The 144,179-nt window shown below is 43.2% G+C and overlaps 3 protein-coding genes and 1 non-coding gene across 6 annotated transcripts; all 4 read right to left on the bottom strand.

Annotated features, from left to right (window-relative positions):
* Positions 1-3,230: 3,230 nt before the first annotated feature.
* Positions 3,231-39,801, bottom strand: LOC140494521 (procathepsin L-like). Its single transcript, XM_072593785.1, has 8 exons — positions 39,211-39,801; positions 31,579-31,714; positions 23,734-23,856; positions 22,076-22,234; positions 19,905-20,129; positions 14,962-15,127; positions 5,982-6,087; positions 3,231-5,087 (listed from the first exon to the last, which is right to left on the bottom strand). Exons 2-8 carry the CDS (start codon positions 31,702-31,704, stop codon positions 4,988-4,990), a joined length of 1,005 nt encoding a protein of 334 aa, XP_072449886.1. The 5' UTR covers positions 31,705-31,714; positions 39,211-39,801; the 3' UTR covers positions 3,231-4,987.
* A 25,593-nt stretch (positions 39,802-65,394) lies between these two features.
* On the bottom strand, positions 65,395-65,466 carry trnag-ucc (transfer RNA glycine (anticodon UCC)). Its single transcript has one exon. It is a non-coding gene; the product is annotated as a tRNA-Gly (tRNA).
* Positions 65,467-76,055: 10,589 nt separating this feature from the next.
* Positions 76,056-119,411, bottom strand: dapk3 (death-associated protein kinase 3). 3 transcript variants are annotated; one of them, XM_072593781.1, is made up of 9 exons: positions 119,288-119,411; positions 107,595-107,747; positions 98,948-99,308; positions 91,803-91,932; positions 86,996-87,044; positions 84,507-84,533; positions 81,493-81,645; positions 80,921-80,966; positions 76,056-79,564 (listed from the first exon to the last, which is right to left on the bottom strand). In XM_072593781.1, exons 2-9 carry the CDS (start codon positions 107,678-107,680, stop codon positions 79,022-79,024), a joined length of 1,395 nt encoding a protein of 464 aa, XP_072449882.1. In that variant the 5' UTR covers positions 107,681-107,747; positions 119,288-119,411; the 3' UTR covers positions 76,056-79,021. The 3 variants fall into 3 exon arrangements, with proteins under 3 accessions (XP_072449882.1, XP_072449884.1, XP_072449883.1); XM_072593783.1 differs by lacking the exon at positions 119,288-119,411 and adding an exon at positions 119,234-119,254; XM_072593782.1 differs by lacking the exon at positions 119,288-119,411 and adding an exon at positions 116,144-116,238.
* A 3,217-nt stretch (positions 119,412-122,628) lies between these two features.
* LOC140494519 (elongation factor 2) lies at positions 122,629-141,427 on the bottom strand. The gene is made up of 15 exons (XM_072593780.1): positions 141,258-141,427; positions 139,885-140,099; positions 139,141-139,322; positions 138,293-138,504; positions 136,775-136,953; positions 136,220-136,325; positions 135,858-135,971; positions 135,394-135,532; positions 128,669-128,864; positions 128,103-128,361; positions 127,907-128,014; positions 127,473-127,826; positions 127,032-127,214; positions 126,474-126,606; positions 122,629-123,409 (listed from the first exon to the last, which is right to left on the bottom strand). The coding sequence occupies exons 1-15, from the start codon at positions 141,258-141,260 to the stop codon at positions 123,216-123,218; spliced, it is 2,577 nt and encodes an 858-aa protein (XP_072449881.1). The 5' UTR covers positions 141,261-141,427; the 3' UTR covers positions 122,629-123,215.
* Positions 141,428-144,179: the final 2,752 nt, after the last annotated feature.

Genomic DNA, 144,179 nt, shown 5'->3' with positions numbered 1-144,179 from the left:
GGACGCACACCAAGACAAACATTGACTGCGCCTGGAGCACCATCAACTGTGAAAGACACTCTTTGTTCTATCCGAAACTTCTTGGTCTTCCAGAGCAAGGAGTTGGTTTCGACCGAATGTTGCAGCCTGGCACATTCCAAGGTACAGGACTACATGCTGAGGGATGCACTGAAGCTTGGGGCAGCTGCCATCAAGGCACAGTGGGGAAAGACCACTGTCTAAGTTCTTTCAATCAAAATATAATCAGGATCAGACCTTCCTGCTGCCCCAATGTATGGAGATAGTGTCCTGCATGAGTAGGAAATGCTTTTGGTTTCTGCAACTGCAGGGAAAGTCAGATTCCAATGTTGTTTTTCTTGATACACAAAGACTGTACAGAACTACTTTATATAGAACGTAGAGCAGTACAGCACAGTACACACCTTCGGCCCTCAATGGTGTTCCCACCTTTTATCCTAGCCTAAGGTCAAATGAACCTATATACCCTTCATTTTACTATCATCCATGTGTCTATCCAAGAGTCGTTTAAGTGTCCCTAATATATCTGACTCTACTTCTATCGTTGGCAGTGCATTCCACACACCCACTACTCTCTGTGTAAGGAACCTACCTCTGACATCTCCCCTAAACCTTCCTCCAATCACCTGAAAATTATGCCTCCTCGTGATAGCCATTTCCGCCCTGGGGAAAATATCTCTGGCTATCCACTCTGTCTATACCTCTCATCATATTGTACATCTCTATCAAGTCACCTCTCATCTTTCTTCACTCAAATGAGAAAAGCCCTAGCTCCCTCAACCTTCCTTCATAGGACATGTTCTTCTGTCTAGGCAGCATCCTGGTAAATCTCCTCTACACCCTCTCTAAAGCTTCCAAATCCTACTTTAGTACCTATCAATGTACTAGATAAAGATGTCTTATCAATAAAGTATATTTTTGCAACGTAAAAAATTCAGAAGTCAGAAGTCACACAACACCAGGTTATAGTCCAACAGATTTAGTTGAAATCACAAGCTTTCATAGCATCAGGTGAAGTGGAGGGAAGTGCACAGGCACAGAATATTATTTTAATACAACATCTTTACTTTACAATTCTCTCTCTCTGGAAGTAAACCCTATTATCACAGAATCCCTACATTGGGGAAAACAGGCCATTTGGCCCAACAAGCCTAGACTGACCCACCGAAGATTATCCCACCCAGACCCATTCCCCGTATTACTCTCCATTTCCGCTAACCAAAGCACCTAATCTACACATCCCTGAACACTATGGGCAATTTAGCAAAGTCAATTCACCTAACCTACACATCTTCGGATTATGGGAGGAAATCAGAGCACCTGGAGAAAACCCACACAAACACGGGGAGAATGCGCAAACTCCACACAGACAGTCACCTGAATCTGGAATTGAACCTGGGTTCCTTGCGCCATGGGGCAGCAGTGTTAACCACTGAGCCATCGCCTCTGATTTGCATTTCCTTTTTCACCTGTTTTGCAACTTAGTGTGGTCAATTGAGGCCATTCAGCCCCTTACACTTGATGGGCCATTCAATAAGATTGTGGCTGATCTGATTGACATCGCCGTGGAGAGAAGGTGACTGACAGGGGATTTGGTAGAGTTTTTCAAAATTATGAGCAGACTGGATAGAGTAGGTAGGGAGCAACCATTCTGCTCGTAAAAATAAAAATAAGATTGTTCCAGAGATGGCTGAGAAAGGGATTCTAGCTCTCTCGAACACTGACAGAGAGACCTGGAGGTCCTGATAGACAGAAGGTGGAGAGTGTTCACCAGAGGAGAACACGAGACCAGATCCTGACAACCTGCTCAGAAGTTGCCACTCGGCACAGTGCGGTGTTGGTAGTCTGGAGAGAAGGTCAGCACTGCCACAAGAAGGTGATTGAAACCAATATCTCCTCCTCCACCTTTGACAAAGCAGCCACAGAGCAGAATATCCAATCTTTACACAATCCACTCCTGTGGTGGATATACAGACAACCTAGTCCACCGAGTTAGCACCCAGGCAATGGAGATGAAAGCTTATGCTCTAATGTTTCATTCCTCCTTTGATCTGTGTTGGATTCTTGAAGAAAACGTAAGTCTGGTTTGTAAAGCACTAAGATTCGGTTAGCTAAAAAAGAATCCTGTATCACACACAGATGAGCCTGAACCACATGAAGTTAAAGTGCTCTTGTTGACCAAGCTCCAGTTAAGGCAACCTTATTTTAAAAATCCTTCATGTTTCTAAAATATTCCAATATTCCAACTGCAGGTTTGTGTGGATGAGAACATCAAGAAGCTGATGGTGATGTGAGTGACAAGAGTTAACCCTATCGTAAGGTCTTTGACCTGTGTTCAATTAGCCTCTCAATGAGCCAATTCTTGGGTCAGTGCCATGGAGCTGCCGTGGGTCTGAGAGTGAAAACCAACCAAGCTCTGAATTTCTGATCACTGTCCAGTGGCACCTTTCAGGAACACCAGGGTGTGGAACGAGAACAGAATGAAGAGCTTGATACAATTCACTGTCACAAGCCAAAAGAATGTGTTATGGACCAGACCAAACCCACTTCAAATATGTCAAAGATATAGCCAAGGCCCTATCATTTTCTTATTTAAAGGTAAGTGTAAGGTGTGGTGTTCCAGATATAATTCAAATGTTATACTACCAGACTTTAAGCTAAATGCACTTTATTCTTACACTATCGTTAAAACACAAACAAAGGAAAGGAGAATTAGAATAACTTAACTCTATTGGAAAATTTAATGGCATGATAGATTATTTAACTACTGAACAACGATTCTTCCAATATAGTAACATCCCACAAGCACACTCTTGGCAAAGGCAAATTCAGTGAAACAGATTGTCTCACACACAACAGAGGGAACTCTAGCTTTTAGCTGTAATAGAAAGAGGAATAAGAGCTTCCAAATCCAGGTTCAAAATCCCAGCAACGACTGAAAGCGAAACTGTAAACTGTTTCTGCGGGAGCCTGACTCCACCCATTCAGGCTGCTTCTATTTTTCCAAACTTTTTAAAAAACCCGAGGCCTCACAAGCTGTTTATCTTACTGGCTTGGAGTAGACCAATTGCTACCTCTGTCTCGATGTCTCTTCATAAAATAAAATGGACAAAATACACCTCTTAAAGCCAGAGGATTGTCACAGAAAAAGCACCAGAAAGCTTTCAGTGCACAATGAACCAGCAAAATTCACATCACATTCAGGAGACGAGTGGAGAAATGTGGTTTTTTTTAATCAAATCACCTTGATTAAAGACACTTTAAACATTTACGCTGAGAACAACTAGTTTTTTTTGAAGGTCTTCATTTTACAAAACATGGATCAGGGAACACTCGTAAGAAACGGTACCATTTCCATATAAAATGACATAAGATGAGTAAAATATCAATCTAGATCATGTTGACTTGAAACCGCTTTGCAAAGACAAGAAAGCGACTGGCTGTTTAGGGAGCTCAGTATTACTTCTAAACCATTCTAATTCTTTTCTTTCTTTTCCCCAGATACTGTGAATTTCATCTTGTTATTTCACAATGGTGGTTATTAGAAATGTACAATCATTTTTTAAATAGTGGGGGAAATGGAAAACAGGCACAGAGATCATGATGCATAATTAAACCCCCATAACAATTGCTACTGCTACAGGCTGCACATCAATTTCATTTTGCTTGATCAGTTCGATGATTAACCCTTTCATGTAAAAATGTAGAAACGAGTAGACAGCATTCAATTTGCTTTCTATCTCTTTCACTTGATCTTGTAGGCAGTCTGAATCTCCCTCCTACATCATACTAATGTCCTCCTATAACTTGCTGACCAAGATATCATTAGTTTGAAAAGCCCACTGGTGGCTCCATGGCACACGCAAGTGAGACGTGTTATGCCTCAAAAACCAAGATCAAGCAAGTTCTGCATGAAAATTAACCGAGAGGTTAGTTACTGCTGAACTCCCAACTCACAGTCTGACCCCCGAGGCTCCTTCCAATGTCTCACCCAAGAGGCTACTCTTCGAGTATATGCTCAAGTGGTGAGTGGGGCCAATGCCAGTGAAAACAACAAATGCTGTCCCAACTGATTTTAAAACTTTGGTACATTTCCAGAGAATCTATAGACAGCTCAGGAGCATGAGTCATCGCTGAATAATTGCTTCCTGGTCAGGAAATGGTCAGAACAATGGAAATCCCTTGTCACTGCCCTCACCCAATATAATTAACCCAACCAGGAAGTCAACTGTGACACTTATGTGTATGTTTCAGTGCCACACAAGATTATCCAACGACAGGAGAGTTCATTTTTAAACATTTATTTTGGGGGGGAGAGTTCTGCTAAGTTACTGCCAGTCGCCTCAAAACATTTTCCATTGAACAGGGTGGAGTCTGTTTAGAAAAAAGTTACATTAGTCAGGGATTTCAGGGAATCCCACATATGCTGTTTATTATCAAATTAAATGCAGTAGCTCACACACCCAGCCAAGCTCTTAGTGTAGAATGCATTTGACAACATGTAATTTGGTTCTATTTATATACAGATCCCCAATTCATTATCAAAGTCATTGTGAGAGACTCTCGATTCCAGTATGGAATGACTTCACAAAATTGAAAGGAAAGGTTAATGGTCAGGAATACTGAAAATAGTGGCTTGGCATTTCCACTGCTTAAATTTAATGTGGTCTATTCACTGCAGCCTTCTTCAAAGAAATGTACATTTAATGGTAACTTCACTCCCTGGAGGGGGCTTATTTCATATTAAATTTAACAACAGGTTCATTCTGAGTGAGTCCACAATTGAAATCATTAACTTTGTCAGAATAACATCACATAAACTGGAGAGATCTTTTCAGGGAAGAAGCCAGAATTTCCTCATAATCCAAGGCCTGTAATAAGTGAATAACCATACTGTAGCAAGTAAAAATGTTTAACATTGTAAAAAGTGCAGGAAGTTTTGCTTTATAGTGAAACTACTCTCTTCAGCTTAAACAAGAGGGTACACTGCGTAGTTAGCAATTCCACAGTTGTTGCCTCTGTCCTTGGACATCTTGATGTAGCCTTTGTCACCCCACCATAGTCCAAAACTGTGGGCAGAAACATTAAAGATGAATTAAAATTCAAGCCAATTACATTGGTTTGTCACAAATATGCTGAACTGGATTGTAATTTGTGGAGGTGAAGCTGAGCAGGTGAGTGTGGATCAATTCCTGGCCAGTCCGAGAGGTTAGCCTTCACTACAATCACATCCTGCCCTTCCCCATAATGTTATCACAGGCTAATTGACTAACAGAGGAGGGAAAAACGCTTAGAACAACTGAGACTCTACAAGGCTACTGAGCTGTGTGTGTTTTGGCTAATCACAGCCTCACAGACTTCATCTCTGCTTTATGTTGCAGAGCTCCAACATGTTGCACTTTAGATTGGACATTATACCTCCTAATCCCAGTTGGCTATGAGACAAGTGGAAAGTATCCCTATTGAAGAACAAAGGATGTAGAATTAGGCAATGCCCATATGGGAGGGTGATAACAGCCATAGAGCAGTTTTAGCAGGAGCCTCACTGCAGGTCACCGGGAATGAGTGCAGTACGAAACAGAAAGTATATAAAGGGGTCTTTCCAATGACAGCAGGGATGGAATGATGATGGTAGAGAATCAGTCTGTTATAAACTTGCACCAAAACAATGAAAGTCAGCCTGAAAGTAGAATAGGTATTCAATACTGCCTGTATTCCAACAACTAATGCAGAAAATTACCCCCATCATTTTCTAAAAAGGCCTTAATTTTATCCCAATAACAATTTGACTTTGTACTTTTACATGATAGGTAGAAATATTACCTATTAAAACATTCTTACTAGCATAGAATATTAACATAGAAGTCGAAATCTCATGTGTTCATTTCTATCTATTGTTGCATAAGTGCCTACATCTGGTTGATTGTGTGGATAGGTATCTTAGATGCTAGATTCAGCTGTACCTGTTTTTAACGATCCAGTAGTTATGACCATTTTCAGTTCCATATCCCACTATCAGCACTCCATGATTGATATCAATGTTTTTGCAGTTTGGTTCGTAGTAAACACCTATAATGATAAACATTTATATCACAGCGTAAGCATTAGCGACTATAACTTCAGCAAATATTTATAGACACAGTTCTCAATTTATATCGAGTTGTAAGATAATACATGGATCAAATTAATCTGTTTAAGGAACCAAATGCCCCTATAACAGTACTAGGCCATTCTTTAAAAAAAATTCTTAAGTTCAACAATTTTGTTTAGAATCTCTCTTTGATCATTCTCATATATCCCACGTAAGATTAAACAGCATAAAAGATCAATCATCCCATTATGCTTGGACCAACCTTTTGAAAGAATGCCTGGGGACAGTTAGCTCAGCTGAAGAAGTGTGATGCTGTCAATAGTACACACCATCCTGACTCAGAACTATCTTGGTCATTCTCTTCAGTCCTGTGACTCCTTCCCTAACAGAAATGTGAGGCTACCTTCACCCAAGGGCTGCAACAGGCAGCTCACCACTACCTTCTCCAGGGTAACTAGACATGGGTACAGCATGGACAGGAATAGTTGTTGCAGGTTCTGGGATTTAGATGTTTCAGTAAGAACAGAGAAGATGGTAAAAGAGGGGGAGGTGTGGCATTGTTGGTCAAGGACAGTAATACGGTGGCAGAAAGGATGTTTGAGGACTCATCTACTGAGGTAGTATGGGCTGAGGTTAGAAACAGGAAAGGAGAGGTCACCCTGTTGGGAGTTTTCTGTGGGCCTCCAAATAGTTCCAAATAGAGGAAAGGATAGCAAAGATAGGAGCGAGAGTAATAGGGTAGTTGTTATGGGAGAATTTAACTTTCCACATTTTGACTGGAAATATTATAATTCGAGTACTTTAGATGGGTCAGGTTTTGTCCAATGTGTGCAGGATGGTTTATTTAGACAAGCCAACAAGGGGCGAGGCCACATTTGATTTGGTACTGGGTAGTGAACCTGGCCAGGTGTTAGATTTGGAAGGAGGTGGGCACTTTGGTGATAGTGACCACAATTCAGTTATGTTTACTTTAGTAATGGAAAGGCATAGGTATATAATACAGGGCAAGAGTTATTGCTGGAGAAAAGGCAATTATGATGCAATTAGGCAAGATTTAGCATGCATAGGATGTGGAAGAAAACTGCAGGGGATGGGCACAAATGAAATGTGGAGCTTATTCAAGGAACAGCTACTGTGTGTCCTAGATAACTATGTACCTGTCAGGCAGGCAGGAAGTGGTTGAACAAGGGAGCTGTGTTTTACTAAAAAAGTTGAATCTTCTGTCAAGAGGAAAAAGAAGGCTCAGTTAGGGTGCTTCGGAGTTAGAAGTTGGCTAGGAAAGACTTAAAGAGAGAGCTAAGAATAGCCAGGAGGAGGCATGAGATGTCATTGGCAAGTAGAATCAAGGACAACCCTAAAGCGTAATATAGGTATATCAGGAATAAAAGAATGACTAGAGTAAGATTAGGGCCAACCAAGGGTAGTAGTGGGAAGTTGTGTGCAGAGTCTGAGGAGATAGGAGAAGTGCTAACTGAATTTTTTTTGTCGATATTCACACTGGAAAAAGACAATATTGTTGAAGAGAATACTGAGATACAGGCTACTAGAATAGATGAGATTGAGGTTGGCAAGGAGGAGGTGTTAGCAATTCTGGAAAGTGTGAAAATAGATAAGTCCCCTGGGCCAGATGGGATTTATCATAGGATTCTCTGGAAAGCCAGCGAGGAGATTGCGGAGCCTTTGGCTTTGATATTTATGTTGTAATTGTCGACAGGAATAGTGCCAAAAGATTGGAGGATAGCAAATGTTGTCCCCTTGTTCTAGAAGGGGAGTAGAGACAACCCTGGTAATTATAGATCTGTGAGCCTTACATCAGTTGTGGGTAAAGTGTTGGAATAGGTTATAACAGATAGGATTTATAATCATCTAGAGAGGAATAAGTTGGTTAGGGATAGTCAACATGGTTTTGTGAAGGGTAGGTCGTGCCTCACAAACTTTATTGAGTTCTTTGAGATGGTGACCAAACAGGTGGTTGAGGGTAAAGCAGTTGATGTGGTGTATATGGATTTCAATGAGGTGTTTGATAAGGTGCTTCACAGTAGAAGGATGAGGGCATAGAAGGATGGTTAGTAAATTTGCAGATGACACTAAGGCCCATGGAATTGTGGATAGTGCTGAAAGATGTTGGAGGTTACAGAGGGCCACAGATTAGCTGCTGAGCTGGGCTAAGAGGTGGCAAATGGAGTTTAGTATGGAAAGGTGTGAGGTGATTCACTTTGGAAGGAACAACAGGAATACGGAGTATTGGGGTAACAGTAGGATTCTTGATAGTCTAGATGAGCAGAGAGATTTCGGTATTCATGTACATAGATCCCTGAAAGTTGCCGTCCAGGTTGATAGGGCTATTAAGAAGGCATATGGTGTGTTAACTTTTATTGGTAGAGGAATTGAGTTTCAGAGCCACAAAGTCATGCTGTAGCTGTACAAAACTCTGGTGCAACCGCATTTGGAGTATTGCATACAGTTCTGGTCACCACATTAAAGGAAGGATGTGGAAGCTTTGGGAAGGGTTCAGAGGAGATTTACTAGGATGTTGCCTAGCACGGAGGGAAGGTCTCATGTGACAAGGCTGAGGGACTTGAGGCTGTTTTCGTTGAAAAGAAGAAGGTTGAGAGGTGACTTAATTGAGACATATAAGATAATCAGAGGGTTAGATAGGGTGGACAGTGAGACCTTTTTTTCTTGGATGGTGATGGTTAGCATGAGAGAACATAGCTTTAAATTGAGGTGATAGATATAGGACAGATGTCAGAGGTAGTTTATTTCCTCAGAGAGAAGTAAGGGCATGGAACGCACTGCCTGCAACAGTAGTAGACTCGCCAACCTTAAGGGCATTTAAATGGTCAATGGATAGACATATGGATGAAAATGGAATAGTGTAGGATCAATGGGCTTCAGATTGGTTCCACAGGTCGGCGCAACATCAAGGGCTGAAGGGCCTGTACTACACTGTAATGTTCTATGTACTAATTAAAAACTGACAATAAATGCTGGCTTGGCCAGCGATGCCCATATCCCAAGAGCAAAGAAACAAAATCCCATTTTGGCTGAGGTAGCTCTGGGGGACTACCTCCTCATCTTGCCCTGAAACCATGGTAAATAACCTCTGGTGGTGTGCACGCCAAAGGGCAAAAGCAGAGCACATCATGTCCTGGCCATTCATTCCAGCTACCAGATTTCCCAATGGATCCTCATTGCCTCTGGGATCACATAAACGTAGCCAAGGGTGTGAGGGTAGTCATACACATTCTTTCATCATTCCCGTGACATTCCTTAGTGTAGGTTTAATAAGTGTGACCTTTGAAGTTACTTATGGCTTGGAAATACTCAGGTATCAAGGTACCTAACAATTAGTCCCAGTGTCCTTTCCTTCCTCATAAGCCAATCAATTTTCTCACTTCAGGTGATATATCTCATTTCAAATGCAGTCAATCTGTTCCCATCATCCTCTCAGGCAGTGCATTCCAACATGAATAATTGTATAAGGAATATTTTTCCCTGTTTTTTTTGACAATCAATTTAAATATTCTAGACCCATTGGGAATTGTTTCACCTTCTGTATATGATCAAAACATTCATGACTAATTCACGTTTCTGTTAAAACTATACTTAGTCTTCTAGATTCCAAAGAAGAACATCAGCTTCTTTCATCTTCGTATGTAACTTAAGTCTTCCGTCCTCATCACATCCTTTCAACTTCCCTCTACCTCCTTTCTCAAGATGTCAGCCCAGAACCAGGCATCATACACCAGTCGGAGCCGAACAAATTTGGGTGGAATATAACACCAAGTGCGTGTCTTGTTCTCCCCTTACCCTGCCGCCTTCAGACATCTATACATACATTCCCAGTTCTCTCTGTTCCTTTAAAATTGTGCCATTTAGTTTATGTTGTTTATCCTCTTCCGGTCAAAATGAATAATTTTGTATTTCTCTGCGTTAAATTTAATTTGCCATGAGTCTTTCCAGTTCACCAAACTATCTAGGTCCTCTTGAAGTCTACAACTAATCTCCACACTGTTCACTACATTTCTGAGTTTATATTTTAGCTGAGAATATCAAAATTATATTCTGTATAGCTATGTCTATACCATTAGTATATATCAAAAAGGGCAGAACCTGCAAAATCACAGTGGGGACCCTACTGTACACACCCCTCCAGACTGGGAAACAACAGCTCTCTCCTACTCTTGTGTACAAGCAACACTTTGAATCTAGTAGCTTCAATTTTGCTAACTTGGAGCTTGTACAGGATATGAAGTCAGGCCCTCTCAGATTAAAAATCAGTGAGACCTCTCTGAAAGCAAGAATCATGCCCCCATACAAACTGGAGCATTGCTGATGGCTTTGATTAGACCCCTACCACAGAGTAGATATTTGAACGAAAGATATAAAAGAACGGGCCAGAAAAGTTGGGACAAGAATAAGCACAGAAAGAAACAAAAGACCAACATGCTTATTTAATTGTTAACTGTGGCACAACTGGTGGCATTCAGACCTCTATGAGGTAGGCATCTGGGCTCAAGCACAAAATCCAAGCTCATAATGCATTATTGAGGGAGTCCAACACTGTCAGAGATGCTGCTTTCGATAAGGTACTAAACCAAGACCTGCCTTTCAAATGAGCGTAAAACATCCCTGAGCTCTATTTCAAAAGATAGCAGGACAGTTATCCCTGGTGGCCTGTCTAACAGTTGTCCCTCAATCCACATCGCAAAAACATACTTGAGTTTGCTGCATGCAAATTGGCTGCAGTGTTTCCAGTATTACAACGAACATTGCAAAAGTACATCATTGTAAAGTATTTTGAGACATTCAGCAGCCATAAAAAGTGCTATATAAATGCAAGTTTTAGTCCATTAAGATATTGAGATGGAAAGTGTACATATCTTTACTGAAAGAATTTGACTGGAAGTGTGTATGACAGTGTAAAAAGGTTCTTTTCCATTGATTCGAGTAAGAAAAAGCATTTTCCTTACTTTTTTTTACTTATTCATCTTGTGAGGTGTGGGCACCACCAGGCTGGGCCAGCATTTATTGCCTGCCCCGAGTTGCCCTTGAGGAGGTGGTGGTGAGCTGCCTTCTTGAACCACTGCAGTCCATCTGCTGTGGGGTGACCCACAATACCCTTAGGGAGGGAATTCCAGGATTTGACCCAGTGACAGAACGAACGGCGATATATTTCCAAGTCAGGATTGTGGGTGACTTGGAGGGGAACATGCAGGTGGTGGAGTTCCCACATATCTGCTACCCTTGTCCTAGATGGAAGTGGTCGTGGGTTTGGAAGGTGCTGTCTGAGGATCTTTGGTGAATTCCTACAGTGCATCTTGTAGATAGTACGCACTGCTGCTACTGAACATCAGCGGTGGCGGGAGTGTATGCTTGTGGATGTGGTGACAATCAAGCAGGAGCTGCTCTGTCCTGGATGGTGTCAAGCTTCTGGAATGTTGTTGGGGCTGCACCCATCCAGGGCAAGTGGGGCGTATTCCATCACACTCCTGACTTGTGCCTTGTAAATGGTGGACAGGCTTTGGGGAGTCAGAAGGTAAGTTACTCGTCACAGTAATCCTAGCCTCTGACCTACTCTTGGCGCCACTGCGTTTACGTGGTTTATCACACCAGATAAAGTAATAAATTTGTTCCTGTGTACCATGAGTCTGAACCTCCTGCGGAAGTGGTGGATGTGGGTATAATTACAACATTTAAAAGACATTTGGATAAGTTCATGAATAGAAACCGTTTGAAGGGATATGGACCAGGAGCAGGCAGGTGGGGCTAGTTTTTGTTGAGGATTTTGTTAGGTATGGACTGGTTGGACCGAAGGGTGCATTTCCGAGCTGTGACAATGACTCGATGACTCTATTAGCAGTAACCTTTAACCTCCAGTGACTGTCTATAAGTGATTTTATGGGTCAAAAAATATATAAACATTCAAAAAATAATTAGCACTTTTGAAAATGTGCAGTGGGCGGTCACTGGACATTGAGATATTATCTATGTGGGCTTTCAGGACGCATTTGGTAAGGTTTCACTGAATCACAGAATTGATACAGTACAGAAAGAGGCCACAGTGTCAACCTTCTAAATTAGAGCCATTCTCCAGCCTTCTCCTTGTAACCTTGCACCTGTTTTTTTTTTGCATAACCATCAAATTCCCTTTCAGGCATCTCCATTGAACCCAGCTTCACCACACTCCCAGGGAGAGTATTCAAACCACTTGCTATGTGAAAAAGCTTTCCCTCATATCACTTTTGCTTCTTCCACTAACTACCTGAAATCGTTCCACTCTCACTCTCCAGCCTTTCATACAAAATGGGGAAAATTTCTCCCTCCTTACTCCTGTCCACAACTCTCACGATTTTGAATACTTCAAACAAGTTACCTCTCAGATGCCTCAATTTCTCCAATCTGTCTTTCCATCTAAAATTCTTCATCATTGAAACCATTCTCACAAATGTTCCAAAATTTATAGCAAAAATGAAAAAAAATGGAATTAAAGGTGGAGTAGTGATATGACTTATAATTGATTACAACACAGAAAATAGGGTTAAGAAGAATGAGTTTTGGTTAATAGAAAAAGGCAATGGTGCTGCCCAGAGATCTGATCCAGGCCCTCATGTATTCACCCAAGGAGCAGGAGAATCGACGTTTCGGGCATGAGCCCTTCTTCAGGAATGAGCCCTCCTGAAGAAGGGCTGATGCCCGAAACGTTGATTCTCCTGTTCCTTGGATGCTGCCTGACCTGCTGCGCTTTTCCAGCAACACATTTTCAGCTCTGAACTCCAGCATCTGCAGTCCTCACTTTCTCCCCTCATGTATTCACCATCAATCTTAATAACATACATGAAGAATATTGGATTGTATATACATGTTTGCAAGTGACATGAAGTTAGGCTCAGTAAGTTTTGCGGATGGGAACAAGAAGTTACAAAAGTAGTCAAACTAAATGAGAAACTATAGCAAGTGGAGTTTCCTGTCGGAAAAGTAAAATTACATACTTCAAACCTGAGGAGGGCAAATCATAAAATATTTTTAATAGTTAAAGCTGTGGTGGAGCAAAGGGATGTCAATGTGCATTTCTCACTAAAAGGAAGTGGAGTCATGCAGGAATTAGTCAAAACGGTGAATGCAATGTTGGTATTTATTTTAAGAGGGCAAATGTATATACTGAGCTTCAGGCAGACTTTATCTGGAGAACTATACTCAATGTCGGGCACCAAAATTAGAAACGATTCAATAGAGTTGAAGGCAATACAGAACAAATTGACAGAAAAGTAACAGGTCTTCCATTGCTATGTTCATAAGGACTGGCTGCATAAGCACGGCTTTTATTCCTTTGGGTTTAGAAGGTTGAAGGTGATCTAACCAAAGTAGGCTTTTCCCCCAGAGTGGAAAGGTCAGCTATAAGAGGGCACATGCTCAAGGTGAGGCGCAGGGGTGAGGGTGGAGTATGGGGGAGAAGTGCAGGGAAAACGTTTCACCCAGAGGGTGGTCGGTGCCCTGGAACGCACTGCCTGTGGAAGTGGTAGAAACAGGCAGGTTAACAACATTAAGGCATAATTAATATATACATAAACGGAAGGTGAAAAGATGGATAGAAATCATGTATGGGCAATAAATAGTGGCTCTAAATAAGGATTAGGAAATAGTGCAGGTTTGTGGGCTTGCATTATTAAAGTGATAAAGGAATTTGTTAAGGAAGATGCAAAGAAATATTTTTCTCAGACAATCCATCCTAAGGAGTTATAATACGAGTCCATTTTTTAATTAGATTCCCTACAGTATGGAAACAGACCCTTCAGTCCAACAAGTCCACACTGACCCTCCGAAGAGCAACCCACCCAGACCCATTCCCCTACCCTGTATTTACCCCTTACTAATTCACCTAGCATTAAGGGCAATTTAGCACGGCCAATTTACCTAACCTGCACATCTTTGGATTGTGGGAGGAAACCAGAGCACCCGGAGGAAACCCTAGCAGACACGGGAGAATGTGCAAACCCCACACAGTTACGCGAGGAAGGAATTGAACCTGGGTCCCTGGCACTGTGAGGCAGCAGTGCTAACCACTGAGCCACTGTGCTACCCATTTTTAAACATTTTATAACATTGTCATAGAATCATATGAAAGAACTCCTACAGTGAAGAAGCAAGCCATTTGGCTCATCGAGTCCATGCCAACCCTCTGAAGAGCATCCCAACCTACCCCTGTAATCCTGCATTTCTGAGAGCCAATTCACCTACCTGCCTATCTTTGGACAGTGGGAGGAAGCTGGAGCACCCGGAGGAAACCCACGCAGACATGGGGTGAAAGTGCAAACTCCACACAGACAGTCACCCGAGACAGGAATCGAACCCAGGTCCCTGGTGTTGTGAGGCAGCAGTGCTAATCACTGAGCCACCATCCCACCATTTAGGAGTAAAATCAGCAGGAAACTTCAAAGGGCTGTGAAAATCTGATATTTTCTACAAAACTTGAGTGTGAATGCTGGCTCAGTAGAAATTTTCAAGTTTGAGTTTTGTTCAGTGTGGATATCAGGGGACATATTATAATGGTAGGTAAATTGAGTCCAGGTATAGATCAGCCACTATCTAATACAATGACAGAGGCAAGACTGAATAACCTATTACTCTTCCTGTTAAATGAGTAAAACTCTTCATGGATTAGAGGTGGGTGCAATTTTTTGATAGTCTAACAGACCAGAGTTTACATGACTATTAGAAATCACTCAAGCTTCAGGATGTGGCCTAGATTTTTGAACTAAGCAGCCTGTATGCTGCCAGGCACCTACCCATTGTCATGATGTATGAACTAGACAAACATGAAGTATCAAAGACCAAGTTACATTTTTTACCTGATCTGTAAAACTGAAATGATAGTTGTTTTGCATCAATAGCGACTGATATTGGTCCAACAGTGGCCACTGCTTCAGCTAGCGCGATTTCATTACCTCTGGCTACAAACCTGAAGCCATGGCAAGTAGTTGGACTGTAATTGGGATTATATTTACAGGTGCCTTCCTGTAGCAGAGAAAAAAAAATGATAGGAACAACATTTAACCATATACAAAAGCCAAATCCTCATTGTAAACCTAATCCCAAACTATCAGTCATGATTCTAACATGTCTGCTTCCACCATCTCCACAGGCAGCCACCACCCTCTGGGTGAAATGTTTTTCCCTGCACTTCTCCCCCATGCTCCACCCCCACCCCTGCGCCTCACCTTGAGCATGTGCCCTCTTATAGCTGACCTTTCCACTCTGGGGAAAAGCCTACTTTGATTAGATCACCTTCAACCTTCTAAACCCAAGGGAATAAAAGCCGTGCTTATGCAGCCAGTCCTTATGAACATAGCAATGGAAGACCTGTTACATTTCCCTCACTCAGACTCAAAGCTAAAGTCCAGTCAAAATTTGAACTGGTAAAACTTCCCCTCCAATTTAAAACAGGTGTAAAATTTATTATCTATAATTTAACTATTTTTCTTACAAAGGCTTTAAATGAGAGATAGACACATTTTGTGTTGAATTCTGAACTTCAATCAGTTCCGATAGCATGAGGGGACTGGGGAGATGATGGTCTAGTGGCATTTTTAATGGATTGTTAATTCAGAGCCCCAGGTAGCATTCTGGGGTGACTGGGTTCAAGTCCCGCCATGGCAGTTGGTGGAATTTGAATTCAATAAAAACAATTTGGAATTATGCATCTAATGATGACCATGAAACTGTCGTCAATTGTCGGAAAAACCCATCTTGTTCGTGAATGTCTTTTAGGGAAGGAAGGTGCTGTGCTTGTGGTTGATTCTTAACAGCCCACTGGGCAATTAGAGATGGGCAATAAACACTGGCCTAGCCAGTGATGCCTGTCTCCTGTGAATGATTAACAAAAAGTGAACGTTTCTGAATTATTGAGCACGTTGAAAGTCCAAAAGTGAGACTGAAGTGCACTACTAATGAGCAAAAGAGATTGTGGATTGCATTTGAGTTGAGAAACTATCTGGGTGCAGCACACTGAACCATGTAGATGGATATGACATTGTGGATATGTCCAATATTAATCTCAAGTCAATAAAAAGAGAGAGAGTGAGTGAGAAGGGGATTCTGTTATGCAGGGATCCTCCTCACTAGTCTTCAATGTGCAGTTGTGAAGAAAGCCTTTACTCCCAATGCAATAAGGAATATCAATGCTGATTAATTAGAAAATACCACAGATCATAGAAAAATTACATTTCAACAGGCCGAGGATACACGGAGGTGAAAAAATTGTGTTTAAAAATGTTTGAAAGACACAGACCTTCAAAAAAAAAACTTTCTGGAAAGTGCGTTATGGATGTCATTCTTAACCCCTTTCTTTATTATCGGTCCTTTAACCTAATGCTATATTAGGTGTTGACTTCACTTCTGTGCTGTTTAAAAGAGCTTGCAGCCTGTCAATCTATGTTGCAGATGTGAAATCACCCTTACAGAAGAGATAATGGCTTGGGCCCATCATCAGTAAGTGTAATTAAGAAATCAGACGACTTAGAGTCATAGAGTCATCGAGATGTACAGCACGGAAACAAGCTCTTCAGTCCAACTTGTCCATGCTAACCAGATATCCCAACCCAAACTAGTTCCACCTGACAGTACCTGTCCCATATCCCTCCAAACCCTTCCTATTCATATACCCATCCAGATGTCTTTTAAATGCTGGAATTGTACCAGCCTCCACCACATCCTCTGGCAGCTCATTCCATACACACGCCACCCTCTGCATGAAAATGTTGCCCCTTAGGTCCCTTTTATATCTTTCCCCTCTCACCCTAAACCTATGTCCTCAAGCTTTGGACTCCCCCAACTCAGGGAAATTACTTTGTCTATTTACCCTATCTATGCCCCTCATGATTTTATAAACCTCTATAAGGTCACCCCTCAGCCTCCAACACTCTAGGGAAAACAGCCCCAGCCTATTCAACCTCTCCCTGTAGCTCAAAACCTCCAACTCTGGCAACATCCTTGTAAATCTTTTCTGGCCCCTTTCAACTTTCACAACACCCTTCAGATAGGAAGGAGACCAGAATTGCACGTAGATTCCAAACGTGGCCTAACCAATGTCCTGTATGTCCCAACTCCTGTACTCAATACTCTGGCCAATAAAGGAAAACATACCAAACGCCTTATTCACTAAACTATACCTGCGACTCTACTTTCAAGGAGCTATGAACCTGCAGTCCAAGGTCTCTTTGTTCAGCAACACTCCCTAGGACCTTACCATTAAGTGTATAAGTCCTGCTAAGATTTCCTTTCCCAAAATGCAGCACCTCACATTTATCTAAATTAAACTCCATCTGCCACTCCTCAGCCTCCATTAGCTTATCTGATCAAGATCCCATTGTAATCTGAGGTAACCTTCTTTGCTGTCCACTACACCCCCAATTTTGGCATCTTCTGCAAACATACTAACTATACCTCTTATGCTCACATCCAGATCATTTCTTCAAAATATTTCTGTGAAGAATATTTTATTATGCTCTTATTTTTCCTGACAAAATTATCCTTTTGAGGCACATTCACAAAATTTGCCACGGAGTTCGACGGCTGAATTTTTATCTCCTGCGTTTGAGCTCAGCACATGTAGGAGGTGTCTGGGGCTGCAATCTCATATTCACTCTCCGATTCCCCTTGCCCGTGATTCCTCGCAGGTCAGGAAATACAGCAGATTGCAACTCAGCAAGCAATCAAAGTGCTTCTTATTGAATGGCAGAGCAGGCTCTAAGGGCCAGACGGCCTACTCCTGCTCCTAGTTCTTATGTTCTTAAAGTAATGTCAGGTTTGCTGCTTCAATGCTCGCTCCAAATTCTACTTTCCCTTGTTATTTTCCCTGGAGGTGGGTGGATTCTTAAAAGCTGTGTGAATCCTGTATGGCTGAGTAGTTTGTGAACCCTGGGGGAAATGTACTTTGGACATGGAAAGTTTTTAACAGGTAGGTGTAAAGGTTCACATGTCCCAATTAGATGCCATCTGAAAACCCTGGCAACATCCTTGTAAATCTTTTCTGAACCCTTTCAAGTTTCACAACATATTTCCAAAAGGAAGGAGACCAGAATTTCACGCAATATTCCAAAAGCGGCCTAACCAATGTCCTGTACAGCTGCAATATGACCTCCCAAATCCTGTACTCAATAAGTTCTCATCAAGTTAATGATTGATCATCAGGTCCTATCCTAGAGGGCTCTTATGGTACAGTGATGGTGTTCCCAACCTCTAGGTTAGATGATCTGGGTTCAAGTCCCACCTGCACTGAGGTGTGTTGTAACGTATCTGAGCAGGTTGATGAAAAATATCTATCCATTAAATTGACCAGCATTATTTAAGGGCTTAGATTGCAGCATTTGGCATGTTTCAGCTACATAGACTAAATAGGCTAGTGCTGCTTTCCTTGGAGCATAGAACTCTGAGCGTAGACCTGATTGAGGCCTACAACATTGCAAGTGGCATCATTCGGGTTGTCGAAATAAACCTCCCTCCTTAGTTGAGGGGTCAATTACCGGGAGAATATACTTAAGATAAGGCAATGAACAACCTGCATTCAGAACGATTATACCTGATCCTTCCTGATCTATTCAGATCAGTAAAAATGATTGGCCGAATCTTACAGGCCTATGTGAGTTATGTGGCAGAATTACACTAGAGGTCTGATGAGGTCTATCTTGACAATAACAGCTGTTCTCTAGATCTTTTAAGCTTTTGAGAGGAGGTTCACTGGGTTGATTCCAGAGTTGAGGGGGTTGCTTTATAAGGAGAGACCATATAGACTGGGATTATATTCATTAGAATTCAGAAGAATGGGGGGATCTTATAGAAACATATAAAATTATGAAGGGAATAGATAAGATAGAGGTAGAGAGGATGTTTCCACTGGCAGGTGAAACTAGGACAAGAGGGCATAGCCTCAAGATTAGAGGGAGCAGATTTAGGACTGAATTGAGAAGGAACTTCTTCACCCAGAGAGTCGTAAATCTATGGAATTTCTTGCCCAGGGCGGTAGGTGATTCCACTTCAGTAAGTGTTTTTAAAGCTATGATAGACTTTTTTGAACAATAAAGAAATGAAGGGATACAATGAGAGCGCAGGTAAGTGGATCTGAGTCCATGAAAAGATCAGGCACGATCTTATTGAATGGCAGAGCAGGCTCAAAGGGCCAGACGGCCTACTCCTGCTCCTAGCTCTGTTCTTGACAAGTGGCACAGCAAGGTTCTCACGTGATAGTGGTGAGTTACCAATTAAGGAGGATTATTGCTTGTTAACCATCTTGCACACATACTTAATGTGATAAGTTTCATTAAAATGCTTGGTTTTCCTTACAATACCCCTGAAGGATGTTTCTTCAGTCAATTTGATTCACTCAGTGAGTATAAAGAGACATCTACAGATACTGGTAATATTTTGATTAGGTTAACATCTGATCTCTTCTTTTATAAAGTGTTGGGAAGTCTAACAGGATTGACTGATCGCCATTGGCAAAGTGATAGAAAGTGATGCAACTGCCCTCAGTGTCTCAGAAATAAATCAGCTGGACATCTTGCTCTAACTCCTACCTGATGAAAAGTTTATGTGTGGACTTGAGTGGAGACAGTAGCAAACCTTACTCTCATGATGCCACTCTGAATGGGCCCAATACTGAGACCCACTGATGAATAACAGAGATGTTTGTATGATGTCCTGCTGAAGAGCTGGGGATTATGGATCGCCAGCACAAAGTAATACACTCAGAGAAGGAGGAAAGCAATGGGAGAACATTTGGAGAATAAAACCGTACCTGTGCAGTGTATGGGTAATAATCCTCTGTGTCAATCCCACCATTAGACTGAACATAGTTGAAGGCAAATTCCATCAGCCCGCCTTTGCATCCATGGTTACCCTCCGCATTGGAGCAATCGACCAAGTTCTGTTCACTCAAGGAGATGAGTTTTCCTGTCTTCTTGAATGTCTGCCCTTCAAGGGCACCAACTGCACTGAAAGCCCAGCAGGAGCCACAGGCACGCTGAAAGCAATGATAACAATTCTTGGTTAATACAGAACTATTGGCAACACCTCAAGTGAAACTTTCAGTTATTTTATAGCTTCAGAGTGACACAGGAAACATACTGTAAGTTTAGAAAGAGCATTAAGGTCAGAGCATATTAGAGGTCCAGCAAGTGACAATGAAAATTAATTAAACATCCTTAATCTCCCAATCTGCATTACATTGATTCTCCTCTGGGACTACAGATCGTTCTGCTATAACACACAATTCGTGAGCACGAATTACATTACTTACAGTGTGGAAACAGGCCCTTCGGCCCAACAAGTCCACATTGACCCGCCGAAGCACAACCCACCCAGACCCACTCCCCCACATTTACCCCTTCACCTAATACTACAGACAATTTAACACGGCAAATTCACCTAACCCACACATTTTTGGAGGAAACTGGAGCACCCGGAGGAAACCCACGCAGACACGGGGAGAATGTGCAAACTCCATACAGTCAGTCACCTGAGACGGGAATTGAACCCGGATCTCTGGCGCTGTGAGGCAGCAGTGCTAACCACTGTGCCACCGTGCCACTCACTTGGCTCTAACGCAATTGACGAATTGTAGACGTTGTTTGGATAAGGCAAACTTTCTACTGAATGGATATAGTGATCTTCTACAGCGCAAATTTTCTGTAGCGCTTTTCCGTCGCGCGATTTTCTCTAGTGGTTTTCCATTGTATAATTTTCTATAATGTGAGGTTGCAGAGGAATGCAACTGTCGCGTTTTAGCAGAACACCCTGTAACAGCGTGTCAGAGATAATGCTACATTGATGGCTCTACAATGAGCCGTTTTCAATGAAATACTGATGAATGTCTGACTGCACATCAATGAAATAGCTTCAAATGATCTTGGGAGACCCAATTCAGAGAGAAGTGTAAAATAACCATGTCCCTGATTCTCCAAATGATGAAGGAGTTATGCCCAAAACATTAATTCACCTGCTCCTCGCTTGCTACCTGACCTGCTGTGCTTTTCCAGCACCACACTCAACTCAGATCTCCAGCATCTGCAGTCCTCACTTTCTCCGGATTCTCCATGTTCTGAATATCTGAACTGAAACCAGGCAGGTGCTGAACCACTTACAATACACCTACTGTACACACATGTTGATTCACTCAACTCAAAGCGTTAACTCTGATTTCTCTCCACACCTTCTGCCAGACCTGCTGAGCTTTTCCAGCAGTTTCTGTTTTTAGTTACTATGCACATATCAGGCACCGTGCATTTATCAAATATGGTACACACAACAGGCATTATGCACATATCAGGCAGTTCTCCACAGGGCTAAATCTAGTGACCTGAGGCCTTACTATCTGACAAATCATGTGTACCCCAGAGGTTTAGTCTGGCTAGTCATATCAATCTGACATTGATATGAGGCATGAAGCTAATCTCCCTGTACAAGACATTAGCATGAGTGTAGTGATCACACAGCAGAAAGATGGAAATTATTGCACAATTGTAGGTTCTTAAGGTTTAAAGTCCTGGTTTTAAAACTGCTTATCTATTCCTCTGGGCCTCAGAAGGAAACTTGGTCCCTTTGTATTTCCACTCTTGACTGCAGTGTGATTGCACAAGGAGTCCAACATCCTTCCTAACTACCTACTTGACTACCCTGGCCTGGTCCTTCAGGTCCCGAGCAATAGTGATCTGCGACTTGAAATTTCTCATTCACTGCTCCACTATCTAGTGCTTCTCCAAATAATAAAATCACCAGGAGCCTAACACTGAGTCTGGACCAGACCATTTGATTATTGGCACCAATCCAGACTTGTTCACATGGGGAGTAAAAAAATCTGGCCTTGCATTCTGAGGTTAATTTCGCCTGTCAAATTGGAGGATTTGTGGCGTTCTGGACCACTGTCGTAAAATGAGATTATGAATTTAGCTAGCACTCGCGTCACATTACCTGGTTTTTCACTGGAGTAACGTAACCCTTGGCCCTCCAGTCAATGCTCTGAGGAAGGCGGAATGGTTTGGGCCCAGCTGAAGCATGCTCTTTCCTGGTTGAGTTCATCATTTCAAGCCGGTGGACTTGATTCATGAATTGTTGGAATTCATCAGTTGTCTGTGATCGAGTCATTTAGTTAGAATCATCATCAAAAAAAAAACATCCTTAGACTCACAAAGCAGCTAATTTCAGGCACAACAGCTCTCTGTAATGTTACAGCCATAAACACCTTGCAATTGGTCGAGTCTACAGCTGGAAATATTGGCTATTATAGAATGGAACTTGAACTTTGGCCAAATACAGCCCAGAACCAGTTAACCAGCATTCCCCTCTTAATATCTCAATTATTTCCTCCATGCTCAATTACAATAGGTTGGTGTGAATAATGAGACTGGAATTTTTCCCAGTTCTGGGTTTTCCCCACTTTTCTTCTCATATTTCCATTCACATTTTGCCTATTTCTGAGAAGCCATTCTTTAAGGGTAAGACTCAAGTGAGCAGGTTATTTAACCAGGTTGGCACCACAGCAGGGACCAACCCAGCTATTGCCTCACTGGGAACTTCTCAATGGGAATCAGGAGCCAGAACTCGGCCTTGAAATGTCCCTGTCCAGGCTTGGTAAACCCGGGAATAACCTGGTACCTCCAAACCCTTCTGGGGCACGGAGAGGGAAAGCGATGAGATGTTCCAAAAGGAAAGGGAAGATTGGAGGTGAGGAATGGTTGGAGGGTGGATCTTTTCAGAAACCTTTTGAGTCGAAATTATCAGGCAATTCATGAAGTGTCATGGCCAAGCTTGACATATGGGGAATGATTTTCATCTGTGTACTGTGCATTTTTAAACATTAACATGACTGTACTGGGAGAGAAATCCAGCGAACCAATGTAGTTTACTGCTGAAGGTCTAGCTAATCTGATCTTTGGGCAGATCGTGATTTGGAGAGGTCATACTCCCAGCTCAGAAATGACAAGTCAGAGTCAACAGTTTCTTAATGCCACCATGACCAACTAAAGAGTGGGAAAGATCAGGAAGCACAAATTATACTTAACAGGCTCTTTAACTGCAGTCAGTTAATACCAGGGGCAGGAGTGACCCTCGCTCCTTTTTCAGTCCCTTGAGTGTTTTGAGCCTCAAAGGTTTCCAAAATTTACAGCTTGCAACTATGGGTGCTGCTAAACTCTTCCCTGCCACTCCCTCACCCCAAATGCTGCCACTTTTAAAGGGCTGCAGCAGGCCTGCGATATATTTCCTAACCTCTCAAACACTGAGCTCCCCGTCAGCGACTCTAATAACTCCAGAATTTGGCCTCTGAAAGTCAAACAAGGCCCCAGTATGAAAATTGAGCGGGTCTCGTGTCAATATCAGCAGCAGAACTGTCTCCATATCAACCATGCAGCTGGCCTGTGACAGAGCTGACCACTCACCTGAGTGTACCTGTTAAACAGTGGGTAGTGAGAAGCATTCTGGGGGACATGGAGGTCAAGTGCACTACCCCTACTAATTCCCCCAATATGCAGTATAGGTTAAGGCTTGATAGCTCACATCCACCAATGCTGGACTCTATCAGAGAAGCCAAACTACTTACTGTGACACACAACAATCGCATTTGTACTCACAAGATCTCCGAAGTGATTCATCCCCAGCTGGTACGTGTGCTTCCCCATCGAGTGCTCGAGATTATGAAGCTGAATTCGTTTCAAATTTTTCTCCCACACCATCCTTCTAAAATTGCCTTCATCCTTAAAGGGAAAATGAAATTGGTCATATGAAACATACAGTGGTTTTACATTCATAAAACTCTTTTAACGATTGAGATATAGGTGCCGTTTAATCTTTGCACCCCATCTCAGCCTTGAAATGTCCCTGTCCAGCCTTGATAAACCCGGGAATAACCTGGGACCTCCAAACCCTTCTGGGGCACGGAGAGGGAAAGTGATGAGATATTCATAGTTTCAAAAGGAAAAGGGAAGGTTGGAGGTTAAACACTAAACACTACTAAATACAAAGTAATCCCACATGAACAGACATATAACAGCCATGAGTACTAGTCCCTTTACATAAAGTTAAGCAATTGTATTGTGACAAGATAAATATTTTGAACATCTTGGGAATACACGTTCAAGCTGACTTGAAGTGAGATGATCAAGAGGACAGTATACTAAAAGCAAACCTTCCATGAACCGTTACCCATTTACATTAGCTATATCTACATCTGACACTTCTCGGACACACAAACTGTCCACAATCCAGGAAAATTCACAGACTGATTTTTTGATCTCCTGACCCAATTGTACAACTGCATTGTTCAAGCCCCAAAGTTCAAAATGCTGCAAACAACAGGAGTTATTAATGGTCACTGATCCTGAAATGTTAACTTTACCTTCCCTCCACAAATGCTGTCAGACCTGCTAAGTTTCTCCAGCAATTTCCGTCTGAGTTAACAATTATACTCAGCTTGGAAAATCCCTTGCACAGTCTACTCCTTTTCAGAATCCCACCACACCCAGAACAATCTGAGCAACTCAGAAGGTCAATTATATTCAAATGCTGGATGGGGAATGTTAGTGATGTAGCCCCATCCCATACATGGCCCAGGTCCTCAGAGAATTACATTGGTGGTGAAGTGTTTGTGTACCTCAGTACCTGGAATGAAGTAATAACGTATTTGCTTGTGATTTTAAGATAATTTCAATCCAATTTTACTCTTCTTATGATCATCTATCCAACACTTCTGTATTACCTGCTGAATTTGTTTATGACTACACAGTTGTTACAGTTTTGCATGTTTATAACCTGATGACTCAGCCCCAAAGTGGGACTCTTGCAATGCCCTGCGCAGGGAAAGTGAGCCAAAGGGTAAGAGATTGAACTCACTAAGAAGTACGGTCCCAGCATGACTAAGCACATTAGAAAGTCTATAATGTATAAACTTTTAGCTTTGTTTATTTTTCTGCTTTATATTAAGAGTAACTATAATGTTTAACTTTTAATTTTGTTCCTTGTTTCTTTCAACCTTGTTCTTAAGTCTTTGTACTTAGGTACTTGAACATATGATGCATATGCAGTGACATTATACACTTTTCACAGTAATCCTGCACTTTTGCACTTGAGTACACATGACAATAAAGTCTAAATCTAAATTCAAAGTTTGTGAGAAGATTTGTAGCTCGGCTGCTCGTTGTCGTGGTTCTGTTCGCCGAGCTGGGAATTCGTGTCACAGACGTTTCGTCCCCTGTCTAAGTGACATCCTCAGTGCTTGGGAGCCTCCTGTGAAGCGCTTCTGTGATCTTTCCTCCGGCATTTATAGTGGTTTGTCTCTGCTGTAACGCTACTATTACAGGACAAACCAAACAGAGAACAGCCAGGGAATTCCTAGAGGCATGGCACTCATCCACAGATTCTATCAACAAACACATCGACCTGGACCCAATATACCGGCCACTGCAGCGGACAGCTCGAATTGACAACCGGAAGCGGCAGATACAAACCACTATTAATGCTGGAGGAAACAGCACAGAAGCGCTTCACAGGAGGCTCCCAAGCACTGAGGATGTCACCTAGACAGGGACGAAACATCTGCAACACAAATTCCCAGCTCGGCGAACAGAATCTAAATCTAAGTCTAAGATACATGAATTCTTCAATGTCACTAAGACCACAATTTGGCTTTCGGACTGCAAAGATGTTTCTTGAACAACACACCATTATTAATATAAATTGTTAATATAGGAAGGATGTGGAAGCTTTGGAAAGGTTATAAGAAAGGAATAGGTTCATTAGGGATAGTCTACACGGTTTTGTGAAGGGTAGGTTATTGAGTTCTTTGAGAAGGTGACCAAACAGGTGGATGAGGGTAAAGTGGTGTATGTGGATATCAGTAAGGCGTTGATAAGGTTCCCCATGGTAGGTTATTGCACAAAATACGGAGGCATGGGATTGAGGGTGAATTGACGGTTTGGATCAGAAATTGGCGAGCTGAAAGAAGACAGAGGGTAGTGGTTCATGGGAAATGTTCATCTTGGAGTTCAGTTACTAGTGGGGTACTGCAAGGATCGTTTTTGGGGTCACTGCTGTTTGTCATTTTTATAAATGACCTGGATGAGGGCGTAGAAGGATTGGTTAGTAAATTTGCAGATGACACGAAGGTCCATGGAGTTGTGGATAGTGCCGAAGGATGTTGTAGGTTACAGAGGGTCATAGATAAGCTGCAGAGCTGGGCTGAGAGGTGGCAAATGGAATTTAATGCGGAAAAATGTGAGGTGATTAACTTTAGAAGGAGTAACAGGAAAACAGAGTACTGGACTAATGGTAAGACTCTTGGTGGTGTAGATGAGCAGAGTGATCTCGGTGTTGATGTACATAGATCCTGCAAGTTGCCACCCAGGTTGATTGGGTTGTTAAGAAGGCATATACTGTGTTAGCTTTTGTTGGTAGAGGAATTGAGTTTCGGAGCCATGAGGTCATGCTGCAGCTGCACAAAACCCTGGTGTGGCCGCACTTGGAATATTGCGTACAGTTCTGGTCACCGCATTATAGGAAGGATGTGGAAGCCTTGAAAAGGGTTTAGAAGAGATTTACTAGGATGTTGCCTGGTATGGAGGGAAGGTCTTATGAGGAAAGGTTGAAGGACTTGAGGCTGTTTTCGTTAGAGAGAAGAAGGTTAAAAGGTGACTTAATTGAGGCACATGATAATCAGAGGGTTAGATAGGGTGGACATGGAGAGTCTTTTCCTCAGATAGTGATGCCTAGCACGAGCGGGCATAGCTTTAAATTGAGGGGTGATAGATATAGAACAGATGTCAGAGGTAGTTTCTTTACTCAGAGAGTAGTAGGGGTGTGGAACGGCCTGCCTGCAACAGTAGTAGACTCTCCAACTTTAAGGGCATTTTAATGGTCATTGGATGAACATATGGATGAAAATGGAATAGTGTAGGATAGATGGACTTCAGATTGGTTTCACAGGTCGGCGCAACATCAAGGGCTGAAGTGCCTGTACTGCGCTGTAATGTTCTATGTTCTATTACTTATGTTTATTTTACAGCTATAGCTTTTCTGCCAATTGCCACCCCATTCAACGTTTGACATACATTTGTCCCCTGTTGAGTCAATGGCTGATGGTCTCGTCCCTGGTATGAGCTAACAATGAATTAGAGCCCTGCTCTTGATTTTTTCTCTTGAGCAACCTCTATTGGAAAGAAACTGTCTATCTGTGTGGCTCAAGGACAAGACAGAGTTGAGATCAACTGTGATTCCCCCACAGTGAATTACCGCATTGGAACACCTCTTTGAAAAATGACTGCTTGAGTTATGCAAGTGCTAATAGAAACTGTAGCTTAGCAGCAGACAATCTGGGTCTTCAACAACAGGGAAAAAAAAGCTAAAAATAAAAAAAAACACTTCCCTGTAGTTGCAACATATTCCTGGTTATTGTTACAGAGCCGTGCTTTAAATACACAAGGACTGAAAATCTGATACACCAAGTTCAATTTTTTTTGTAAGAAGTAAGGAAGTGAAACTACCTTTCAGCCATTTTATATTTTCCTGTTTGGCCAAATTCAAATGGGAACTGAGTTGTCAAAGAAAAAAGCACTTTCTCCAATACAGGGACAGTTTAGCATGTCTTCTTAGAATAATGCCAACACTATATGAGATTTTGGAGGGGGGTTTATTTTGTTTGATGAAACTCTAGAATGTTCAGCAGGTTAGAACTTTGATGTTTGTCTGGTTACTAAAGCCAATTGTCCTCCCTATCCAATTTGAGCTGCACCAGTTGAGAGATAGATGCCTACATGTGTTCATAGTGATTGGCTGCTTTTGTCCAGTACAGTGTGATCCTGAGGAAAGGGTACATAAAAGCCAGCCATACAATCTGCCACCCACCGACAGTCAGTCCCAACACATTCCCCACCTCCTTTAGGTTTCCCTCCTAGAGCCGGGAATGGAGGTGTGAAGCCAGGAAAACTCCTTCCACTTCAGTTATGTTCTTACGCTGAGGCAGAGGTTGAGTAATAGCAGACCAGATCAGCCAAGGAGGTCTATGGACTGCATAGTGCCCTCACTAACCTGTGCCTGGGATTGAAGCCACAGAAGTATTACTGGAAACAGCCATCTCTTCCCAGTCCCAGAGACACCATCCCATCATGAATATCTGATCAACCTCTGACTGCCTGGCAGCTCTTGGCAGGTCACTCTTTCAGACTTTGATCTCAGGCAAAGTCTGGTGCCCACTTAAGTACCACTTGATATAGTGGCCCAGGGCTCATGTCGCATCATATACATTAAATATCGCATTTGGTATCATCTTCACAACATGCCTTCTTACCTATCCTTGTACCGTCACCAAATTGAACTTCATGTAATCAGTCCCTTCATCCAAGTCAGTGATCCAGTTCATAAACACTTTGAGGCTCCAGTAACAATGCCTGCAGCACTCCACCTGTTACCTTCTTGCGAACTTGAAAATGAAATCCCACCATGGGGGTAAGCTGACATTTCCAATTGATTTACAGAATCAGAATCATGGGCTAGTTACAGCATAAAATGTGACCATTCAACCCACCTTCACAGTGGCAGCTCTATGAAAGAGCAACTCAGGTACTGTCCCACCTTCTGCCAGTAACCCTGTACCATCTCTCCTTTATAAATAGTAATTAAATTCTCTCTTCAATGTTTCGAGTAAAACTCCCTCCACAACACACAGACTCACTTCCTCATTTCACCATTGCTTCTTTTGACAATTACTTTAGTTCTGTAACCATGAAGCTGTCACGTTGCTCAGGTAACCCAATAGTTTGTGAATGTCCCTTTAAAGAATCTCAAAGTTCCAGCTCTTTATTGTGACGTTAATGCCAGTGTGGTTGACCACGCTGTACCCATTCTCTGACCCAATCATGCATTTTTATCCCATTGATCCCTTCCCAGTGATTCCAATCTCCTGTCGGTGTCCCGGTCTCCCTGCTTAACCCTGTTTGGGCCCAGTATGTGACCCAGCCACAAGACCCAGTGAGGATCATGGTAGCAGTGGTGTCGGGGGAGGCAAGATGGTGCTGGAGAGTGATGACACTATACAACACTTCTCTCTGTGTTTTGTAACAAACGATACATGACAATAAATCAAATAAAATCAAATCAAATAGCTTTAAACTGTTGGCTAAACTGACCTAGGAAGCCACTATGAACAATCAGGGCTGGATGATAAACACCCGGCAACACCCATATTCTGACAATTAGAAACTGATAAAGATCAGACATAATGCTGCAGGTAACAACACAGTAATACAGCCTCTGTGTAAATGCAGTTTAGAGTTCACTAATATTTCCAAAACAGACAAACTAGTGGCAGAACTTGAGCCTGCTCCACCATTCAGTAAGATCATATCTGACATAATTCCACATTCTCCTCCACTCTGATAAGCTTCATTTCCTTGTTTTGCAAGAATCTATCCAACTCTGCTCAAGAGCTGCTCCCATAGGCTCTTTAGGAAGGGTGTTCCACCGACTTACCACCCTCACAGAGGGAAACATTCTCCTCCTTTCTGTCTTCAATGGGAGTCCCTTATTTTAAACAGGGACCTCCAGTTCTAAATTCTCCCATATAAGGAAGCATCTTCGCCACATCAATGCAGTAAAAGAATCTTATACACTTCAATCAAGACACCTTCTACTGGGCTGCATGGTGACTCAGTGGTTAGCACTGCTGCCTCATAGCACCAGGGACTAGGGTTCAATTCCCAACTCAGGTGACTGTCTGTGTGGAGTTTGCACATTCTCCCCGTGTCTGTGTGGGTGTGCTCTGGTTTCCTCCCACAATCCAAAAGTGTGCAGGTTAGGGTGAATTGGTCATGCTAAATTGCCCATAGTGTTAGGTACATTAGTCAGGGGTAAATGTAAGGGAATACATCTGGGTATTCTTTGGAGGGTCGGTATGAACTTATTGGGCCAAAGGGTCTGTTTCCCGACTGTAGGAAATTGAATTTATTTTTCTGAAGACCTGTCCCTCCTCATGAAGACAACCCTTCCAGTCCTGATATTAATCTCATATTTTCTCTGAATTGCTTCCAACACATTAAAATCCTTCCTCTGCCTCCCCAGGGGCTTTGAGTAAACTTGCTGTTTCACACTGAGCTGATGGTTAGATAAATGCATGAATAGGAAAGGATTTGGAGGGATATAGACCAGGAGCAGGCAGTAGGGACTAATTTAATTTGGGATTATGGTCAGCACGGACTGGCTAGTCTGAAGGGTCTGTTTTCGTGCTGTATGACTCTATGATGCAGCCTGGAACTTTATATGCCCCTCGATTACCTTCCATCCATGAGGGAAGATTACAAATAGAAAAAGACTTGCCTGTCCAACTTTAAGTAGAGGGAGCTTCATTTAAACCGCTGGCCCTGCAGGAGCTTTAAATGGGGTTAACGTCCCCCGCCCCCTCCCTGCCCCGTATCAAATGTGAGATAAGTTAAGATAATAGTGAGGAGTTGTGAATTTTATTTTATGGAATATGGACATTGCTGGCAAGGTTGGCACTTGTTACCCAACCAAAGTGGTCCTTGACCATTTCAGAGAGCAGTTCACAGTCAACCACATTGTCGTGCCTGTGGACTCACATGTAGGCCAGGTCAGGTCAGGATGGCAGATTTCCTGCCCAAAAGGACATTAGTGATTCAGATTAGTGAATCTTCACCAGAGTGAATGAGTATTAGATGGGTGCCATTAGATGCGCTCTTAATCCCAGATTTTACTGAGTTCACATTTCACCATCTGCCATGGTGGGATTCGAACCCATATCTCACTGTGGATTGAACTGATTCTCTGATGATTAAAGCCATGGTGCTGAGCTGCCACAATGCAGGCCTTTCCATATCTCCATTGTGGAGAGCTCGCCTGGCCCAACGTGATACATAACCATCAAAGCAACTCTCCCAGGCCCAGAAAGCAAAAAATTAACAACGAGAATTCAAGAAATAATAGAATATGTTGAATAAAGAGAAAAACAATGGCACTCCTTCATTTATCATCACTGGCTATCTTGGATTTAGTCATGGGAGCGAGACATAGTTTCTGAGTAAGGGCATTTATAGAAACCGACAGTGCGGAAGCAGGCCATTGGGCCCAATAAGTACATACTGACCCTTCAAAGGGTAACCCATTCCCCTGCATTTACCCTTGACTAATGCACCTAACCTACACATCCTTGAACACTAAGAGCAATTTAGCATGGCCAATTTACCTAACCTGCACATCTTTGGACTGTGGGAGGAAACCAGAGCACCCGGAGGAAACCCACGCAGACACGGGGAAAATGTGCAAACTCCACACAGACAGTCACCTGAGGCTGGAATCAAACCCGGGTCTCTGGCGCTGTGAGACAGCAGTGCTAACCACTGAGCCACTGTGCTACCTATTGTCCTAAATAGTCAGAGATTGGATTCAGGCCGAAGTTCCTGTTTTAAATCACTTACCTCAGCATACTCTTTATTGTGAAATGACTTCCAGTTCAACCAAGCTTCATCCAGTGAAGGTTCAAATGTATGTGCAAAGGCAACAGCGAGGAAGGGCACCAAGCAAATGGAAAAGGAGGTCTTCATTGTGTTTAACCTAAATAGAATTCACACACAATTGTCAGTGAGAGATGATCAACAACTATTCATGTACATTCCTCTGGAATGATATGCTTGAGAGAGATTACAGTTTGTATCTAATGCTATCAAATTCATAGAGTGCAGATAGAGGCCATTCAGCCAATCAAGTCTGTACCAACCCTCCCAAAGAGCATTCCACCAAGACCCACCCCATCCCTCATTTAACCATGGCTAATCCACTGAGGTTGCATATCCCTGGACACTGCAGGGCAATTTAGCGTGGCCAATCCAACTAAACTGCACATCCTTTGAACTGTGGGAGGAAACCCCACGCAGACATGGGGAGAATGTGCAAACTCCACACAGACAGCCACCCGAGGGTGGAATCAAACCTGGAACCTTGGTGATGCAGCAGTGCTAACCACTGAGCCACTGTGTTTGTGACTGCTTTGTTCTAATCTCGAAGGCAAAGAAACTCAGGCCTTATATGGTTCATTTATATTAAACAGCAGTTTCAGTACATATCAATGAGGTGGTACTGCAAGTTGTTATTGTAGCTATTGTGCCCCTGTTACGATCCCAGCTGATGGCGATACTGGACAAGTCAGATCCCCTCCCCCACTCCAACCTCTCACCCTCACAACGCGCAGCCCTCCAATCCCTCTGCTCCAATCCCAACCTCACCATCAAGCCAGCGGATAAAGGGGGCGCAGTGGTAGTCAGGCGCACTGACCTCTACACCGCTGAAGCCAAACACCAACTCGAGGACACCTCTTCCTACTGCCCCCTCGATCATGACCCCACCCCCCCATCACCAAACCATCATCTCCCAGACCGTACAGAACCTCATCACCTCAGGAGATCTCCCACCCACAGCTTCCAACCTCATAGTCCGGGAACCCCACACTGCCCAGTTCTACCTCCTTCCCAAGATCCACAAGCCTGACCACCCTGGCCGACCCATTGTCTCAGCATGCTCCTGCCCCACTGAACTCATCTCTACCTACCTCAACACTGTCCTATCCCCCCCTAGTCCAGGAACTCCCCACATACGTTCGAGACACCACCCACGCCCTCCACCTCCTCCAAGACTTCCGTTTCCCTGGCCCCCAACGCCTCATCTTCACCATGGATATCCAATCCCTCTACACCTCCATCCGCCATGACCAGGGCCTCCAAGCCCTCCGTTTTTTCCTCTCCAGACGTCCCCAACAGTACCCTTCCACCGACACTCTCATTCGTTTGGCCGAACTGGTCCTCACGCTTAACAATTTCTTCTTCAAATCCTCCCACTTCCTCCAGACCAAAGGGGTAGCCATGGGCACACGTATGGGCCCCAGCTATGCCTGTCTCTTTGTTGGCTATGTAGAACAATTGATCTTCCGTAATTACACCGGCACCACTCCCCACCTCTTCCTCTGCTACATTGATGACTGCATTGGCGCCACCTTGTGCTCCCGCGAGGAGGTTGAGCAATTCATCAACTTCACCAACACATTCCACCCTGACCTTAAATTTACCTGGACCATCTCGGACACCTCCCTCCCCTTCCTGGACCTCTCCATCTCCATTAATGATGACTGACTTGACACTGACATTTTTTACAAACCCACAGACTCCCACAGCTACCTGGATTACACCTCTTCCCACCCTACCTCTTGCAAAAATGCCATCCCGTATTCCCAATTCCTCCACCTCCGCCGTATCTGCTCCCAGGAGGACCAGTTCCACCACAGAACACACCAGATGGCCTCCTTCTTTAGAGACCGCAATTTCCCTTTCCACATGGTTTAAGATGCCCTCCAACGCATCTCGTCCACATCCCGCACGTCCACCCTCAGCCCCCACCCCTCCAACCATAACAAGGACAGAATGCCCTTGGTGCTCACCTTCCACCCTACCAACCTTCGCATAAACCAAATTATCTGCCGACATTTCCGCCACCTCCAAAAAGACCCCACCATAGGGATATATTTCCCTCCCCACCCAATTCTGCCTTCTGCAAAGACTGTTCCCTCCGCGACTACCTGGTCAGGTCCACGCCCCCCTACAACCCACCATCCCATCCTGGCACCTTCCCCTGCCACCGCAGGAACTGTAAAACCTGCGCCCACACCTCCTCCCTCACCTCTATCCAAGGCCCTAAAGGAGCCTTCCACATCCATCAAAGTTTTACCTGCACATCCACTAATATAATTTATTGTATCCGTTGCTCCCGATGCGGTCTCCTCTACATTGGGGAGACTGGACGCCTCCTAGCAGAGCGCTTTAGGGAACATCTCCGGGACACCTGCACCAATCAACCACACCGCTCCGTGGTCCAACATTTCAACTCCCCCTCCCACTCTGCCGAGGACATGGAGGTCCTGGGCCTCCTTCACCGCCGCTCCCTCACCACCAGACGCCTGGAGAAAGAACGCCTCATCTTCCGCCTCGGAACACTTCAACCCCAGGGCATCAATGTTGACTTCAACAGTTTCCTCATTTCCCCTTCCCCCACCTCACCCTAGTTCTAAACTTCCAGCTCAGCACTGTCTCCATGACTTGTCCGGACTTGTCCTACCTGCCGATCTCCTTTTCCACCTATCCACTCCACCCTCTCCTCCTTGACCTATCATCTTCATCCCCTCCCCCACTCACCCATTGTACTCTATGCTACTTTCTCCCCACCCCCACCCTCCTCTAGCTTATCTCTCCACGCTTCAGGCTCACTGCCTTTATTCCTGATGAAGGGCTTTTGCCCGAAACATCAATTTCACTGCTCCTTGGAAGATGCCTGAACTGCTGTGCTCTTCCAGCACCACTAATCCAGAACCCAGAATGAAACCTGGGTTAACACTGTGGATCAGATACTTTATTGTTTGCAGTTGGTTACCATAATATCTAGCATCAAATCAAATGAAGAATTTCCTTGTACTGAGACTAATGTGAATGTAGAACATGCTGTCACATGATATGTTCACAGCAGTTTGCATTCAAGCATTTTAAGAGAGATGCAAGCAGAAGGAAGTAAAATTTAAATAGGGCAGGATTGGAGGACACCCACAGTGTGGGTGTATATTCGTGTGCAGTATAAACACCAGCACAGAACTGATTGAGACAATGTCCTTCCTCCTTCTACCCACACAGGGACAGAGGACTGCAGGAAGGAAGGGGTGTATGCACTGTCACAGTATTTGAGCAACTTTTAGTCATCCACCTTAATATCTCCATTATGTGCCTTAATTCCTAGTTTTGGTTTGTTGGCACTCCTGCAGTTTTGTGAGTTGTTTTAAAAGGTTCTGTTCTAATATCATTGTAGTTAAAAGGTGTTCAAAGATTGAGACAAGAATCAAGTCATTATCTGAGACAAGGAAACCAAACATGTTTGGACTGGAATTACCCTTCCAATAGATACCAAACCTGCCAGAGACCAGTTTAACAACAAGGTTGTTGTCAACAGAATCTGAGATGTAAATATTTGTTGGCAGTTAGAGCATGTTTGAGACTATCAAAGAAAATGTGGCACCTTTAAAATTGGTGCTAATAAGAACAAAGTGGTTAAACCACCTTAAAATTGAATCAAAACTTTAACTGTGATTTTTAAGCCAAGTTTTTTTAAAACTAAGTCCAAATTACCCATTGTATAATCATCAATGACAGGATAGAGTGTAACAGCAGATAAAATAGTGATGGTTCTACGTCTGTTAATAATCATGGAAACTTCTGAAACAAAACACTCACTTTCTCAATAGAACCTAACCATTCTCACAAAATGCTCACACATCGTGATCTGGGCAGAAAACCTCAGACCAGACTCATTGTAACTTACTCAGTATGATGTAACATTGCAAAGAAACTAGCCTATGTGTTGTTACAGCAGGAAACCATTACAAATGGACAAACAGCAAAACCTTACAACTAACCGACCAGATTCCTGCACTGTGCTTGTAGAATGCTTGCTGGCTCTTGCAACTAAAGATAAAATCGCGGAATTATCTGAACAAATGATTGCAATGGTTCGTGCAGGCAGCAGATTTATTCATATCTCAGTTCTGAAGACTCAAAATGTTAACTCTGCTTTCTCTCTACAGATGCTGCCAGACCTGCTGAGTTGCCCCAGCAATTTCTGTTTTTGCTTCTGATTTCCAGCATCTTGTTTTTTCAGAAACCTATTTATTCCCCTGAATATTCAAAAGCAGACCATTCTCCTGAGTTAAAGTCTTCTCAATTTCTAATTAAAATGTATTTCTTGCAATGAGGATATTTTGCATATTAATAAGAACATTGGCATTGTCCATTCAATGGAGCAAATCATCCTGAGGTATTTCATGGGAGAGTTTGTTTTCTCCAGATAACATCCTTGATTAGTCAACGGTTTGCAAATCATAGTTTATGTGCTTTTTGTAACCAAGGTAGGCCCCAGATCTAATTCAGCTGGAACACGGATTGAACCCATTTGTAACTGGTCTTATATTGGACCATGTACCAACCTACGATGGGAATATAAACAGACCAAATAAACCGGCTGTCTTTTCAGTCACCAAGGCTTGAAGCTCTGGAACCGATTCTCTGCCTCCCTTTCTTGGGTCCCGACTCAGTCAAAAGATGTGCAGGTCAGGTGAATTGGCCATGCTAAATTGCCCATAGTGTTAGGTAAGGGGTAAATGTAGGGGTATGGGTGGGTTGCGCTTCGGCGGGGCAGTGTGGACTTGTTGGGCCGAAGGGCCTATTTCCTCACTTTAAATAAACTAATCTAATCTCTTTAAAATGAATCTCATTGACTAACCACTTGGTTGGTGACTTTAATACCACCTTATGGGGCTGGAGAAGTGTGATGGGGCATTTAACTACATTTAAAAGGTGCTTTATAAATACAAGCTGATGTTGTTTTGCCCCATTACAGTACTCTGCTCAGTGATAAACTGCACCATAATTGAGCTCGAGTGAAGTTCTAAATGCAACTTCTTCCTTGGATCTTAAGAAAAGGCACAGCCATTCAATCAATACCCTCAATTATACCAACGCAATGTTCCACACTCCGATATACAGTACCCAGACCCTACAGCTGGGTATACCGACCCCAGTCCCCACACCCAGGTATACATACCCCAGACCCTACAGCTGGGTATACCAACCCCAGTCCCCACAGCCAGGTATACATACCCCAAGCCCTACAGCTGGGTATACCGACCTCAGTCCCCACACCCAGGTATACATACCCCAGACCCTACAGCTGGGTATACCGACCCCAGTCCCCACACCCAGGTATACATACCCCAGACCCTACAGCTGGGTATACCAGCCCCAGTCCCCACACCCAGGTATACATACCCCAAGCCCTACAGCTGGATATACCAACCCCAGGCCCCACACTCCAGTATATAGTCCCCAGGACCCACACCCACGTATACCGACCCCAGGCCCCACACTCCGGCATAACAATACACCCTTTGCCCCCTCCCCTTATTATCCATAACCTGTACCTGATGCCCCAGTACACTACCTTAGACTTTATGTCCCACACTTGTAACCATTTAGACTTGGCACCCACTTGTACACCCACGATCAGCTCCTTTGTACTCAATGTGGCCAATGTATCAACCCAGCAGCGTACAAACCCAGTAGTGTACCCGGGGATGGGGGGCAGATCCTGGGGACAGGGACAGGGGGCAGGGGGCAGATCCTGGGGACAGTGACCGGGGGCAGGGGACAGATCCTTGGGACAGTGCCCGGGGGCAGGGGACAGATCCTGGGGACAGTGCCCGGGGCAGGGGACAGATCCTGGGTAAAAAGGTGAGGCTTTTGCCCGAAACGTTGATTTCGCTGCTCGTTGGATGCTGCCTGTACTTCTGTGCTCTTCCAGCACCACTAATCCAGACAGATCCTGGGGACAGTGCCCGGGGACAGGGGACAGATCCTGGGGACAGTGCCCGGGGGCAGGGTGCAAGGGACAGATCCTGGGGACAGTGCCTGGGGACAGTGCCTGGGGACAGGGGGCAGATCCCGGGGACAGTGCCCGGGGACTGGGGGCAGATCCCGGGGACAGTGCCCGGGGACTGGGGGCAGATCCCGGGGACAGTGCCCGGGGACTGGGGGCAGATCCCGGGGACAGTGCCCGGGGACTGGGGGCAGATCCCGGGGACAGTGCCCGGAGACTGGGGGCAGATCCCGGGGACAGGGACAGGGGGCAGGGGGCAGGGGGCAGATCCTGGGGACAGTGACCGGGGGCAGGGGACAGATCCTTGGGACAGTGCCCGGGGGCAGGGGACAGATCCTGGGGACAGTGCCCGGGGCAGGGGACAGATCCTGGGTAAAAAGGTGAGGCTTTTGCCCGAAACGTTGATTTCGCTGCTCGTTGGATGCTGCCTGTACTTCTGTGCTCTTCCAGCACCACTAATCCAGACAGATCCTGGGGACAGTGCCCGGGGACAGGGGACAGATCCTGGGGACAGTGCCCGGGGACTGGGGGCAGATCCCGGGGACAGTGCCCGGGGACTGGGGGCAGATCCCGGGGACAGTGCCCGGGGACTGGGGGCAGATCCCGGGGACAGTGCCCGGGGACTGGGGGCAGATCCCGGGGACAGTGCCCGGGGACTGGGGGCAGATCCCGGGGACAGTGCCCGGGGACTGGGGGCAGATCCCGGGGACAGTGCCCGGGGCAGGGGACAGATCCTGGGTAAAAAGGTGAGGCTTTTGCCCGAAACGTTGATTTCGCTGCTCGTTGGATGCTGCCTGTACTTCTGTGCTCTTCCAGCACCACTAATCCAGACAGATCCTGGGGACAGTGCCTGGGGACAGGGGACAGATCCTGGGGACAGTGCCCGGGGACTGGGGGCAGATCCCGGGGACAGTGCCCGGGGACTGGGGGCAGATCCCGGGGACAGTGCCCGGGGACTGGGGGCAGATCCCGGGGACAGTGCCCGGGGACTGGGGGCAGATCCCGGGGACAGTGCCCGGGGACTGGGGGCAGATCCCGGGGACTGGGGGCAGATCCCGGGGACAGTGCCCGGGGACTGGGGGCAGATCCCGGGGACAGTGCCCGGGGACAGATCCCGGGGACAGTGCCCGGGGACAGGGGGCCAATCCCGGGGACAGTGCCCGGGGACAGGGGGCAGATCCGGGGACAGTGCCTGGGGACAGGGGGCCAATCCCGGGGACAGTGCCCGGGGACAGGGGGCAGATCCGGGGACAGTGCCTGGGGACAGGGGGCCAATCCCGGGGACAGTGCCCGGGGACTGGGGGCAGATCCCGGGGACAGTGCCCGGGGACTGGGGGCAGATCCCGGGGACAGGGGGCAGATCCTGGGGTCAGTGCCCGGGGGGCAGCTGAGGGGCCTGGATGCCCCCGGAGCCCGTCCATTCTGCCCTGAAACTCTTGCATTGCTCCGGCGGCGCGGGAGCTCGTTCGGCCCGTCTTGCCTGGACCGGCTCCTCAAACACAAAAAAAAACCCCAGAGTGAAAAGGAGCGGAGTGCTCCCCTAAAACACACAGCATTCTCCCAGAGACCATACCCCCCTGTGAAACCCTTACCTCTCTCTCTCTCTCCTGTGTGTTGCAACCTGCTGCAGACACTGGCTCACAGTCAGTCACCAGTTGCCGGGTTTGAACACTCTCTCCCTCTCTCTGTGTGACTCCTCCCGAGCTGACTCGGCTCCCTGGGATCGCTGTGCGCTGCTCTTGCGAAATGTTCGCTCCCTCCACAACCCTTGGTACGAAGATTCCTCTTTCTGACTTGGCCCTTGCCCGAAGTTGTCCCGAGTACAACCCGCTGGTTCCTGTTTCATTTTCACACACAGACTGCGTTAACAGGAAGCCCCTGAGATTTCTTTCTCTCTCTCTCTGAGAAACCTTCAGATTCTGATAATAACGAAAGGATTACACTAACTGATGTACCGAGAAAAAAAAGAAACATAAAAATTGAAACAATTAATTTCCATGCCATTTTTTTGTGCTCTCCCCACTTTAATTCAAGAGTCTGTAAGTCACTCGACACCACTTTAAATTCCAAATTGTGGTAAATTCCAACAGTGACTCGGATGAATTACAGCGAATAGTCATTCCCTGTTTTATATTCAGGGAGGCCCTCAATGAGTTGGGTCTTACAGCTGAAAGACACTTCAATCGATTCCAAGATCCGACCATCTAATCCCACAGATCCCGCCCTCCTTGTCAAATTCAATGAAACCGGGGTACGTGAGTTTTCCCGGAGTCTGTACAGCTGCACCTAGAGCTGCACAGTTCCAATAAAGGCGAACTTCACCCTGGAGATCATAGAATCCATGGAGAGACAGCAAACTAATGCTTCAGGTCGAGGTGACTCTTCTGAAGTTAGCTTGCTCTCTCACCCTGGATGTCTGACCCACTGTGACCTCTAATTCTCAGGGTTAACACAGACAAATGGGACTAGTTTAGTTGGGAAAACCTGGTTGGTATGGACACGTTGGGCCAAAGGCTCTGCTTCTGTGCTGTATGATTCTATGACAAAGCAAAGAGCCAACTTCAGGTCTACCGATAGCAATGAATTATGAGTCGACAACTCTGCTCTGCTGTACTGAGGGTACATGACCTTCAGATCAGTGTTCACCTCCTCAGTACCACTTTGGTTCCTGCTGTTCTCGATAATACTCCTCAGAGCAGCTCTCTCCCACTTAGAGTCACACAGTCAGAGAGATGTACAGCACAGAAACAGACCCTTCGGTCCAACCCGTCCATGCTGACCAGATATCCCAACCCAATCTAGTCCTACCTGCCAGCACCCGGCCCACATCCCTCCAAATCCTTCCTATTCATATACCCATCCAGATGCCTCTTAAATGTTGCAGTTGTACCAGCCTCCACCACTTCCTCTAGCAGCTCATTCCATACACATACCACCCTCTGTGTGAAAAAGTTGCCCCTTAGGTCTCTTTTATATCTTTCCCCTCTCACCCTAAACCTATGCCCTCTAGTTCTGGACTCCCTGACCCCAGGGAAAAGACTTTGCCTATTTACCCTCTCCATGCCCCTCATAATTTTGTAAACCTCTATAAAGTCACCCCTCATCCTCCGACACTCCCAGGAAAACAGCCCCAGCCTGTTCAGCCTCTCCCTGTTGCTCAAATCCTCCAACCCTGGCAACATCCTTGTAAATCTTTTCTGAACCCTTTCAAGTTTCACAAAATCCTTCCGATAGGAAGGAGACCAGAATTGCACGCAATATTCCAACAGTGGCCTAACCAATGTCCTGTACAGCCGCAACATGACCTCCCAACTCCTGTACTCAACACTCTGACCGATAAAGGAAATCATACCAAACGCCTTCTTCACTGTCCTATCTACCTGTGACTCCACTTTCTGAATGTCATTCCTACCATCTGCCCTGCCATTAACTCCATGATTCAGAATAGATTCCACTTCCATCACCCCTTCAAACTGCCTTAACCTCCAATCAGTTTGACTTTAGAGTGAGATGTCAGCTTTACATTGGCTCAGGAGGGTTTCTGAAGGTTTCAGAGCTACCATCACAGCTTTGTATAAACCATTTCAAAGCACAGAGCCCCTACAGCGCAGAAAGAAAGAAAGGCTTAATAAGCTGGGACTTTTATCGTTGGAGTGTAGGAGGTGGAGAGGAGACCTTGCAGAATTATTATAAAATCATGAGGGGTACAGATAGAGTTAATGGTAATTGTCTTTTCCCTATAATGGGAGGATTTCAAGATTGCGGGCACATTTTTAAGATGAGAGGAAAGATTTACAAAAGACATGGGGTTTTGTTTTTACACAGAGTTTGTGTGTGGAATGAACTCCCTGAGGAAGTGCTGGACGTGGGCACAATTGCAATGTTTAAAAGTATTTTTGGATAAGTACACGAATAGGAAAGGTTTGGAGGGATATGGGCCAGGAGCAGGCAGGTGGGACTAGTTTAATTTGGGATGATGTTCAGCGCGGACTGGTTGGATCAAAGGGTGTGTTTCTGTGCTGTATGATTTCCTATTCTCTGAAGATTCCCATGCAGACCCAGCCACCTCATCCCAGCATTGACAATAGATGATTGACCTCTCCTGATAATCCTACAGATCCCTAGCCTTCACATTCCCTAGAACCTGTGAACAATTTAGCATGGCCAGTCCACCTAACCTCCACGCCTCTGGGAGAAAACCCAGACACACATGGGAAGAACATGTAAACTCTAAATAGACCTGAGGGTAGGATCAAACTTGGGTCCCAGGCGCTGTGAGGCAGCAGTGCTAACCACTGAGCCACTGTGCCACCCTTGAAATCCTCTGATGATGATTGGTGACAAACTTCAGCCAACAGGAAAAAACTTTTCTAGATCTTTTTGTGTAATTGTGCAGCCTCGTAACTGAACACAGCTCTCAGATGCCATTAAATAAATGAGGTGTTTGAATTATCCCTCTAGAAAAGGCTGCCCTAATGACACTGCTTTGCAATTGCACTTGAGTCTTGTGTAACTTCTTCAGTGCTGTTTCAGACCTGCATGGGTTCTCTCTCAGGTCATATCGATTTTGCTTACATTTCCCACCAATTCACAGCTTCGAATCAGTCGGTGAGGTTGCTAAAGTTTCCAGTGAGAGCAGCTCGAGATGTTTTCTCACAGCTCAGCTTGTGGTCCCAACGGCTGCTGACTCAAACTATCCCATTGCCGATCTCGAAGTCTGCAGTGTGTGATCAAAGTGAAATGGGTTTTCAATCATATGATGTATCAGCAGACACAATTTTTCTTTTATTGCAAAACAAAGTTCACGCCCGATCTATTTTAAAGAGGAAGTTTATCTCATAAGATGCTGAGGTTCTGGTATTTTCACCAATGTAACACAGCATTTGGTCTCTTTCTCATCCCCAACATCCTTGCTCCTTCTCATCACTGGGGACTGTGCCTTCAGTTGCCTAGACCCCAGTCTCTGGAATTCCCCTCTCCTCTTCTTTGTCCCCCTTTACAATGCTCTTGAAACCTACTTTTTTGATGAAGGTATTGTCCTTGGATATGTCTCCTCCTTTAGCTCGCAATTCAAGTTTAATCCAATGAAGCATGAGGCATCCTTGAGACACTCTCCAATGTTAAAGGGGTTTGAGAAAATTCAAGTTATTGTTGTTGTGTCCTACCCAAAGCCCAATGACCTGAACTGAGCAGTGTTGATGTTGTAATTATATCCAGCACCCCCGATAAAGGGCTGTTTATGGTGAAGTGAGTGAGGACGGCATTGGCATCAACCATAATTCTCTCAATATCCATAACACTCAATGTCGGTGGCCATTTTGGTTTCTTCATTCAATCACAGGACGTGGGTATCACTGTTTGGGTTTCTATTGCCATCCCCAATTGCTCAGGAGATGGCGCTGGTGAGTTGATTTCTTGAATGACTGCAGTCCTTAGGGTTCAGGTTAGACCTGCAGTGCTGTTCGGACGGGAATTGGAGGGTTTGGACCTAACAATGGTGAAGGAATGGCAGGCATTGGTTCTAAAGCAGAGTAGTGAGTAGTTTGGAGGGGAACAGGTAGCTGGTGGTGTTCCCATGTATCTGCTGTCCTTGTCCTTCTAGCTACAGGGACAAACCACCTCTGGAGTGTCCTGAGAGGAGATTTCTGAGGGGCCTTTGTGTGGTTCTTCCCCTGGTTGGGTATTTCCTGGCACCAGCTGGCCTCTTTGTGAGGAAGGGGCAACCCGGGGGAATGGGAGAGGACCCAATAGCTGCTGCAGATCTCTGTGTGTCTCCAGCAGACTATGAGGGTTCTGAACCTGGCTCTCCATTGGCATCATGGTCACATGTTCAGAGCAGATGGGTTGCCCACAGTGTAACAGCACTCCTGCAGCTCCTGAGCAATGAGCTCCATTGTGTCTGTCTGGTCCTCTGTGCTTGGAGATTACCAATACCATAGAGTCCTCTCCTTCCTGGACCTGAGCAGGTGCCTGATCCCTGGCAGTCCTCCAAGTGCCAGTGACCTGGGGCATTTCTTCCTCGGCCAACTGCGAAATTGGTAGCGCTCACCAGCTAATGCTCCCACACTCATTGAGGCCTCAGTATCTGAGCTGGTGAAGGGCCCAGGGGGCAGCATTGCCAATGTTTCCCCTGGTCAGGAGCAGCGAGCCTGATAGGGTTGGAGTGGGGGGGTTAATGTGAGAGTTATAGTGGGATGAATACTGGTTCTTACTGGTTTGGAATATCAGAACATTGGAATTAGGGGCAGGAGTAAGCAATACGGCCCTATGTGCCCCATTCCGTCATTTCGCCTGATCATGGCTGATTTTATCCTGGACTGAACTCTATCTTCCTGCCTACTCCCTATAGTCCTTTGTCCCACTTCTCATCAGAAACATGTCTATTACTTTCTTGAAACTGTTGGTTGATTCTGCTCCCACTGTAGTCTGAGGCATTGAATTCCACAGGTTCACAACCCTCTGAGAGAAGCAGTTTCTCCACATCTTAGCTCTGAACCAACCTCCTCTCATTCCATGTCTTTGACCTCTTGGTCAAGACTGTCCCACAATTGGGGGGGGGGGGGGTCTTCTGTTCAACGTCCACCTTATCAATCCCCTTTAGCATTTTATACATCTCATCAGGTCCCCCTTGTTCTTCTGAATTCCAGCAAATACTAGCCCGAGTTATTCAACAGCTCCTCAAATGACAGCCTTTTCATCCCTGGAATCAATCTGGTGACTCTACTCTGAACTGTCTCCAATGTCACCACATCCCTCCAGGCTTGGAGGGCTGAAGGGCCTATTCCTGGGCTGTAAATTTTCTGTTTTCTTTGTTCTACCTCTCCTCAGGTAAGAAGACCAAAACTGCACACAATATTCCAAGTGTGGTCTTACCAATGCCGCATATAGCTGTACCAACATGTCTTTACTTTTATAACCCAGTCTTTTTGCAATAAACACCAGGATTCTATTTGCCTTTCTTATTACACTTGCACCTGCATGAGGTTGGAGTTGATAGACCCCATTGTGATTCATGCGACCACATCTTTAGCAAGTGTTGGTTGTTTGAGGAACTCCAGCTCAGTGTTGATGAACTGGAATCTGAGCTTCAAACATTGCGACACATCAGGGACAGGGAGAGTTACCTGGACCCTATGTTTCAGGAGGTAGTCACAACGCTGAGGTAAACTTCTGGTTGCCCTGCTATAGGAAGGATATCATTAAATTGGAGAGGGTTCAGAAAGATTTATCAAGATGTTGCCAAGACTGGAGGGTTTGAAACATAAGGAGAGGCTGGATAGGCTGGGACTTTTTTCACTGGAGTGTAGGAGGCTGAGGGTTGACCTCGTAGAGATTTATAAAATCATGAGGGGTACAGATAAATTGGATAGCAAAAGTCTTTTCCCTAGGGTGGGGGAGTCCCAAACTCGGGGCAAACATTTAAGGTGAGAGGAGAAAGGTTTAGAAGGGACCAGAGGAGCAATGTTTCTGCACGGACATTGTTTGTACTTGGAATGAACTACCAGAGGAAGTGGTAGATGCAGGTACAGTTACAACATTTAAAAAACATTTAAACAGGTACCTGAATAGGAAAGGTTTGGAGGAATACGGGTCAAACACAGGCAAGTTGGACTAGTTAGTTTGGGAAACTTGGTCAGCATGGACAAATTGGACCGAAGGGTCTGCTTCCATGTTGTATGACTTTATGACTCCACCACAAATTCAGTCAGTGGTCAGGGAGAGGAGGGTGTGATTTGGGATGAAGCAGGTAGAGGGATCCGGGAGATAGTGCAGAAAGAGACTTGAGCTGATCTAACAGCTTTGGGATTCTTGCTTATCATGTGGATGAGAGTGGGGATTGTAGGGAGGATGAGCAAACTGACCAAAGCACCATGGTACAGGGAGCCATTCAAGAAGGGGGAAGGCAAGAGAAACGTAGGTGTAATTGGGGCAGTATAGTCAGGGCAATGGACACCATTCTCTGTGGCCTGGAGTGTCCTGAAGGCTGTGTTGCCTGCCTAGTGCCGGGATTCAGGATATCCCATCTGGGCTGCAGAAGATCCTGGAGTGGGAGGGGAAAGATCCCATTGGTCTCCGATTGCGTAGGAACCTACGATATCGGTAGAAAGAGAGAAGAGGTTCTGCCAAGCAAACATGAGCAGTTAGGGTCTGAATTGAAAAGCAGAACCAAAAAGGTATTAATCTCCAGATTACTATCTGAACCACTGAGCCCCTCCACTGAACACACGGTCAACAAGATTAAAGAGGTCCAGGATTGGTGTAGGGGAAACGGGTTTGAATTCATGGGACATTGGCACCAGCACTGGGGAAGGAGGGAGCTGTTCCGATCCTCCACCTGAAACTTGCTGGGACCAGGGTCCTGGTGAATCGCATAAATAGAGCTGCAGGTAGGGATTTAAACTAAATAGTTGGGGGGGGGGGGGGGGGGGGGGGGTAGTTGGGGATCAGTAGCCTAGAAAATTATGGGAAAAGGTAAAGGGGGAGGGAGTGATCAGCAAAGATTATTAGAGTTTCCACAAAGGATTGTGAAGAAGGTGTTTGGTATGCTTTCCTTTATTGGTCAGAGTATTGAGTACAGGAGTTGGGAGGTCATGTTGCGGCTGTACAGGACATTGGTTAGGCCACTGTTGGAATATTGCATGCAATTCTGGTCTCCTTCCGATCGGAAGGATTTTGTGAAACTTGAAAGGGTTCAGAAAAGATTTACAAGGATGTTGCCAGGGTTGGAGGATTTGAGTTACAGGGAGAGGCTGAACAGGGGCTGTTTACCCTGGAGCATCAGAGGCTGAGGGGTGACCTTATAGAGGTTTATAAAATTATGAAAAGCATGGATAGGGTAAATAGACAAAGTCATTTCCCTGGGGTTGGGGAGTCCAGAACTAGAGGGTATAGGTTTAGGGTGAGAGGGGAAAGATTTAAAAGAGACCTCAGGGGCAACTTTATCACACAGAGGGTGGTATATGTATGGAATGAGCTGCCAGAGGATGTGGTGGAGGCTGGTACAATTGCAACATTTAAGAGGCATTTGGATGGGTATATGAATAGGAAGGGTTTGGAGGGATATGGGCAGGTGGGACTAGATTAGTTGGGATATCTGGTCGGCATGGACGGGTTGGACTGAAGGGTCTGTTTCCATGCTGTACATCTCCAAGACTCTATGTCTCTATAACAAGTAAGAGGACATGGAATGGGTGAGAAATGTAACTTCAGGGACAGGAGAAAAGGGGACAACTGTGAGAAGGGGACAGGTAATGCAGGACTGAGGGTGCTCTATTTAAGTAGTCATGCCGTACAAAACAAGGTAAATGTGCTTTGTGGCACAGATTGAAATTGGCAGCTACGATGTTGTGGGTCTCACAGAGACAGAGCTGAGAGGGGATTAGGGCTGGGAAGCAAATTCCCAGAGCTGCATCCTGTGGCAAGGTCAGGCAGATTGCGAGAGTGGGCGGGATTGACTTGCCGGAAGGAATGAAATTAAATCCATAGCAAGGAATAACATACAGTCAGAAGGCATAGGATCCATGTGAGTAGCTGAGAAACTGCAAAGGAGAAAAAGACCCTGATGCAAGGCCTCCCAACACGGGTCAGGATGTGTGGAAGAAAATAAATCAGGAGATGGGACAGGGATATAACAATTACAGTAATCATGGAGGACTTCCATATTCAGGTGGACTGGGAAAATCAGGTTGGTAGTAGATCCCATGAAAAGGAATTTGTGGAATGTCACAAAATTTTTTTTTGGAGCAGCTGGTGGTGGAGCCCACAAGGGAACAGGCAGTTCTGGATTTGGGGAGGTGTAATGGGGCAGACTTGATGAGGGAGCCAAAGGTGAAGGTACCCCGCGGGGGCAGTGACCATAATGTGATCAAATTCGCCCTGCAGTTCGAGAGGGGGAAGCTGGAATCCGACGGTGACAGCTTTACAGTTGAGTAAAGGTAAGGAAAAAGGCATGAGGGAGAAGCTGGCCAGGGGCTGATTGGAGGGGGAGCTAAGCAGGGAAGATGGTGGAGCTGTAATGGCGGGTAATTCCGGAGGCACAGCGAAACTTCATCCCAACGAAGAGGAAACATGTTCAGGGGAGAACAAGGCAACAATGGCTGACAAGGGAAGTCAGGGACAGCAATTAAAGCAAAAGAAAAAGCAGAACATGGGATAAAGGTTAATGGGAAGCCAGAGGGTCGGGAAGAGAGGATAACTAAAAAAGGCAATAAGCGGGAGAAGATATATTGAGAGAAGAAATGTAAGAGTGAGCCAGCTTTTAATATAAAAGAAGATTTCCAGAGTTTTTTTGATATCGAAAAGGTGGGAGAGAGGCAAGAGACAAACAGAGCAAGTTATCAAACAAGAGCCAGTGGACGTGATTTATTTGGATTATCAGAGGTGTTTGACAAGGTGCCAAACATGAGACAGCTAAATAATGCAAGAGTCCGTGGTGTTAGGGGCAAGGTACTGGCATAGATAGAGAATTGGCTGACTGACAGAAGGCAGAGAGTGGGGATCAAGGGGTCTTTTTCAGGATAGCATGCGATGACTCGTGGAGATCCACAGGCGTCTGTGTTAGGACCATAATTATTAATGAATTGGATGAAGGAACTGAGGGCTTTGTCACTAAGTTTGCAGATAACACAAAGACTGGTGGAAGGACAGGTAGTGTTGAGGAACTGAGGAGGCTGCAGAAAGACTTGGCTCGACTTGGACAGTGGATAAAGAAATGGCAGATGGAATACAATCTGGGAAAATGTGAGGTTATGTACTATGGTCAGAAGAATAGAGATGTAGACTGTTTTCAAAATGGGGATAGACTTCAAAATGGGGAGTTGTTCTCATTTTTCTGAAGTGCTTTTGTAAAAGTCCTCCACCCTGGGATTAATCAGGGGACACCTTACACACTCTAGGTTAGAGTGGTCAAGACTCACTGGGTAAGGTGAGAATCAGTGTGAATAATGTTCGGAGAAAGTGAGAACTGCAGATGCTGGATAGTCAGAGTCATGAAGCCAGAGGGGGGTGCTGGAAAAACACAGCAGGTCAGGCAGCATCCGAGAAGCAGGAGAGTCAACGTTTCAGGCAAGCTTCATCCACGAATAATTGCTGTGTAATGGCCTGGATTACTGGAATCCAGTCAGATGGGTGCAAAATGTACTTTTTCTCCACATTTTTTATTTGCACACTTGAAATGTTTCATGGTATTTCTGACAGCTTTGGTTAAACAATGAATTGGATGAGCATCTCCACCCAGCTGCCCGATTCTCTCTGTCTTGACCATTTGTTACCTGCTGTGCCTTCTCTCATTTGGCCCGGGGTTGGCCTTTCCAAGCCCCTGGTAACATTGGGAAGGTTTCACCTTTTCCAGAGTGAGTGGGTGCTGCCTGTGACCAGGACGTTTGGGTCCTTAAATCAGGTTCACCATGCCAGGGATTTTAAAGATACACCAAACGGTGGTGGAGTTGGTCCTGACATCTACTGTGCAGGTTTTCAGCTGAACATTACAAGGTCTACTGACAGAGCAGAATCTGTGGGACTTATCAAAGGCATTTCAACGATCATCAACTCGAACTGCAGCGGTAACACTGTGTCAAGTGATTCGAAAAATCTGTTCCCAGTTCTGTGTTTAAGGAAGAATAACCCACAAGCTGTTTCTCAAGAAAGGTTACATCCAGGACGTTGTCTTCTCCAGCCCCTGATGTTGCCTATGCTCTCCCAGTCTCCTGCTTGTCCATCTTGGGCTCCAGCATCTGCAGGTTTTGTCTCTCTGCAGATTCAGTCTGGGGACCTTTCTGTCACAAAGCCCTTACTGTATGGAAGACAGAAGAGGAAAACACACACATACGCACATACGCGCGAGCACACACACACACACACACACACACACACACACGTGCACGCACATGCACACACTCTCTCTCTCACACATGCACACGCACACACACTCCTCATGCATACACACAGTCCTGATTGGCACACATGCACACATTGACACTTCCCATATACACAGACACACACACAGGTATACACATCCCTCACACACACGTACACACTTTCTTCATACACATAAACACACACACATCCCTCATTATCACGCACACATACACACATCCCCCATACACAAACACACACGTATACGTATCCCTTACACACATACACACAAACATGTACAGAAATAGCGAGCAGTATTAAGGAGAATCCCAAAGCCTTTTATTCTTATATAAGAAGCAAGCAAGTAATTAGAGAAAGGATTGGTCCACTAAAGGATAAGGAAGGAAGGCTGTGTGTCTAACCTGAGAGAATGGGTGAGATTCTGAATGATTACTTTGCATCAGTGTTCACTGAGGAGAGGAACATGATGAATCTTGAGATTAGAGAAAGAAGTTTGATTGGTCTGGATCACGTTGACATAAGTAGGGAGGATATGGTGGGTAGGCTAGAGGTTATTAAGGTGGACAAATCCCCAGGACCAGATGGGATCTCTCCCAGGTTGCTGAGGGAGGCGAGAAAGGAAATAGCTGGGGCCCTGACAGATATCTTTGTGGCATCCTTAAATACAGGTGAGGTGCTGGTGCACTGGAGGGTTCTTCATGTTATCCCCCTATACAAGAAGGGTAGTAGGGATATTCCGGGTAACTACAGACCAGCGAGCCTGACGTCAAAGGTGGGAAAGTTGCTTTAGAGGGTACTAAGACATAAAATATATTTATATTTGGAAAAGAATGGGCTTATCAGTGATAGGCAACATGGTTTTTTGTGGGTGAGATTGTGCCTTACCAACTTAGTAGAGCTCTTTGAGGAAGTGACCAAGTTGATAGATGAAAGAAGGGCTGTAGATATCATATGTATGGACTTTAGTAAGGTGTTTGATAAGGTTCCCCATGGTAGGCTGATGGAGAAAGTGAAGTCGCATGTTGTGCAGGGTGTTCTAGCTAGGTGGGTAAAGAACTGGTTGAGCAACAGGAGACAGAGAGTAGTAGTTGAAGGGAGTTTCTCGAAATGGAGAAAGGTGACCAGTGGTGTTTCACAGGGGTCAGTGCTGGGGCCACTGTTGTTTGTAATAGACATAAATGATCTAGAAGAGGGCACTGTTGGTATGATCAACAAGTTTGCAGATGACATGAAGATTGGTGGAGTAGCGGAAAGCATAGGGGACTGTCAAAGAATATAGGAGGATAGAGATAGACTGGAGAGTTGGGTGGAGAAGTGGCCGATGGAGTTCAATCCAGACTAATGTGAGGTGATGTATTTTGGGAAGTCTAATTCTAGAGCAAATTATACAGTAAACAGAGGAGCCTTGGGAAAAGTTGATGAGCAGAGAGATCTGGGAGTTCAGGTTCATTGTACCCTGAAGGTTGCTGCACAGGTGGATAGAGTGGTCAAGAAGGTACGCTTGCCTTTATCGGACGGGTTATTGAGTATAAGGGCTGGCAGGTCATGGTAAAATTGTGCAAGACATTGGTTCAGCTGCATTTAGAATACAGTGTACAGTTCTGGTTGCCACATTATCAAAAGGATGTGGACGCTTTGGAGAGGGTGCAGAGAAGGTTTACGAGAATGTTGCCTGGTATGGAAGGTGCTAGTTATGAAGAGAGGTTGAGTAGGTTAGGATTGTTTTCATTACAAAAAAGGAGATTGGTGGTGGGGGGGGGCCTGATTAAGGTCGACAAGATCATGAAGGGTACAGACAGGGTAGATAGAGATAAGCTTTTTCCCAGGGTGAGGGATTCAATAACGAGAGGTCACGTTTTCAAGGTGAGAGGTGAAAAGTTTAAGGGGAATATACACAGCAAGTACTTTACACAGAGAGTGGTAGGTGCCTGGAATGGGTTGCCAGCAGGGGTGGTAGAGGCAGGTACAGTAGATTCATTTAAGATACATCTGGACAGATGCATGAGTGGGTGGGGAGCAGAGGGACACAGATGCTTAGGAATTGGGAGACAGGTTTAGACAGTGGATTTGGATCGGCTCAGGCTTGGAGGGCTGAAGGGCCTGTTCCTGGGCTGTAAATTTTCTTTGTTCTTTGTTCTCTTTGAAATCCCTCATTCACACACACACGTACACACATCCCTCATACACAGATGCACAAACACACATACACACACACACTTAAAAACATCCCTCAGGCACATACACATGTATACAAATCCCTCATACACACATGCACACACACACGTACACTAATCCCTCATACACACGTACAAATGTCCCTCATACAAACACATACATGTACACATATTCCTCCTATACACACATACATCCCTCATACGCACACATGCAGCCGCACACATACTCACATCGCTCATTCACACAATGCATATACACACATCTATCGTGCACACACACATATACATATTCCTCATACACACACATCCCGCACTCACATGCACATACACACATCCCTCATACACATCCAGACACAAGTGTACACACAATCCTCACACACAAACACATTTACACACACACACATCCCTCATACATGCTGTTACACACATTCCTCACACAGACACATACACAAGTCTCTCATACAAAAACCCACAAACACATACACATATCCCTCCTACATACACACACCAGCATACATCACTCATACAATATACACACATACTCACATCCGCCATGCTCACACATACGTACAAACATCCCTCGTACATACCACAAATGTTCACACATCCCTCATGCACACACATGCACATGTTCCTTATACACACACATGAATACATCCCTCACACACATGTACACACGTACACACTCCCCTCATACACATACACTCACTTGTATACACATCCCTCACACACATATACATACCCTTCATACACACTCAGACACACACACGTCATAATCATAGGGTCAAAGAGATGTACAGCACAGAAACAGATCCTCCAGACCAACACATCCATGCCAACCAGACAGTCTAACCTAATGTAGTCCCACCTGCCAGCACTTGGCCCATATCCCTCCAAACACTTCTTATTCATATACCCATCCAGATGCCTTTTAAATGCTGTAATTGTACCAGCCTCCACCACTTCATCAGGCAGGTCATTCCATACACACACCACCCTCTGTGTGAAAAAAGTTGTCCCTTAGGTCTCTTTTATATCTTTCCCCTGTCACCCTAGACCTATGCCCTCTAGTTCTGGACTCCCCGACCCCAGGGAAAAGACTTTGTCTATTTATCCTATCCATGACCCTCATAATTTTGTAAACCTCTATAAGGTCATCCCTCAGCCCCCAAAGCTCCAGGGAAAACAGCCCCAGCCTGTTCAGCCTCTCTCTGTAGCTCAAATCCTCCAACCCTGGCAACATCCTTGTAAATCTTTTCTGAACCATTTCAAGTTTCACAACATCTTTCCTACAGGAAGGAGACCAGAATTGCACACAATATTCCAATAGTGGCCTAACCAACATCCTGTACAACCACAACATGACCTCCCAACACCTGTACTCAATACTCTGACCAATAAAGGAAAGCATACCAAACGCCTTCTTCACTATCCTATCTACCTGTGACTCCACTTTCAAGGAGCTATGAACCTGCATTCCAAGGTCTCTTTGTTCCGCAACACTCCCTAGGACCTTACCATTAAGTGTATAAGTCCTGCTAAGATTTGCTTTCCCAAAATGCAGCATCTCACATTTATCTGAATTAAACTCCATCTGCCACTTCTCAGCCCATTGACCCATCTGGTCAAGATCCTGTTATAATCTGAGGTAACCCTCTTCGCTGTCCACTACACCTCCAATTTTGGTGTCATCTGCAAACTTACTAACTGTACCTCTTATGCTCGCATCCAAATCATTTATGCAAATGTACAAAAAGTAGAGGACCCAGCACCGATCCTTGTGGCACTCCACTGGTCACAGGCCTCCAGTCTGAAAAACAACCCTCCACCACCACTCTCTGTCTTCTACCTTTGAGCTAGTTCTGTATCCAAATGGCTAGTTCTCCCTGTATTCCATGAGATCTAACCTTGCTAATCAGTCTCCCATGGGGAATCTTGTCGAATGCTTTACTGAAGTCCATATAGATCACATCTACTGCTCTGCCTCATCAATCCTCTTCAAAACACTCAATCAAGTTTGTGAGACACGATTTCCCACACACAAAGCCATGTTGACTATCCCTAATCAGTCCTTGCCTTTCCAAATACAAGCACATCCTGTCCCTCAGGATTCCCTCCAACAACTTGCCCACCACCGACGTTGGGCTCACTGGTCTATAGTTCCCTGGCTTGTCCTTACCACCCTTCTTAAACAGTGGCACCACATTAGCCAATCTCCAGTCTTCCAGCACCTCACCTGTGACTATCGATGATACAAATATCTCAGCAAGAGGCCCAGCAACCACTTCCCTAACTTCCCACAGAGTTCTCGGGTACACATGATCTTTACCCGCTTCAAGACATCCAGCACTTCCTCCTCTGTAATCTGGACATTTTGCAAGATGTCACCATCTATTCCCCTACAGTCTATATCTTCCATGTCCTTTTCCACAGTAAATATTGATGCAAAATACTCATTTAGTATCTCCCCCATTTTCTGCGGCTCCACACAAAGGCCGCCTTGCTGATCTTTGAGGGGCCTTATTCTCTCCCTAGTTACCCTTTTGTCCTTAATGTACTTTCTCCTCTGTAATATGGACATTTTCAAGATGTTACCATCTATTTTCCTACATTCTATATCTTCCATGTCCTTTTCCACAGTAAACACTGATGCAAAATACTTATTTAGTATCTCCCCCATCTCCTGCGGCTTCACACAAAGGCTGCCTTGCTGATCTTTGAGGGGCCCTGTTCTCTCCACAGTTACCCTTTTGTCCTTAATGTATTTGTAAAAGCCTGTAGGATTCTCCTTAATTCTATTTGCCAAAGCTATCTCATGTCCCCTTTTTGCCCTCCTGATTTCCCTCTTAAGTATACTCCTACTTCCTTCATACTCTTCTAAGGATTCACTCGATCTATCCTGTCTATACCTGACATATGTCTTCTTATTTTTCTTAACCAAACCCTCAATTTCTTTAGTCATCCAGCATTCCCTATACCTACCAGCCTTTCCTTTCACCCGAACAGGAATATACTTTCTCTGGATTCTTGTTATCTCATTTCTGAAGGCTTCCCATTTTCCAGCCGTCCCCTTTCCTGTGAACATCTGCCTCCAATCAGCTTTCAAACGTTCAAACGCCCTAGTCCTGGGGAATCTTTATGCAAACGATTTCCTGACTCCGTGATCCCTCAAGACAATGTAGGTGTGATATGTCCTAGCTTCGGGGCAGCCCTGTAAAAGAGTTCTGGCTCTGCTACTTCCACACACAATGTAGGTGTGAAATACTTCACTATTGGGGGATGATTACAAAAATGAACGTGATTGGCTGGGGATGGCTGTGAAAGCATTTCTGAATGGAAGGGACTGAATGAGAGTTTAATCTGATAGTAGCAGGAGAGTAGTCGTAAATGGCTGTCCGAACGAAGTGTGAATTACAATGGAGAGTCATCCACATTCTACATGCTGTCTGTAAGACAGAATGTCACCTCCCCCCCCCCCCCCCCCCACCGCTACTTCCAGAGTTTTCACCTTCTGGAGAAAGACAGTACAGTTTAACCCTCTAACATTATATTAATGTCCAGAGAGAGAGTACAATTTAATCTTTTAACATTACATTCCACCCTTTTATCATTCCATGGTAACTCCCGTGGATGGGGGCTGAGAAGGTCCTCAGCAGCTTATTCATCAGGATCCCACAACCAGTGTTTCATTGAGATGCAGCATACAGCAAGTAGAACAGCAAACAGCCCGTGAAGGAGATAGGATCCCCAGGATCCCCTAAACACCACCCGAGCCAATCCTGTACATTCTGAGAGCCTTGTCTGAAATCCTCTAACTGGTGCTGAGTGGACTAAATGGTGTGTGTTATGTTGTATGATTCATCTGTAATGTAGGTGATGCATTCATTTTCCCATAATTGTACAGACGCCTCCTTGCTGGGCCAGTAAATAGCAAACAGCATATCTGGTCTGTTGTGCGTACAGCCTTAGTTCTGTCAATTCGCGATCAACTACATTTAGTCCCCTTAGGGTACTGTTTCCAAGAATGGTCAACTCACAAGTGAGGTAATTTCCATTCTTTGCTGTGATCATCCCCCTGATCCCCTCGGGATAGCGTCCCCAGAAACCCCCAGGCCATGGACGATCCCAGATTTACTGGGTCCCTCCAGTCTACACAGAATCTCTCATTAACCAATTGGCTGCTATCCTGCAGTGGGTAAGGGCCTGCTGTGGGCATGGGACAGTGAGTGGTCATACTGTCCCACAGTGAATAGGACGAGGAAAGCCAGGGTGGCCTTTGTGAAGGTCCCATTGAGAAGGAACACAAACCCTCTGTTAACCCGGTAGAACTGGATTGTTTTGTGGCTGTCAGCCGTGAACTGCATGTACCACCCACTGCTGTCCTGGCTGGAGGTTCCCCCAATCCGATCAGAAAAAGGGTATGACCAAAAGGCCAACTGACATGGATATCGTTGTGATGCCCGCAAAGGAACTGCCGTCCTGCAGTAACATCTCAGCAGCTCTGCTCATCATAGGTGCAGGTGAACATTCTATGGCTGACCTGGCAAAGCCTGCGGGTACATTGCTTCTGGGCACAAAAGGCATTCACCAAGGCATAGGCACAACCCCATCCCCACCCCGAGAAGCAAAGCGGATAGCTTGTGGGGTCGGGGGAAGCCATACCTCCTCATCCCTGGGCCCCCATGTAGTTGGGGGACTGAGTGTTACCTGAATTTATCAGCTCTACACACCGACCTGAAGCCACCCTTCTAAACCTCCCGCTCTGGCCTAGACAGGGGTGTCTGAGGTATCTAGCATGTATAGGTTAAGGGGATGCACCTGGGAATGGCAACAAACAATGCATCTACTGACTGGGGAGTGGGTAACATACAGTCCGATTACCATGGAAACCCATGTGAGCCTTATAAAACAAACGGTCCTTTAGGCCGAATGCCGCAATGGCGGCTATGGTGCCGTAGACTGCGAGTACCATTGTCAGGCTGTTTGAGGGGGGCCATCATTCACAGTCACTTAAATGGACCCCTCTGCTTTGTCCTGGGACTTTGACTGCACTTGGGTACGGTCCTTTCCACCTGAGTCTGACCTTGGGGGCGGTGCCAGTTTTTTGGTCAGCATGAGTTCTCCTGCCTGCAGGTTGGGAAGATCATTCGGGTCATTCGAGTCCTGGGTCACTGTTTGTGGTGGTGATCCGAAGGCATTCCCGACCTGTGAGTGAAGGAACATTAGAGACCAGGTTAGCTGCCGAAAGTACGCCTGCATTTCCTCTCCCAAAATATTCAGGTCTATGTGGGTGGGTGGGTTTTGAGTCTACATCCCAAAGGGTCCTACTGGGTCAGCCGTAGATTATCTCCGCTGCCGACAGCCCGGTGGTTGAGTGTGGGGTAATCTTCATGTGATACAGGTCCAAAGGCAAGACCTTCAACCAGTTCAGGCCCATTTCACATGTCTACTTAGTCCATTTGGTTTTAAGGGTCCCAATTGCCCTCTCCGCTATGCCCGCCTGGGGGTGGTAGGCGCAATGGAATTGCTGCTGAATATGTGGCACTTCACACAGCTCAGTGTTAACTTTCCCGACAAAGTGCAGGCCATTGTCTGAACTAAGCTGTCAGGGCATCCCAAACCTCGATGTGATCTCTGTCAGGAGTAATTGTTCCACTGTTGAGGCCGTGTTATTATCGTGGGAAAAGCCTCAATCCATCTACTAAATACCAATAACAACAACGCAATACTTACAGCAATGTACACTTGGAAGTTCAATAAAATCAAGCTCAATATGTTCATATGGACCCACTGTTACACACTGCACCTTCGACCTGCATTATTTTGCTGACATAATGGTAAGGTCCCAGGGAGTGTTGCCCAGGGTGACAAGGTCAAGGCGAGTTGAGTGATAGACCACTGGCCTCCGTGGGGCTGAGTTAAAACAGCGGTCACACAGTCCTCTAGGATACTGGCATACAGCTGGAAGAGTCTGTCATACAGTGGTCTCCCAAGGGCTAGGGCACTGGCAAGGGCTGCTTTTAATTCCTTGAAAGCTGGTTTCTGGTCTTCCGATAGGCTGAAAGTCCCTGAGGCCTTATTGGAGGTTAAAGGGGTGAGCTGTTTGGTAAGTAATGTTATACTGGGGGAGCCACTGTCACCAGGGGTTGACCAAGCCTAAAATGGCATGCACCTGCTTAGCGCACATGGGCAGAGGGGTTGCCAGGATGGCCGTGATGGGGTTCGGGGTTAACTGCTGGTCTGAAGCGCTGAGCAATGTCCCCAGAATGTAACTTGGCGCTGGGTGCGCTGAACCTTGTTGGATGGTATCACGTAGCACCAAGAGTGGAGGGCGTTTAGGAGATAGTTGGTGTCTGCAATGTGAGCAGATTCCAAGGGGCTAGCTAGGAGTAGGTCATCCACATACCGGACAACTGTAGAGCCGTCCGAGAGGTGAAGCTCAGAGTACTGCCGGTGTAATACCTGGGAGAATAGATTGGCCAGATGGACACATCCCTGGGGGAGCTGTGTTCAAATGCACCACTGACCCTTAAAGGTGAAAGCAAACAAATATCGAGACCCTAGGTCAACAATGGTGAAAACCCAGGCGCTGGCAGCGATGTTACTGAGAACGGTCGCAGGGTACAACACGACCAGGTGTAGTGACTGCTGTACTCTGTTGGTCTGTCAGAGATCCTGTACTAACCTCCACTCTGGGTGTCCTGGCTTCAGGATTAGTGGAATGGGGGTGTTACAGGGTGATTGGCAGGGAACTAGAACTCCCTGTTGGAGGAACGAGTCTATCAAAGCTGTTTGGCTTCTGGTCTGAGGGAGTATTGAGGTATCGAAGGCAGTTCTATTCCTGGTGTAATTTGGATCTTGATAGGATCCATGGGAGTGCACCCCACTTCATGGTTAGAGGCCAACCAGAGGTCAGGAAAAGATTTTTGCTGAGGGGTCATGTTAGAGCTGATAGTGGTGAAGTAAACCTGCAACAGTGAAAGGGCTAGAGGAATAAGTGAGCTTCCCATTGGTCAGCAGTTTGATCTGGTCGGTGATACCGGGGTCTGATTGGTGTGATAAAAATCCCAGGGCCTTTACTTTGTATCCCTTGTTCATAGACAAGGTAATGTGGGGAGAAACTAACCCTGGTTAGTTCCACAGGTGGACAGGAATGTCTACCAAGAGGGCAGATCCCTGTTTACCGTCAGTGTGCCCCGTTACAGTACCAGTGACAGTGGGCTCGTGGAAAGGGGAAAGGTGGCTGCCAGCTCAGTGGAGGGTCTGGGGGATCCGTAACAAAGGATTAGTTAATGTGACAGCCCACCATTGGGGGGGGGAGCAAAATAGATCATAACCGTCTCTTGGTAGGATTATTTCTAATTGTAATGGTCTCATCAAGGCAGAGAATCTCAACCCGAAGGCCACACAACAAATCCCTCTCTGCTAGGTTAATGCCTAAATTAGGGGTTTTAATGAATTGGACAGTACGGGTTTGGGGGCCAAACTGAACTGTGAGTGGTTCTGTTAGGGGATACTGCCTTTCCTACCCAGTTAGACCAATCAGGTGTACAGTATAGAGCTGGTTGAGAGTCCAAACCCATTTTGGCACACAGGAGGGCGCAAGTGTTGAGGTAGTGGCACTGGTATCAATCATAAAGGGGGTTTCTTTACCCTCAGCTGTCAAGCAGACTACCAGTTCATCCTCAGGGTCTTTAGTCAGGACAGGGTGAAGTGGACAGGAGGTTAGTCAGGCTGGGAAGGGGTCTCCAGTGTAGCATCGCCACCCACCCCCCTGCCTGGGGCTCTGTATCGCGGGTGCAACAATGGGCAATCCCACTGCCAATGACCATCCGCAGCAGAGAGAAACAGGTCTGCATTGGCCGTGTCATTGTCCATGGGGGTGCGGACCACCATGAGGCCAAGGGCGACTGGGTGGAGGGGTGTGAGGGGAGCGATGAAAAGGTGTACTGAGGCCATTCGGGTGAGTGGCATATCCATAGTCACATCCATTGACCCAGCCCTGGGGACAATGCTGGGGTTCCATTGGGTGGTTCCTGAGGGCATCCGGGCCTGCAACAGGGACATGGGAATCTTTGTGAGGGGGCGACCGGGGAAGGGGGGGATGCTGTATCATTTCATGCTTGTAGCCTGTTTAGGGTCCCTAATACTACACCAGCATTAAGTGGGTGCTGTCCTCATTTGTGAACGGGTGTTATCCGGCCAATCTGTATGCAGTAGCTAACCCCGGGATACATTGTAATAGGAGGGCATTAACCAGGGGCGAGGGATTCTCTGCATTAAAAGTGGTGTCTCCTGCATGGGTGGGGTATGTGGAGCAATAGCGATCCCAGTAGTCTGAACCAGCCCCCTCCTACTTTGAGTGGCACTCCAAGACCCTGGTTATACCTACCTGCTGCTGTAGGGTTCCCTGGAGAGGCCCCCTCTAATCACCTGGATTTGGTCCCCAGGCTGGGGAACGGCTCTGGAAAAGGCCCCCCGATCAATATAACCCCCAACTGGGTTTTCCACCTAGAAACCTCGCTTGGGGTCAAAGCCACGCAGCACAGACCAAACAGGTCCTGAGGTGTGGCTGGATCCATTTGGATTGTGCCTGTAACATAATCAGTGAAACCCTCTGGACTCATCTTTCGGTTGGTGGCGTGAGACATGATCAAGCACATCTCTTGGGGTTTCCAGTGGGTGTAAACGTGTGTAGTGGACTCTCCGTTACCCCAAGGTTTGGTTTAGGGACTGTCCGGGTAGGGAACAACCTGTCTCTGTTCGTGTTTATGGGCGGCTTTGCCTTTTCTATTTTGGTTAGAAGGGCCGGGGTTAACTCAATTATTTGCTACCTCTCTGGGCCAGTCCTTGCTCCTGAGGGCATAATAGTGAGACCCGTCACGCTTGCTACCACTATCTGTGGTGGAGTTATAGGACAATGTGCTCTGTTCCCTGTGCATCTCAAAAGGGGCCTGTCTCTTTGTCTTTCTGAGAATTTGGTCGCATCCTGAAAGTGACTGGGTCAGCGAAGATTTCAGAGGCCTGGTTCTGGGCAGGACACAGGATCGGTACCTCCCTGGGGCTGAGGGATGGAGCGCGGGTGGACAGGCGGCAGTGAAGGGTACAGTAGGGGTGGTAGTACCGGGCTGGTGGATTGAGGTTGGGGTGTCACAGGGGAGGAGAGTGTAGCAGCCGATATGGGGGCGGCCGGCAAGGGCACTAGCCGGGATTTGCCAATCCTCCTCCTATACTCAACAGCGCCATCAATTTGCACCATTGGCAGATCGGACATGTCCAGAGGTAGCTCTGTTTTGCTCTCAGCCGGTGGCTGGGTTTGGTGCTTTAATCCTGGTTGGTTATTCTGTCCGCTGCCTCTCAGCTTCCCTTGGTTTCTCTCATTTTGATCATAGTCCTCGCACTGACTCTTCAACGCTGCCCAAGGCTTCGGGTTTCTCCCTTTATCACACAATCGAATCCCTCTCTGGTGCGCACCGCTCTCCCAGCTGCTCTGCTTAGATTTGTCTTTCAATTCCTCAGCCTCTTTTAGCGATGTGGTTATTAAAGTTTTCCACTGAGTGCCCGCATTGTGCTTCCAGAATGCCTCTTTGGCCTTTACAAATTTCTCCGTGTCCCACGTCCCTCCTAGTGGCCAGATTTCATTGCCCAATTCCTTATTTAAACATCCTGAGAGACACCTGAGCATTACCTTGTTCTGGGGGTCATCCCACCATAATTGATACAAAGGGGTTCCAGCCCCTGACATATTTAATGTTTGCCCCATGTTATTATTATATCTATGTTCTCTTCCTCTAACTGACTTCTATCGATCCATACTGGCAGACTCTGCACCCACTTCAGGGTCCTGACATTCGTGTGGGCGATTTCCCCTCTTAACAACCGGTCTAACGCAGGCTTCTGAGACAGACACAGTGACTCCATTTCACCTGGCATACTGTATCGCTGGGTTCCAACCTCCCAGCTTCCTTGGGGATTCTAACCCCGATCAAAACCCTGGGGACTCTAACCCCAGTCAAACCCCTGGGGACTCTATGTCCCCAATTAAAATCCTGGGGATTCTAACCCCAATTAAAACCATGGTTTGTGGAGAGCAAATCGTTGGTGTGCAAGTGTGTGAGTTACCTCAAAGATTCTGTCAACACCAAGTCCCAGGAGGTGAGATGAGGGGTCAACTGAGTTTATAGAGAGAGAGAGAGATATCAAGGTGAAGCTTACCTTGTGGGCCCATCCATCTCGTGCGGCCAACATTCAGACGATCGCTCATTTAGTCCACCTGGAAGCTCCATGTACGTTGAAATCCCACCGTTGCCACTATATATTAGGCTATTTTCCTGAGGATTTGCACACTCGCGATGCAACTGGCACACACCAACTTCTGCAAACAGTTCAAGTTTATTAAAGCTTGTATAAGCTCGATGACCCTCCTCACAGGTATGCGAAGTCGGGTCAGAGGCCCTGAACAAAGGAAACACCCCCCCCCCTTTATACAGCTCAGTTGGTAATGCTCACAGGTACTCCGGCCACAACCCCTCAATAACCACATGTTACCCCAGTACAATGGTAGGATGAGGTCAACCTCGGAGATAATGTAAATATAAATGCCCTAATCCTGGGGAAATGTTATGCAAACGATTTCCTGACTCCATGGTTCCCCACACAATGAAGGTGTGATATACTGCAGTACTGGGGGATGATCACGAAAATGAACTTGATTGGCTGGGGATGGCTATGAAAGTATTTCTGAATGGAAGGCACTGGATGAGAGTTTAATCTGATAGTAGCAGGAGAGTAGTAGTGAATGAAGTGTGGACTACAATAGAGAGTCATCCACATTCCTGCATGCTGTCTGTGAGACAAAATGTCGCCCCCACCCACTTCCAGAATGTTCAGCTTCTTGGAGAAAGACAGTACAGTTTAACCCTTTAACATTATATTAATGTCCAGAGAGAGAATACAATTTAACCTTTTAACATTACACAAGGACACCCAGGTCCCTCTGCATAGCAGCATGCTGCAACCTTTTACAATAAGGTAATAATCCTTTTTACTGTTATTCTGACCAAAATGGATGATTTCACATTTATTAACATTGTATTCCATTTGCCAGACCTTTGCCCGCTCAAAGTATGTATATCCCTCTGCAAAGTTTCACAGTCTCTGCACGCTTTGCACTAATACTCATCTTAATGTCATCTGCAAACTTTGACACATTACACGTGGTCCCCAACTCCAAATCCTCGATGTAAATTGTGAATAATTGCAGTTCCAATACCGATCCCTGAGATACACCATGAGTCACTGATTGCCAACCAGAATACCGCTCATTTATCCCCACTCTTTGCTTCCTGTTAGTCAACCAATCCTCTATCCATGCTATTACTTTACCCATAATGCCATGCAGCCTCTTGTCGAAAGGCTTTTGGAAATCTGGGTATCCCACATCATCCACTGGGTCCCCGTGTCCACTGCGCTCGTAATATCTTCATAGAATTCCAAAAGATTTGTTAAGCATGACCTGTTTTTCATGAATCCGTGCTGCACCTGCCCAACAGGGCAATTTCTATCTAACATGAAGTGAAAAACCAACACTCCTGGCTTCGGACACCCCCAAGCTTTTCATAAAACATTACAACATGCATGTTACAATTATTAGGAGAAAGTGAGGACTGCAGATGCTGGAGATCAGTGTTAAAAAGTGTGGTGCTGGAAAAGCACAGCAGGTCAGACAGCATCCAAGGAGGAGGAGAATCGACATTTCAGGCATAAGCCCTTCATCAGGAATGTTATTGGCTATTTTAACAGGCATGGTCGGCATTTCATCCAAGGCCAATGGTATCCAGCTGATAGTGCAGCTTCTACACCTTCTAGCCTTTGTACATCTCTGACCCCCATTTGCTTTTGCAATATGACTGCACACTTATCCCTTAACTCACTGAACTGAAACTGATTCAATCCCTTCAGCACCATTGGTCAGGAAATGTCTTCCAGCCCAAATAAAGCAGGACACCCAACAGTTCAGCATGAAAGAAAGTTGTTATACTCGCACCATCATTAATAATCAGCCCACATTTCAACACGCTCATTTCCACTTTAATAGTAAACTGCAGCACTTTGTCGAATGAGGGAAAAACAAAATTGTGAAGCTGTCAGATTGTCATAAAAATCCATCTGGCGTCCTTCAAGGAAGGAAATTTGTTATCCTTACTTGCTAAGGTCTACACTTGATTGTGTCCCACAAAACAGAGTTCAACTTCTCCGCAATTGGCCCAACAACCTCTTGCTTTAAGGAGAAGGCTTACCACAACCTTCTCAGGCCAAGAGGCAGAGACAATAAATATTTGTTCATTAGTTAAAATAAATACACTCCCTTTCTGAATGTTGTGCTGTTTGGTTTCTTACAGGTAAAGATTTTCATGGCAAGTTGTCACTCAAATTATTGTTGCGCTGCTCCGAATTGATCTCACTTTCACAAAACTGTAACAAATAAGCCATAGTAGATTTAGGGAAGCACTCAATGTGCACTCCTGAGGGGAGTACAAAGTTAAAAATCACACAACACCAGGTTATAGTCCAACAGGTTTAATTGGAAGCACACTAGCTTTCGGAGCGACGCTCCTTCATCAGGTGATTGTGGAGGGAACAGAATTTATAGCAAAAATTTGCAGTGTGATGTAACTGAAATTATACATTGAAAAATTGATTGTTAAGCCTTTCATCTGTTAGAATACAGTGATAGTTTCACTTCTTTCATGTGTAAATCACAAAACCTTTTTTAAAAAGTTGCATTCTTGGGTTAGCTGTTAACAATGGTGATAGCTAGACAATATATTGAAGGTGTTAGCCCCTTGTGTTCTCTGTCTATGACCTGATGTTTAGATTGATTCTAATCTAAAAAGTGAGATAACAGAGTTTTACATAAATTCATGCAGTTTTTGAGCTCAGAGTTTTACATGAATGTATGCAGTTTTTGAGCAAAGTGCAATATAACTCTACAAGGACAAATTCACGCCACAAAATATATGTGACTTACACATGAAAGAAATATCGTTGTATTCTAACAGATGGAAGGCTTAACAGACAATCAATTTTTCAATGTACAATTTCAGTTACATCACACTGCAAATTTTTGCGATAACTACGATCGAGCCCTCCACAATCACCTGATGAAGGAGCGTCGCTCCGAAAGCTAGTGCTTCCAATTAAACCTGTTGGACTATAACCTGGTGTTGTGTGATTTTTAACTTTGTACACCCCAGTCCAACACCGGTACCTCCAAATCATGACTCCTGAGGGGAGTATTAAAACACTGCTTCCCCTACCCATTGAATTGGGTAATTTATATAGTGAACAGGTTAGGTACAGCCCAACTCTGATGCCACCGCAGTTGATGAGATCTTGCCACAGTTAAAAGCCGAATCAAGGGAGAAGCAGAAGGGTTTGGGTTTGGTGGCGGGTTCTTGCCTGGTTCTTGCCTGGACTTTGGACAACTGTTCACCTTCCCGAAGCTGCAGCATTGAGGCGAATCCGGGATCAAGTTCCTGCCGGCGCCGCTGAAAGGGTGCAATGCCAGCAGCAGCCACCGGGTGGCAGTGGGTAGTTCAGGGATGGAACAATATCGGCGGCTGTTACAATGTTACTGTTTAATTAAACATCAGGCGCCGCGATCCCACTCCCAGTGAATGAGACAAAACATCTATCACTTACAAATCTGCTTCTGTTAAAAATGACTGCGATGGCCGGGAATCGAACCCGGGTCAACTGCTTGGAAGGCAGCTATGCTCACCACTATACCACCATCGCAATGCTGAAAAAAACGGTAAGTATAACCATCATATCGATACGTTTACATCTGTTTTCATTCATGGTGCAAATTTAATGTTGTAATACTGGTTTGCTTATGATTATTTCAATTTTGTAAAGATGGCACGTGGGTAAGGGAACCAAAATGTGAACTGCCTCGAATAATTCCCTCCAATCTCTATCACACCACCCCCTCCCAATATTCTTTTTTTCTCACTCTTTCATCTTTCTCTTTTGCCCTCCATTGAACCTCTTTATCTGCCACTCCACCTCTCACCCCACTGTCTCCAAATTGCATCCCATTTCTCTTTCCATCTTATTAACATCCGTCTTTTATTCCATCTCTCACTTCTTCCCAAGTTCACTCACTCTTACTCCATTCCTTTCCTTACACTCCATCCTTCCCAATCTCCTCCATCCCTCCCAATCTCCTCCATCCTTCCCAATCTCCTCCATCCCTCCCAATTTCCATCTCTCCCCTGACCATTTTTCAGTTAACCCTCTCCTAATCTGCCTAAGGCTCCTCACTTCACCACCCCCTCATCCAGCCATCCCACCAGTCTAACAACATTTATTTTTACCACTCCCAATATTTTTTACAATCAATAGGAAGACAGCTTGTTTTGTTGGTTCCAGGGATTTTACAGTGAAGGAACCATGACTTGGTTTCAAATCAGTGTGGTGTGAGAGGAGAATTTGCAGATGGTGGTGTTCCAAAGTGTCTGCGTTTTTTCTTTGTTCTTCTAAATGTGTGGTCAACAACCTTTAACTCCTTCCTTCAGGGTATTGAGGGTGTACCCACACCATATCAACAATCGAGAAGGCGGGTGTGTCTGGATGATATCAAGTTTCTTGAGTATTGTTGGAGCTGCACCCATCCAGGCAATGGGGAATATTCCATCACACTCCTGACTTGTCCCTTGTAGATGATGATAAAACATTGGGGAGGCGGGAGATGAGTTACTTGCCACAGAATATGTACTTTCCGGTTTGCTCTTACAGCCACATTTTTAATCCTGCACCCATCATATCGCTTCACCTTATGGTTCACGATTTCACTCTGCCACTGTTCCAATTCAGTTTTTGGTCAATTGCACAACCTCCCTCCCTCCCCAACCAGAGTGCAGATGTTTTTATTGTTGCATGTCAAGGTAACATGATTAGATTCTCTCTTATCAGCGATAGGTATTGCCTGACATTTGTGTGGCGTGACTCTTACTTGCCACTTGCCAGCCCAAACCTGGATATTGACCAGGTCTTGTTATATTTGAACACGGACTGTTTTCAGTATTTGAGGAATTGCTGAGCACTGTTCAATCATCAGCCAACATCTCCACTTATGGTGGAAGGAAGGTCATTAATGAAGCAGCTGAAGGTGGTTGGGCCCAGGACACATCCCTGAGGATTGAAATCGTCCATCACTCCTTTTATTTCACCATTCTGTCTCCCATACACATCCATGACTTTCCTTTGCAAATCGATGCTCGTGTAGCTAATAACAGAATTGGTGCTTTTGATTTTATAGCGTTATAATTTTTTTTCTTTTTATTATATCAGTTCTGAGACATTGGAGTAACATTGAGTTCATCCCACTGCAGTTAGTGAATCATTGAATGGTTACAGCATTCAACACGGCAGTTTAGCCCCTTAACTCCAAATGCTGTTTGCAAGATCAGTTTAGAAAGTGCAAATCTCTGCCCTAACCCTGTAACCCTGCAGTTTCTTTATATCTTCAATTTACTTTTGAAAAACTTCAATGGTATCTGTGCCCACTAGACTCTTGGGCAGTTCATTCTGGACCCTGGCCACATTCTACTTCAAAAATAATTCTGGCTTTGGTTCTTTGGACAGTGACTAAACTATTACCCTCCTGTTCTTGATCCAGCTGCCAATCGGAATAGTTTCTCTCTGTTGAACCTGTGTAGACACCTCACAATCTTGAACAGCTTTATCCAATCTCCTCTGAACCTTCTGTTCTCCAAGATGAATAACCCCTGCTTCCTCAATCTGAATTTTCCCATATCTGGAACCAAAGATTCATGTAGTGCGGAAAAGGCCCATCAAGTCGCAACGACATAAATACCACTAAAAGTGTGCTAATCCCAATTTCCCACACTTGTTCCATATCCTTGAACGTTATGATATTTGAAGTGCACATCCAAATATTTTTTAAAGGTTTCCGGCCTCCAGCATCTTCCCAGGCAGTGTGTTCAGATTCCCACCACCCACAGAATGAACAGGTTTTATCCCAAATCCTCCCTGAATCATTGTGGAACTAGATCTGTAACCAGTCTCAGATCTTTTCTGTAACTTTCATCTCTTCTTAAATCCTCTTCACTTCTTCACTTTTATATCTTACACCTTTATTTCTAAAACCCCAAGAATCCATTTGCCTTATTAACCAGATTCTCAAAATTACCCCATTTTCTCTAATGATTTGTTCTCATACGAGCAAGCCTCTCTGTTCTCCCAATCTCTGTTGACTTGTGTGATTTAACTTAGATTTCCTCTCCACCTTCTGACTTAAATTTCATGCTTCAAGGCTCTTGTATAAATGGCACATGCCACATCTCCACCTATTCAAGCTGTTTTCTTGCAGTCTATTATTATCGTCCTCACAATTCAGTGTAAATACAAATTTTGTGCCAACTGCAAATTCTGAAATAATGCCACACACACCCAAGTCTAAGTTAGTAATGCACATATCAATTAAAATATCAGGTTAGTACCACACCCTAGGGAACATGACGGTAAAATATAGACCACTAACTTTCAACTTGCATCACGATTTTTGAAACTTTATCATTAGTTCATGGGATGTGGATTTTGCTGGTTGGACCAGTATTTATTGCCTAGACCCTCTTTACCCTTGAGCAACTAGGTGGTGTTGAGCTGCCTGTTTTGGCATGCGGTAGGCCATTTGGTGTAGGTACAGGTGCCCCCCGCTATTCGAAAGTAGTGCATTCCTATGAAACCGTTCGTAAGCCAAAGTGGCATAAAGTGAAAAAGCAATTACCATTAATTTATATGAGGAAAATATCTGATCGTTCCCAGACCCAAAACATAACCTCCCAAATCAAACCAAATAACACACAAAACCTAAACTAACACTAACGTATAGCAAAGGCTGTCAGATGTTGGGGTGGTGGGAGGTACAGAATACCTTAGGGTATATCTTGCTAACAGATGCACAAAAAATCGAGATAAAGCACAGCTGCTCACAGACACAGTTCAAAACTATGGCAGCTTGATGCTCAGATGCTGAGTGTAGTTCCTGGGGAAGACACTTGGCGGCGCCACTCTCACTGCGTGCACGTTTTCGTAAAAGAGAAAATCCTCTTTCAGTTCGTGAAAACAGGTACTAAAGTAAGTCTTTCATAAAAGCGAGTTGGCATAAAGCGACCATACAAAAAGCAGGGGATACCTGTAAACCCACAATGCTGTGAAACAGGAAGTTCCAGGACTTTGACCCAGTGACACAGAAGGAACAGTGATATATTTCCAATTCAGAATGTTGAGTGGTTTGAAGGAGAACTTAGTGTTTTTGAAATAACTGAAACTTTTAAGGACTAGGGCTATTTTAAAAAGGAAGCAATATGGATCTCAGTTTGTTCAGTTGCACAGATTGAACCATGAAAGGTTGCCCAGGAGAAAGTGAGGACGGCAGATGCTGGAGATCAAAGCTGAAAATGTGTTGCTGGAAAAGCACTGCAGGTCAGGCAGCATCCAGGGAGCAGGAGAATCAACGTTTCGGGCATGAGCCCTTCTTCAGGAATAAGGAAGGTGTGCCAAGCAGGCTAAGATAAAAGGTAGGGAAGAGGGACTTGGGGGAGGGGTGTTGGGAATGTGATAGGTGGAGGGAGGTCAAAGTGAAGATGATAGGCCGGAGTGGGGTGGGGGTGGAGAGGTCAGGAAGAAGATTGCAGGTTAGGAAGGTGGTGCTGAGTTCGAGGGATTTGACTGAGACAAGGTGGGGGAGGGGAAATGAGGAAACTGGAGAAATCTGAGTTCATCCCTTGTGGTTGGAGGGTTCCCAGGCGGAAGATGAGGCGCTCTTCTTCCAACCGTCGTGTTGCCATGGTCTGGCGATGGAGGAGTCCAAGGACTTGCATGTCCTTGGTGGAGTGGGTGGGGAAGTTGAAGTGTTGAGCCACGGGGTGGTTGGGTTGGTTGGTCCGGGTGTCCCAGAGATGTTCTCTGAAATGTTCCGCAAGTAAGCAGCCTGTCTCCCCAATATAGAGGAGGCCACATCGGGTGCAGCGGATGCAATAAATGATGTGTGTGGAGGTGCAGGTGAATTTGTGGTGGATATGGAAAGATCCCTTGGGACCTTGGAGGGAAGTAAGGGGGGGGTTTGGGCGCAAGTTTTGCATTTCTTGCGGTTGCAGGGGAAGGTGCCGGGAGTGCAGGTTGGGTTGGAGGGGGGTGTGGACCTGACGAGGGAGTCACGGAGTGAGTGGTCTTTTCGGAACGCTGATAGGGAAGGGGAGGGAAATATATCCCTGGTGGTGGGGTCCGTGTGGAGGTGGCGGAAATGACGACAGATGATACGATGTATATGGAGGTTGGTGGGGTGGTAGGTGAGGACCAGTGGGGTTCTGTCCTGGTGGCTCAAGGGCGGAGGAGCGGGAAGTGGAGGAGATGCGGTGGAGGGCATTGTCGATCACATCTGGGGGGAAATTGCGGTCTTTGAAGGAGGAGGCCATCTGGGTTGTACGGTATTGGAGCTGGTCCTCCTGGGAGCAGATGCGGTGGAGACGAAGGAATTGGGAATATGGGATGGCATTTTTACACGGGGCAGGGTGGGAGGAGGTGTAGTCTAGGTAGCTGTGGGAGTCGGTCGGTTTATAGTAAATGTCCGTGTTGATTCGGCTGCCTGAGATAGAAATAGAAAGGTCTAGGAAGGGGAGGGAGGAGTCTGAGACGGTCCAGGTGAATTTGAGGTTGGAGTGGAAGGTTGCCCACAACTATCCAGCTTGAAAAGACAATGAAGCCAGATTCACAAATGCACAAATGAATCATATTTTAGTAGCTGCTTGGCAGAAGAGCAGACAGATAAAAATCAAATAGATTGGTAACATTAAGGACTGAGAGACTCGCAAATTCCTTCCCATCATCTCAAAAACCAGTAATGATTAAACAAATCAGAGAAACATCCATTCACCAAGAACTCAAGGGCTGGATATAATTTGCTTGTTCCAAGAGTGAAGGACATTGCTAAATAGCCATTGTCTCAGGTTCAGATTTTGCCAACACAAGGGGCTGAATGTTTACTAGAAATCGGCTGTCAATTTTGGTGAGTTTCATGGAGGGTTTCTCGGTGAACCCTGGAGGGATTTTTCACGTTATACGCAGAAATCCGCCTCATTAGTTTTGCACCTTTTTTTTGTTTTTCTCTATCATCAAGATGGTGGCCCAAAAAGATATCCCCTCCACCACCCGTGAGGACAGGAGGTTGGACCACTCAGACAATACCCCTTGACAAAGCTGCCTTATGCACCCTCCACCAGCCTGGGTACTGAGACCTCAGTGGGTATTTTATCTGGATTAGAGTGGGGAACACTTGCTGGTGAGAACATCACTGCCACGTCTCTGCAGCCAGCACTCAGACTCCCACAGACCAGGCACTTGCTCAGTGCCAGGCAGGAGAGGACCCTGCGGTGTCAGCTTTGAGCAATGTCATTGAAATACACAAGCAGACACGTGAACATTGAACAGTACAGTGCAATAACAGGCCCTACCGCCCACTATGTCCGCACCAACCATGATGTGATTCTAACCTAATCTCATGTACTTGCATATGGTTCTCTATCCTCTGCCTGTTCATGCATCTATCTAAGTGCTTCTTAAATGTTGCTATTGTATCTGCTTCTCCCACCTTGCCTGGCAGTGTGTTCCAGGTACCTACCTCGCTGCGTTAAAAAAATACTTCTCCTCTTTCACCTTAAACCTATGCCCCTTAGTATTTGACAATTCCACCCTGGGAAAAACACTCTTGACTATACACCCGAGCAATGCCTCTCAATTCTACATACCTCTGACTGGTTGCCCCCTTCAGCATCTCCATGCTCTTGCGAAAACAGTGCAAGTTTCTCCTGCCTCTCCTTGTAACTAATACGTTCCAATCCAGGCAACATTGTGGTGAACCTCTTTTGCATCCGCTCCAAAGCCTCTACATCCTTCCTATAGTGTGGCAACCAGAACTGCACACATTACTCCAAAGTGGCCTTAGTAAAGCTTTATACAGCTGCCATATGACTTGCCAACTTTTATACTCAGTGCCCCAACTGAGGAAGGCAAACACATTGTACACCTTCTTTACCACCTCATCCACTTGTGCTGCCACTTTAAGGAAACTGTGGAGTTTCGCCCCAAGATCCCTCTGTATATCAATGTTCTAAAGGGTCCTGCCATTTACTGTATACTCATCTTGTGCATTTGACCTCCCAAAATGCAGCACCTCCCATTTGTGGGCAGCACAGTGGCACAGTGGTTAGCCGGGCTGCCTCACAGCACCAGAGACCCGGGTTCAATTCCTGCCTCAGGTGACTGACTATGTGGAGTTTGCACATTCTCCCCGTGTCTGCATGGGTTTGCTCCGGGTGCTCTGGTTTCCTCCCACAGTCCAAAGATATGCAGGCCAGGTGAATTGGCTATGCTAAATTGCCCATAATGCAGGGGTATGGGTGGGTTGCAGGTCAGTGTGGACTTGTTGGGCCTAGAAGCCTGTTTCCACATTGTAAGTAATCTAATCTAATCTAAACCTCTCATTTGTCCAGATTAAAATCCACCTGCCATTTGTCTTCCCAACTGATCTATATCCTGCTGTATCATTTGACAATCTTCCTCAGCATCCACAACTCCACCAATTTGCAAGTTGCCTACAGCCTTACTAATCAGACCATCTAAATAACTTTGTTTGTGATATATATATATATATCTCTATCTATCTATATATCTATATCTATATCTATATATTTCACAAACAATCAATGTCTCAGCACTGATCCTTGTGAAACACCATTGGTCACAGACCTCAGGTCAGGAAAAACATCCCTCCACAACTACTTTCCATCTTCTATGACCAAGTTCTGTATCTAACTTACCAACTCACTGTGGATCCCATGTGACTTAATCTTCTGGACCAGCCTATCATGCAGGATCATGTGAAATGCTTTTGTAAAGTCAGTGTAGACAATATCCTCTGCCCTACTCTGGAATATTGCGTGCAATTCTGATATCCTTCCTATCGGAAGGATGTAGCGAAACTTGAAAGAGTTCAGAAAAGATTTACCAGGATGCTGCCGGGGTTGAGGATTTGAGGTATAGGGAGAGGCTGAATAGGCTGGGGCTGCATTCCCTGGAGTGTTGGAGGTTGAAAGGTGATCTTATAGAGGTTTATAAAATCATGAGGGACATGGAGAGGGTAAATAGAGAAAGTCTTTTCCCTGAGGTGGGTGAGTCCAGAACTAGAAGGCATAGGTTTAGGGTGAGAGGGCAAGATATAAAAAGGACCCAAGGGGCAACTTTTTCACAGAGGGTGGTACGTGTATGGAATGACCTGCCAGGGGAAGTGGTGGGGGCTGGAACAATTACAGCATTTAAAAGGCAGCTGAATGGGTATATGAATAGGAAGGATTTGAGAGCAATGTAGGCTATGTGCTGGCAAAAGGGAGTATATTAGGTCAGGGTATCTGGTTGGCATGGACGCATTGGACTGCAAGGTCTATTTCCATGCTGTGTATCTTTATGATTCCACCCTCATGAATACTTTAGTACTTCCTCAAAAAGCTCAATAAAACTTGAGACACAAGACCTCCACATACAAACCCATGCTGCTGATCCCTAATTAGTCCATTTTTTTCCCCAAATAAGAGTAAATTCTGTCCCCAAGTCTCTTTTCCAATAATTTCGCTATCGCTCAGGTAAGGCTCCAGCAACCTGTAATTTCCTGGATTATCCCTGTTGCCCTTCTTAAACAAAGGAGCAACTTTGGACTTTCTCCAGTCCTCTGTATCCTCTTTAGCTACAAGTGAGGTCCCAAAGATCTCTGTCAAGGTCCCAGGAATCTTCTTCCTTGCTGCCTCCCTCAGTATCCTGGGATAGATCCCATCAGGCCCCAGGGGGCTGATCGACGTTAGTGTTTTCCAAGACAAAGCAGCAGGCAGGTTTGTGGGACACACTAGACAAACTGACTTGAAAGCTGGAAGACTTCACCAATGCTATTGGTAGCTAGTTGCCTGTGCCACGTGTCATCTGCTTTCATGGACAGTTGGCAGCTGCCATGGACAGCAAGGTACTGCAGTCTCAGTCTATTGGATATATACACAAACCTGTCCTTCCATTGCTCAAGCCATTGGTACTCATCACCAACAGTAACAGTGGGATAAGGAACACTTTCTTCATGAGGAGACAGGGCTGTGATTGGAGCTGCCTATCCAGAATCACAAACAGCCTCTTCTCCCAACACCAGAAGTCATCTTGCAGGACATTCCAGAGGTGGTTGTGCCCTCCACCCTACCTGTCACCCTCAAACTGAAAGTGTGTACACCTACCTCTGGGTTGGCCACCTGCAGCTTTGAGACACAAACATCACTGGGTCACATGAGCAAAAGACCTAGGCCAATAGGTTCCACTGTACAGCAGGCCTTATGGAAGACAAAAGCAGCATACCAGAACTTCAAGAGAGTCAGGGGCAGAGGGGATTGCAGTGGCCATCTCTAAGGTGCTGGAGAAGCTGAAAGGTCTGAAGGTGGATAAGTCACCTGGACCAGATGGGCCACATGCAGGGTTGTAAAGGAGATTGTCGAGGCATTAATGGCAATCTCTCAGGAATCACTAGTCAGGGAGGGTCCCCGAGATCTGAAAAATGGCTAATGTAACCCCACCCACCTCTGAGAAGGGAGGGAGGCAGAAAGCAAGCAGGAAACTATAGTCTGGTTAGCCTGACCTTAGTCCTTGGTAAGATTTGAGGGCCCATTATTAAGGATGAGATTATGGAGTACAGTATTGGGAAGTGCACAGTAAAATAGGATGGGGTCAGCATAGCTTCGTCAAGGGAAGTCATGCCTGATAAGTGTGTTTGCAGAGGTAGAGGTGGCACGGTGGCTCATCCCATTTTTACTGTGCACTTTCAAGTACACCAATATCTCATCTTTAATAATGGACTCTCAAATCTTACCAATGACTGAGGTCAGGCTAACCATTTTCACAGGGGTTTATGTTGGGAATCACAACTGTTCGTATTATACATTAACTATTTGGATGAAGGAATTGGAGGCAATGTTGCTAAATTTGCAGATGATACAAAGATAGGTGGAGGGATGGCTCGTGTTCAGGAAGCAGGGAGACTGCAGAGAGTGGGCAAAGAAATGGCAGATGGAACATAATGTGTGAAAGTGTGAGGTTATGCATTTTGGTACAAAGAGGAGCTTAATTTTTAGGCAGATCAAAAGGTTATGGGGAAAATGCAGGAGAATGGGTTTGAGAAACATATCCGTCAAACTGCTTAATTCTTCTCCTACATCTTATGATCTATAGGGTGGACCAGAAGAGTGCACAAAGACATAATGAGTGAAAGAAAGACAATCGTGAGGACCCATATATGGTACAGGTGATATGCCACAAATACATTCCCAAATTTGTTCACCTCTTCAGTGAGAGAACAAATGCTATTCTAACTGCAACCACAGGAATGAAGGTAGAAAGCCAAACCATCCTTAACACATGTTTTATGGCCCAGGGAGTGAAGGGAGCAGCTCCTAAAACCATAAGCAGACTGTGGGACCTTCGAAGATGTTTGTTATTTTGCCAACTAGATGAATCTTCCCACGTCAATACATTGCTTGTGGGTCACAGCATTATTGGCATTGATTCCTCAATGGCCAGGGTTTGCATTCCACACAGTAAGCCAATGCTTTACTGCATATTTTGTGATGATCTGTCTTTCACCTGCACCACGTGGGGGCCTGTTTAATGTTATCCCCTTTTGAAAGGCATTACTTCACATGAAAATGGAGCCAGTGAACCACCCCCTTCTCGGCTTCCCTCCCCATTAATCCTATCAGCTTTGATCTTCCCAATACTCCTCCCCAACCTATTTATTTAAACGACTCATTACCCCATTTTACCCGATGTTCAAGGCATGTCACATCACCAAGCCAGATATCAGACTGCACTGACCCCTATTGAAGCCACGCTGCTGCTGAGTCAGTGGCCCCACCTCCTGCATTACCGGTTCTCCTCCCATTCATAGATTAAGTTGGCCATTTTACAAAGATGCAGCACCCTGTTCCCAATTCCCTAATTGAGTTCCCAGCTTTCATAGTGCAGCAGTAGCTTTTGATATTCATCCACAACCACTGGTTGGTTAGCTCAGTTCACTGGACAGCTGGTTTGTCATGCAGACTGATAGTAACAGTGTGGGTTCGATTCCTGCACTGGCTGAGGTTAGTGAAGGGTCCTCTGTGACCTCTCACCTCTCCTGAGGCATGATAGTCCTCACCCATCATCTCTCCTGTCTGAGACAGCAGCTCTACGGTCTGGCAGGACAACTTTACCTTTATATATCCAATAAAGGAAAAAGAACATTTTATTTTTAAAGGTTTATTATAAATGTTAAATGTCCAAGTATCAAACAGACCTTAATGATCACCTTCAACGTGGTTATAAAATGTCAATATTTCTCAGATAATAACATATTAGTGAATGAAGACAGGTAACTGCTCTGTAATGAAGATAATCAAAAAGCAAGAAAAACATACATGGGAAAATATCTTTAATACATGCACCTTATATATATATATATATATAAAAGATGTGGTAGCACAGTAAACATTCACAAAATGTGCAGGCAAATTGGAGCTGAATCATAGCGATGTTCAGTTCAAATCTAAATACCTTATAAAATCAAGCTGGACCCCAAACCATCATGTACTTGTTCATGCACCACTCCCACCACCAGAGAAAACAGTTGGCATCTTTCATTTATTTAACTAGGAAATACTGTATAATAAGTGCTCGATGTGTTTAAGTCTGAAATACTTATTAAAAATAATTGCTCCTACAGAACTTGGGTTCCTTTCAACAGTATGCTGGTGAATTTGACTAATTCATTTTCTTTCATGGGATGTGGTTTCATTAGCAAGACTATTAGTGTTGCCCAAATTTCCCTTGAACTGCACAGCCAGTTAAAAAGGGCGGTTCAGAGTAAACTACAGCACTGCAGATCTAGAGTCACATGTAGGACAGACCAGGTGGGGCCAATTGACTTTTATTAATTGGATTTAAACACTATGATGATTTGCCTGTCTCCCATCACGGGGACGACACACACACTTATGAAACATTAATAAGAAGCTTAATTGTAAGTTGAGCAAATGGAACTCACTACCACATGGAGAGGTTCAGGCAGATGATGTGATAGATGGCCAGATGAAGTACATGAGGGAGAAATAAATACAGGGTACACTGACAGAATTAGATAAAATTGGGATGAGGCTTGTGTTGTATAAACACCAGAGATCCAATAGGTCAAACAGCTTGTTTCAGTGTTGATAAATACCACTGAATTAAATAAATGCCTGTTACTTTGTTAACAAAATTACATCGAACTTGGTTACTATTTTTCCAAATAAAAATTATCCAAAATAAGCTTGTGCAATCATTTAAGCAATCAATACAATTCAAATATTAAATCTGATTGTTTTCATAAAACAAAGATATGAACATCTACTGAGGTTCTTTAGCCCAGATTTTACAGGTAGAGGGGAAATCACAGGGAGAAGGCAAACAGTAGCAAGAACAGACTGTGTTACGTTTAGTTGTTAACAGTGGCCTTCACTGCCTGAAGGGAACCCAGTGGTAAATGACAGTCATAGCAAAGTTCGGGTCTGTTTACTGACAGCAAGGGAATGCTAATTCAGCTCCTTACAATAAAACATTAGCTTAGTTACTGAGTTCTTTGGAAATCCATCACAATCTTTGCAAGTGGAGTCTGATCACTCATCTAGTAAAGAGAAAATCAGCACTCCCTGAATCTACATTTTTAGCTGGGGCAGGAGAAGTCTTCTAAATGAAGCTCAGGCCAATTACATAGAGGGACAAACATTGGGTTCTCAGCCAGTCACATTGTAGTTACATCCTGAAGAGCCAGTGGTGGCCTTACTTATCTCCCGCTGCTTTTGCCAACTTCTGGCGAGATTTCAAGGAATAGGTCCAGCTCCAATTGAACCCAACATGTCACTTCAACGATGGAAAATTACAAGAGCTGAAGTTCAAAAATTTATTGGGGCTTCTGTCTGACCCACTGAAGATCTGAGTTAAACTTATCTAGCGGGCTTAAAATCAAAAAGGAATTACAGGAAACTATTGCAGGTCTTTCATAGGAGATATTGAATCTGATATAGTAATTTGTAAACTGTTCATTAAAGAGATAAATGTTTCATTCTCAAATGAGGTACCCATTCTATTCTGATGTCTGTTTGAGATACAATGGTGAGGGCAGGTTTCAGAAAGCACAATATCACATATATTTGTACCAATTCTGCCATATGTAACTGCTATTGTATAACAGGAGTTGGATTTGCAATTCTTATCTGATATTTGATTATATTTCAGATCCACTAACTACACTTTCAGTTTCAACAGCTGATAAGGTGGAGTTTGTATTTAAAAACGTATCGGTGAAATTTCATTATTTTTCACAACTCCGTAAATAGAATATTCTCTTAACTGTTCAATAACAAATGTGCTTTAAGTGACAGGAACATATTTAGTTACTCTTCAACCCCAATCTTCTTCATCTTCAGTAGCCCCTCGGGATTGAAGGTGACTGTAGGTTGTTAGGGATGGAGATATTTAAGTTTAATGTGTGCTCCCAGGGTCTGACAGACACACCAGGGAGTGCCTGAAGGTTGGGTAAATGGGATTTAGTAGATTGAAGTCCCTCTGGCACTTCAACTTTGCCTCTGCAGACTTCCTGACAAAGTTACACCATCTATCTGCTTGCTTCCAAATGAACCTTCTCCTTTGGTCAGCCAAAGATCAGGGTTTCCTATGAACCAATAGGAATCCCAAGGGATAAATGATAAGGTGAAAGAGGTGCTGGTTAATGTGAGGGATGGGAGCTGTCCAGTGTATAGCAACTGACTACCCCCTCCTCTCCATCCGCCTATTCCCAAATACTGAGGTGCCCACATTAAGCGTGGCTATGTCCCCTGGAATCACAGTGGTCTCCAGTGGATGGGAATAAGCAAAGCTCACCAGAGAAACAACAGTAGCAGGGACAAGGCCAACAGCAGCATGCAGAGCTTGTGGTATTGATCAGCCTTTGGAAGAACCATGTTTGTGTGATGTTTTCAGACTGGAATGTCATTGAGATTTGGCAATGAGCCCAAACTTAAATATGGGACTGGAACAAAACTAAGTTGGCTCCAAAAGACTGATGTTCATGACAATAACTGAAGCAGTTCTGAAGCTATCTTGTCCAATTTGGCTGGCTTCAAATGGATGAACTGGTTTGTAGGCGATTTCTTAGAATTAAGAAAATTGTTAGCTAACGCATTCCTCCAAGATGACCATCATCACCAACCCCTCCTTGCATTCGCTCCTGTTCAACAGACATCAGGAGCTCCTCAACCCACTTCAGTTCTGCAGCCAGTGCATCATAGCGGTTTTCCAGCTTTGTGTACTTCCGTTTCAGGATGTTGGTGGACAGCATCGTCGATTTGACGTCATCTTGTGCTTGTTTCCTCATTGTTTCTGTTTTCCGCATTTCATTCTTAATGTGCCCAAGATCTTGGCTGATGCTGTCATTCTCTTCCTTGTACCAGGATTCCTTCTCATCATAAATGGAAACAAGTGCATCAATGTCCTCTTTGAAAGACTTTTTGTTTTTCACCAGCTCCTGAATGCTTTCATCTACTGCATTGATTTCTTCCAGAACTTTTGAGAATCTCTCAAAGTTGACATAGGTATTATTTGGAGGCATGCTCGAGTGGGACTTGATTGTGTATTCCTTGAGGCGGGTTGTCTTCAGTCTACGACGCTCTGGCTTCTTGCCATTATCCTCACGTCTCACATTTCTTCGCTTAATAACCTATAGAGGGTGAAGATAAAACAAATAGACTGTATTAAGTTCACTTCTGAACCAAAAACGACTGAAGGAAATGTACTGAACCGCACTCAACTGATACAGGATTCAATACAAGATTTACAAGGACGTTGCCAGGGTTTCAGCTTTGGAAGAGGGTGAACAGGCTGGGGCTATTTTCCCTGGAGCATTGGAGGCTGAAGGGATACATTACAGAGGTTGATAAAATCATGAGGAGCATGGACAGGGTGAATAGCCAAGGTCTGTTCTCCAGGGTCGGGGAGTCCAAAACTAGAGGACATTGGTTTCAGGTGAGGGGGAGGATTTAATAGGGACCTGAGGAGCACCTTTTTCATGCAGAGGGTGGTGCGTGTATGGAATGACCTGCCAGAGGAAGTGATGGAGGCTTATACTATTTACAACATTTTGATCGAGTTTGGTATATAAATAGGAAAGGTTTAAAGCGATATGCGCAAAATGCTGGCAAATGGGATTACATCTGTTTAGGCCATCTGGTTGGCATGGTCGAGTTGGAGCAAAGAGTCTACTTCCATGCTGCACATCTGACTGTCCTGGCCGGTCTACAGTCTTCTACCCTACACAAACCTAAGCTGCCAATTTCAATTTATCCGTTACCCTAAATTTAAGTTCATCCTCACCCCTCCTCAACTCTGTCTATCCCATGTGTACAGGGAACATTTCAAAATTAGCAGACGACAAACTTGGAAGCATCAGGAGCGGTGAGGAAGATAGTATTGCAATTCAAGAGGACTTCGATAGACTGGTAGACAAATGTCAGCTGAAATTTAATGCAGAGGTGTGTGAAGTAATTTATTTGGGTAGGATGAACAAGGAGAGGCATTATAAAATAAAAGATACAGTTTTAAAGGAACTGCCAAAGCTGCAGGACCTGCGAGTATATTTGTACAAATCACTGAAGTTGGCAGGATAGGTTGTGAAAAGTGATGAAAGCAGCACAGGAATCCAGGGTTTTTATACATTAGGATGTAGGGTACAAAAGGTGAAGACATGATAAAACACCAGTTTGGCTTCACCTGGAGTCCGCATCCAGTTTTGGACACTGCATGTTAGGATGGATGTAAAAGGCATGAGGGGGGCTGCAGAAAAAGGTGCAACAGAATGGTTCCAAGAGTGAAAGAATCAGTTATCTGAATAGATTAGAGAACATTCTCAGAGACCTCATAGAAGTGTTCAAAGTCAGGAGGGACTGAGCAGAGAAAATAGGGACAAACTGTTCTTTGCATTGCAAGGGCACCAATTTACGAGAATTAGTAAAAGAAATAATGGTGACGAGGAATTTTTTTTTGAACACAGTGATTGGGATCTATAAAATAAGGTTACCTTAATCCACGGATGTTCTAGACTGTCACCAATTGTCATTCTCTTCCTAAAAGTGAAAAAATATGAAATTTCAGAACAAGCATTGGATTGTGATATGCCCACACATTTGTTAATTTTTTCCTTCACTCAGACCATTTCCATATCAGGATTTCTCTATCTGCCAGGTATAAAAATAGCTCCCCCTCTTTTACTAGGCAGAACAATACTTGATACAAATTAAATGCAAGGTCTGTCAAGTTTTGCCAGAACTCTAACTACTGGTGCAACGTGCAACCAACCAGAGTCATGCAATGGAGAGGACCTTAAGCAACCAGCACCTCTGGATTGAAATTAAGCCAATTGTTCAACTGCAAGAGCACAATACGTAGAATGCAGAACAGATCGAGTTTGGAAGGTGGAAACAAGGTAACAATACTACAAATAGAATATAGCCGATTGGGAATAATCTTTTTAGAGTTTAAGGATTTACTTATTTAAGTAACATTTGAATGTTAAAAATAGTTCCTTGTAACTCTATACATTTAATGCTTAGGCCATCCTACTGCTATTACTTTGACAGAAGTAATTCTTACTTGGGGTCTTTCACCAGAAGCCTGCGAATGAAGTCCTTTGCCAATTCACTGGTGTTACTGAAGTATTCCTCATCAAAGTCATAATTCACAGCAGAAATGTTTGTTAAGGTTTCTTGTTTCGTTTCACCAAGGAATGGAGAAGCACCGCTTAAACTGACAGTGGGAAGAAAAGACAGCAACATACATGATTCAACAGGCTAGTTGTTCAGCTCAAAATGAAGGTTAACTTTAGACCACAATTAACAATGTTCTGTTACAAATACAGCAATCAATAACTACATCAGTTGAAACTTTAGCAATGGTGGAATCACCCATATGTAGGTCACAATTATAGTCAGAAATGTTCACCTAGAAACAGATCATTTGGTCCAACTCACTCATGCTGACCAGACATCTGCCAGTATTTGGCCCATATCCCTCCAAACCTTCCCTGTTCATATGCTCATCCAGATACCTTTTAAATGCTGCAATTGTACCAGCCTCCACTACTTCCTCTGGCGGTTCATACCATAAACACACCACCCTCTGTGTAAAAATGTTGTTCCTTGGATCCCTTTTAAATCATTCCCCTCTCAACTTCAACTTATTCTCTCCAGTTTTGGACTCCCCTACCCTGGGGAAAAGACCTTGACTGTTCACCTTATCCGTGCCCCTTATGATTTTATAAACTCCTATAAGGTCACCCTTCAGCCTCCAATGCTCCAGCGAAAATGGCCCCAGCCTATTCATCCTCTCCCCACAGCTCAAACCCTTGAACTCTGGCAACATCCTTGTCAATCTTTTCTGAACCCTTTCATGTTTAACAACATCTTTCTTATAGTAGGGAGACCAGAATTGTACTCAGTATTCCAAAAGTGGCTTAACCGATGACCTGTACGGCTGCAACAAGACCCTCCAATTCTTATAATCAATGCACTGAGCAATAAAGGAAAGCGTACCAAACGTATTCTTCACTATTCTGTCTACCTAAGACTCCACTTTCAAGGAACTATGAACCTGCATTCCCAGGTCTCTTTGCTTGGCAACACTCCCCAGGATTTTACCATTAAGTGTATAAGTCCTGTCCTGATTTGCCTTTCCAAAACATAGTACCTTAGTTCAAGAAAAAAATAATGAAGTACAGCAAAGAATATTATGAGTATTTAACAACAAGCTCACCTCAGACATCAAGGACCGAAGAAAACAAGATACATCACTATTTTATTCTACACAGGCAAACATAATACAGTCGATAATTAATCAGCACATGCAGTCTAATGATTCAATACTATTAAACCATTGTCTATATTCATCCTGTTATGGCATAGATTCAGAATTGCATCTTTATTTTTATTTAGCATACCCCACAGTCCATATCTGGTGCTCAGATTTGAGAATTATAGGACATAGGTTAGCAAATGCAAATCAACAAGTAGCACCATGCCCCTTCTTTTAAGTACATCTTTAAAGAGTGAAAAGCCTTCCAGGTTCAACAATCGAGTTCAACTCCTTCAGAGAATCAAAACAGAAATTGCCAGAGAAACTCAGCAGGTCTGGCACCATCTGTAGAGGGAAAAATAGAGTTAATATTTCCAATACAATGGCCTTTGGAAGAACAGCTACTGTCAGAGAAACTATACTGTAATCCAATCAGTGCCTTCTTCCCTTTGTTATTTCTTGCTCAGACCCATATAGATTCTGTATCACTTCCTGCTATTTCCTTTTATTACTAGAAGTTATGCCATCATACTTCTCTTCCCATCTAACCTTTCCAAAATCACATGCCCAAATATTTAATTCAGCTTTAATCCCCTTGTAACAATGGCTTCATAATGATGATAGCCATTGACCGTATTTTGCCATCAATTCACTTACCATATATACTCATGTAAAAGTCAAACCTTTTAGATATTTTTAAAGATTCAATTTATAGGGTCGACTAATAGCTTTATGGGGCTGAAATTATGCTGCAGTTCAAAATACTATATTATATTATTGGCAAAAATCAATTTGAACGCACAACTAATCCCGGCTGAAGAAGGAAAACAATGAACTATGGTAAAAGTAATTACTGGATAAAAGAAACAGGATTAAGAATAAATTACTGGTAGGAAATTTTATTTATACATACCAGTACGAAAATTTAACATGTCAAAGATTCATTGAAATTCAGTTAAATCACACTGTTCAACATTGTCATGGCCTGGTATAATGGCACACTTAAAATAAACCATTTCCTAAATTTTGAATGTGTAAGCGTCCTGAAGTTTCCCGCCAAATTCTTCCATTTCTCTCATGTTGTGAATCTCAGCAACATTCATAAATTACTGAAAGAATTAAAGACATATGTAGCTAACATATCTCACTTTCATTCAGATATGATGGCACATTTAAAATGATTAAGCTTTTAACGATATTAATGATGTATAGTGAACATAGTCCATCAGCACTTATTGCACTGAGGCCCGGTCTGAATGAATGAATGAATGAATCGAAACATGCCATAGTAAACTACGTAGGGAGGAAGAAAGGAAGGAAGGGGGGTGGGGGGCGGGGGGAGGAAGGAAGAAGAAAAGGAAGGTTGGGGGGGGGGGGGGGGCGGGGGGAAGAAGAAAAGGAAGGGGGGGGGGGGAGAAAAGGAAGGGAAAGAAGAGAGTGAAGAACCATTAATTTTACAATGTCTCCCTCTCCGAACCTAGCTGCTGCTTTCTTAAAAAATAAAAGTTAGTGCACTCTGTCCCTTCCGGCTTTGCTCTGGGTATCAACAAAACAATTGCCTTGCAATATGCCATATCCTTTTGTTTGTAAGCCTACATAGCCCCCTCAAACTCTCCCCCTTCCAATTTGTTTAAAGCCCTCAGTCACGATCTATAGCTCCTAAAACACTTTGAATTCAGCTATGAATATAAAATAATTTCAATTGCCCATGAAGAATGTGCTTTGACAAGCTCCAACTAGATCACCTGAACTACGGATTCAATCTGGCAACACAGTTTAGGAGTTCAGACATGAAAAAGCATCACCAGCATACTTACAGAATATAGGTGATGACACCAATACTCCTGTAATTGAAAGAAAAATAAATTATTGAGTCTGGAACATTTTGCAAACGATAACACTCAATAGTCTGGCAAATTCAGCACGAGGTTAGTGTAGAACTCAAAGTTAAATCAATAAAAACATGAACTTGAATGAAAGTTAAGATCTTACAATAAGCAAAAATAAAATGACTGTACACACCTCTTTCCAAAGAGAGCAGAAAAATTAGAGCATTAGGTAAATCAATTTACTTTATTTTAACCAAGAAAAGCAATATTGAGATTACAGACAGACTTCCAGAAATCATGGACTAAATATACATTCTGAATACAGGTGAACCCATTTCCAAAAGTCTTATACCTATTGTAAGGTTTGTAGCTCAGGTTGAGGTTTAGGGTGTAGGTTTGATATCCAGACGTTTCATTACCTGGCTAGGTAACATCATCAGTGGCAACCTCCAATTGAAGCGAAGCTGATGTCTCCTGCTTTCTATTTATATCTTTCTCCTGGATGGGGTTCCTGGGGTTTGTGGCGATGTCATTTCCTGTTCATTTTCTGAGGGGTTGATAGATGGTATCTAGATGTGCTTACAGCGTGCCAGGCCTCTAGGAATTCTCTGGCATGTCTTTGCTTAGCCAGTCCCAGGATAGATGTGTTGTCCCAGTCAAAATGGTATTTTTTTCTCATCCGTGTGTAGGGCTAAGAGGGAGAGAGGGTCGTGTCTTTTTGTGGCTAGCTGGTGTTCGTGTATCCTGGTGGTTAACTTTCTTCCTGTTTGTCCTACGTAGTGTTTGTGACAGTCCTTGCATGGAATTTTGTAGATGACGTTGGTTTTGTCCATGGGTTGTACTGGGTCTTTGAAGTTTGTTAGTGGGTTTGTGTGCTACTAGGATTCTGAGGGGTCTTGATAGTCTAGCTGTCATTTCTGAAACTTCTTTGATGTATGGTAAAGTGGTTAGGGTTTCTGGCCATGTTTGGTCTGCTTGTCATAGATTTCTCAAGAACAAACTACAGACTGTATTTTTTGAGTATCCGTTCTTTTTGAATACATTGTACAGGTGGTTCTCTGTTTTCCAAAGTTCGTCTGTGCTGCAGTGCGAGGTGGCTCGTCGGAATAAATGTTCTGATTCAGCTTAGTTTGTGTGCGTTGGGATGGTTGCTGGTGTAGTTAAGTATTTGGTCAGTGTTTGTCAGTTTTCTGTATACGCAGGTTTGTAGTTCTCCGTTGTCCTTTCTTTCGACAGTGACGTCCAGGAATGCGAGTTTGTTGTCGGTTTCTTCCTCCTTGGTGAACTTTATGCCTGTGAGGGCGTTGTTGATGTTAAATGTCTCTATCTTGTTTCGTTTTGTGATGACAAAGGTGTCATCTACGTAGCGGACCCATATTTTTGGTCTGATGATTGGTAGGGCTGTTTATTCTAGACTTTGCATTACCACTTCAGGTATGAATCCTGATAGCAGAGATCCCATGGGTGTGCCGTTGGTTTGTTTGTAGATTATGTTGTTGAAGGTGAAGTGGGTGGTGAAGTACAGATTCCTTAAGAACAAACCATGACAAGCAGACCAAACACAGCCAGAAACCCTAACCACTTTACGATACATCAAAGAAGTTTCAGAAATGACAGCTAGACTATCAAGACCCCTCGGAATCCTAGTAGCACGCAAACCCACCAACATTCAAACAAAAGCTAACAAACTTAAAAGACCCAGTACAACCCATGGACAAAACCAATGTCATCTACAAAATTCCACGCAAAGACTGTCACAAGCACTACGTAGGACAAACAGGAAGAAAGTTAACCACCAGGATACACGAACACCAACTAGCCACAAAAAAGACACGACCCCCTCTCCCTCGTAGCCCTACACACGGATGATAAAACCACCATTTCGACTGGGACAGGCTAAGCAAAGACATGCCAGAGAATTCCTAGAGGCCTGGCACTCCAACCACAACGCCATAAACAAACACATAGATAGTATCTAGATCTATCAACCCCTCAGAAAATGAACAGGAAGTGACATCACCACAAACCCCAGGAACCCCACCCAAGACAAACATATAAATAGAAAGCAGGAGACAACAGCTTCACTTGGAGGTCGCCACTGATGATGTTACCTAGCCAGGTAATGAAATGTCTGGATATCAAACCGACAGCTCAGCGAGCAAACCTACACCCCACCCCTCTTATACCTATTCAAAAACAAATTAGTGCAGTGCAATATGGAATGTACTCCTTATCTTAATGCTAATCTGCAATTAGGCTGCAAGGTCAAGTAAGTGAGCAGCTTCAGTTGTTAGAGCCCTTGTTTAACCTGCTGAGATACATGGTCAATCATTAATTGCAAAAGAAACAGGATGATTGTTAACAAACAAGAACTATATTGTAAAGCCAAATTACAATCCCCAAGAAGTGAGAAAGTCAAGGAAAGGGAAGAAAGTGAAAAAACAGGTATCCTTTAAGATAGAGTGAGTTGAACGTACCACATGTCTGCTTCTAAAGCCAAAGGCTCATAATTTACTATTTCAGGAGCTGAAAAACAAAGAAGAGAAAGGTTTTTAGTGTGCAACTATCACCAAGAACATCCCACAACAACTCTGTCCTAAGCCTGTATAGAGAGATAAGAAAGAAAGGAGAGCAAATAATAATGATTGATAACTGCAGTTGTATTTCCGAAGACAACTATCTTGGATGGAGTCATTGGGATCCATGTAAAGTACTGTTTTATTCTCACTCCTCCTGACAAGCAGCAAGCAAAAATGCTTCAATTAATCAATGAAATGTTGAAATGCCCCAGTAATTTTAGTCAGTTCAATGGGAGTTGAGAGCCACAGCCATTTACAGCACAGGAGTGGCCATTCAATCCAGAGTCTGTGCTGGCTGGTCCACAGAGCGACCTATCCATTCAACTCTCCATAGCCCTATATGTTTAATTCCTTCAAGAGCGCATCTAATTTTCTTTTGAAATGGTGATTGTTTCTTTCAGAAAGCTCATGGGCAGAGAATTTGGTTATTACCACGCAGTGTCATTTTTCTTCATATTCCCCTGGCTTCTCTTGCTTGAGGCTTCAATGTCACCCAGTCCTTGCACTGTCAGCTAATGGGACCAGCTTTTTCCAGTGGCTACTTTTATTTCAACACCACCATCTCATTTAATCTAATCTTGTAACTCAAGTCTCCCAGACCTGGAAGCACTCTGGCAAATCTCCCTTGCACCATCAAGAACCTGCACATTCTTCTGAAACTGTGATGTTTGAACTGAAAACAATACCCTAGTTGGTGCCTAACCAATCTTTTAGCATAATCACAACTCTGATCAGCAAATGAAGGCAGGAAGACTACATTAAGGGTGAAGAGATAGAGAAGGAAAGAAATTGAAACTATTGTGCCTTGATGTTTAGTTGGATTTCAAAAGCAAAGCGATGCAGGTTCAAGGATAAGATCAAAGCTGCTCATAGACATTCTGCCCACTTAACTGTGATCAAAATCTAAAGCTCTTACCAAGGGGTAAGCGTGAATGCGCATCGGGCAAAATATAGAGGGAGAATTTAAAGGATATAAGAGAGAGTAGTGAACTCAGGACAGACATCATACTGTCAGTCATAAAAAAATGGAAACAGGCCCTTTGGCCCAACTCGCCCATGCCGACTAGATTTCCTAAATTGTGGAATATTTTATTTTGCTCAAAAAATGCATGACCTACAGTCAATCCATGCAAGATTCTATAAACCCCATTTTAGAATCAGTCAGACTCAAGATGGGAACACAGACAGACTTTAACCTCACGCCTTTAATGCATTGTCTGAGCTGAGATGACACATTTGGTGAGAAAACCGGAGGTTATCTTGAGAATATGACTTAAAAGGAGTTCTGGGATTTACATAGTTACTAACGCAACTGGCAAAACCATTCTAAAAGATTAAAGACTAGTTGTTCAATGTATTTCAACCACATCACACTGTAACCTTTTGCTATAAATTCTGTGTAGTATGGTCCTGCTCCATAACCAACTGATGAAGGAGCAGCGCTCCGAAAGCTAGTGCCTCCAAATAAACTGGATGTTGAGAGATTTTTTAAAAAAAAACTTTGTCCACCCCAGTCCAACAAGGGCTCCTCCAAATCATGGTTGTGCAGAAGTCAGTTTCAGAGTTTGCAGAGATCACAAAACTTTGAAGTGCTGCAAACCGAAGATGATGGAGTCAAACTTCAAAAGAACACAGATTGTGGAATGGATGAATAAATGTACCGCAGTGTGAAGTAATTAATTTTAGGAGGAAAAATACAAAGATTAGATTAGATTTTCTCCAGTATGAAAACACCCTTCAGCCCATAATTTCACACCGACTCTCCAAAGTGTAATCCATCCAGACCCATTCCCAAACCCTATATTTCCCCTGACTAATGCACCTAACATAATGGTCAATTCACCTGGCCTGCATAGAGATGTATAGCACAGAAACAGACCCTTCGATCCAACCCCTCCATGCCGACCAGATATCCCAACCCAATTTAGTCCCACTTGCCAGCACCCGGCCCTTATCCGTCCAAACCCTTCCTATTCATATACCCATTAACATCATATGCCTCTTCAATGTTGCAACTGTACCAGCCTCTACCACTTCCTCTGCAGCTCATTCCATACACGTACCACCTTCTGCGTGAAAAAGTTGCCCTTTAGGTCTCTCTTATATCTTTCCCACCCTAGACTTTGTCTATTCGTCTTATCCATGGCCCTCATGATTTTATAAACCTCTATAAAGGTCACCCCTTAGCCTCGGACACTCCAGGGAAAACAGTCCTAGCCTATTCAACCTCTCCCTGTAGCTCAAATCTTCCAAATCTAATACCATCCGTGTAAATCTTTTCTGAACCCTTTCAGGTTTTACAACATCCTTCCAAGAGGAAGGAGACTAGAACCGCATGAAATATTCCAACAGTTGCCTAACCAATGTCCTGTAGAGCCGCAACATGACCTCCCAACTCCTGTACTCAAAACTCTGACCAATAAAGGAAAGCATAACAAATGCCTTCTTCACTATCCTATCGACTTGCGACTCCACTTTTAAGGAGCTATGAACCTGCACTCCAAGGTCTCTTTGTTCAGCAACACTCCCTAGGACCTTACCATTAAGTACTGCTAAGATTTGTTTTCCCAAAACGCAGCACCTCGCATTTATCTGAATTAATCTCCATCTGCCACTTCTCAGCCCATTGGCCCATCTGGTCAAGATCCTGTTGTAATCTGAAGTAACCTTCTTCACTGTCCACGGTATCTCCAATTTTGGTGTCATCTGCAAACTTACTAACTATACCTCTTATGCTCACATCCAAATCATTGTGGGATGAAACCAGAGCACCCAGAGGAAACCCACGCAGACACAGGGAGAATGTACAAACTCCACACAGACAATCGCCTGAGGCAGGAATCGAACCTGGGTCCCTGGTGCTGTGAGCCACCGTGCCGACCGGATAAATTCAAGGATACAATTCTAAATGGGATGCAGGAGCACAGGGAGTTGGGACATACGTGCACAACTCATTGAAGGTAGATTGAGAAATGGTTAATAAAGCAAACCAGATACCAAACTTTACAAAAGGAGTGTAGTGTAGAGTACAAGAACAAGCAAGTTACAATAAAAGCGATACAAAATGCTGGTTTTGCTTCAACTGGAGTGTAGGGTTCAGTTTTGGTTATCAACTTTAGGGAGGATGCAAAAACACTGGAGAGGGTGCAGAAAAGATTAATAAGAATAGCTCCAATGAAGAATTTCTGTTATGTAGATAAATTGCTTAAATTGGGAGTGCCCTCCCTGGAGAAATGAAAGAGGAGATTTGATTGATATATTAAGAGTCACCTAGTCCTACTACATGAAGACAGGCCATTTAGCCCAAACTGGTTCACGCCAAACAAACGTTCATCCATGCTAAACCTGAAGTAGTCATGAAGAGTCTGGACAAAGTAGATAGGGAGAAACTGCTTCTGTTGGTGGAAGAGTTGAACCACAGGTCACAGATTTAAAGATGATTGGTAAAAGAAGCATTTATAAGGAAAAACAGTGATTTGTTAAGATCCAGAATGCACTGACCGAGTGTGGTGTAGTGGCTTTCATAAGAGAATTAGATTATCTAAAGAAGCAAAAACTATAAGGCTAAGGGAAGGGTAGTAGAGGAGGACAAGATAAGTGGGCACAGATACAAAAGGCTAAATTACCTTCTCCTCTGCGGTAACCATTCTATAATTGTATATACACTGATAACATCCAACTTCACTTCACCAACAACATTCTCAACTTACATTTGTAAAACAGCTTGCCTGACAGCCACAATTGACAAATTGAAATATTCTGCTACAAAATATTGCCAATGGCTCTGCTTTATCTTTCAGTTCCCTCACCACCTGCTCCTTCCCTGACAACTAACTTTTAGCCAGATGGCTCACAAACCTGACATCATATTTCACCTGAGGTAAACTGCCAACCACACATCCCTGACATTACTATGACTGCCCGACTAATCCACTGCCCCAGCTCATCTGTTGTGGAGACCCTCATCCATGCCAAAGTTAATCCACAATTGACCAGTCCAGTCCGACAATCCAACTACCACTCTGTTGCCCATATCCTAATTCACGTCTAGTCTCAATTACCCATCAGCCCTCTGCTTTACTGACCTCTGCTGGTTTCCAATGAACAATACCTTGGATTTTAAAATTAATTTTAAAGCCCTCTTTGCCTCAAGGCCCCCAATATCTAAATTCCTCCAGTCCTAAAATCCATCGAGATATCTGTACCTCCAATTGTAATCTCTTGCACACCTCAAATATGAATCACTTGATAGCCGTGGCTCCAGCTGTTGAGGCCCTAAGTTCTGGAATTCTCTTCCTAAACTCTCAGCTTCATTTCCTCATTTACCTCCTTTTAGATTCTCCTTAAAGCTAAGATTTTAATCAGATTCCCTAATACCTTCTTTTGTAGGTCAGTGTCAAACGTAACTTTATCATATTTTGAAGCATCTGAACACATTTTATTACATTAAGGACACTATCTAATTACATTTTTGTTGTGTTATTGAACAGGACATGTAGAAATTAAGGAGCAGTAGTTCATTCTGCGCTTGGAGCCTATTTCCCCATTCGTTTAAATTAGGAATGAAATATATCTTATGAAACAAACTCCCCTTCTGCGAACAGGGATTGCCGAATTACGTAACAGCTTTCATAATAAAACAAAATTAAAACAATTTACTGACAGCTAAAAAAAACCCAGAAAGAATGCAGAGTAGTGTACTCACCAACAAATTCAGGAGTTCCAAAGATGTTTTTGAACTCGTTACCATCCTCAATCTTGTGTGCAATACCAAAATCAATCAGCTTGATGCGAGGATTGGGGACATTTTTATCCAGAAGCATAATATTTTCGGGCTAAATAAAAGGAAGACTAATTTTTCTAATGCCTTTAATGTGGTATGTAAAACATGGAAGCAAGTTTCTGCATAATAACACGAGTTAACCTTCTATAAAAGGTAGGTAAAATGAAGACATTCAAACAACATTGCTTTCCTTCATTTATCTGAAACTCTTCTTGAAGTACTGATGCTTTAGATGATTCCCAAAACTCAAAAATCATTAAATCAGGGTCTGGATGTAAGGTATAATAAAACACTGGCAAATTAAACTTTTTAAAATAAAAATGAAACATTTCCATATAACTCAAACGTGATATGAATATCATGAACACAGTATTAAAACATCTGAGAGGGGCAAATATATCTAGAAATGGATTGTTGTAGTATGTTTTTGGAGGGGTGGAAGAGGTTGTAAACATTTGCTTGCAGTTTGGTTTCTCTTGAGGGAGAGGAAAAGAGAGATATACACAAGGTAAAAGGCATATTTTTAAGATTTAGAAGGGGGCTAAGGGGCAACATTTTCACACAAGCTGTGGTTTGTATGTGGAGTGAACTGCCAGAGGAAGTGGTAGATGCAGGTTATAATATTTAAAAGGCATCTGGACAGCTTTATGAATAGGAAAGGTCTATAGGGATATGGGCAGACAAATGGGACTAGTTTATGTTTGGGAAACTTGATCAGCATGGACAAGTTGGACTGAAGGGTCTGTTTCCATGCTGTATGACAGTACATTATATATATTATAAAGCCAGAAAGCAGAATCCTCACATCTTTTATTAATACAGCTAATCATGTGAGTTTACATATTCATAATAGATGTGTATCGACTCAAAGAGAGCAAAAAGGACAATTGAGAGCATGAGATTACCCTTGAACAATAAAAAAATGTGAATGATACAAGAGACCCAATAGTCAGATATCTGTTAAAGAGAATGTTTTTCATTTAAACTTGTACAAAAGTTTAGTTGAGATAGTTTGTATATTGAAGGGTACTGAAATCACACATCTGGGCCAGTGGGTCTTATGGAAGCAGATTTTGGATTGACCAGATGTACATTACATTCTGGTAAGGCAGATGTAAATGGCAGTTTTCAATTGCAACATTTTGTCAAACAAAGATGGCAACTGATTGGAATTTTTTTAAACTGTTGCTCACAAGGGATGGGTAATATTAGCTAGGCCAGCATTTATGGCAATTCCTAGTTTTCTGAAGGAGGTGAATTATGTTCTTGAACTGCTACAGTTTACATGGTGTACATACAAAGCGGTTAAGGAGGAAGTTCCAGAATTTAGATTCAGCAGAGAAGTAAAAGTGATATCGCTCCAAGTCATGGTACAGCATGGTTTGGAGAAGAATTTGCATGTGGTAGAGTTGCCCTTATTCTTCGAGAAGGTGGAGATCTCTAGTTTAAATGGGGTTGTCCAAGGTACCTTGGAGTGCTGCTGCAGTGCATCTTGTAGAGAATATACATTGTTACCAATAATGGATATGATGTAAAATGTCATATCTTCAAATGTCAAGGTCTTAAAGATGATAAATAATGGACTAAGGTACTCAACTGAGCCAATATAGCTTTATACTGTAACTAAAAGATAGAATGGATGCATAGATAAATGACACTGAGATTAAGAAGGTGGTTGATGGTCAGTCAGTTCTGCTATAATGCAGTAGTTCTGTTCTCATGCAATCCTATGTTATAAGAAAACTGCGTAATAGCAGCACCATTTAAACTAATGGGGCTAGAATCATGTTATAGCCAATACGTGTCTTAAAACTTCACGCTTTACAAAGTGTCCCCAGTTCAATGTTATAATGAATTTGTGTTAACAAAACACACGTTGTAGCAGAACGATCTGTACAGGAAACCTTTCTAGTGAGGCAGTGAGATCTCCACACATTATAAACATATTGGAAAGCAGGCCCTCTCTGATGTAATTCACTGTTAACCCTGTTTCTTTACTTACTTTTTGCATTGTAGCCAGAGAGAGCATAAAGAGAAAAGTCAAAACAAACTATATTCTTTCCTATATTTTCCAGTTTAAAGCCTGTTCGTTTAAAAATGGACAACCTAGCTGGACTCAATCTGACCACGTGACTAGATCTGCATTGTATAGACATTGCAGCCAAAACTGACAGAGGACTTGGAAATTAGTCAGAGTTATACAGCACAGAAACAGACCCTTCAGTCCAACCAATCCATCCCAACCATAATTCCAAACTAAACTAACCCTACTTGCCTGTATTTGGCCCATATCCCTCCAAACGTTTCTTATTCACGTAATATCCTAAATGTCTTAAATGTTGTAACTGTACCTGCAACCACCACTTCCTCTGGAAGTTCATTCAACACGAATTACTGTGTTAAAAAAATGCTGCACGTGTCTTTTTAAACACTGTCATCTCGCCTCAAAGTTGCCTTTAGTACTGAAATCCCCCACCCTCAAGAAAATACATTTGCTATTCACCTTATCGACGCCCCTCATGATCTCATAAACCCAGATAGGATCACCTCTCAACCTCTTATGCACTTGTGAAAACATCCCAGCCAATTCAACCTCCTTATAAATCAAACATTCTATTCCCAGTAACATGCTGGACAGTCTCTTGTGAACTCTCTCCAGCTGAATAATATCCTTCCTACAGCAGGGAGACCAGAACTAGTCAAAGTACTCCAGAAGAGACCTCATCAACATCTTGCACAACCTCAACATAACATCCCAACTGCTATACTCAAAAGATCTGAGCAATGAAGGCAAGTGTGCTAAACACCTGCTTCCATCCAGCTCTGGATAGAGACCTTTGATGATAAAAAGGACGTTAATACTTTTACAGTTACCACCACCACCACCCAATGGAAACTGATAGGACAGGTATAGCTACATTATTAGGTTAAAGACAAGCTGCCAATTAGCTCACTGAAATACCAGCACCTGAAATGCATGTGCTTGTCACATGACAAAAACCTGAGCTTGTTGAATAGCTTAAATCCACAATTCTGGGATTTAGGTCAGTTGCTGTTTGACTTCCAGTGGGAAAGCAGAACTTCAGGCTGAGTTGCCACCCTGTCTTAGATGCTCCATGGTCTCCAAGTTGCTGGTTTGCTTTGCTTGAAAAAAAAAGAACAAGTACTGGGGCAAGCTTACCAAGGAAACTTATTTTACACTGTATTCCAGGAATCCACAAACTGATTTATTTTTCACTATCTATGGATTTACACAATCCCAATTTATATCAGATTTCCTCTCCTTCCTGTCTTGCTTAATTTGAGTGCTTTAGAGTATGGATAGAGTAGTGAAGTAGTTCATCTATGTTTTGAAGACTTTGTTTTAATATATAAAAAACTTTTGGTTTCATTATAAAGGATTTCGCTGTGGGTTTATTTCAAAAATTGGAATTCAAAGACCAGAGTTTGGGGAAACACCTATTGGCCTACCTCACAATGATGGGGAGGAAAAGTAATCATAATTTAAATTGAAATAAAAGCAAAATATTGTGGATGCTAGAGATCTGAAAAAAAAAACAAACCCCACAAAAAACTTTTTAAATTCACACAGGGGACATGGTCATCATGGCTGGCCAACATTTAGTGCCAGTTTTGGTCTCTCTTGAGAAGGTGGTAGTGAGCTGCCTTCTTAAACTGCTGCAGTCCACCTGCTGAAGGTTGACCCACAATGACCTTTGGTAGGGAACTTCAGGGCAGAGATGGTTCTTGGAGATACTAATTGCCTGGCATTGTGTGGCACGAATGTTACTTGCCACTCGTTAGCCTAAGCTGACAAACACTTACAAATTGGAGTTTCCCCAGACTTATTTTTGTTCCAAAATAAATTCACCTCAGTCCGTGGACATCAATGACATTCCCTATTATCCTCTGTTACAATTGTAATGAAAATAGACTACAAATATTCAGCTTTCATCATTTGACTTTAATAGCCAAGACTTCCATGTCCTAAAGAGTTTCTAAAAGGATAACACTGACTTAAAACAACAGCTGTGATAATCTGACAGGTCAGGCAACCACGTGGAAAATACAAAAACCTGCTGCAGCACAATGTCTATTTTAATCAAGTGGCACTAAAACTCAATGGGGTGTCAGAAAACTCACCTCTTGTTCAATTCCCACTTGCATAATAAACTTATATACAAAGAGATGCAATTTCCAACTTGAAATTAGATAATAACAGACACCAGAATCCACAAAGGAGTGGTACAGCAACATCAGCCTTTGAACAGAGAGAGAGAAAAGCAACTGAGACTAACACCAATGATACCTTCTCTCTTTGTCTCTGGGATCAGTGCCTTGAAAAAGTAACTTGACAAAACTACATGCAAAGAGAAATCAAGGTTACCTGCATGCCTCGTCAACCCGAGGAAACAGAACAGCAGCTACACAATTGGGACTCTGGTTTCATTTTTGTAACTCCAGGACTGGAAACTTTAAACAGCAACTGGCTGTACCTTCCTGTCTCCATAGCCACATTACTTTCTCAGTGTGTCTCAGGTTTAATACATCTCTTTCACTCAAGAAAAATCACAGAATTGGCTCTGTTTCATTTTTGATCTGGTTAACGAAGTTTGGTTGAGTGTGATATCTATGTGTAAATGAGAATTTATTATTAATCCATTTCACAAGGCAATGATTAAGCTTTGAGTGCCTTTTAAGAAACCCTATTAGAGAAAATGTGTTAAAGACACAGAGAAAGTCTTTTGTGTAGAGTCACCAGGGAAGATGATAAAGATGGAAGCGTATAGTTTGCAGGATAATTGAGACATTGAGACTACTTTTACTATAGCAGTGAAACTATGATTTTCGATTAATAGGGGTCTTTAATATTATGAAGCTTTGATGGTGAATATGGAAATACTGTTCCATCTGGGTGGCAGTGATTGCAAGTGAAGAGACTAATTCAGGTAAATAGGTAAAAACAATGACTGCAGATGCTGGAAATCAGATTCTGGATCAGTGGTGCTGAAAGAGCACAGCAGTTAAGGCAGCATCGGAGGAGCAATAAAATCGACGTTTCAGGCAAAAGCCCTTCATCAGGAAGGGCTTTTGCCCAAAGCGTCGATTTTACTGCTCCTCGGACGCTGCCTGAACTGCTGCGCTCTTCCAGCACCACTGATCCAGAATTATTCAGGTAAATACCTATACATAAGTGAGTAATGAATGGAGTATTTTTCTACATAGTAGCTAAGACAGGCACTGCTGTATCTTTTAAAGGGATAAGTAAATATTTAAAAGGGGAAATAAATTCATGGGTGAGGAAAAATCAGTCTGCAACTGTTTTAGTGAAGATTTAATATGCATACATTGGGTTAAGTGGAATGCTTTTATGCTGTAAACTTCAGGGGTTTACTGGACTGCACACCCTAGAAGTTAACATTTGTTATTCCTCAGAACTGTTAAAAATTCAAATACTTCTACAGCTTCAGGTACCTCAGCACTACTTATGAAAACTGGGCTGCAAACCTCTTGCCTCAGTTAGTGATTACTGTGTAATATAATAGCACCTGAGAGGACTTTCAACCATATCAATGCTTCCTAAATCTTTTCCCACGTAGCTTTTTTTTTTAAGGCTTGAAAACTGTCATGATCCCTCATCAGCAGTTCGAGCAGCAGCACTGCTGTTCAAACTTGATTGGAACTCCAATGAGCCATTACTAACTTGGATCTCATGACCCCAGAAGTTTTAGCTCATGACTCCAATTGGAGTTCCAAGCCCCTCTTTTGGGGAGCCCTGAACTACATATTGGACAATGCAGAGCAAAGTATGAAGTAAATGTGGAGCCAATTTGACACGAGACAAAATACAACGCAACACTTCCCACAACTCTGTGGTAACACTGTTGGAAGGAACCCACCCGGATCAGAGTCACATGATCCTCAATCCATTCACAGGAAGTTACTGGCAGAGATTCTCCTCACATCCCTCGGAATTAAATCACAAAGGACTAAACGTGACAGAAAATAAAACGTACCATCCTTAAGATAGCCACTGACCGACTTTAATCTTCAGTCTCAAACTCATCACAATGACACCCTGCAACAAAGGATGTCTGCACACCTACTTAATATGACAGAGAGTGAGCCTTTCAGGTTGTGTCTGGGGATGTCTTTCCCCATGTGCGTTACTCACATGGCTCAGAATTTGTCTAGAAGATAGCCATACCTGAGGCCACAAAAGGTCACAATTCAAAAGACATCTAGGCAATTTTCTATCTTAGCCAGGATGGGAATAACAGCACAACTAGCCTGCTAATAGGACAGAAAATCCCTTTTGTGGCCTGGCACACTTTAGGGTGAAAAGGCAAATGCCACAAGAGGAAAGAGATGGAGTGAATGAGCTGCAAAATTTCCATTGCCCGTTGCAATGATGCACTTTCCAGACCAATAATTGCAAATACCAGGTGGAGCTTTAGGGGCCAGTCCAAAATAAACTAAAAATATAAAAAATATTCAGGTCTGGCAGCATCGAGAGAGGCAGAAACAGAGTTAACATTTTAGATCAATGACCTTTCTGAATACATGAAATGTTAACTCTTTCGCCTTTCACAGAGTCGTGCTGACCTTAGGGGAATTTCAACAAGTTTTTATTCCAACACAATTCTTTTATACTGTAAGGTACAGAACTTGATTAACTGCACGGTGACTGGGTTAATTATTATTATTAGAAAGCAGTGCTTGGCTAAATGGAAATCAATCTATCCAAAAGGACAGAAACTGCAGATGAGGTCAAGGAACAATCAATACCTGCTTGCATATTTGAACACTTTATGAAATTTTCCTCAGCAAAGCTTTAGTGTGCTGCCGAAAATAACTAAATACCAACAATTTAATACAAAGATATCTATATGAAGAACCAAGGTCAGTATGCAGGTCTCAATTGACTGTCTTTATAGATTTGATTAAGTAGCAGTGAATAATGATTGCAACTTTTATTTTAGAAGTGTATTGATTATATGGTTAAATTATTCATACAATGTTCTTGTGTTTTCTTTCAAAAAAGTGCTGAGGCAATGAAACAATACCTTGAGGTCAAAATGAGCAATCTTCTTCGAATGCAAGTAGTGTACACCATCCAAAATCTGTTTGAGAAATTCAGTCGCCTCCTCCTCTGTCAACGATTCTTTCTCTGCAAGAAAGTCAAAAAGCTCCCCGCCCGACACCAGCTCGAGGATGAGAATAACATCAGTCTTATTTTCAAAGATATCGTGCAAAGTAATGATGTTCGGATGCTGGATCTCCCTCAAAATGTTCACCTCCCGTTCAATCTCCTCAAGGCTCACCCCTCGACGGCTGGAAGACAAGCGCCGCTTCTTGATGAACTTAGCTGCATACTCAGCGTTGGTGCTTTTCTCACGGCATTTCCTCACAATAGCAAACTGACCACTGGGGGAACAAACAGGGTGAGGCTGATACGTAACTGAAATAAACACAGGAGGGTAGCAATTCATCACAGCACCATCAGTTTCTGGTAGCCAGCAGAAAACATGAGAAAAACACACAGCATGTCAGTCTGTATTTGATAACAAAGAACAGCTTACTTATTCAAATTGGAATCAGCAAGCAAAGATTAGTAGAAACCTAAAAAATTCTATCCCCTAAAATCTACTTGAGACTAAGTCAATTCAAAATTTCAAAAGGGTTCGATAACATACTTACTGAACAAACGTCTTAGGCTTATGGAGCCAAGGGATATGGATCTAAATGAGTAGCAAAAAAGGCACAAGGGACAGAATGATCTCTTAGCCTTTGGCTACTACACTTGAATCTCAACCTGAAATATTAATTTGTCTGCTCTGTTTTCCAATAAAATGGCACCTCCACCTTCCAATGAAAAACATTTACACACCCATCCAAGTTCAATCTCACTTATACAGTTTGCATCTAATAAAAAAAACCTTGTATTTACAAATTGACTAAACAATCATGGTTGAATTCAACTTACTTTATTTGTCCATGTCTCTCAAATACTCAAAATGGCCCGGGACCATTCAACCCTAATAATTTTAATCACCAAAAGGTACCTGTGGTATTATTTATTGGTCGACTAAGACACCAGACCATACTTTTGTGAAATTCTTCTGAGTACAACATTACATAGGAGCACGGGGACCAGAGACAACCATTTCATTCCTATGAGCTTTCACACCTATGTTTAACAGCAATCTATTCATCTCAGAGTTAAAATTGACAAATAACCCATCAACAGTCCTTAAGATAACCAAAATTTTGAATTCTTTTAACTTTGAAAGTGTTTTCTTAATTCACTCCTTCAAGGCCTGCCTCTAATTTGTAGACTATATTCTAGATTCTCCAGTTGACAGAAATAATTGCAAAAGCAAAGTTTTTGGAGAAACTCAGTAGGTGTGCCAGCATCTGTAGAGGAAGAAACAGAGGTAATGTTTTGAGATCAGTGACTCATCAGATTAAGCACTTCCTCAGCTGTGTTTTAGTTTCAAATCCACACCCTCTACAGTTCTTTGTTTTATTTTATGATAGAAATAGTTGCTCTGTATCTATCCCGTGCGTCTCCTAATAGCTTGAAAAACATCCAGTTAAGTTCTAGGAAATGGAACATTAGTTCATATAATCTCCTTGTAATTTAACCCTTGAAGACCAGAATTTGTTCCAATAAACTTATGCTGTATTACCTGCATGACCAATGTATCCTTCCTGTGACAAAGTGCCTCGACATAAAACAGCATCACAAGTTGGTTTAACCAAGGTTTTGCATTAATGTACTGACTTCTAACCCTTTATTATGTAACTCTCTAGATAAAGACTAATATTCTATGATCCCTTTTGATATTTTATTTTAACCATCCATGACATTTAAGTGATCTATGTATCTAGACTGCCAAGTATCGTTCAGTCTCATCTATTTATAGCCTTACACCATTGAGAAAGTGTGTTGTATTATCCTTTTTAGAGCCAAGAGCATGACCTTACAATTGTCTGCATTGAAATCCTTTTGCCACAGACTTTCCCCATTCACTTAATCTATTAACATATTTTCTCTTTCCAATTTTATGTGCACATCTACTGTTTCTAAATACCTATTCAAGGAATAAACAGTTAAAACGACTCATTAGCCTTCATACTATTATTTAAAATGCAGCAGCAGAGAATCTTAAACTTTTCACAGCACTCAGCAACAACCATAGCATCCCTACAGAGTGGAAACAGGCCCTTCAGCCCAACAACTCCATATCGATCCTCCAAAGAGTAACCCACTCGAATCCAATCACCTGACCTATTATTCTACATTTAGCCTACTAATGCACCTAACTTACACATCCCTGAACACTCTGGTCAATTTAGCATGGCCAATTCATCTAAACCAGTGTTTCTCAACCTTTCGGTATTCAACGCCCCCTTCTTACCCTTGAAATCATTCAACATCTCCAAATCACCAAAGTCTGTTTTTGCACATATAACTGCAATACACTGCAGTGCTGAAAATGGAAAACTTTTGTGAAATAACATTTTTTTTTGTATATAAAATCTATCACTTATTACTGTTCTTACTGTCCACCTACTTTTGGCTCACTGTATAAAATTTTGTCTGTGATAGCAACATAGTCAATACGATCCTTGTGGTTCATGTTATCTTGCTAAATCTTATACATCTGGTTCAATTTTTGTCAAAAGCAATCTCAGGTCACCACGCTGAACAACATCCATGTGATTGCGGGTCTTATCTTGTATCTGGCGATGGCACTGAATCCTTTCTAACCAATAACAGGTAGGAAATGGTCGTGCAAAGCGCTTTGCCTCTTCACTTAATAGCGGGAAACGACATTGGGTGGCACCTTGAATCTAAGAAAAGGGGCTCACCCATATGCGAAAACCGAATTTTCATTGCAGTGTCATTTTGGAGCTCTATAATTTCTTCCTGAAGGTGAATGCCCATTTCTTCTGCACATGAGATAAAGGGGTCAGCCAGCCATGTAGGGATCTCCATCTCGATAAGGTCAGCAAGTCGTATTTTCATATCATCCTGCAGTGCACGAATGTGAGCTGAGTAGATAAGTAATTGATCATCAGTAATATCTTCCACGATATTGTTTCAACTCGGGAACTGGTAAAACTCGCGACAACTGATATTCCGAAGAAAGAGATCAAGTTTCGCAATAAAAGACGTAACAGCATTCCTTGCTTTTATGAAACTCACATTATTGCCTTGTATCTGCATGATTAGTGAATTGCACTTGTCAAATATATCCACAAGATATGCACATTCATACAAAAGGTTTTCATTATTTCTTTGTAGGAATTAGATGATAGAATCGAACATTTCATGGAAACGATTGAGGAGTTTTCCTTTCTAGAGACATCTCACTTCTGTGTGTAGCAGCAATTGCAGAAATTCATCTTCATTATCTTTACAGAGTTGGCAGAGAAGTTGTTCATTCAGAGCATGTCTCTTTATATAATTTTCCACATCTGTCACCACTTGTAGAGAATGGTTGAGGACTTCACTAAGTTTCTCTGCAGCCAGATGCTGCCGATGGATAATGCAGTGTACTGTGAAAACATGTGGCACTTCTCTCTTCAAGTATGCGACAAATCCCCGATGTCGGCCAGCCATAGCACAAGCACCATCCATAACACTAGCAACAATGTTTATGAGGGGAACAGACCTTTTAATCAAAATAATCCTTGACGCAGTTGAAGATAGTCTTACCTTTGGTATCTGTTGGTAGATCCAGAGCAAAAAGTAGGTCTTCTCGTATTTCATTTTTGTCAATGAAACATACGTACCCCAAAAGTAAAGTTTGATTTCTGCATATAGTACTTTCATCAATTTGTAAGGCGATTTCTTTCGATAACAAAAGGGAACATAATTTATCCTCAACATTTGAGGCCATTTCATCGATTTGCCTTCTCACGGAATCGTTGCTAAGAGGAATACACTCGATAGTCATTGATGGTTTCTGATGTAGCATGGTTGATAATACTTTAGCAATAGCTGGAAGCACCAACAATTCACCACGGAATGAGGTTTACCACATTTTGCAATTAGCTTTGCTATATTGTATGATGCCACAAGGCCATCCACATTTGTGGCTCCCATCTTTGAAAAGCAGTGGAAATCGTTGGTTGCTAATTGAATTTATTCTTTAATGTTTGAAAATATGCCAAATCTTTGTCCTTTTTGTCACTGCGTTTCTTTTCCAAATGTTTAATAGCACGGGAAGGCTTCATGGCCTCGTTGGAAAAACTTTGTTCACAGAGCAAGCACAGTGGTAAATGCTTTAGATGGAGATTGAATAAAGCCATATCCCAAATAGTCCATGCTATACTGCCTGCACTTTTTCCTTACTCGACGAGGCCACTTTTACACTGTCAATCGAATACCCTGATGGAATCATGGGTATTACTGTATCACGATAATTTTAAGATGTTCAGGCAAGTGGCAAAATTTGATTGGCTAATTAGCTTTAATGTGCATTCATTCTGCCACCCAATAGAACAGTTGAAAAACTGCATTTCATCTTCCTAGAAGCGACACGAGTTCGGTGATATTGATCTCGGCAGTAGAATCAGTGTCAACTGCGAACGAGTTCAAATGGTTTGCCATTCACAGAGAAGACTAACAATAATAGCTCAGCAACCAGAGCACAGGCCTCCATGGGTGCAGGGAAAATAACAAACTAGTGCTATGCGACTAACCATACGCACACAGCCATGTCCTTCAAGGACACGGCAATCTTCCAAGTGATTGGTAAGCTCTCTACAAAGTCGTTCAATGCCCCCTTGCCGCCTCCTTTGACTTCAACGCCCAAAGGTGGACAAATGCCCCTCAGGGGGCACTGCCACCCCTGTTGAGAAACACTGATCTAAATTACACATCTTTGGACTGCGGGCGGAAACCGGAGCACCCGGAGGAAACCCATGTAGACTTGGGGAGAATGTGCAAACTCCACACAGGCAGGCACCCAAGGCTGGAATCAAACCAGAGTCTCTGGTGCTGTGAGGCAGCAATGCTAACTGCTGAGTCACTGTGCCACCAGGGCAATGAGACCGGTGATCTGAGTTTGATAGGAACCATAATTGGCCATCATTGGAACCAGCTCCATTCTCCATGGTGTTACCCAATACTCCAAATGATATCAATCCTTCTGACTTGGCAGTGCGCTTATTACTCAAGAGTTATGGGAAGTAGAGAATAAAACAAAATATTTCACTAGCTACTGTTCTTTAGAGGGAGAAATCAGATATCCTTTATTTACAGCAGCTCACTTGATCTCCAAGTCCCAAGGACTTTTAAAAAGTCAAGAAAAAAAATCAAAATTGAAAGTCTGTGTCACAGACTCTGCAGCTACTTGACAGAACACAAAACGAGACTATGTAGCTAAAAAGTAAATTAGAGGGACACAAGGCTTAAAATCAAACTTTCAATTCTAATCACAGAACAAAAAAAGCGTGAAAAGATACACTGCAACCTCTGTTGACACATTAACATACTATGCTACAAAGCAATGGATTTAATGGACAGGTTTGAATTAGAGGAGCAGGCCAACCTGAAGTAAGAAATTGGTTTGTGGTTCAAAAATGTTACAATCTTTCAGAAAATATTCATCTCATACAAAAGATTTGAGATATTGGTCTGCAATGCAAATACTGAAGTGATGAGCTAATTATAACAAATAGTGCTATATGACATACTTATCCTTATAAAGACACTGGTCTGCCATTCTGTCTATAGGACAATAATGAGTCACTGACTAAGAATGATTCAAACCCTTTAATTATCTGGTCTGCATAAGAGAAAGCCAGATGTTGGTGATTGGGCTCTGGTTGTGCTTAAAGGCTAAATACCAGAATTGAATTGATGTAAATTTCTTAGATAAAACTCAGGGATTCTACTTAAAGTCACAGACTTCTTAAAAGATCTTTGAACACTAATCTTTAACTTATTGCTAATTCACAGCCGATGTATTAGGATATACAGTAATCCGGTTGCTATCTACACTCCAGATATTTATTCCCAATATCTGGGGCATACTGTCCTGATGAGTGGGAAGATAATATCTCTCATCAGACAAGTGTTATGTAGTCAGATGAACAGAGCAATACCAACTAAAATGAACCAAAGCAGTACTGCACAAGTGGGGGGGGTGAAATGGTGAGAGTGTGACAGCGAGAGAGAGAGCACAGGACAAGTAGATTCCCACATTTGTGAAATACAAACTGGAACTTCAAAAGTGCACACGAAGAAAATGCTTTCCAACACAACTTCTCATCTGGAAGACAGCACTTCCTCAGTACAATATTGAATTGTCAGCTGGGATTATGTACTCATGTCAATGTAGCAGATGTGGAAGAAAAACAGAGTTAGTATCTAGAATCCAATACAGAGTCAGAGCCAGAGAAATGTACTACACAGAAACAGACCCTTCTGTCCAACTTGTGCACGTCGACCAGATATTCTAACCTAATCTAGTCCCATTTGCCAGCACTTGGCCCATATCCCTCTAAACCCTATTTATTCATGAACCCATCCAGATGCTTTTTAAATGTTGTAATTGTACCAACCTCCACCACTTCCTCTGGAAGCACATTCCATACATGCAACACCCTCTGTGTGAAAATGTTACCACTTAGATTTGCAATGAACCTTTCTCTCTTACCCAAGTCTACACCAGCTCATTCTGGACTCCCCCACCCCAGGGAAAATACCTTGTCTATTTACCCCTCATCATTTTATAAACCTCTAAAGGTCACCACTCCAACTAGGACAACATGCCCTCGGACAAGCCAAACAGAGACACGCACAAGAATTCCTAGAAGCATGGCATTCCAACCGGAACTTTATCAACAAACACGTCGATTTGGATCCCATTCACTGCCCCCCGAGAAAGAATAGGAAATGACATCACCGGCCAAAGGAAACTCAAAAATATAATAGAAAGCGGGCTACACCACAGGCTCACTAAAGATGTTTCCTAGTATGATGACAAAATGTCCGAAAACAAACGTTCCAGCTCAGTGAGCAAACCTACATCCAGAGCATCAACCTGAGCTACAAATCTTTTCAAAACTCGCCGTTCTGCTGATGTTGGGTGAAGAAAACTGCTCACCTGCTCTTCAAATACTTTTTAAAAAATTCACAGGACGAGGGAGCTACTGGCTAGGCCAACATTTATTGCTCACCACTAATTGCCCAGAGGGCAGTTAAGAGTCAACCACATTGCTGCGGTTCTGGAATCACATGTAGACCAGACCAGGTAAGAACGGCAGTTTCATTCCCTAAAAGGACTAGATGGGATTTTTCCGACAATCAACAATGGGTTCATGGTCACCATTAGACTCATATTTCCAAATATTTATTGAATTCAAATTCCACCACCTGCCATACTGGGATTGGAACCTGGGTCTCCAGAACATTATCGGGGTTTCTGGATTAACAGCCCAGTGGTAGTGCCACTCGGCTACTGCCTCCCCTGTCATCGCTCTTTTGACTCCATCTGACAGATGTGGACCAGCCTTAAAGCTTTATCTGAAAAGCAGCAGCACTCCCAATATCATCCTGGATTGACAATCCAGATCATATGCTCAAATTTCATGGAAGAGGATTTGAACAGACTCTCTCTTACTCAGATTAAAGCTACCACCGAGCTGACACTTTTTGGTGGAGTCAAAAAATTAGTATACAAATAATGACAAGTCATAACTCATGTCCTAAACATTTAAGCAGTAAAATACAAAAAGACAAGCAAATCAAAGCAGGAGAACACCAGTCAAATGCCAATGACCATAGACCAAACTTAGTTATGCTTAAATATCCTACTTAGGAACCATTTAATGTTATTTTTAGCTTCAGTTGAGTAAAACCGAAGTATTTTTGGGATTACACATCCACACTCATTACATAGAGGCGGATGTACAATTCTGACAGGAAGAACAGGAATATCAGCTGAAATGGATCCTAGTGGATGGTTCTGATTTCATGAATTGCCCACAATTTCTTCTAATTTTGTTCAGCACATGACTTTTCTGAACTTAAGAGTCAGAGTCAGAGATATACAGCATGGAAACAGACCCTTCGGTCCAACCCGTCCATGCCGACCAGATATCCCAACCCAATCTAGTCCCACCTGCCAGCACCTGGCCCATATCCCTTCAAACCCTGCCTATTCATATACCCATCCAAATGCCTCTTAACTGTTGCAATTGTACCAGCCTCCACCACATCCTCTGGCAGCTCATTCCATACACGTAGTACTCTCTGCGTGAAAAAGTTGCCCCTTAGGTCTCCTTTATAACTTTCCCCTCTCACCCTAAACCTATGCCCCCTAGTTCTGGACTCCCCAAGCCCAGGGAAAATACTTTGTCTATTTATCCTATCCATGCCCCTTATAATTTTGTAAATCTCTATAAGGTCACCCCTCAGCCTCCGACACTCCAGAGAAAACAGCCCCAGCCTGTTCAGCCTCTCCCTGTAGCTCAGATCCTCCAACCCTGGCAACATCCTTGTAAATCTTTTCTGAACCCTTTCAAGTTTCACAACATCTTTCCAATAGGAAGGAGACCAGAATTGCACACAATAATATTCCAACTTGAGTATTAAAAAGGAATACAATACTTCAGGAAGAAATCAAACCACAGATTCTAAGCTTGTAAAAATAACAAAGTGCTCATAAATCAGACAGCCTGTTAACTCACCTCCCCAACTCTTCTCCCATCTCATAGTACTTCTCCACATTATCTTGCTTGAAAACTGCCATCGTGCAGGTCAGATCCAATGTCATTATCTACTTCAAGTATTAATTGGAGATGCTGGAATTCAGGAAAATTTCTTCAATTTCAACAGCAGGTCTAGAACATAGACATACCGTTATTTAAACTGAATATTTAAAGAAACATTCAAAACAGCCTAATTTTTATTTATTAGGAATTTTTAAAATTACATTTCTCACACACAAAACACTAACATTTTAGGGATTAATCATTCATCAGAGAAGCCAATGTTAGCTTGAAGCACTTCCACTGAAATTCAAGTCTGAGAGGAGGACATTAACTAACTTTTCACAGCAATGTTCATGTTTCTAAACAAAAAAACAGGAATGAATGAGACAAACAAAGTTAATGTTTTGAGTCCAATATGACTCTTAAGTTCTGTTTTTATTTCAGATTTCTAATAACTGCTTTTATTTTCACATCCTGAACAGAGAAATAGGACAAGCATGATTGTGTTCTGCTACTTGTCGTCTAATCACTTCCACAACATGTGGTCATGTCCAGAGTAAGTGGCTCCACTTAAACAGAGTGCTTTCTTTATCTTTAACACACTTTCACTATGACGTAAAGTGAAAATACACAGTCTTATCTCAAACTTTCACTGTCAATCTTCCAGCCATTTTATAAATGCAAGTATTTAAAATAATTTACATCATAAGTAGCTGTTAAAATTGTATTGTTTTGATGAAGAATTATCTAGTTTTAAGAAAAGTCAGTAAAAGGGTTTGCACAGTATATGGGTACGGTAAAAGTAAAGTTGCCATAATCTCAGGATTATACACTGCTCTCTCATTACAAAGAGACAACTGATAGTGATTTCAACATTATGGTCACCACACTGCAGGTGAGGTATGAGGTATGAGGTTGAGGAGGTGGGACCTTCATGGTGGCCTCAGCTGGTTTACAGTTAGTGTGAAAGCATTCAACTGAAACAATATACAGTACTTCCCAAGCATACGACTAGAGTTAAAGTCCTAGCATCTCGTCCCTGTTGAAAATAAGATACTACAGATATAGTTCTGATTTATAGGCACTGGTATACTGTATTTCTTTACTCCAGCTTAGGCTGAGATTAATGAACAATCTTACAAATACAAAACACAAAAGTCAAGAGAACAGTGTACAATGTCACTCCTGCACAGCACAAACATACATCATACAGTTGTTATGGTCTAGACCAGACACCCTTAAAAAAGGTATTAAAAGAGACTAAACCCTACTGTTTTTTTGTTTTAAAGCTAACTGGGTGCTGCGTTCTAGACACAATTTGATTGGTCAAATGACCAGATTTGAAGTAAAACACCCTAGTTAAAATACAAGACAAAAAAAAAAGAAAATAATTGGTTTAGTTGTAACTCTACATTGGAAAACTGAACAGAATAACAGCTTAGTAAGCTACTAAACAGTAACTATTGTGATATAGTAACAATATAGGAAAAAAAACTAAGAAACTAAAAATTCTGGTTCTGAGAGAGTTTAACCACACTTCAGGCCGCCAACTTTTTTTAAAAAACCCCAAGGTCTCACTAGTTGTTTGCTTAATTGGCTTTCCAAAGAGACAGCTCATCACCTCTGCCTTAAAGTCTTTCAAAAGAAAACAAAAAGGATAAAATAACCTCTTAAAGCTATCGTATTGCCATACAGTTAAAAGATCGCATGCCAGGAGTATATCACTGCAAAACTTGTAGAATAGATCCATCGGAAGATTAGGTCATCCAGCCCCTTGATAACTGTCTTGTCATTGAATTAAATCATGGCTGGATTGCATCTGAAAACTTCCCCACATTAGGTGCATATTGCTTTTTACCTTTATCCAACAACAATCCATTAATCACAATTTACAATTGATTGATAATCTATTGCTTTTTGTACAGAAAAGTTCCAAATCCTGACTACTCTACATGAAGTAGTATTTTCTAACTACCCTCATCATTTACCTTGTTCTGATTTTAAGGGAACATTTCCAAGTATGAGACTTCTATAAGTGTAGAAATAGTTTTTATCTACCCTATAATGATTTTAAAACCTAAAAACCTCAGTTAAAACCCATCTTAACCTGCTTAAACCCAAGACATGAACCTGATCTGTGTAATCTTCCCCCAAAATTTAACCATTGGACCTCTGATAACATTCTGATGAATCTGCGCTCTGCGTCTTTCAAGGTAAAACAATACTTCTTATGGCACGGTGCCCAGAAGTGAACACAGTATACCAGTTGGGGCTTTATTCTTAATTATGCAGGTTTATAGAAACCTAGAAGATGGGAACAGGTGGTCGTCATTTGGCCCTTCAAATCTGCTCCACCACTCATCATGATTATGGTTGATTGTCCAACTCAATAGCCTAATCCTGCTTTCTCCCTCATAACCTTTGATCTCATTCACCCCCAAATGATGTAACTAGCCACCTCTTGAGTATATTCAATGTTTTGGTAGTGAATTCCACAGGCCCACCACTCTTTGGTTGAAGAAATGTTTCCTCATCTCCACTCTAAATGGCCCACCCTGAATCTCCAGGATGTGACCCCTGGTTCTGGATGCACCCACCATTGGGAAAGTCCTTTCTGGATCTACCCTGTCTGATCCTGTTAGAGTTTTATAAGGTGTCTATGTGCTCCCCCAATTACTTGTCTGGATTCCAGCAAAAACAATCCTAATCTAGTCAGTCAATCTCTTCTCACAAGTCAGTCCCACCATCCCCGGAATCAGCCTGGTAAACCTTCACTGTACTCCCTCGAGAGCAAGAGCATGAGCATCCTTCTTCAGAAAAGGAGACCAAAACTACACACAATATTCCTCGGTGTGGCCTCACCAAAGTCCTGTACAAATGCAAGAACACATCACTGCTCCTGTACTTGAAACCTCTCATAATAAAGGCCAACATGCCAACTGCCTTCTCTACCGCCTGCTGCACCTGCATGCTTACCTTCAGCAACTGGTGCACACTCCCCTCTCCCAATGTACAGCCATTCAGGTAGTAATCTGCCTTGTTTTTGCTTCCAAATTATACTCCATATGCCATTGATTTACCCGTTCACCCAACCTGTCCATCTCATGCTGAAGCATCTCTGCATCCTCATCACAGTTCACCCTCCCATCCTATTTGGTATCATCTTCAAACATTTTGGTCCCTCACCCAAATCACTACTATATATTGTGAATAGCTCAGGTGCTAGCACCGATCCCTGTGGCACCCCACAAGTTACTGCCTGCCAGTTTGAAAAGGACCCATTAATTCTTACTCTTTGTTTCCTCTCTATGAAACAAAGTTTTCTATCCATTTCAATACACTTGCCCCAATCCCATGTGCTTTAATCTTGCACAATAATCTCTTATGCGGACCATTGTCAAACATTTTCTGAAAGCCCAAATATACCATATCGACTAGCTCCCCCTTGTCAACTCTACAAGTTACATCTTCATAGAATTCTAACATATTTGTCAAGCATGATTCCCCTTTCATAAATCCATGCTGACACTGCTTTCTAAATGCACCGCTATAAAGTCCATGATAATGGAATTGAGAATTTTCCCCATACTGATGTTTATATTTATGTTCTTATTAAGGTCCAGTGTACAGAAAAAGCCATAAGGCCCAGAACATTCAAGAAATGCTTCCTGTCCTAAGTCATCTTCCAGGTTAGCAATTACTCAAATTTAGAACGGTGTCCAATGGACTTCACCCACTCACATCTGTAACCTCCTCTAGCCTACAACACTCTCTACGTTAATGGCAGCCTCTCGTGTGCATCCCTGTTTTTCTTTGATATTCACATATTTAGTCATCCAGAACCCAAAATCTAGAATACTCCCATCTACATTTTTGACTAAGCTGCTGATCACCTCAAGTGCTTTATATGATACAATATCAACCATTTTCCAATTATGCTGTTAGGTACCTTAACACCCTGTACCACATTAAAAGCTGTAAAACAGAATCATATTAGTTACAGCATAGGTGGCGACTATTTGGCCCATCATATCCAATCTGGTTCCCAACTGAGCCAGTCTGAATCTCATACCTTTTACCCACAGCCCTGCAAATGTTATTTCTTCAGGTTTTTATTCAATTCTGTTTTGAAAGCTATGATTAATTCTGCTTCCACTGCACTATCAGGCAGTGAATTCTACAAATTAACTGCTTATTGTGGAGTGAAAAAGGTTTTTCTCATGTTGCCTCTCAATCTTGATACTAGTAATCAATGAGAACAGTGATTCCCTATCAGCTCTGAATTCTCCTGGAGGTTTTCAACACTTCGATCTAATCATCCCTCCAAGAACAGGAGCATCAACTTCAACACATACTGAAGTCTCTCATACCTGGAACCATGCTCTTAAATCTTTTCCATACCCTCTTCAATCATCATCCTTATTAAAGTGTGGTGCCCAGAAATAGGCAGCACTCTGGAACGGTGTAATTTATCTACAACTATAACCTCTGGAGATGGTCTTCATGATGAATCTTGAAAATTAGATTTAAATTCTGAATAAATTTGTTTACTGAAAAATTGCAAAATTGCAGTTCCTTGGGTTTGATCTGAGCAGCAACACATTTGGTAAAGAGTACAGCTATAACAGGAATCCAGCAGAGCAGGCTTATCAGATGTAAATTCACAGGCAACTGGACTCTTTTGTAAACAACAAAAAGCTTCAGCAGGCTTCTGGATTAAAGTTTGAATTATGATGTAATTCAGAAAACTGGGGAAACATTGAAATTACAGTGAAATAACAATAGATTTACACTTGGAAGTACATAGACACATGATTCAATGAAAGCAAAACATTAGGGCTATTCTAAATGCAGCTGCATGCTATGAGAGGAATAGGCTTCATAGGCCTAACTGCTGCTTTCTCACATTCTGAAGCAAAGTCTTTCCATCACATCTCATTGTTCCACACTGAGTGATTCAAGTATTGACTGTTACTGCAATTTGAATGCTTACAATAGTCAGGGAAACTCACGACACGATATTATCAGAAAATCTGCTCTTCTACTGCTCTCAAGTTGCAAGGAACTGTAATTTACTTCAAACTAGAACAGTAAGACATTTCAGTCACTCTCTGTACTAACTGGCACCCAAATATGCTCACACTCAAGAGTAAGGGAGAATTACAATTTTCACTAATGCCCCATTAACACAACAGAGTTGTTTCACAGTAAAATCGTTATATACTCTCAATCACAAACCTAACAGTCTCGGAACAGAGTTTAAAATCTTTGTGTTATTTGCTCAAAAATGTACAGAAAAAGATTCTAACTATTGTAGATTCTATGAACTAAATTTTCCAGTGCCAATGTTATTACCTACCTCTAAGTTAGAGTGATGTCTTACAGCTGTTCTCACTCAGTCTATCACTCTGCATTCATGTTTACCAGCAACCTAATCGTCAACACCACACAGTGAACAACATTCATACCCGTGCCATCTACAGCAAATATATTCATTAGACATTCCCCATAATTCACAATACTGACACCACATTATCATATCACATTCCAACCTCAGTCCAGGAATTATTTTTTCCTTTGATAACTCCTTTGCAGAGAATGTTCAAACATTCCAAAGCAAGATCACACATTACCACATCACAGTCACAAGTCAAACCATAAATGAACACCACGCACCCTTAAAAACTAACATTCCTTTTTCATTTAACCTAAACAACTTACCTAATTAACTGCATTTCATAACCTCTTCAAGCTCTGACAGTGGCAAATATGTGAATACCAATTGTGACTCTGTTCAGTAAAGCTGTGACAACATTGGTGTGATATTGGAGCTTCCATTCACATATCCAGTCTATCACTAACACTTCCATCTCTGATTTAGAGGAGCCGATGTTGGACTGGGGTGGACAAAGTTTTTTTTAAAAATCACAACACCAGATTATAGTCCAACAGGTGTATTTGGAGGCACTAGCTTTCGGAGCGTTGTTTCTTGCTCCTGCTCCAGTTCCACAACCACCTGACAAAGAAACAGCGCTTCAAAAGCTAGTGCCTCCAAATAAACCTGTTGGACTATAACCTGGCGTTGTGTGATTTTTAACTTCTGTCTCCACCTCTGTAACATTGCCAGACTTCAACTTCAGCTCATTTGGCACTGAAACCCCTCATCCATGTCTTTGTTAGCTTTAGAATTAACAGTTCCGATGCACTCCTGGTCAGCCTTTCAGTCTATCTCCTGTAAACGAGGGGCCACCCAATACTCTGCAGACTGAGACCTAACTCCCATTCACCTATGTACATTCATACTGTCCTCACTAACCTACAGTGGCTCTCCACATTACATCGTGGCTTTAAAATCCTCATCTTGCTTCTTTTCACTTTTGTATCCTCTGTCAGCACAATACAATGTCTGCTCTCATCTAATTCTGGCCTCTCAAGCATTTCAATTACATCACTGTTGGTGGCTGTGACCTCATCCGCCCAAGCTCAAAAGTTTCAGAGATCCAATCCTTAACCCCTCTGTCCCTCTAACTCCCTGTTCTCCTGTAAGATTTTCCTTAAAACTTACCCCTTTGATGAGAGAAGCAATGGCCTAGTTGTATTATCACTGGACAGTTAATCCAGAGAGTCAAGTAATGTTCTGGAGAATCTGAGTTCAAATCCTGCTACAGCAGATGGTAGAATTTAAATTCAGTTTAAAAAACTGGAATTAAGAGTCTAATGTTGATCATGAATCCATTGTTGATTGTCAGAAACCCCCCTCTGGTTCACTCAAGCCCTTTTGGAAGGGAAACTATCATCGTCGTCTGGCCTATGTGTGACTCCAAGTCCACAGCAGTGTGGTTGAGTTGTAACTGCTCTCTGGGCAATTAGGGATAGGCAATAAACCCTGGTCAAGCCAGCAATGCCCACATGCCATTACTAAATTAAAAGTAAAAAGTTTTAGGTTGTCTGCCATCTACAGCTCAGTATCAAACTTCTGCTTTCTAACACTTCTATGACACGGCTTAAGATGTTTCATTACATATTGAAGTAGCATCTTTATCAATTTTTAGTTCAAGTGCATAATGCCACTGGTTCTGCATGTGTTTTTGTTATATATTCACATATAACTTATTGTTAAAACTGTAGCGTGGGATCTTAACATCAACCCAAAGCAAAACAGGTAGGTTTGCAATTTCTGTTTTTTATGATTTGAGGCAGAATAATGCTGGGTTTAATCAGCTCAGAGTGTCTGGCTAACAAACATTTTGAGGATTGAGATACTTCCTCTAATTATGAAATAAGTATTTTCGCTTTTCATCAACCTACACAGATCCAGCTTACAACAGAGTAGTACTGCAAGGTCAGAGCTGAATTAAACTGTCATTGCATTCCTAGAATAGTTTCATTGAAAAAGTATTACCTGTAATTGTTCAACATTATCTTATTATTGAAAGGAAAGGGAGTTGTATATGTACATGTACAGAAGATAAATGGAGGTGAAAGTGAGGACTGCAGATGCTGGAGACCAGAGTTGAAAAACGTGGTGCTGGAAAAACACAGCAGGCCAGGCAGCATCAGAGGAGCAGGAGAATCGATGTTTCGGGCATAAGCCCTTCTTCAGGAATTCCTGCTGTTTTTCCAGCACCACATTTTTCAACAGAAGTTAAGTGTACACTTACTGGTGACTTTTGGACATATCAAACTGAGAATTACAGCCATTTTAGGCTAAAGGTAGAGACCACTATTGCAAATTCCATCACTCTCAGCATCTTCACTGCTTCTGAATTATTCGACTACTTCACTCACATCCTGTACTGTCTGAGCAGAGACTTCAACTCAAACACTAGGGAAACCAACGTTATTATATCATTGGTCATTGATTATAATTCTGCTCCCGGACATCTGATCCCCAAAGTGAGAATCCAAACATGCATGCAACTCCTGACCAAACCCTCCTACCTCCACTTAAGTATACCATTTCTCTTCTGCTTCAGAAATCCTCATCCATATCTTTGTTACCTCAGGACTTGACCAGTTCAGTGCACTCCCAGTCAACCTGGCCTTTTCCCAAAAGATGAATTTGTGTAAACCTCTGAGCCTGTCTTTTAACTCACACCAAGGACTGGTCACCTGTCACTTCCATATGCACTGTATTCACTGATTTACACTGGCTCCCAGTTGAGCGCACCCAGTTCCAAAATTCTCATCATTATTGTTGAATTCCTCCATAACTTTGCTCTTTGCTATCCAATAACCTGCTCTAAGTCTATGACCTCCACGTTTGTATCCACCTTAAAGCAACATCAATCACAGCAAAGCATGTGAACAGAAGTGGTATATTCAAAATGCTCAATGAAGCTGCTGAATACAATCTTTCCACAATGACAGGATAGGCATGGGCAAAATCAGAAATCTTTGGAATCAAACAATATTGCATTCTGAAACCAACACTTTTTGGGATATTTCTCATTTTGCTGCTCTCAAATGACTTCAAAATTGATATTTTTGGTATGTATGTGGACAAAATTATTTCTCTTGCTCACCTAAGATCCTGAGACAACGTGGCACTAAGTGCTCAGGAGGTTGCTCTACATCGATGATGCTGCATACTGAGGAATATGCAGACAAACGCTCACATCTGAAAAGTATTCAGTTTATCCATTAGCATCACAAAGGCAAATGTCTTGGTCCATAATGTTGCCATATTGTCATCTATCAGCACCTGACCAATATGAGGTATTGGCAGCTTCACCATCACCAATCTGACACTTGGTGCTGAAGTCACACTCATCACAGAAGGTTCCATTGTTCTGTCCAAGGTCAGCAGTTAGATGACAAAGGTTATAGTCCAATGTATTTATTTGAAATCATAAGCTTTCAAAGCATTGCTCCTCCCTCAGATGAAGTGAGAGAGAAGCACACAGGCACAGAATTTATAGGCAGATTAATCAAATGATCACACAATCGGTGTGGTGAATGGAGTGTTGACAGGCCAAATAATAAGTCTCTGCAGGTGATCAAGAATGTCAGACAGCGTGAATAAAATGTTATCAGCTGAATAACAAGCTAAGAGAGACCTTGCCTCCAGCACCTCATTGTTTACTGCAACTTCTTATCTGATCCAAGTCATGCTAGCTGAGCCTTTGTCTGACAACCCAAAACTTAACTCTTACCCTACCTGCTCATACCTTATGCACTCTCTCATTAGCCCAGAGAAAAGGCTGAACAATTTCCACATTCACTGTCTCAGAAACATCCTTGACATTTCTTGAAAGGACAGGGTAGCCAACTCTTCAGCTTCAACTCAGTGCTAAATTAATGACATCTGTGCTGGTTTGGCCAATCCATTGAATTTATCTGTCAAAAATGTGGCAGACAGTACAATCTCCAGAGCCCCACGAGGCAAAGTTAGCATAGTTCACCATCACATATCACACAAATCAGTATCTCACATGATCGAAGTCTGCCACCACCTTGTGTCCTAATCTGTCTTAGCATCAGTTCAAGTGGTTTTGTCTCAAATGTTGTTTGGTAGCATTTAGAGTCAGAGGCACAGACATATACAGCACAGAAACAGACCCTTCAGTCCCATTTACTGGCATTTAGCCCACATCCCTTGAAACCCTTCCTAATCATGTACCATCCAGATGCCTTTAAAATGTTGTAATTGTACCAGCCTCCACCACTTCCTCTGGCAATTCATTCCATACATGCACCAGCCAGCGTGCAAAAGTCACCCCTTAGGTCCTTTTTAAATCTTTCCCCTCACACCCTAAATCTATACTGTTTAGCTTTGGACTTCACACCCCTGAGTAAAGACCTTAGCTATTTACCCTACCCATATCTCTTATGATTTTATAAACTTCTAGGAGGTCACCACTCAGCTTCTAATGCTCCAGTGAAAAATGGCCCAATCTTTTCAGTCGTTCCCCATAGCTCAAACACTTCAACCCCTGGTAAATCCTTGAAAATGTTTTCTGAACCTTTTCAAGTTTAACATCTTTCCTAATACAAGGAGATCAGAATTGAAGGATATATTCCAAATGTGGCCTTACCAATGTCCTGTATGACCACAACATGACCTTCCAACTATAGTCAATGCACCACCCAATAAAGGCAAGTGTACCAAACGCCTTCACTATCCTATGAATCTGTGACACCACGTTCATGGAATTATGAACCTGCACTTGAAGGTCTCTTTTCAACAATACTCCCCAGGATCCTCCCATTAAGTAGGTAACTTCTGCCCATATTTGTCTGACAAAAATGTAACACCTCACATTTAGCTAGATTAAACTTCATCTGCTACTCCTTGCCCCATCTGATCATGATCCTCTTTGAAATGAGTTGCTTGCAGTACAGAATCTGAACACTGCCAATGTTTCAACTGAATAACTATTGCAATTGGTATACCCCATTATCTTCCCCACATTGCAATCACATAAAAGCGAACAGTATTTTTGCAGTACTCACAGATGAAATCAATTAGTTGTGCCTGCAAATTTCAACCCAGGTGCAATTCCAGTTTCAGATGCATCAGCAATTCACTATTTGGGAGCTAATTGTTTAAACAGATTTTTCAATAATGGCAGCGATGAGTGGTGATTCATATTATATCCTTGAATAATGTCCACTTCTGTGCACTCTCTAGGAAAAGTCACCAGATAAACAGCAAAAACCCCGTGTGATTTTCTCTTATTAGTCTGGGGACAGTGCAGTCCAATAGTAGCAAACCCTACCACAATGTTTCAAACGATGAATTGACTGACTTCGATAACAGTAAACATAATATCCAGTCACAAGAGGATGTACACCATACAATATAACATGAGAACAATCTTATCCATTAAGTAGTATCTTCACAAGTATTAATAAATTTTGAAGTTAAAAATGAATCAGTCAACAAAACCTAATCAGTTACAACAAAAGGGTATAGCTGCATTTTTGCCATGAGTTTGCAATAGCCATTCACAATAAACCATTTCAGGAAAAGCTTATTTTGATCTATTTTGACAATGGTAGCTAAGATCTCTGAAGACGAGCAGGAGGCTGGAAGAATACAGCAAGCCAGGAGGTGGAGAAGCCAACGTTTCTAGTGAAAGGAGGGTTACACTCGAAAGGTCGACTTCTCCAGCTCCTGATGCTGCCTGGCTTGCTTTGATCTTCCAGCCTCCTGCCGGTCTACCTTGGACTCCAGCATCTGCAGGGGTTTTTTTTTGTCTCTTAACTACAAAATATCCAGAATTTGAACACCCTGCGCCATTTCGTGAATCATGCCCAGTCCGAGTGCGCAACACACCACGAAATCCGCGAGTATTTTGGATCCTGAAACAAGACAAGGCACAAATTCGTGTGGTCATTAAAACCATACTCTCCAGCCTTTTGTCGCCCCTTTCACTTCAAATGAAGCAAGCCCAGGCTGGGACTGCCCACATCCCAGTTCTGGGCAGAGTCCAGAAGGTGGCATGATTCACGTTTTAAATGAACAATAACCAAGAGTGAAGTTATATTGGTGAAGCCGGTAGAGTTGTGCTGGTTCAGGAGCTTGGAGTGCCCAGGCTCCTCCTCACACCACCCTCTCTCTGATCCACACTCATTGTTCCGCTGAAGAAGGACGCAAACCATTAATTTACCAAAGATGGCCCGAGTCACTCAGACTTTCCCAGAGACATAACTCACGGCCTTACCCGCCGCCGCCGACTGAACGACAGGGCGCTCTCTCTCTCTCACCACAGTCCCCCGCTCTGCGGCCCCGCCACGGCAACCGGGCCAGAACTGACGTCACAGCCCGCCCATTCGCCACTCCGATTGACTGCGAAAGCGGTCATTCACCCGCCAGAACATCCGGTGACGTGCCATAAGGTGATGAGCGATATCCCGCCTTTCCGTCACTCTGGTTGGCCAGTTCGCCTGTCCATCACCATCCCTACCGGTAGCATGGCGCGAGGCGGTTTGAAGGGACACTTCCTGCCCTCTGTTTTTGATTAGACAATTGTCCTGTCCATCATCGCGTGTTGGGCGTTAACCGTTTCCTCTTCGTTCTCATTGGCCACAGCTGGGAGAGAGCGCTGTGATTGGTCTGGTGCGCCGTTATGGTATGGTCCTCGCTGCTCAATTGTTAATAGTGCATCAGAGGTGGGGGCGGGGAATGTATCCTCAACACTAATTTTGTTCCAAATCGTTACTTTTACTCTTTTATTTCTTAAGCAACTTATCAGATTGAAGATGTTATTACAACGTCTTTGGAGGTTGCCTACCGAACACCTCCTGAGGTAACCCTTCTCAATTTTCACGTATTTTCTGAAGTCCTTCCCTGCCTTGATTTGGGATGAATATTCTGGAGTCAGGAACAAAAAGAAATTGCTAAAGAAACTCAGCAGGTATGGCAGCATTTATTAGATGAAAGCGGAGTTAATGTCTGTTCATCAGCAGCATCTTACAGTTAAGGCACAGCTAGCCATATGGAAGCACCGGTCTATCTTAGCCTATCACTGGCTGAGCGGACATCTGTAACTTATTTCACGGCTCCTATTTGACTCAATTTTTTAAAAAACACCTAGATGTTTTACCTCCCGTTTCTCCTGCGGCAACAAATATGATAGGGCATCTCATAGCACCGTATATTACCTTGGCTTCTACTTGTGAAGCCATATCGTTGAAGTTATCATTTCATAGAAGTGCACTTTTTCCTAAGTGTCCACGTATTTCATTATTATAGTAAATTATTCCTTGTGGAATTTTATGTTACCAAACCACCTAGGGGAAACACTGAATATTATCTCCACTCTAATACTGTCTCCTATTGCACTTGGTTTTGAAAACACTGGATACTGCAAAGCTTATGGTATTTAAACAACATACTAGCAATACGCTTGAAGACTGAACAGGCACGCCACTGATCAGAGCTCCAGTACAGCTCCAAACACCTTACAGAATGCCCAGGAATGTCTTGGCAAACTAAACAAGACAAACCCAGAGCACGGTTAAGTAGGACTTGCGAACTAACACACAGTGGCAGCAGTATACTGTAGACCATAAAAAAAACACTACAGTTGACTTCCTACGTGTCCTTCAACAGCATCTTCTTAATCCCATGACTTCTACCATCTAGAAACAAACGCAGGAGATCCATAGGTACACACCAACTGCAGGTTCTCCTCCAAGCTCCATCTTCAGTGGCACTCTGAATATCCTAACAATCTGAATATCCCTCCAACCAAGGGCTGCAGGGGAGTCCAAGATGACAGCTGACCACCACCTTCAAGAACTAGGGATGGGCAATAAATTGTAACCCAGTCAACAACCCCACATCCCATTATTTTGTTTAAAATTAAAATTTTGCTCAGTCACCTGTTGCATGCATTTTAAATCCTGTTCAGACATGACAAACCTGTGGGACTGATGGGGCATTAACTTTCAAGCTAACACTCACTGGGCTACTAAATAACAATCATTTAAACATTGACATGATCTCTGCTTCAACTAGACATTAAGACCACATTCACAGCTCAATGGGAAAGCAGTTCCCTTCCATGGTCCTGTTTTTAAGTCCAGAATTTGTCACATCACTGAGCTATGCATAAGTAAAGGATTGCATTTAATTCTTTTAATAAATTGCTTTGAATAATATGTGCATATCACTCCAGCAGTAATCCCGAACAAATTCCTATGGTTGATAATTAGGTGTAAATAGAGTACCCATGGTACTCCCTTCATCCAAAAAGGAATTTGGTTGCAAAAAAGAGTCTTGAGATTCTATTACCACTTAAACACTGAAAAACTCTACTGCTTTCTTTCTAAAGCTGGAAACCATTTCCTTTTCTTTCCCAAAATCCATAACACTCAATTCTAAAGAGTACGTCACAGTGCCCTTCAAGCCTGCTCTACCAAATCAAATCAATAATTTTAGCCTCAACTGCACGTTACTGAATGTTTCAAATAAACCATCTTTCATAATCCAGCTATCTTCAAAATATTTTAGATCCACTGCTTTGATGTAGTGAATTCATTAGAGAACCCTCAAAATGTTTCCTACATTAACAAGGTAAGCCTCATTCTTAAACTGACAGTTCTAATAGTCTCCAAGTTTCCTCCATCTTTCAGAATTTCAAAACAGATCAACCATTCTTTTCATCTATAATATTCAGAACTTCTTCCTATTGAAGTTAGAGCATAAAACTACACCTTTGTAAACTCGCCTGAAAGTATTAGTGTGCAAAATTCCACATTTCACCTGCAGTTTAACTAGATTTGGTACAGGATAGAGCAAAATTCATAACCACCTAAAAGTAACATGAAATACAGAGGAACCTCCATTACCCAAAAGGAGGCAGGCAGGGAGTAGTTCATTCAGTTAATCGAATGCCAGATAACAGTTTAGCCAAGCATCGATACTGTGCAATCCTGCCAGATAATCCGAAATTTGGATTTCTAAAGGTTCCCCTGCAGATGCATTTTATTACTGTGTATTATTTTTCAACCCAAGGTTTTGTAATTCCCAACTGCTTTTATAAGAATGCTACATTCAGACATTAAACACTTCCTTCTGCAACTTTTCTCAAATTGATAGAAGGATCAAAGACAGAATGCACAGCTTAAGACAACAGGGAATGTATTTGCAGGATGCTGAGCTGAGAATTTCTGTCAACAAGTACATGGTGCAGGTGGTAAGATTAGACAAGATAGTTAATTCAAGAGGGCTGGGAGAAGAAAAGAACAAAAATTTTCCAAGACCAATGTTTCCCAAACTAATCCACAAATCTGGAGCTAGGAAGGGAGGACAGAGGGCTATTATTTGTAGTTTTCTAAACACAAATGTTGCAGAACTAAAAATTAATCCTAATACCAGATTTCTGAAAATTCTGAACAATCTACTAACAGATGAGCTTTGTTCTAACACATTGAAAGAATCTTTGGGCACATAACAGTCAAATGTTTTAGAATTATTCCATAATCCCAAACAGCAAATCATAACGATCACTGCCAAAGCAGACAAGAAGGTGCAGGCAAAACCAACAAGGAGCACAACTGCAATTATATCAAAGTTTATTGTTTATATACCACCAATACAATCTATTGCATTTTCATCGTTCACAATGTTAAATGACGATCAAACTCATTTCCAAGGTGCTCAAACTCCCATTAGCCTCCAGTCTGTAGACTGGAGGTAATTCTCACCAACTTTCTGCAAAGTCCACTGCTGTACAACTTGCTGTGCATAAAGTTTTGTTTTCAGAAAAGAAAACCCAGAATTGGAAAACCCCAACTTCAAAAGCACAATATGCCTAATCTTTTAAGTACTGGCAATGGCAATAAATATCAGACCAGGCGACAAGAGTTACTAATGAAAAGTAAGTGAATGAATGTGTATAAAGCTAGCATGGCACAAGATGGTTTCTGACGCAGCAATGCAATAAAGAAGAATCCAAATACGAGGTAAACATTCTTTTTAATTTATGCCACTACGATGTCCATTCTTTTTGCAGTGAACCTCATTGCAAGAATACAATACAATACACCACCATGTCTAATCTGGCAATGTTATAATTCACTAATTAGTTCGAAGAGCCAGCCAATGGTGTGTTGATCAGATTTCCAATGATGTACTGTTAAACATTACAACTTGTCCAGGAAGTTGTCCAGAGCTGGGATGCCCTCTTTCAGGCCCTTGCGCTTACGGGTTTCAGCCACAATTTGAAACGGGCGGGTGGCTGAATCCGTCGGGTCACCAGGTAGGATCTGCCAGTGGTCAAAAACACATTGTGGGAAAGCCTGGCCGCCTGTATTAGACCTCAGGTCAGCTGTGAAACCTGTTTAGAAAAAAAAAAGCACAATGCTTGATAACCTGTCCTGTCTTTCATAAGACCATAAAATATAGAAATAGAATTAGACCAGACCATTCAGCCCACTGAGTCTTCTCTGCCATTTAATTATGGCCAATAGTTCCACAAATTAACTACCCTCTGGCTGATGAAAGTCCTCAATTCCAGAAAGGACATCCCATTTGAAGCAGTGCTCAGGTCTCAAATCTCCTATTAGTGGAAACATCTTTCCCACACCCACTCCATTCAGGCATCTCAGTTTTCTGTAACTTCCACCCCACCCATCTAAAGTGAGTTCTGACCCAGAGTCCTCAACCACTACTCCTACTATGAGCCTTCATGCCCAGGATCCTTGTAAACCACCTCTGGACTTTTCCAATGCCAGCTTATCCTTCCTTAGATAAGGAGCTCAAAACTGCTTAGAATATTCCAAATGTGGTCTGACTAGAGCTTTATACAGTGGTAGAAGTACATCTCTACTCTTGCATTCTAGCCTCATCAAAAATGACTGCTAAAAATGCATAGACTGCCTAACCACCGATGAAACCTTCATGTTAATCTTAAACGAGCCCTGATGCAGGACTCCCAAGTCCCTTTGTGCTTCAGATTGCCAAAGCCTTTCCCATTTAGAAAGTTATCTATACCTCCTTTTCCTCCAAAGTGCATAACCTCTTACTTTGCCACTTCTTTCTGCAGCCTCCCTGCTTCCTCTCCACTACCTGAACCTCTACCTATTTCAAGTCTCACGTATAAATTTAGCAACAATGTCCTCAGTTCCTTCATCCAGATCATTAAGATATAATGTGGTCCCGACTCTGATCCCTGTAGAACTTTGGCATTAACTCCCATGCTGAAAAAGATCTCTTTATTCCTACTGTTTGCCTTCTTAGAGGCAGCCAAACCTCTTTACAGGCCAGTACATTGGCCAGGTGGCCTCAAAAATAACAGCCCATAATGTTAGAGGCAAAGCCCTTTTGGAAACCCAAATAGATCATGTCCACCAACTTTCCTTTGTCTACCTTGCTTGTTACCTCTTCAAATGAATTGGAAATGGATCTGTCAGGAATGACCTCTTGAGGAAGTTGTGCTGCCTCAGTCCTGTTTCCAAGTACTCTACAAATCTCATTGTTAATAATGGACTCTAAAATCTTACCAGATACATAGGTCAGGCTGATCAGCCCATAGTTTCCTGAATTCTGCCTCCCTCTTAAACAGAGGTGTTATGTTAGCAATTTTCCATTTCATTGGAAACCTCCCTGACTTGATTCCTGAAAGGATAAGTGTACCAATGCCTGTACAATGTTCTCAGCTAGCTCTTTCAGAACCCTGGGGTATAGTCCATCTAGTCTAGGGTGATTTACCCACCAAGATCTTCAGTTTTCCAAGCATCTTCTCCTTAATGATGGTCACTACACTTGTGTTCCCTTACTTTCCTGAGGTTCTGTTATGGGGTCTTTCCCCTGAAAACTGATGCAAAATCTGTTCACGTTTTTGGTCTTGATTGCTATTTATCCAGCCTCATTTTCCAATGGCCCAATGTCCATTCTTGCCTCTTTCCTTTAAATTTCTAAAAACCTCTTGCAATCTCTTACAAGGACAGCACAGTGGTTAGCACTGTTGCCTCACAGCACCAGGGTTCAATTCCAGCCTCGGCAATGGTGTGTGGAGTTTGCACATTCTCCCTGTGTCTGCGTGGGTTTCCTCCAAGTGCTCCAGTTTCCTCCCACAGAGGAGAAGATGTGCAAGTTAGGTGAATTGGCCATGGTCAATTTCCCATAGTATTCGGCACATTAAGCAGTGGGAAGTCGGTCTGAGTGGGTTACTCTTCAGAGGGCCAGCGTGGACTTGTTGGCCTGAAGGACCTGTTTCCACACTGTAGAGAAGCTAATTAATCTAAATCTTTTATATTACTAGCTTAACTTCGTGACATTTAACCTTTTCCCCGCATGTCTTTTTCTAGGTTATCCTCTGGATTTTAAAGAGATCTTAATCTTCACCTACTTTTAATGCTTTCTTTTGCTTTTACATCATCCCTTACTTCCTTTGCTAGCCATGATTACCGCCAACATCCCCCCCCCCCCCCCACCCACCCGCCTAAGTTTCCGCTTCCTTGGGATGAATTTCTGCTGTGCCTTACAAATTACCCCTCAAAAACACCCACCATTGCAGTTCTACTGCTTGGCCCACCTGCCAATCAACTCTGGCCAGCTCATGTCTTTGTAGTTAACTGTACTCCATTATAGTGCCATCACATCTGATTCAAATCTTCTCCCTCTCAACCTGCAGGGTGAATTCTATCATTATGCTCACTGCCCACAAGAGTTCCTTCACCAACTTCCTAAATCGAGTCTGCCTCATTACACACCACTCAGTCCAGAACTACCTGTTCCCAACGCAAGCTGCTCAAAAACAAACTTTTAGATCTAACAATCATCTGATTTTCCAAGTCCAGCTGGAACACTTAAGGCCCCCACACTATTACTGTAATAGAAAAAGCATGCAAGGAAGGCACTGATTTATTTTCTCACCCACATCCTGACTACTAGGAGCCCACACAGATTCTACACCTTCAAACTCTACACCACTTCTTGCTACTGAATGGTTTCTTACTAATAAGGTCATCTTTTCCCCTCTGTTCATGTGTTTATCCTCATGATTGGATATGTATCCTTGGATTTACCCCTCATTGGTGTCACCATATTATAGTCAAAGTTATAAACCAACCAGTGCAATAAAAACAGGGCCTTTAGAAAAGCAGAGCAAGGATCAATGCACCTAAAGCACTGAAGACAAGTTTAGACCAAACCAACTTACCACGTATGCCTGCTTAAAAAGCACAAACCAAGCACTCAAGTACTCCCCGATTTTAGATTGTATTAATAGCTTAAAACTGGCAGATCATTAGGACAAAACCCAATTTCCTTTAGCAGCTTTGGTGTACAGGGCACAGCATAGCAAGTGGAACTGAAAAATCACGTAGATAATTACAAATGCTTTTTACACCAAACAAAAATCACTTAAAAATTTCACAAGACAACACCAAGCTACTTACCAAATGATTCATTTACAGGTAGGTAAGCCTTGACAACAAACATGGGTGTGCCTGCAACATGGGATTCTTCAAACACGTGACCACGTTTCCTATTCAGTACACCATAGATCCCACCAACTACTTGCTCCGGGCACTGTAATTCAAAGAAACATGACTCCGAATTATTCTGTTCATTGTTAACCCAGTGTTGAAGAAAGTGATAATGACAATAACTTGCATAATCACGTTTTTAAAAATTGAAGTGTGGCTGTTCTATGAAAACAAAATAGCTGATTTTAAATGGTGTCACGAGAGGAATCAGAAAATCCATCCATAATTCTGTTGCAAAGCCAGCATTCAATATTTGCTTATGTAGCAGAATGCCACCTGGAGGCCCAGAATTTGATCACTCCTCAAAAGATGATCAGTTCAGAGGATCCATTTCCAATAGGAAACGAAAAACCAGTGGAAAATATGTAATCCAAAGACTGCTGTTAAAAATCAGGTAACGTGTGAATTTATAAAACCCATTTCAGGAGATTGGGAGAATCAAATGGTAAAATTCAAAGCACCCAATACCTGAATCTCAACCAGGTAGACAGGTTCCATAAGTCTCGGCTGGGCAGTCAGCACACAGGCATACAGGCATCTTCTTGCAGTGGGAATGATCTGACCACCACCACGGTGGATAGCATCAGCATGCAGGGTTACATCATGAATGTCAAATCGCACTCCACGCATGTTCTCATCACACAGAGCACCCTGAAGCAAAAGTGAAAGATATTACCCTTTCTTTGGAGCAAGCAAGAAAGTAAGTTACACAACAGGATAACTTTGATATACATTTTTAAAACATTAAACTTTCCTTTAAAATAAAGTCAGTTTCACAGAAGTTATATCAGCTATTTAAGCAGGTTCACATTAATCACTACAAATACCATAATATGTAATTGGCTGGTGTCCAAATGACTACTGGAGATGAAAAATCTAGCAGCACTTATTACACAGCGAAAACCTCACCTCTTTGGTTGCCCACTGAAATCCAGCAACGACACTGTCCTTGATTTCGTTGAGGTACTGGACTCCTTTAGTCACATCAATCAACATATTGGGGCCTGTGCCATCAGGTCCAAAGCACCATATTTTACGACATTCCGTGACATCCCATTCATACTTTTCAGCAAGATATCTGGCTCGCTGTTTGAGCTCTTGACGGGCAGTAACATCACCCTTGTCAATGTCTTCTGGAAGGCCCTCTGGCATTGGTTTAGCTTTCATGTACAGCCTGTTGTGCTTGTTGGGAGACTTTGACAAGCACATTACATTGGATTCTTCAGCAACAGTCTCACGGTAAGACACAACTGGGTCGGATTTCTGCACAAAAATAAGAACACCGATTATTTGCAGATTCACAATAGTGGAATCAACCTTCCGCCATCTTCCAAGAGTCTTACCTTAATGGGAATACAAGCATGGTCCTCTTCAAGATCTTTCAGGCAGATTTCCAAATGCAGCTCACCAGCACCAGCAATAATGTGTTCACCAGATTCCTCAATGATACACTAAGATAAAGAGGCAAGGGAGGTTTAGCAATGAGGTGATTCATTCTTACCCCACTAACCCAATTTAATAAGCAACAAAACAATCTACCTGCACCATGGGGTCAGACTTAGCGAGACGCTTCAGTCCTTCAACCAATTTCGGTAGATCAGCTGGATTTTTGGCTTCAACAGCAACACGCACAACAGGGCTGACGCTGAACTTCATCACTCGCAGGTTGTGAGCCTGGTCGTAAGTGGTAATGGTACCGGTCTTCACGAGATACTGATCAACACCAACAAGCCCAACGATGTTTCCACAAGGCACATCTTCAATAGGCTCCACATAACGGCCCATCATCAGAATTGTTCTGCAAATTAAAATAAAAATCTGTTCAGTAATAGACAGGAAGAATTCAACAAGTTATAGCTTCAGGAATAACTACACAAAAGAAATTTCAGTATTATTTATTCACTTTTAGCTGCTATGTAATATTTCAAGAGGGCAGGCAGACAGGCATTTAAACATTTAATACACCGTCTGGCAGACACTCAAGACCCTAACTGGATCATTCTGCTACTAAAATAAAAACTGCATTTTAGCTTGGCAAATATTAAAACTCACAGTTGAAAGTTCTACTGAAATTAAAAGGAAAACATCTACACCACAACACCAACCTTTGGATAGGCTTCAGGTAAAGGTCTTCCTTCTTGCCCGGAGTGTAATTTGGTCCCATAATTCGGACCTTAAGACCAGTGGAAACAATACCAGAGAAGACACGGCCAAAGGCGTAAAACCTTCCCTTGTCAGTTGTGGGCACCATCTTGGAGATGTACATCATCAGTGGGCCTTTTGCGTCACAGTTCTTGATGCCTTATAAAACCAAAAGTTTAAATTATTTCTTCACATTAAGCTCCCTAACAACCAAGAAAAAATTCAAGTCCCCTTCGCCAGACAGTTAGGTATCTAAACGCAAAAATGCAAACCAAGTTAAGCATGAACAATGTGACAAAAGGTATGTAGAGGTGGTAGGTGGTCTTTTGAATTCTTAATTGCAAGATAATATACAAGTTGGAGTATATAACAAAATGTTATTACAATTTATAAAGACAGAGCAAGGAAGTGAGCAATAGAATTGTCAGTTCAGATCATTTAATCAAAGGTATAGCACGTGGGAGCTCTTTAATACCATTGTTTACTGAGCACTTGTTTGCTCTGAATCAAAGTTTGAGGAGCTTTAGCAGAGATTGAACCGGTTGCTGAACTACTGACATGACACATCTGGGAAGGGACAAGACGTTATCTGGAATTCTTTGCATCAGGAAGCAGTCACACACCTTCAGAGCTCCTCAAAGATCAACAAGGCTGCCTACTTATGAAACCATAGGTTGTGAGTGAGATAATTAACATATTGAGTCGGTATGGATTGCGGACGTCATGGAAACTTGAGAATTTCTGCAAATAAACAGCGATACCGTGGAATGTGTCAATATTTTATAAGAGGTGGTACGGAACATCTTGAAATGGGACCTGATCGGGTGCACCCCACACCTTTGTAGAAACTAGAAAAGATTGCTGGACCCTTTGTTGAGATATTTGCATCAATAGTCACAGGTGAGATGCCAGAAGACTGGTGGTTGACTAATGTGGTGCCATTACTTAAGAAAGATGGTGTGCAAAAGTCAGGGAATGACAGGCCAGTGATATTAAGTTTTGAAGGGGGTTTTGAGGAACAGGATTTGCACATGTTCAGTAGAGCGTCACAAGGATCAGTACTGTGTCTATTTGTTTTGCCATTTACATAAATGACTTGGTTGTGAATATAGAAATTTCAGAGTCAGAAAGTGTGGTGTTGGAAAAGCAAAGGAGAGTTGACATTTTGAACATAAACTCTTCATCAGGAATGGGAGGAGGGGGCCCATGAGAAAAATGGGGGAGGGGAGGAAAGAGGAGTGGGGCAGGGGCAAGGTAGCTAGAAATGCGATAGGTAGAAGAGGGTGGGGGTGATGGTGCTATGTGGAGTGGAGGATAGAGTGGACAGGTGGGAAGGAAGATTGGCAGGTAGGATAGTTCAAGAGGGCAATGTGGAGTTGGAGGGTTGGATCTGTGATAAGGTGGGGGGAGGGGCAATGAGGAAACTGGTGAAATAAATATTGATCCTTTGTTTGGTGTCCCAAGGCAGAAGGTGAAGTGTTCTTTCACCAGACGTCAGATGGCTAGGATTTGGCAGTGGAGGACACCCAGGACTTGCATGTGCTTGGTGGAGTGGGAGGGAGAGTTAGTGTTCAGCCATAGGGTGGTGGGGTTGATTGGTGCGTGTCCCAGAGATATTCTCGGAAATGTTCCACAAGTTGGCATCCTATCTCCCCTATGCAGAGGGGACCACATCAAGAGCAACAGATGGTGGACGAGATGCAGGAAAATCTGTTGGATGTGGAAGTAGCCTTCGGGGCCTTGGATGGAAGTGAGGGGAAAGAGGTGTGGGTACAGGTTTTACACCACAGGTTGTGGCAAGGGAAGGTGCAAGGAGTGAAGGGTGGGTTGGTGGTGGGTATGAACCTAACAAGGTAGTCGCAGAGGGAATGGTGTCTGCGGAAAGCTGATGGGGGTGGGGAGGGAAATAAAATTCTGGTGGAGGTCTGTCTGTAGGTAGCGAAAATGTCAGAAAATGATTGGTTGTATCCAGAGATTGGTGGGGTGGAAGGTGAGGCCCAGGGGTGTTGAGTCCTTGTTGCAGTTTGTGGGTTGGGGTTCAGGAGCAGAGCTGCAGGAAGTCAAGGTGATGTGCTGGAGGACATTTTGACCACGTGAGGGGAAACTATAGTCCTTTAGCATCTTCAGTCCTTTCCCCTAATATAGGAAGTATGGTTACCAAGTCGCAGATGTCAAATAGGTGGTGTAATGGACAGTGAAGGAGGTCACCTCAAAAGTACAGAGGACCTTGATTAGATAGGCAACTGGGCAGAGGAGTGATAGATGGAATTTAAATAAATGTGAAGCTTGCATCTTAATAAGGCAAACCAAGGCAGGTCATATATACTTAACGGTAGAGCCCTGGGGAGAGGTGCTAGAGACCTAGGGGTGCAGTTGCATAGTTCCTTTAAACTGGAGTGGTACAAAGGGTGATGGCAATATTTGGCATGCTTGTCTTCAATGAGCAGTGCATTGAATGGGAGTTGGAACATCATTTCATGGCTGTACAAGACATTGGTTAGGCCACTTCTACAATACTCCATTCAATTCTGGTATCCCTGCTAAAGGGAACATGTTGTTCAATTTGAGGGTTCAGAAAAGGTTTAAAGAACATTGCCAGAATTGAAGGTTGAGCAGTGACCCTACAGAAGGTTTATAAAAGGCAGAGTAGTGGGTACATTAATTAGAAGGCTTTAGAGGAATATGGGTAAAATGCTAGAAAATGGGACTAGATCAGTTTAGGATATCTGTTCAACGTGGATGAGTGGGACAAAAAGGATCTGTTTCTGTGCTATACAACAGACTCTAGGTTAAGTGGTCAGTGAGAGAGGGCATTACTGAGAGTGCAAGGTAGGTAAGGATAGAGAAGCAGCTGCATGGATGAATAGGTAAAAACAATGACTGCAGATGCTGGAAACCAGATTCTGGATTAGTGGTGCTGGAAGAGCACAGCAGTTCAGGTAGCATCCGAGGAGCAGTAAAATTGACGTTTCGGGCAAAAGCCCTTCATCAGGAATAAAGGCAGAGAGCCTGAAGCGTGGAGAGATCAGCTAGAGGGGGGTGGGGAGAAAGTAGCATAGAGTACAGTAGGTGAGTGGGGGAGGGGATGAAGCTGATAGGTTTGGGGGGGAAGGGGGTGGACAGGTGGGAAGAGCTTCAGGGAAGAGGAAATGACCTGGGAGTTTAGCATGGCACGATAGGACAGGAAGTCATTCAACTGGGGGCACGAGAGAGAATACAGTAGTAGGGTATAGTATTGCAAGGGGATTGCGAAGACATAATACCCCAATCGTGCCTGCCCAGTGTCAAATGCTCGGGCTGGAAAGGAGATCAGGGGATGCAATGGTCTGGCCCACAAATGCAGCAACCAGCATTCCCTTTAGTTTTCTTTCCAGCTAGGTGGGCCCCAAAAGGTTGGTACAGAATAGAGAAGCTTGGACACAATCATGCAGCTTAAAGGGAACGTTGGTACCAAAAGCATAGGTGAAGCTAAGAGAGGTTTTGCATAGTGCATGAAGAACTAAGCACCAAATTGAATGGTAGGTCCTCAAGAATATTATAATTGAGAATATTACCTCAGCCACATTCAAATTTCCTTGTGAACATCCTTTCATAAAAGGAGAGATGAATGTGTGGCCTAAAGACCAACTTGGGAGAAGTGGATTCCAGAGTATGGGCTACTACTATACTCTAGGATACTGGCAGCAAGCACTGTTAGAATGGTCTACACTTGCTGGCATCAACCACATAACTCCCACTATGTGCATCTCCATTAAGTCAGAGATTTGCAGCACAGAAACAAATACTTCGGTCCGACTTGGCCCATATCAACCAGATATCCTGAATATATCTAGTCTTGTTTGCCAGCACTTAGCCCATATCCCTCTAAAGCCCTCCTTTTCATATGCCAATCCAGATGCCTTTTAAATGCTGTAATTGTACCCACCCCCACGACTTCCTTTGGCAGCTGATTCCATACATGCACTACCCTCTGCATGAAAATGCTGCCCCTTTTAAATCATTCCCAGCTCACCATGAACCTATGCTATCTAGTTCTGGATACCCCCTCACCCCAGGGAAAAGACCGGTCTATTTACCTTATCCTTGCCACTCATGATTTTATAAACCTCGATGAAGGTCACCCCTCGGCCTCCAATATTTAGGAAAAATAGCCCCAGTCTATCAGCCTCACCTTATAGGTCCAAACCTAGCAACAACCTTGAAATGGTTCAGAAAAATGTTTCACAACATCTTTCATCTCCAACAGGAAGACCAGAATTGCACACAATATTCCAAAAGTGGCCTAACCAATGTCCTATACAGCCACAACCTAGCCTTCCAACTCCTGTACTCAACCAATAAAGACAGGCATACCAAATGCCTCCTTCACTATCCTAGGTAAAAACAAGGACTGCAGATACTGGAAACCTTAAGTCTAGATTAGTGTGGTGCTGGAAAAGCACAGGTCAGGCAGCATCCAAAGAGCAGGAAAATTGACTTTTCGGGCAAAAGAGATCCACTCTGCAGGCACCCTGCCTCTATTCCCGATGAAGGACTTTTGACCGAAACGTCGATTTTCCTGCTCCTCGGATGCTGCCTGACCTGCTGTGCTTTTCCAGCACCACTCTAATCTAGACTTTTTTGCTATCCTATCTACCTGAGACTCCACTTTCAAGGACATATAAACTTGCACTCCAAGATGTTTATTCAGCAAAACTCCTCAGGACCTTACAATCAAGTGTACAAACACTGCCCTGATGTGCCTTTTCAAAATGCAGCACCTCACATTTTAAACTAAACTCCACCTGTCACTCCTCAGCCCACCTGACCAAGATTCCATTGTACTGAGGAAACCTTCACAATCCACCACACTCTAATTTTGGTGTCATCTGCAAACTTACCAATCATTCCCATGTCCACATCCAAATCAGTAATGCAAAGCAGTGGACCTAGCATTAATCCTTGCCGCACACCACTGGTCACAGGACTCCAGTCTGAAAAGCAACCCTCCACCACTACCCTCCTTGTCTTCTACCTTCGAGCCAGTTCTGTATTCAAGTAGCTAGTTCTTCCTCCATTCTGAGGAATCTAATCTGGATAATAATCCAGGAATAAACCAAATCAAGACTTGAGATTACAATAACAAAACTGAAGATCCTGTATCTGAACATATAGAACTCATCAAGTAATAAATTGATATTTCAATAACCATGATCTGATAGTCATTATGGAGACATGGTTCCTGAATGTTGAGGGGTGTGAGACATTAAAAAACAAAAACTGCTGCCCCTTTTAAATCATTCCCAGCTCACCATGTTGATGTAAACTGTTAAATCAAGGATGGCATTTGTTCAATAGTTAGAAGACAATCCATTAACAAAATGGAACAAAAGCAAAATTATTGTGACAAAAGACTTCAGATCTGCATACAAACTGGAAAAACAATTGTTAGCGTCCCCATTAGATTCCCTGACATCTTTCCTCCAGTGATGATTAATATTAATTTCCTCACCACCTTTCGTCATTTGATTCAGTAATTTTGGAATACTACAAGTGTCTCTTTCAGGACTTCTCTGCTGACTTGATTCATTTGGGTAAAAACAGTGACTGCAGATGCTGAAAACCAAATACTGGATTAGTGGTGCTGGAAGAGCACAGCAAACTGCCTGAACTGCTGTGCTCTTCCAGCACCACTAATCCTGACTTGATTCATTTCCCTAGCCTCGTTCCAGAAGAACTATGCAGACTCTGTCCTAGACTCAGCTCATTTCCACTGAAGTTTTAAAGACTGAGGGGCAATCAAATTGAAAAAGGTGGCCATGGAAAGGATGGCTCAGTCCAGAATTAGACAGCATCTTCTGCTCCTATTCTATTTAACTCCAGTGCAGTAATACAAACAGTTCTGAAGTGGAACCTGAAGCAATGTTTGAACACCAACACCAAATTTACAGCTGACATGAAACAATGCAATAATTAAAAATCAAAAAATGCAAGAGGCCAGAAGGATAGAAAGGATAAGCTGCAAGTAGCTTTAACACAAAGATCAATTTGGTTTATCTCAAAAAAGGTCAGAGAGAGTATAAGTTATCTTCCAACTACAATTAATGCAAGTAGACAATTGTAGTCTCATCAAGATGGAGGACAGCAACAGATGCTGCAGGCTTCAATAATATCAGTCAGCACTGTCATCAGGTGCCTAAAATAATCTGAGTAAAAGGAACAGATTTAGTACAGTGTTGCAAAGATGGACATGTGATTAGGATAATGGTCTTAAAAGGACAGAGGGATTTTCCCTGACAAATGTCAGGAACGTGTCCGGCTTGCATTGGAGTGGATTTGGGATAAAGTGGCTCACGGTGAAATGTGTCAGAGGATTCGCATATTAAGGAAGTTGCTACAAGAATAAGAAATGTTGCTTGTTCAGCCACATCTATTATGTTGCCCAATGCCACTAGAGAAACAAAACCAGAATATCTTGCTCTTGTAACGATAATTCATTGTTTGGAGAGTGAAGGGGATACATACAAAGAAATGGTACTCAGCTAATATACGTTGAAGAACAAACTCATAGTAAAGTGGTAGCATCCCTAAATCTGGGCCATGAAGTTCAGCTTCAATTCTCAAACCACCCCAGATGTGTCATGACATGCCTGGCAGATTTGAGTAAAGTATCTTCTGGATAGTTGGTCTAAGTACATTTTTAACATACCCAAGGCAGCTTCATCATCAGGAGGTCCCTCATACAGAAGGTCACAACGATATCTCTGAGCAGTGACAGGCGATGGAAGGTGTATGGTGATCATCTGCAACAACGCATCACCAGCAGGCAACCAGCGACGCATAACAGCCTGCATACAAGAAAATATTTTTCAAAAATAAAGATCACAGCCAAGAAACAGGGGTAAAGTAACAGTCAGCATTGTTTGCAACAGGAGAAATGAGCCAGTACTAAGAAATTAAGGCCTGGAGCATTATGCTTGAAATAGGCCAAGTAGTCTAACAACTCTTCAATATGGCAGCAAGGAAGTGAGTGCACACCAGTCCTAACTCGTGAGAAAGATGACAAATCAAAATGAATTGAGGGGATGTCAACAGAACCATAATCCTGATATGGGCAATAAAGCATGATAGTATAGGCAATATCTTTGCTATTGAGAACATAGAGCTACTCACCTTTAGCAAAGGTTTGCCCTCTTTGGATTTATCTTCATTGTCCAGCTTTATATCTAGCTTCTGAATCAATTTTTCAGTTTCGTCCTTCTTGAAATTCATAATTGCATCAAAGACCTATGAAGAAAACCAAAAACATTACTCTACAAAGAAATAACTTCAGTGCATATATTGGACTATGTGACAGCATTTACTTTTAGAAGCAATTGTTGTTTAGATCAAACTCTAGGTTAAAATATACAAGTTCTTGAGCTTCAGACATTTGCTTTTCATCACCGAACAGTCAGGTCAAAGTGAAGAAATTACAGAAAGGTCATCACACCAAGCTCAATAACATTTGCTCACGTGCTAGTTCATGATCTTACCTTGAAGATGGGATCCAAGACCAGCTGACAGAAAGTTCTGGGCAATTTCTTGCCATCAGCATTGGTAGCAGACTTGCTGAATTTACCAGCAGCCGGATCAAAATACCTGAAATTGCAAGGGACAATTAAGGAGTTTTCAAAACCAATGAAGAACTGGCAGAAATCAGCAGCCATTTTGAACTAAGTCAATAGTATGTGAAGCAAAGAATGTTCAAGTTGTAAATGCAAATTAATTACAAGAATACTTCTGTTTGCTAGTGTATTTGACGTATTGCCTGTCACAAACAGCAAGTCTCAACCATTTAAAAGCTGGACCATGCAGAGGCATGTTACATGCAAAGGAATAACTTGGCACTGGCCTAGAGGACAACTGTTGGACAGAAGTCCCCAGTGCTTCAATGGCCCAAGAAAATCTGAGTGTACAGGTAGACAATGACCCAAACTACTTCCTTTTATCCTATAAAAATGTTTTTCTCCATGAAAAAATGAGCCAAGTACTTTCACACTTGGACTGGTTTCTAGAACAGGAAAGAGAGCCGGGCATCAGCAACTCACCTGTCACCCCAAAGTTTTTTCATCATATCCTCTACTTTCTTGGCACGGTCTTCTGGAGAAAGGGCAGTATCACCCTTAGCAGAAAATTTGGCAACGTACATTTCTGCAAACTGCTTTAGGGTGAAAGCCCAACCATGGAGCCCAGAACCAAAACCAACTGTTCCAAAAACTGGATCAACCTGGAAAGGAAAAAGAAAAATCAGTGGGCCTGGTGGCACTTAGTATAATGAATCACAATCCACAGATTAGGTAACATGCTGGTGCTGTCACTAGTTATGCATCAGAGCCATTCGCATCTGAACTAGATAGACAGTGTTCCTTGGAAAGTTTTTTTTTGGGGGGGGGGGGGGGGGTATATAAGTAGACATGCTTAAACAGAAGCTCAAAGAATGGATGGTTTTTGTTTTAAAAATGGCCTAGTTTGCAAATTCCTTAATGCAGCTATGTCCTGCTGAATAGCTTATAATATGCAGCTCCAAAGCCACAAATCGAAATTGGTTCAGCAGCTGTAATTTTTGAAAGATGAAGTGAACTTAAATAGCAGCAAGTAATACATACAAAAAGTCTGACACCACTCTGAGCAAGAAACTAAACCAGTTCCCCCTCAGACTCATGTTTCAAGTTATTTTCCCCTTACTAGCTGGAAACAGCACATTTGGACAGATTAGAGTCATATCCTTTCACCAACAGCACGTTAAGTAGAAAATGTTCAAATCTGACAGCATGTGGAAAGTCAGAGACATTAACTTGGTTTCTCCCTTCGTGATGTTATTCCTTCACTTCCAAAGTGACCAGCAGAAACATGAAAACAGAAGACAGACAGTAGAAGACTTAAGGTATGGTTCAACCATACAAGCTATCAAAGATCTGAAATCCAATAAAATACAAACATTAGGCAAATAAAAATGTTCTTCTAGAACAAAATCAGGCAGAAGCCAATTACACACAAATAAACAAGCAGGAGGCTGGAAGAACAGACAACCAAACAGCATCAGGAGGTGGAGAAGTCAATGTTTCAGGTGTACACCTAAAACGTTGACTTTTCCACCTCGTGATGCTGCCTGGCTTGTTGTGTTCTTCCAGCCTCCTGCTTGTCAACCTTGGACTCCAGTATCTGCAATCTTTTTGTCTCTAATTACACATGGGAGCAGGAACAATCCTCAGTTTATACAATTCTGGGAATTGGCTATTAAGTCAGAGAATGAAAAATATCAGTTAACATTCTGGGGACAACACGAGAAAAAAGGGACCAGTACACTGAACTATGGTATCAGATGAAAAATGAATCACACTTTCATCAGTTCGGAGGAAAGTGTCACTGGACTCAAAATGTTAGCTCTGCTCTGTCTCCACAGATGCCGCTGGAGAAACAGGTCTGCCAATGTCGGTTTCAGTTTGTGTTTCAGATCTTCAGTGTCCACAATTCTTTGTACTGAATACTCACTGGTATTAGACTGCATAGCTCATTTTATAATACAGCAAAATGGATTGATTAAAATCTCATGAAGTCCACTTTACCATGATGTTTCCCATGGGACCATTCTCATCTTCACCGTAGGTAGAGATGATGACATTGACATTTTCCACAATGCGTTGGAAGGTCTGGTAGAGTTCTTCTGTATCAAGCTGCAGTTCAAGCAAGGCACGGTCCATTTTGTTCATCATCAGCACAGGTTTGATACGTTCAGCAATAGCCTGACGCAGCACAGTTTCAGTTTGCACACATACCCCTGGAAATAAGCAACAATTCCACTCATCAGGTTAAACTTATAATTGAAGCAATTTTCACCTAGACGCATACCAAGAAAGCTGGACCAGAATGGAGGGATTATATGTACAATTCTCAACTGAGTTTCAAAACTGAAGCCAGTATGTCATATCACAATTATAGCAGAAAAATCAAACGCGTGGCCTAAATCCTTGTCCATAAATGCACTGCTATACAGTTCTTAAAAATTATTGAAAAAAATCCAGAAACTTTAAGGCTTGTTTCCCTGATATCATGCTTCCATTGACTAGATTAGAATCCAAACAGTGTGGAAGCAGGCCATTCAGCACAGTCTACTAAACCAGCCAAAGAGCATCCCACTCAGACCCACCTCCCTACCCCAACCCTCGGTCCCTGAATTTCTCATGGCTTTTCACCTAGCCTGGACATCTTTGGACTGGGACAGGAAGTTCACGCAGACATGGGAGAATGTACGAACTCCACGCAGTCACTCGAAGGTGATATCGAACCAGAGCCCCTGGCATTGAGGCAGCAGTGCTAACCACCGGGCCACCTTGCCGTCCCATATACCTCGATAGAGTGTGACTTCATAAAGTCTTTGTGCAAAATGTTGGCCACAGGAATAATTGTCACTTACCAGAGACACAGTCTACCACAACAAGGGCGCCATCAGTTACACGCAGAGCAGCTGTTACTTCAGAGGAAAAGTCGACATGCCCAGGTGAGTCGATCAGGTTGATCAAGAAGCCACTGCCATCCTTACACTGTTTGATGAAAGCCAAATCTCCTTCCTTGAGCTCATAAAACAGGGAGATGGCACTGCACAAAAATTCAAAATTACTACATTATTCCTTAAAGCAATGAGCTAGCACCAAGCTTTATAACAGGAAGCAGCAATTACACAACACTAGAGTTGTATTAGAATTGGTACTCTAGTACAGCAAGATCACATGAAAAGAAACATACATATAAAAGGATGAGACCATGATCATGTTAAGAGCTATGCACAAATCACCAGACCTTTTGGCATGTAGCAGTACAATCCCCTTGATAGACTAGGAGGCAGCTGGAAGAACACAGCAAGCCAGGCAGCATCAGGTGGTGGGGAAGTCCATGTTTCGAATGTAAACCTTCTTAAAGGCTGAAAGTCCTGCAGTCTTGAAGAAGGGTTACACCCGGAATGTCAACTTCTCCACCTCCTGATGCTGCCTGGCCTGCTGGGTTCTTCCAGCCTCCTGCCTGTCTATTTTGGATCCAGCATCTGCAGTTTTTCCATCTCTAGAATCGCCTTGCAGTATTACAGCAAATATTTACCCTCTGGCTTGAACCTAAAACCAGTAAAGTGCAGCTCAATAAAAATGAAAAAAGTTAAATCACTCACGTTGACTTAATGGTGATGCATCTTTCTTGTTCATCCTTGCGAGTGTCAGTGAACCTGGTTTCACCAGCACGGGAAGAAGCAATAATCCCAGCTTTTGACACCAGAGAGTCAGTAAGAGTGGACTTGCCGTGGTCAACATGCGCAATCACAGACATGTTACGGATGTTGGACTTCTTGTCCATGATGGCACGGATCTGGTCTACTGTGAAGTTCACCTAGAAAGTGATTATTATTCAAAGTTTAGTACAACTGCCAAGTCCCTGACTAAAAATGAAGTCAGGGCAGATCAATAAACCACTGGTATGCCCTGACAAATGTGGCTCAACAACTGCGTCATATATAAACCCAAGGTAACCGTGTTGGACTCTCTTTCCCATTCCATAAATAGAACCACTGTTATTCCCTTCGCCACCAGAAAAAAAACAGGCAGCTACGATGGATCAGAATGCTCTAAACCACTTATAACGCAGCACAGTTAATCAGTAATGCAAACCGACGCCACATTGCAAAAAAAAAGTAACATACACAAAAAAAACGAAAAGATTTAAGCCAAAACATACCATAATTGACCTTAGAAATCAGGGACTACGATCAATACCCTGTATCAGGGGTCGAACTGACATCACGTGTGTAAAAAAAACACACAGAAGCCGCTTTGGAAACCTGATCACGTTAATGCACCGTGTGCCGCAATCAATCCCATTTCTCCAACAGGGCGAGATGAGTCAGGCTGAAGCCGCTGCCAAATCAAATGCAAAGGAAGGAAGGAAGGAGGCCGGCCGGCCCGGGGTGGGGGGGGTGATGGACAGACAGACAGGGGGAAGAAGCCACGTCCCCGGCGACAATCACCCTGAAGCCCAGGGACCCCGGCTCCACGTGGCGGCGGGGACCGGGGCACTGCCCCGGGGTGGGGGGGGTAAAACGGTCTCCGGTCGGTACCAGCCTAGCCCCAGACACCCGATTCCACCCCGCCCAGAGTGACGCACAGCGGCACCCAGAGGGCCCGGAAACCCAGTGACAGCTCCGTCCCTGCCTTCTCCCCACTTTGTCCCGCCCCGGACCCTCCGAAATCCCCACCCCCCACATTACCCGCTTGCCGAGGTGACGGGTAGAAACGTACACCCTCTGCCCCCCCCCAACCCTTCCCCATTCCGCTTCATTGTGATTGCGCATCACCGCGGGCGGGCGGCCCGTTGCCCATCCCCCTCCCTCTATTGTCGGGCCCAATAACGGCTCTTTTCCGCCCGCTCCATCTGCGAAAAAGCGGCAATATCGGCGCCTGGACGGAGCCATCCAGCCTCAATACTGCGCGGAAACATCGATGGAAGTGCCCGGCGCGCATCCCCCACTCGGTGGAGACGCCGCCGACTCACCATTTTGCCGGATGGGGCTAGATTGCTTGTTTCTCAGGCTCCGGCTTCTATCCGCCTCACAGGACGGGCGGATGAGAAAAGGACCGGTTCCAGCAACTTCCGGGCCTTTTACCAACCGCAGCTGCGTCACGTGGCACCGCCGTAGGCCCGGTCCTCCCGAGCAGGGGGCCCACTGTTGGAAGGGAGGGTGAACTGCAACTCATCACAATCAAGCGTTAAGAGAATTCGACCTGAGTGTTAGTCTGCAAATGAGAGATACAAATGTGTTCAACATCAACTTTGTGATCATAAATCAGAACTTTATGATAGTAACAAACTCCAGCTCATGGAGTCATCCAGCACAGAGACAGACCCTACGGTCCAACGAGTCCACGCCGGCCATAATCCTAAACTGAATTTGTCCCACCTGCCTACGTTGCTCCATATCCCTCCGAACATTTCTTATTCATATACATATCCAAGTGTCTTTTAAACATTGCAATGTACCTGCATCCATCACTCCCTCTACTCTTTGTTCTGTAGTGATAAATCCCCCGACGCAGATTAACTTCTAGTCCGAAGCAAAATTTCACCTTGTGCACCAATGCGTGTTCATTTACCGTCTCTGCATCTTGTCTCACTTTTTGAACTTTCTGTTAGCCACATAAGTACTTATCATCTCTGGAAGTCAGTTTTTAAACTCCTCCAGCAGAATAATCTCTCTTAGAGCCCAATATGTCATAGAATTATAGAGATGAACAGCATGGAAACAGACCCTTCGGTCCAAATTATCCTGCCAACCAAATATCCCAATCCAATCTAGTCCCACCTACCAGCACCTGGCCCATATCCCTCCAAACCCCTTCCTATTCATATAACCATCCAGATGCCTTCTAAATGTTGCAATTGTACTAGCCTCCACCACTTCCTCTGGCAGCTCATTCTACACACATACCACCCTCTGCATGAAAAACCTGCCCCTTAGATCTCTTTTATATCTTTCCCCTCTCACCCTAAACTTATGCCCTCTCTAGTTCTGGACTCCCCAAACCGAGGGAAAAAAAATTGTCCATTCATCCTACTCATGACCCCCACGATTTTACAAACCTCCATGAGGTCACCCCTCAACCTTGTCAAATTTGCTGTGTTTAATTCTTTCAAACTTAACGTCTGACCTGATTCCTCCTTTATGTTTCTGAAACGCTGTATATACACTTCTGGTACCCATTCATAGACACTCAAAATAGCCTGTTTGACATCTCCAGAATCTCTTAACCCTCATCTGACAGTGCTGCAAACACCTCATTGGCCCCACCTACCAGCTTTGCTTGAACTAGCATTACCCACAAGTTCTCTGGCCACTCCATCCACAGAGTCAATTTTTCTAAGAAGTAAAAATACTTTGATAGCTTTCTCATTGAAATGTTGCTGTGTCTTGACACATTTGTACACGTTTACCTTTTCCCTTCATCACCATCCTGTTAACTTGATTTCCTGCCTAATTCACAACTTCTTCAGTTCAAACTCTGTCTTGCTTCTCCTCTCTCTCTTTCTCTCTCCCTTTGTCTTTCTCTCTTTCTTCCTCTTTGTTCCACTAAGGATCTTCTCTTCCTTTGATTCTGTTCTAGCTCAAGCTCTTCCATCTGCAATTAAATTTTAGCCATTTCCAAAGATTCTAATGGCTTTTCCAGCACATTTAAATGTTCAGCTATTTCCATAATAATTTCATCTTTTTTCAGAGACACAGGCAATTCCTGCTCCAGGTTGTCTGCCAATTGTAGCAGCTTTGCCTTGCTCACCTTTTGTAAACTCCAAAAGTCACTTCTTCCATCTCCAAAAAAATTTAGTAACTGAAAGTGCCATTTCTCTCACACTAATCTAACCAACTACAAGTAGCTGAAATTAAACAGATTTTTCTCACCTAAATTTTATTTAAAGATCTGGGACACTAATTGCTAAATGTGTTTAACTCTGCTGGGACATTTTGTACCCCAAGTCTGTTCAAATCTTTCCAAAGCCATCCAGATCTGTCTAAACCTGTCCAAATCCCAGGTGATGAGTCCTCAAACTGTTATAATGCGGAGGTTGAACCCTCTGTTAATTAAAACTAATAGTCCAGAAAAGCTCGCCTCACCTCATAATCTGCTAAAAGTGTCAATGAGTGAAAGAGAAACTTTGATTTTCACTGTTTAAAGGAAAAAATAACAATTTATTCTCCTAACTCTGACAATGAACACCAACGGAAACTATTAACAAATCTGAGCCCCTTTTTTCTTAACTAATTACTATCTGACCCCAACTCTATTAAAATGCTGTTCCACTTACACAATTATTAAACATTACAACAACCTAATCACTTCAATTCCATACAGTCTCTTATGATGTCTTCTTTCCAGTCTTTCGAATCTGTAATTTCCTTCTGATTCTGCTGACTTCTCCCTGGGTCATCATCTTGATGTTTATTACAAGATGGGCAATTAGCTCTCCAGTTTCTTTCTTTATGGCAGTTGCTCTTTGACCAATTTTCAAAATGTCCTCATTCTATACTCCCCCACCCTCCCTCCACCATAATCAGATTCTCTTATTGGTTAGATATTGGTAAAACAATAAATTCAAACTTGATTGGGTTTTAGTATCCTGGGGCATAATGTAAACTGATTGGTTAAATTTGAATTGTTGTCAAAACAGCAACCAAAACTTAGGTATCCATTTCACAGCCAAATGTTACGTATTTCCATTTTTCCTGTAACACACTTGAGAAAGTTTATAGCCTTAAAACTTGTCTCTTCCAGACGATGACATGCCAGAGGAGGCACTTGATTTATTAAGAATACAAATCGACTGAATGGACTAATTATACTTGTATAAGCCAAGTTGTTGTCATGAAATGACAAAAGGAGGGAATGAGAAAGTCTATAGCCTTAAAACTTGTCTTTAAACATT

Source organism: Chiloscyllium punctatum, chromosome 24 (assembly GCF_047496795.1).
Source record: "Chiloscyllium punctatum isolate Juve2018m chromosome 24, sChiPun1.3, whole genome shotgun sequence".
Classification (NCBI taxonomy): Eukaryota; Metazoa; Chordata; class Chondrichthyes; order Orectolobiformes; family Hemiscylliidae; genus Chiloscyllium; species Chiloscyllium punctatum.
This window is presented reverse-complemented; position numbering and strand designations above follow the sequence as displayed.

Bases quoted from the DNA above. Each gene is read 5' to 3' on its own strand.
- dapk3 (XM_072593781.1), bottom strand. From the start codon at position 107,680: ATGACATTGGATCTGACCTGCACGATGGCAGTTTTCAAGCAAGATAAT. The intron at 84,534-86,995 runs GTACGTTCAACT...TTTCAATTACAG, and splicing joins GCTTTAGAAGCAGACATGTG to GAGTATTGGTGTCATCACCT. The intron at 80,967-81,492 runs GTAAGAATTACT...TTTCACTTTTAG, and splicing joins CTTCTGGTGAAAGACCCCAA to GAAGAGAATGACAATTGGTG.
- LOC140494521 (XM_072593785.1), bottom strand. From the start codon at position 31,704: ATGAAGACCTCCTTTTCCATTTGCTTGGTGCCCTTCCTCGCTGTTGCC. The intron at 22,235-23,733 runs GTGAGTACAAAT...ACTCGATCACAG, and splicing joins TGAATCACTTCGGAGATCTT to ACAACTGATGAATTCCAACA. The intron at 20,130-22,075 runs GTAATGTGACGC...CATTGCTTTCAG, and splicing joins TTACTCCAGTGAAAAACCAG to CGTGCCTGTGGCTCCTGCTG.
- LOC140494519 (XM_072593780.1), bottom strand. The intron at 135,972-136,219 runs GTAAGATCATGA...TTTTCTTCATAG, and splicing joins TCTTGGATCCCATCTTCAAG to GTCTTTGATGCAATTATGAA. The intron at 128,865-135,393 runs GTATGTTAAAAA...TGGTTTTATAAG, and splicing joins TGATGATGAAGCTGCCTTGG to GCATCAAGAACTGTGACGCA.